The following is a 144,179-nucleotide window of genomic DNA, read 5'->3' as shown; positions in this document are numbered from 1 at the left end:
GTCTTCTTATAAAACTAGGCATGAAAACACAAATCATAAGTCATATTCTTTCAGACTGGGAAATGGGGTGGCTGATGGTTTCACACGCAAAAAATATCAGGTGTAAATGCTATGTATTTCTGCATTTCAAACAAAGTATCTCTAATTAATGAAGATTTCAAAATGTTCCATCTCTAAATGAAATTATCCATTCTGATTACCACTAAGACTCAAAATTATCATAGCATGAGGTAGGCAGAGGCAGGTGGATCTCTAAGTTCCAGGCCAGCCTAGTCTACAAAGTGAGTCCCAGAACAGCCACAGCTGTTAAGACACACACACACACACACACACACACACACACACTCAGTTGCTCCAGCACACAGAGCGTACCCCTCACCTTACACAGAAGCTACTCTCCAGCAAGTAGCAGTGTTAAGTGGAAAAGCCACTCTAAAGCAAGCACAGGGTGCACAGCTGTGACCCCAGGGGGAGAGGAGGGGAAGACTGCGACAGTTTCATTCCCAAAGGAAATGGCTGGAGGTAGTGACAGACACCTTTAACCCTAGCACTTGGAAGGAAAAGGCAGGTGGATCTCAGTAAGTTCAAGATCACCCTGGCCCACATAGCAAGCTCCAGGACAGCCAGAGCGACACAAAGAGATCCCATCTCAAATAAACAAACAAATGAATAAATATAAAAGAATAAATTGGACAGGCAACTGGCTTGAGCATGAGAAACTGAGTTCACATTGTAGAAGGAAGAACAGACTTTCTCAAGTTGTCCTCTGACCTCATGTGTGCACATGCCCCTCCCAAGGTAAGTAAGTGTGATTTAAAAAAAACAAAACAATGAGGGGCTGGACAGACAGTTCAACAAGTGAAAGTGCTTGCTGCTCTCACCAAGGACCTGGGTTTACTTCCAAAAACCCACACTGGGCAACTCACACCCACCTGTAACCACAGTTAATAGATCCAAGTTCCCCTGATCCCCACATGGTGCACATACACTCAGGCAGACAATAGACATAAAAGAACAAATCTGAAACACACACACACACACAACACACACACACACACACACACACACACACACTTTAAGTAAATGTATAAATAAGGAGAACTGGGGATATGGTTTAATGATTGCTCCACTCCTACCTATGAAGGAGGAAAGAGAGGAAGGGGAGGAAGGAGGGAGGCAGAAGCAGGGAGAGGGAGGAAGGGAGGAGTGCATTACTGAGGTTATTAAATTAGATCTAAACCCAAATCCACAAGGTTATAGACCTGCTATGTAACAAGGGATAAGCACACCACCTTCCAAAACTGTGGGTCACAAGGGAAAGGGATCAAACACTGTCATAACTAAAGCCACAAAAAAATGCCTAACTCTTTAAACCATTTAAATCTTTTCTTCTTTGTTTCTTTTTTTTACTTTTCTCTGTTTAACTAGGTTATTGTTATGGAGCCCTGGAGAGTCCTAAACTCACAGCAATTCCAGAGTCTCCGTCCTCTGGGTGCAGTGATCAGGGCCGCAACACCACACCTGGCTCACTGGACTCCTAAGGATCCTCTGCATAACCTTGGCATCAGTGTCTAATGAAGAGCAGACTGGCAGCTGGAGAGGGGGCTGGGCGGTTAAGAGCTCCTGCTCTGATAGAGGACCCCGTTCAGTTCCCAGCACACAGGCACCCAGGTCAGGTGGCTCACAGGGACACATGCTTAATGAAAAAACAGAACAAATCTTTCAAAACCCCAGAGAAAGCAGCACTGTGGAGGTTTACAGACACAATTCTCTCTACCTGAGAAGGTCAGAGTAAGGAGACACAATATGGCTAGAAGGAGCAAGGACTTGTATAATTTCTTACTCAGGAAATATCCATAAGAGAGGCTAAGGTGAAGGTACTCCAGAGCAAATTAATGGATCAATGTCTTACAAAGGAAAGAGCAGGACAGACCTAACACAGTGGGAGGAATGTCCTTTAAAGCAGCCTTCTTTGGGAGGGACCTCCCTCCCTCCCTGAGGGCTGAGAGGAGGAGGAGGGCTGGGCGCTCCTCTGCAGGAGGCACAGGGCAGCTTGCAGCAAACACTCACTTTAATCACGTTGTTAGGAGCTCTGTTCTGGTTGAGGTTCTTGATCCTCACCGTCAGCTGGTGAGCGGTCTTACAAGTTACAAGGTACTTGCTGATTAGAGGTTTAGGGAACTCAGTGCCTTCGAAGTGCTTCAGTCCTAAAGCTAACAGACTGAGAGAGAAGCAATGATACAACCTAACTTCACAGACCTTTCTTCAAAAGAGCTCTCCAAACTGCTCATGCTTCACAAGACTTTCTATACCTTCAGGCATTTATACAGTACTGAGTGTTTTAAGAACCAAACACACAGGGATCAATGGCATAGGCAAGACCCTGGATTAATCCCAAGCACTGTTAAAATAAAATTTCTTTAAGTTCTTTGCACAAACATCCTTGGAGAGGCCTTGGATAAAAACACGAAAGACACAAAAACAGCCACAAGTACCCTCTCAACACCCAGGAGGCTGAGGCAGGAGACGACAGGGTCAAGACCAGCCTGGGTTCATGGCACAACCCTGTATCAAAAAACACGGGCTGTGATGTAACTAACTCGTGGGTTACAGCTCTTGCCTACCATACAGAAGGCCACAGGACTGAACTCCAGCGCCCCCTAGTTTAGTTTCAAAGATTACAGAGTCAGACTAATAACAAAGAGCACAGCACAACACAAATGAGAAGGGTTGCATTCACTCCTGCATCAAACCCTGGGGGGGCGGGGAGGGAGGAGCACTGCTTTAAGCTGGAAGCCAACATGTGCTACACAAAAAACACTGCTGCATCCCTCCTTGCAAACAAAACAAAACAAGAAAGCAAAACCCTACTACCAAAAACAAACAAACAAACAAAAACCTGTTCTTAGGATGTAGAGGCAAGAGGATTCAAAGTTCATGTTGAGTAACATGACCTTTTCAAGTTCTATGATGGATACATAAGGGTCTGCCTCACACAATAATAATGAATAAATCAAAGAATAAAATGACAATTTGAAGTCCTAATTTTTCTTTTTGTTTTTGTTTTGTTGTTTTGTTTTTCACGAGAAGATTTCTCTGCATGGCCTTGGCTGTCCTGGAACCTGCTAGATAGACCAGGCTGGACTCAAACTCATAGATCCACCTGCCTCTTCCTCCCAAGTGCTAGGATTAAAGGCGTGGGCACCAGCCCCTGACAAGGCCTTGTGTTTTTGAAAAACCTAATTATAAAATTATTTAAATTACTGAAGCTCTATCAGAATGCCATGAGAGAGCTGAGGCAGTAACTCATACAGTTCCTAGCAACACAAAGCCCAGAGTTTAACACCCAGCACCACAAACACCAGGCTAATGGCTCACATCTGTATTTCCACCTTTTAGGAGGTAGGAGGAGGGTCAGAAACTAAAAGGCGAAGAGAGTAAAAGAAACAAGAACCACGGTCTTTGGGCTGGAGGACAATAGGGTAGAAACTTCTTACTCTGAAGATCTGCTTTCAGTACTACTACAAGACTGGCTTACAATAAACAAAAGGTTAAACAATGCCTTTAAATGCTTCACAAATGTGTGTGGAGGGCTGGAGAGAGGGCTCAGGGCTTAGGAGCACAGCCCACTCTTCCAGAGGACCCAGGGTCAGAGAACAGCATCCACATGGTGACTCACCACAGTGCAGAACTCCAGCTCCAGGGAATCCAACTCCCTTTGCTGGCCTCTGTGGGCACTGCTTTGCACATGGGGCACAGACATACAAGCAGGCCAAACACCATTATACATAAAATGAGACAATGATAATAAAAAGCTTTAACCACAACTTGTGTGGCATGTCCTGCAAAAGACACTGCGGAAACTCTGTCCATCTACACGGCTTTTCTTTGGTCTGTGTCCTTACCATGCACATCTTATTTCACCTATGCTTCTCAAAAGCAACTGTCTTGTCTTTCACTAACGCATTCTTTTCATCCTCACAGTAAACTCACTTGTCCTCAGCCTTGGTAAAGATGATCTTATCCCGAGGATTATTTGCCTTCAGTGAACATATGGGGAGAAGCTCTGGATACATGAAAACCTTGTTTGTGGCCAGGATCCAAGCAACTTGCTTTGGCAAACAGGGAAATTCACTGGCTGTTAGAGAAGAAAAAAGAAAAAAAAAATCTGTGACCAGTACAACCCAAGGACCAAAGAGTTTCACAAAAGTGTATAAATCCATTTTTATACAGAGCAGAGATCTTCTCTGACTTGACTCCCTCAAGTTTCCAGTCCTTTCAACCTAACATTGCCTAACAGGAGCTGAACCAAGCTGATTCCCTTGTTCGTTCCTGTGTGGGACACTTTATCTACTAAGACAAGAACACAGGGCACCCAGCAGTGCCCACACACACTGATATCCTCAGACATCTTTTCATCCCTTCTCTCTTTAAAAAGCTTTGCGAGACAAAGGACTTCAGCAAGATTTTTGTTCTGCCAAGATAAAAATTATACTTTCTTTATCCTTTTTTACAAATCTGGTATTCTAGATGGCAGTGAGAAGGTTCAGTACAGAAAACTGCAACAGGGCCTGATGACCTGAATTCAACTCCTGGCTCCTGGGACCCACACACGGTGAAGGAGATAAAACAATTTCCACAGCTCTCCTGTGTAGTATAGTGTATATGTTCTCTCTCTCTCTCTCTCTCTCTCTCTCTCTCTCTCTCTCTCTATCCTCTCTCTCTCTCTCCTCCTTCCCTCCCTCTCTCTCTCCCCCTATCCTATCTTCTATCTATCTATCTATCTATCTATCTACCTACCTACCTACCTACCTACCTACCTACCTACCTACCGATCTATCTATCTCTCCCCCTCAACCCCGTGTGTGTATGTGTAAATATATCAACATGATTTAAAAATACAAAGAAAGTGTAAGTGACATTCCACCTTTGAATGATATGTTGATTGTAGACTCAGGCCCCAAGTGAGAAATCAACACTAGACATTTGTCACACATGTAGGAAGTATTTTACCACTGAGCTACATCCCCAGTCACAAATATTTGATCTTAATGATTCAGACTAAGAACTTAAACATGGGGGTGGGGAAATGGCTCAGTGGATAAGAGCACTGACTGCTCTTCCAAAGGACCCAGGTTCAATTCCAGACACACACATGGTGACTGACAGCTGTCTGTAACTGCAGTCCAGGGGATCTGACGCCCTCATACAGACCGGCAGGCAGGCAAGACACCAATGCATATGAAAGGAAAATAAACCATTAAAAAAAAGAAAAAGAGGGGGCTGGAGAGATGGCTTAGTGGTTAAGAGCACTGACTGCTCTTCCAGAGGACCCGGGTTCAATTCCCAGCACCCACATCACAGCTCACACCCATCTGTAACTCCAGTTCCTGAGACCCAACACCCATGGCAAAACACCAATGTACGTGAAATAAAAATAAATAAATTTAAAAAAAAAGAACTTGACCATGACCAAACCTTCACAGTGTGACTTTCATCTTTACCAAACCCCAGCTACTTTTCTCGTGAAACCGAACACTTTTCCACATGTCGTTCAAGTCCAGTTTTTAGCAGGGATTCCTGAATCCCTATTCTGGCTCTTGGCTTTCTAAGTTTTGCCCTAGCATAGATATTGTCACGTAATACTCAAGCCTAGAATATAAAGGATAAAATACAGAAAACGTAAATTATAAATATTCTGCACACTCCATCCTTAAGAATTATACATAGGGAGCCGGGCGGTGGTGGCGCACACCTTTAATCCCAGCACTCGGGAGGCAGAGCCAGGTGGATCTCTGTGAGTTTGAGGCCAGCCTGGGCTACCAAGTGAGTCCCAGGAAAGGCGCAAAGCTACACAGAGAAACCCTGTCTCAAAAAACAAACAAACAAACAAAAAAAAAAAAAAAAAAAAGAATTATACATAGGGTTGGAGATATGGCTCAGCAGTTAAGAGCATTGGTTGCTCTTCTAGAGGTCCCGGGTTCAATTCCCAGCAACCACATGGCAGCTCACAACTGTCTGTAATTCAAGTTCCAGGGGATCAGACTCCCTCACAAAGATATGCAGGTCAAACACCAATGCATATAAAAATTAACAAAAAAAGGAATTACACATAAAAAATTTATTAAAGACTCGTCTCTGACTGCAAATCAAAGGCTGAAGTTGACTCATTCATTCATCTCCTACCAGTCTTCTTGACCGTTTTATGAGGACTGCAGTCAACGCTGACATGTGTGAAGTCTTCAATGAGCTGCATAGCTCCCATCCAGTTACAGGGTTGGAACAAGGTCTGAAACTTGGGGTTGAACTGTTGGTGAAGGGCGATGGAGTTCTCTGCAAAGGTTCCCAGCTCTTTCTGAGAATAAAGGACACAAGGGAGATCTGAGAGGATTCCAGACAACTAATGCCACAGTCCTCAGACTCTGAAGGGAAAAGGGCCCTTCCTGATAGGATTAGAGGCAGGTAAAAGTCTCTATTAATGGACATCATTCCATTATGACTACTCTGTCTTCGTCCCCAGCGATTGGGAACTGGACCTCCATTCATTTGTCACACTTGGGTTTAAAGTCACTGAACATTCTGCAGTCTTGCAGATGCATCTTACACTCTCAAGTTAGAATCAAGATTCATCAGCAGATCTGTTGAGAAGAATGTTCAAAGCCCTGGGTTTTAACCTCAAAACAGAGGTGGGGGAGGGGGGTGAGAGGTAAGGGTAAGTTTGGAGGGGGGTTAAATTAGATACACACACACACACACACACACACACACACCACCCCAGACTTTTGAGAGTCTCACTCTGTAGCCCAGGAGAGCCCTGAACTCAGGATCCTACTTTCTCATTCACCAAAGTACTAGAAATAAAGGGGATTACCATACCCACCTCCTGATTGTAAAGAAATATTTTCTAAAGGTCTGGAAAGATGGCTCAGCAGTTAAAAAGTATTTATTGCTCTATACAGGACCCAGGCTCAGTTCCCAGCACCCACAAGGTTGATTACAACCATTAATAAAGCTAGTTCCAGGGAGATGTGACACCCTCTTCTAGCCTCACAATCATCAAGCACACATGTTGTCCATATACATACATGCAGGCAAAACACTCATACACAAAATAAAGCTAATTATTTAAAATTTTCTGAAATATGCACCAAAAGAAAATTTTCTTGGGCTTCAGAGATGTCTCAGAGGTTAAGAACACTGACTGCTCTTCCAGAGGTCCTGAGTTCAATTCCCAGCACCAAATGGTGGCTCACAACCATCTGTAATGGGATCTGGTGCTCTCTTCTGGCCTGTAGTCATACATGCTGCATACATAATAAATAAATTAATAAATAAATCTTAAAAAAAAGAAAATTTTCTCATGGTCATCTGAATACAGTTAAAAAGTGAACAGACTTTTACCACAAATAAGTCTGGCATATTCAAACACACCATAGAACCACAAAAGGGCTTCCTCCAGGGCGCTCTTACCTGAGAGCTTTTCCCAATAGGGAGTTCCTTCTGACCTCCTGTCACATATCTACTATTAATTCTACAAGGATGAAAAAGGAGGGGGCGGGGAGAGGTGAAAGGGAGTATGGGAAGGAGGAAGGACCCATCAAAGTTTACAAATCTTTCAAAACACTTAAAAAACGTCATAAGCAAAATTAATTCTATACTAAACAAAGCTGAGCCTAATAAACAGGTCATGAACTCAACATCCTTAAATATAGAAGTATCAAAGGGTGAGAGAGCCCGGAGGCTCACTTAGGAGAGTGCTTGCCTAACGTGCAGGAAGTCCTGGGTTACATCTGCAGGACCCCATAAATTGGCCACTGTGTGTACATCCGTAACTAGGCCCTTATGAAGCAGAGGCAGGGCAATCAGAAGCATAAGGTGAACTACAGGAGTCTGAGGCTACCTTGGACTACGTGAGACCCTGTCTCAAAAAAAAAAAAAAAAAAAAAAAAGGATCCCAAGATGAGGAGGATGCAATTAAAATGACATCAGAATGTTTCCTGAGTTCAGTGTTCTGTCAAGCAAAAGAACAATAGGTTCAGCGACCAAACACATCCAGTAGAGAAGGAGAAACACAGATCACACCCAGTGAGTAACATTCACCTGAAAACTGACTTGTCAGGCTAACGTCAAACTTAAGTCTTCAGAGTTATAGATGTGTGGAACCTTACCAGAAATACTCTGGTGGTGCTGGCCTCGGAGCTGAGGTTGGGGTTGGAGGTGGTGAGAAGGTGGATTTGTGTCAAGAGCTGAACATGCTGGGAAGGAAAAAAACAGACACTTCATAATGTTGCCATTTCAGAAACACAGATCTTACCAAGAAGTCTGCAAATGTATCACACACATCTTGCTTCTCAGAGGCATTAGAGCAGAGCAGGATCTTGGTATGAATTTCTGAGATATTTTCCTCAGAACAAAACCACAAACTCAGACAAACTTGAACCTCACACTAGAGAGACTAAGACTGAGAGAGGAAAACGCAACACTGACAGTTACTCAAGTGTGAATGTGTGGTCGAGAACTCTGAATTCCCTCATCCTGAGAATTAGCGAGGTCTCTATCTGCGTGCCTGCTCTTCTCTCAAGGTCTTACGGACTCGGGGTCCTATGGCCCCGGTCTCCACGGGAAGCAGGACAGCCATCTCTGACTTTACAACACTGCTCCCTTCGGCTTCAGTGTTAAGCTAGGAAATGATGCAATCACATGGCAATGAGAAAGTCTTGCCTGCTGCATCTGCTGCTGAAGCCTGCTCCTCTGTGCTGCGTCTAGAATCAGAGCCTGATGGACCGTCTCCTTCTGAGGTTTAAGCCTCTCTACTTCAGGCTGTGGTTTGGAGGAAGATTTTTTCATTTTCAGTTGTTCAAGCAGCTCTTTCACCGTCCGGTGTCGTTCATTTAGCAAGTTGGCCAATGGTTCCTCAAACCTATTCCCACAAGGAAAAAAAAAATCTGTATATTTTCATAGGTCATCAAATTCCTTGAAATGACATCTGAACCAAGCCTGAACAATGTCCACTTATTTTTTTTATTTTATTTTATTTTTTTTTATTTTTTTTTGGTTTTTCGAGACATTTCTCTGTGTAGCTTTGCGCTTTCCTGAGTCACTTGTAGCCCAGCTGCTCGACTCACAGATCGCCTGCTCTGCCTCCGATGCTGGATTAAAGGCGTGCACCACCAACGCCCGGCTATTTTTTTTAATTATTTTCATTTTTTAAGATAAACTTTATCTTTTTATATTTTATGTGCATGGGTGTTTTGCCTGCATGTGTGTCTGTGTGAGGGTGTCAGATCCCCTGGAACTGGAGTTACAGACAGCTGTCAGCTGCCATGTGGGTGCTGGGAATTGAACCTGGGTCCTCTGGAAGACGAGCCAGTGCTCTTAACCACTGAGCCATTTCTCCACAGCATGTTTATACTTTTGATCTTCAAATCTCACTATAACCAGTATCTATGCTCCTTAAACAAATCATTTCCTCAGACTGTTAGGATTACATTCAAATGAAATAATTCTGTTCCCCGAGAAGAGCACATGCCTAGAATGCTAGAAGCCTGGGGTCAATCTCTAGCAATGCCAAAGAGAACTCTGATTTATCTTTCACCTTCTTTTGATATAATTAATTGCCTATAGGAAACACACACAGAGAAAAATTACATTAAAAAGGAAAAGCAGAGCCGGGTGGTGGTGGTGGCACACACCTTTAATCCCAGCATTCAGGAGCAGAGGTAGGTGGATCTCTGTGAGTTTGAGGCCAGCCCGGGCTACAGAGCTAGTACAGGACAGGCTCCAAAGCTACAGAGAAACCCTGTCTCAAAAAACCAAAAAAAAAAAAAAAAAAAAAAAAAAAAGAAAAGCAGAGAAACACCTGTGTAACAGACTGCCACAGCACCTGGGCCTCACCATCCTTGCATTCTACCAACACATCTACTCTATGACGTCTTCCCAACATGGCGGGCGGAGAAGCTTCCAAAAGCACACCATGTGGTCTCTCATTTACCTTCTACTCCAGCCCTTTCGATTCTGGCTGCCCTTCATTCATTTCTTTAAAAGGGAAGGCCCAGGGTGAGGCTATACTTGCGTTACATGTAGAAAATATTTGTTTTATAACTGAGTTCTGGGTTTGATTCCTAGCAACAAAAACAAAAACACAGAAACCTGCCAAAGCCTTGCTACCATGTAACAAGAAAGAAATGCTAAAACCCACAGCAGCTTAGATGAAAACAAAGAGTGGCTAGTTCAAACATTACTATACTACCTCCATGCAAGTATCTTTCACCCATTCAAACTCCTTTCTGGTGTTGCCTACCACAACTGTGCATCCTGTCCACAACCGGGCTGTCCTGGAACTCATGTCATAGACCAGGCTGGCCTTGAACTCACAAACATGAGGTTTATTTATTTTTATTCATGTGTATGAATGTTTTGCTGGCATGTATGTCTGTGTACTACATTAAGGTATACCAGTTTTCTTCAAGATTCAAACATCCCATCATTTCAGGGAGCCTCTCAAGACTGGAAATAAATTTCCAAAATATCACCAGGAAGTCCCTGAAACTGACCAGATTCACTGGGCTCCTCCTTGCTAGGAGTAAACATTTATTCTGCTGAGGATCACTCTCACACAATTAAGCTACAAACAAGAAGCAGAGATCATCCAAGCATCCCAACTGATATAAATGGTTTCCATGCTGTGTTGGACATCACTAACATTTTGCTTCAGTATTCCCTTAGCTGCTGAACTGATGTATGCTTGGACTGGACATCATGGCCTTCAGAGAGAACCCCTACTCTCTGTAAAAATGTCTCCTTATATAATGCTAACCTTTAGAAGCCTTAAAGATTGGCTAAAGGATTCGGAAGAATAGTAAAATCAGCAAACGAGTTTAAACAAAGATATCCTCAGGACTTAAGGTATTGTTTTGTTTCCCTTAGTTTTTTATTCTTCTCTCATATGTTAAATCCAGACTGCAGTTTGCCCTCACCTCCTGGACCCCATCCTTCCCCATGACGGATCCACTCCTCCTCCTATCCCTTCAGAAAGGGCAGGCTGCCCTGGGATATCAACCAAACACGGCATACCAAGTTGAAGTAAGACTAGGCACTTCCTCTCATATTAAAGCTGGACGAGGCAACCCAATAGAAGGAAAAGGGTCCTAAAAGCAGGTAAGAGAGTCAGGGACAGCCCCACTCCCACTCTTAGGAGTCCCACAAGAAGACCAAACTACAAAAGCATGACATATCTGCATGATCTGCACAGGCCCCAGCTCAGACCCAGGAAGGCTCCCTGATGGTTGGTTCAGTCTCTGTGAACCCCACAGCCCAGGTTAGTTGATTCATTTAAAAGGATTGTGGGTGAAAACTCAGTGCAAGAGGTAGGTTACTGCTGTCTGAGCTAGTCAGTAGTCAGGGATGCCCTGAGGCTCCATAAACCATAACTGCTGCTAACTGCTGTCCAGAACTACATAGCACATTCCTTTACTAAAGACTCTGCACACTTCTGTCACAGGACATACAAAAATCGAGCTGTCATGGCGCTAGAAATAGCCTTCCTGGAGGCTGTCTTTATCCTAGGTCAAAAGTACCATGCAGGCTGTTTGTGGAAAATCACCACCAAAGGTGCTGCTCAGCTGTGAAGTCTAAATGATGCACTATCAGCATGACAGGCAAGATGCTGCTGCTTCTGGTACAACCAATTGCTTGCCTCTTGGATTTAAGACCCAGCTCACAGGAGGGAACTCATGTTAGGTTCTGTAAGCCAGGGCAAAGACTTGTGGCTGTGGAGGTCATAGGCCCCTGGGTCAAGGTAACTGCTCTGTAAACGGACGTGATATACTTGGCAGACCGCCTTTTCGTGATGGGTGTTTATGTCTACACGTAAGGTTGTTCATGTGACTACAGGTACCCAGAGGTCACAAGAGGTTATCTAATCCTCTGGAGCTGGAGTTACAGGGGATGGCACCTGACGTGGGTGCTGGCACTGAACTCTGATCCTCTCAAAGAACAGTCTGAGCTCTCAACCTCTGAGCCATTTCTCCAGACCCTTGGTTTTTGGTTTGGTAACTCGTTTGCTAAGTCCAGGGACCATTTGAGGAGTGAACACAACAGGGCAATCAAGCTCAGATTCCCAGTAGCTGTCAGAAGGAGGGAGATGAAGAAGAGAAAGAATGAAAGCTGTGCCCTTTGGAGCCCAGGACAGCATGCTCAGCAATGCACATTAACAAGCAGTCGAATGGGTGTGTCTAAGTGGGTGGAGAACAAGTGAAAACGTCCAGAGAGTCAGCAATCCATGCTTAGGCCCTGGGCCAGCATCAGGATATAGGAGCAGGGAAAGAAGGGGGCTGGTACAGTGGTTAAGAGCACTTACTGTACCACTTCCTGTTCATGCAGAAGACTCAGGTTTGACTCCCAGCACCCACACAGTGGCTCACAACCATTTATAACTCCAGGTCCAGGGGATCCAATGCCACCTTCTAGCATGAAAGTAATGCTCAACCACTTGCATGGAAAGGCTGCTCTCAGTGCCAGCTGTGATCTCTCTCCCTTCCCAAACAGATACAGCTCTGTCTATAGCTGTACTGCCCCATAACCAGGAGACTTGGGTTTGCTGGTTTGTTAACTAACTCACCTCTAGGGCAAAACAAGAGGGTGAGGGAAGACTAATTATACTTTCTTCAAAAAACAACCAAAACTACCAAGCCTCTTCAGAAACATATTATCCCTTCTCTCCATCTCAGTCAGCATACCGTAGGGTTTGAGGGGTGTTGAAGTCTGGCCGAGACTCTGGAACACGCTCCTCTTCCTCAGGGCCATCTTCTTCCATATTAGAGAATCCCATTTCATCTTGGAACTGTGGGCAAATGAAAAGGAGGGTTTTCTCAAGGGAATGTTCCTTATGTTCGTCTCTCTAGTGATAGTAAGTATTAGCAAAAGTAGAGAATTCAGGAGCGTTAATAATGTTGGGATTCAAAAGAGACCCTAGGAGGGGAGTTGGCTCAGGGGTTAAGAACACTGGTTGGCGAATAGGACCCAGAATCAATTCCCAGCTCCAACGTGGCAGCACAAACGATCTCTCACTGCAGTCCAGGGGATCCAATGCCCTCTTCTGACCTTCATAGGCACCAGGCATGTGGTACACAGAAAGACATGCAGGAAAAACACTCATTCACATAATGAATAGTATTTCCCACTGTTCTCAAAATGCAGAGTTGTGGAGCCCAGGCACAAACATATATACAAGTAATAGTGTACAGAAAGAACAGGTTATACATGTATATTTAGGAATATACATATATATGTAACAAAATTAATGAAAAGAGAGTACATGAACTTTAAAGAGAACAAGGAGAGGTATTTGGAATGTTTGAAGACAGGAAAGGGAAGAGTAATATGAAGAAATTTTATTATTTTTATATATTTTATTTATTTAGTTTATTATTTTATTTTTAAATCACAGCTATAATGGAGCTATTCCCATTTCAGGAGTCTCAGGGTCCCATACTAACAATGGCTAATAACTCAAAAAGAAGTCTTTCGACTGGCCAACTTATAACATAAACTGAGAGAGAATAGATAACCCAAAATAACCAATCTCTTCCACAGAAACACCTTGGTGTGTGGTTTATGTGTGTACATGTGTGTTGTGTAAATGTAGAGACCAGAGTTTGATGTAGGGTATCTTCCTCAAGCATTTTCTTTTTTTTTTCTTTTTTTTTTTTCTCATTTTTTGACACAAACCAGACTGTTTAGTGCAGAGATATTGTTATGATCCTAGTTAAGTGACCCCAGGTAAGGAGGTGCTGGGCCCCTCAGTTCGGAGCTGTGTGGGGAAGATGGGAGGGACAGAGGGCTTTCATCTGACCCTCAGAGTCCCAGCTGCACGGACCCAGCAGGTGGGTCACAGAACAGTTCGGGTGAAACGTACCAGGAACTCCAAGCAGCATATCTTTCTTGCCCTTGAACAGCTCGGCCACATTCACCTTCTTCCCAGATTCCCCTTCAAACACCTCCACTGAGGGGATACCATCTCCCTCCTTGGTTGGGGCCATGGCCATCACAGCACTCCTGAGGCTGTGGGCTCAGCCACATGCCACACTGCTGAGTAGTAGCCTGCTCTGCCTGCCATGGAGCAGTAACATGGAGCAGTCCCTTGGAGCAGTCCCATGGAGCAGTAACATGGAGCAGTCCCATGGAGCAGTAACATGGAGCAGTCCCATGGAGCAGTAACATGGAGCAGTAACATGGAGCAGTCCCATTGAGCAGTGACATGGAGCAGTAACTAACATGGAGCAGTAACATGGAGCAGTAACAACATGGAGCAGTAACATGGAGCAGTAACATGAAGCAGTCCCATGGAGCAGTAACTAACATGGAGCAGTAACATGGAGCAGTAACTAACATGGAGCAGTAACATGGAGCAGTGACATGGAGCAGTAACTAACATGGAGCAGTAACATGGAGCAGTAACTAACATGGAGCAGTAACATGGAGCAGTAACTAACATGGAGCAGTAACATGGAGCAGTAACTAACATGGAGCAGTAACATGGAGCAGTAACATGGAGCAGTGACATGGAGCAGTAACTAACATGGAGCAGTGACATGGAGCAGTGACATGGAGCAGTGACATGGAGCAGTAACTAACATGGAGCAGTGACATGGAGCAGTAACTACCATGGAGCAGTAACATGGAGCAGTGACATGGAGCAGTAACTAACATGGAGCAGTAACATGGAGCAGTAACTAACATGGAGCAGTAACATGGAGCATCAAGCTGGTTCTGCAGCTCAGGACATGTAGCTCCACCTTCACAGCCACCCCTCTACCCACCACCTCCTAGCCCACTCCTCAATCAATTTTTAAATCGGGACTGTCATAAGCTCCAGGGACCAGTGTCTCTGTGCACACCAGAGTTGGATTTCAAGCACACACCACAAGACAGGCTTTTATGTGGGTTCCCGGATATGAACTCAGTTCCTCATGCTTGTTTGCAAACACATAACCAACAAAGCTTTCTCTCCCAGCCCCAGAATTTTCTCTCTTTTATAAGACTTTTCTTTTCTTTTTTTTTTTTTTGTGTGTGTGTGTGTGTGTTGTGTGTGTGATGGGGATGTGGTGAGATATCCAAGAAGGCCAGATGAGGGTATTAGATCCTCTGAAACTAGAACCACAGGTGGTAGTGAACCACTGGACATGGGTGCTGGGAATTGAACTTGGATCCTCTGGAAAAGCAGCAGGTGCTCTTAAATGCTAAGTCATCTCTCCAGTTTCCCCACACACCCATAATATCTTTAAACAGGCAGATTTTCCTGCCATTCTCTTTGGAACCAATCACTCCAGTCTCTCTTTGGAATGTAAACTCTGCTGGACTAAACAGACCTCTGCTTCCACTGAAAAATAACCTAAAATCAAGAGACGATTTCAAGAAAAAATGTCTCTACGATCAGTGTGTCCAAATGATAGTTTGCAATGACAGCCCCTAGGAATAGCATGTAGATAATAAGCGTCTAATACATGTGGATCATTGAGAGTCCACTGCTCAGAATTTCCTGGCCATTGTACTCCTTGCTGGTTCTGACACAGGCAGACCATTCTGCTGGAGAGAAAATACCTAAGAGCAAAGGACAGAGCTTACTAAAGAATTTCACCAAGTCGCTCACTCAAAAATCATTACTCACAGTTTCAAACAGCTCCTCCATCAGCCCGTTTACTTCTTTTTCTGTGAAAAGGCAAAGAAGTATGTTAGCAGAGATGAGTTTCATTTTGTAATAAGGAAAACCTCTATTCTCCCAAGGCATCTGAACAAATGCTCATATCCATCCTTCAAGCAGAAACTCAAAGAGAGTTATGAAAACACCAACTGTGCTTCAATTCCTGTTCAAGATGCTTGGGGTACATGGAAGAACAAAAGACAGAAGTGTTGTTATCTGTGCCTGAGCCACAAGACTCAAAGGCATGCCAGCAGGCTTCGGACCAAGAGGAGAACAGAGGCTAGGGTGTCAGAAGGCCATAATACTTATGAGCAAAGAACCACTCGGAAGTCTCTGTCCTGGGCTGCATGTTTACTGGGGTCACAGGCTAGTTTATGTACAGCTTGAAGACAAAGGGTCTTGCATACACGGGTTGGACTGAGAGCATGCAGGCATTATCAGTTCAAATTCCAGAGTCCCGGTCAGGGAGAAGTACAGGGAGGGAAGGAGGCACATCACTTAGTTTATCAACTGACAGGCTGTCAGCAAAATAACATGTTGGCACCAGCTTTCTAGCAGGGAAGAAAAGACTTGCTAGCTTTTAAAATGATGTGATTTTTGTCCCGATGAAGAAGATCCAGGTTTTTCAACTGGAGTCTTGAATCAACACCCAGTTCCTACCACAATCTCTGAGAGATTTTGGTGTGCAGCAAACGACACCAAATTGTTTGATTCTAGAATTCCACACATTTATTTGTTTGTTTGTTTGTTATGGTTTTTCAATACACGGTTTCTCTGTGTAGTTTTGGTTCTTGTCCTGGTTCTTGCTCTGTAGACCAGGCTGGCCTCGAACTCACAGAAATCCGCCTGCATCTGCCTCCCGAGTGTCGGGATCAAAGGCGTGCACTACCACTGCCTGGCAGAAGTCTCCTTTTTTTTTTTTAAGAGATTTATTTATTATACATACAGAGTTCAGTCTGCAGGTGTCCTTGCAGGCCAGAAGAGGGCACCAGATCTCATTACAGGTGGTTGTGAGCCACCATGTGGTTGCTGGGAATTGAACGCAGGACCTCTGAAAGAACAGTCAGTGCTCTTATCCACTGAGCCATCTCTCCAGTCCAGAAGTCTCCTTTCTTAAAGTTTAAATTCTAGTGGACTGTTCAATATTAAATGATTTTATAAGAAAAGCAGTTATAATCCCAGTTCTCAGGAGGCTGATGTAAATTAGCTGTTCAGGAGTGAAGACCATATTGGCTATATAAGTCAGTGGCAAACTCTGGCTACATAATGAGATTCTATCTCAAAACAAAATGAGAAGATGAACAGGTAGATATGGACTTGGAGTGCTATCTGATAAAGCAAATACATTAAGTGTGTGAAGACAACAGCCACCAATCCCAATAACCTCAGTTGGATCCCCAGGAACAACATGGTAGAAAGAGAACTGACTTCCCAAGTTGACCTCTGTGTCTACAGTTGGCAGGTCCCTTCTGCTTGCAATGGGCCTTTTCTGTCTTGGCACCTTTCACTGAAAATCTCTTAATCATGCTTCATTGGCTAAAACGTCTTATCTTATGAATCCTTCCTTCCCTAAGACTTCTAAGAAGAACAACCTCTTTCAACAGACTGGCATCCCTCAAGCACACAGCACCTACACAGCACCTATCACTTTCTATCCCCTCATTAAGCTCATTGCCTGCAAGGCAGACGCCATGACCACATTCATTTTGGCATTCAGAGAATAGTACAACCCTTACCAAATAGTAAATGCCAAACATAGAACTATAAGGTGTACAAAGCAACTTTCTGCATAAGCTCTGTATTTAAACAATTACAGAAATAAACAAAGCAGACTTAATTGTCTAAATATGAATTGGCCCTCAGCCTCCAACACATCTACAGAGTAAACAAAGCCATGCGGACAAGACAAGAATGAACAAACTAACTTACTAGTGATTCTCACTGCACGGTCAGTACGGAAATCCTCTGTGTCTGGTTCATCAAGATCTTCCAGGAAGTTATATTCTGGATCATCATCATCATCCGCTTCATCTGGGGGGAAAGATTTTAGACACTTTTACAAATTCTGCCTCTTTTATTCCCCAGACAATGTCTCTGTCTCTGTCAATCTCTGTCTCTCACTGTGTATGTGTGTGTGTGTCTGTATATATATCTTTCTCTATCTTCCTGTGATTTTTTTTTTGAGACAGTCTCACTCTGTATGCCTAGTTGACCTAGGACTCACTAAGTAGACCAGGCTGGCCTCGAACCCATACATCTGCCTGCTTCTGCTTCCTAAATTAGGGCATTACAGGCATGCATCACCGTACCACCATGCCCAGACCCCCAACCATGAACTTTTACCTGTAGAAACAAAAACTAAAGAATCTTTCAATGAGAATATTTTGCTTTTTTATTTCATTGCACTTATTTGAGTATATGTGTGTGTGGAAGCCTTGGCATGTGTGGTTGTTTGAATGAGAATCGTCCCCATGGGCTCATATATTTGAATGTTTGGTTCCCAGTTGATGCAACTGTTTTGGACAAAGATTAGGAGCTGTGGCCTCATTGTGTCTGTCACTGGGGGTGGGCCTTAAGGTTTCAAAAGCTCACCCCAGGCCCAGTCTCTCTGCCTCCAATTTTCAGGTAAGATATAAGCTCTCAGCTACTAACCCTGTGCGATGCCTGCCTGATTACTACCGTCCTCTGCCATGATGGTCAAGACTCACCATCTACAACTGTAAACAAGCTCCCAATTCAATGCTTTCTATGTAAGTGGCCTTGGTCATGGTGTCTCTTCAGAGCAATAGAATAGTAATTAAGAGAGCTTGCATGTGGGGCTCAGAGAACAACTCGTAGGAGATGACTCTCGTCTACCACCATGTGAGTCCTAGGGATGGACTGGAGTTACTGGGCTTGGCAGCAATCACCTCTACACAGAGCCATCTCATTGACCTTTGCTTTTTTCTTTCTTTTCTTTGAGACAGGGTCATATTAAGTTACCAAGCCAGCCTAGAAGTTACTACCTATCACTAGATACCCTCAAGGAAGGTTAAGGTCCTCGTACTCTGCTGCCCAAGGGTTATGATACAGGAAGGGGTCGTGAGTGCTCCACCTTCCCTGATTTTTAGGTCACATTTCCCCCCATACTTTGTGAGTATCACTTTGCACAGAACACTTGTTGTTGCACCTACTTTCTACTATGAGCCAGGCTCCCTTCTCTCCTCCCAACAACATTCAGTGTCAACAAGCAGCAACACAGGGAAGGCTTCCCACGACCCACTTCAGTAGTCACACATCCATCAGTGTGCCCCACAGAAACAACACTGCTTTCCTTCTGCTGTTCAAATGTATCGTGTGTGTGGGGGGGTGCCAACATAGCACAGCACACACGTGTCAAGATCTGTGGACAGTCTGCAGAAGATGGTTCTCCCCTTCCACCATGTGCGTTCTGGAGATGAAACTCAGGTCATCAGGATTACAACAAGTACTTTTACTCGAAAGTAATCCCAATGGCCCCAAATGAACATTTTATGATATAGGGGGAAAACAAAGGAGACAAATTCCCAACAATTAGGAAAGGACTCTGTGTTAGGTCCCCAAGGCAGGCCCCCTGCCTCTGATGAGCTGGGCATCTCACCCACAGAGCTCTCATGGGAAATACATTCTAGTTTTGGGAAAATGGGAGTGTTGGGAAGATGGCTAAGAGTACATGTTGCTCTTGAAAAGGAGGGGTTCAGGTCCCCGCATCCAGATGTGTCTTACAACCATCAATACCTCCAGTTCCAGGGGATCCAATACCTTCTTCTGACTTCCTTGGGCACCACACAAATGTAGTATACATATATACGTGCAGGCAAAACACTCATACACATCACTATGTATGTAGACCTGTTGGTATGGGACACTCTTTGGAGAACAGGCTATCCTTGAACTCACATAGATCCTCCTGCCTCTACCTCCAGAACACTGAGTTCAAAGGTATCAGCCAAGACACAAAGCTACACAGAGAAACCTTGTCACAAAAGACCAAAAGAAAAAAAAAAGGTATCAGCCACCATGCCAAGCCTTTTAAATTTTGGGTGGTTCTCTATGTTTGCTTGCTTGTTTGTTTTACACTTTGAAAAAGTATATAATAGTTTTTAAAGTCTGTAATAGTTTGAAAGCGAGCTCTGCTTTCCCTTGGTTTGGAATTGTGTCACTCCTGAGTGTGGGTGCACGGGTGGACTGCACATGCACAGGCCAGAGGACAACTAAAGTCAGTGCTCTCCCTCACACAAGTGCTGGGAATCAAACGCAGCTTCTCAGGCCTCTACAGAAAGCACTTCCGCCATCGGAGACATCTCAGCAGGGCTACAGGGAGACCTCGTCCCCAAAGAAAAACTGTTGCATGCTTTTCTTTTTATGTGTACGACGTTTCCCGTGGATGGATGTACGTGTGTGGTGGTGCAAACCTTTAATCCTGGCTTTCAGGAAAAGAAATAAGGAATTGCTTTAGGCACAGCGGGAAAGGAAGGACGGAAAAGGAGGGAAAAAGAGAGGGACTTACAGGCCCGGAGCCTGTCTTGCCACCTATGCAGACTTTACTCAATGCCCACAGGAGGGAAGTACTATAAAAATGTACAATAATGTACACTGTGACTAACAGTGTGGTAGTAACATGTATCCAAGCACTTAGGACTTATCCACTTCTTTTCTTCAGCCCCTTCTATTCCTAGCTGTACTTACTCACTGACTGACTCTGCTTTATCAAAACTTTGATTTGATCAATACCCTCACCCCACTTACTGTAAAATATCCTCTGGGTCCGTGCATAGCTCACCCCACTGCTATGTAAGGGCTCCATGTGAGGTGCTACAACCCCAGGACAATATGTGTCCGTGTCCAAGCCACATACCACAACAGATCAAACATCTGAGTGCTTTCCCTGGACTTTTCAAATATTAGCTTCTAGGGGAAAGTTCTTCTGATATATTGACAATGCAAGAAAAAATCATGGATTTTTAGTCATGTCAAAAATACAGGATGAGAATGAAGGTAAATGACAAAGGAAATAAAGTAGAGAAGGAATGGAGAGGCCCAACACTAATAGAAGAGAGACCCTGGCCCTGCCTTGGTTCCACTACAGGCTTCCTGCTGTCCCAGATCTGTGGCAGCTGACCTCTCAGCATGAGTGTCAATTCCTGCAGTAAAAAGGGAAATTGTATATACAGTTTTCTATTTACATTCAGTAATGTGCTTGCCATATAAGCATGGAGAAGTGCATTTGAACCCCACAATACAAGTAAAGAAGCTGGACATGGAGGTACAAATGTAAGCCTAGAAGTGCAGAAGCAGAGACCTGACCAGCCTATTCAGTGACCTCTGCCCTCTACACACCCGTGGACACACACAAATTGTGTCCCTATGTAACATGAAAGGATCCTTACCACTTAAAATAGTCCAAAAACAAGAGAGGGAATACTAACGATTAGATTCACATAATGGCCATGTAAATATGAATTAAATGAGTCCAAAAATACGTCTGAGGTTATGATAAATATCTGGTGTTCTACGACAGTCCCAGGCCTCTCTCACCAAGCCCAGGTATAAAACCTCCTTTCTTCATGGCCTTTAGCTGATCATAGGAAATTCTCTGACCCACCTTAGTCATAAGAAACACCTTGAGGTCTTGGGTCATATAGTAGGAAAGGAATGTTGTACAGAAAAGCCACCAACCTCAACTGACAAGCCTGGCTGGGTTTCCACACCAGTCTTTTAGAATCACGCTACACAACAGTTTCCATAAAACCAAACAGGGTATGGTTGAGTGTTTCCAGACAGCTGAACACCTTTGGTTCTGTTAGGCCTGTGCTCAGAGAGAACATGAACATTTTCTCCTGTATCTCCCTTGGCATCTCTTCATTTACGTGTCTGAAGCTTCCTTCATACTAAACCATAGACAAGATCCTCTGAGTTCTCGTTCAACTCAAACAAATTATTCCAATCCAAGGAGTGGCCACATGCTCAGGTGGAGCATCCTGAGGTTTGTGACTGGTACCTAAAGCAGGAGCAGATATGGGAACCATGGGAACCAAGTCCTTAAAACTAGTAGGTTGTGATGCCATTTCTAAGTAGACAGTTCTAGAGTTAAATGGAATCAGGAAACCCAGCTGGTTATCACCACTACAGAATGGTTTACTTGCTCATAGAGAAATCCTCACCTCATCCTGTTGTTTTAAGTTTTTCGAGACAGGGTTTCACTGTGTAGCTTTGCGCCTTTCCTGGAACTCACTCTGTATGTAGCCCAAGCAGGCCTTGATCTCACAGAGATCGGCCTGCCTCTGCCTCCCGAGTGCTGGGATTAAAGGCGTGCGCCACCACTGCCCGGACAATTTTTAACTATTATGGATTTCTATATGTCTGTATGTGTGTGATGAACACACACACAGGGTCAGAGGTCAATTAATGGGATTCAGATGTCTCCTCTCCCTTGTGGATTCTGGGGATTGCACTCAGGTCATCAGCTTGGTGGCAGACTCCTTACCCTGCTGAATCTATCCTCTGAAGTCATAGAAATCCTGTGTTGATTCTGATGTACAAACAAAGAAAAACAAGAAACCTTCTTCACTGGCACGATTCCTTTTTTGTTTTTATTCTTTGTCCTTTGATTTTGGGGGGCTAGAAATGGAATGCAGCTGCCTCCTAAATGCTAACTAAGTTCATGTTCTCCCACTGAGCTCGATGACTTCAGCCTCTACAATCACTTCCTTTTGTTTGAGACAAGTGTTACTATGTTTCCCCAGGCTAGCCTCATGCCTTCCAGCATCTTCCTGTCTCAACCTCCCAAACACCTGAAACAAGTCTGACCTCACACGTGGAGCCACAAACCCATTATTAAAGCTTCTACTTGTAACACTGTTTCCCCCACACCAAAAGACAGAGTAGAACTGAGTGGATGAGAACTGATAACTGCAAACAGAACCACTCACCCTCGTTCTCCACGTCATCATTTAAGAGGCCCCCCAGCCACACCTTCCAGTCCTCATCATCAGCTGTATTCGGGTCATACATATCCGGGGTGATATCTGGAGCCTGAAGTTCAGCTTCTAGTTGGCCCAGAGGAACATCTTTCAGGGGCATCTTAGACCGAGTTCGGAATGCAATGAGACTGTCCTCCATGGGCTGGCCAAAGTACAAAGAAACAGCATCCAGTAGGTGAAAATAATGCTTCCAAATTCACCAGCTCCACCCTCTACAACAGACCTATTAAAAACCTAGTTCTTCCCTCCAGACAGTGCAGGTTTACTGTCTTCCAGCTGGGGATGTGGCCACGCCCTTAATTACAGCACATGGGAGGCAGATCCAGGAAGACCTCTGTGAGTTCAAAGACAGGCTGCTCTACACAGAGAGTTCCAAGATAGGCCTGTATAGTGAGACCCAGCCTCAATAAACAAAAACAAACAAAAAACCATCAACAACTCGGATTTCCTTTCTTCTGAATTCCTTGTGAAAACTTGTAAAGGTACAGTTTTAATTCCTGGTAAGTTCTGGTTGTCTGACGTTTTGTTTTTTTATTAAATATTTGGAGTTCTCGACAGAAAAGAGTGTCAACACAGTTCCTCACTGCCACAATTCTGCAGCCACAAGTTTACCGACTTTGGGGAAACCTCAGAGTTCAGCACATCAGGTATGAAATGCAGAAGCTGTGCCCTGGGTTTACCACCTCTGGAATCATGGTTTCTCCTGTGCCAGGATGGATGGTGGTTTGTTTGTTTTAAGGTTTACTCTTTAGGGACTGGCTAGATGGCCAGCAGTTAAGAGCACTGGTTGCACTTCCAGAGGCCTGAGTTCAATTCTCAGCAACCACATGGTGGCTCACAACCATCTGTAGTAGGATCTGATGCCCTCTTCTCCTGGCATAAAGATGTACTACAGATAGAGCACTTATACACATAAAATAAATAAAGATTTTAAAAAATAGCATTTATTTTTTGTTATGAGTTGGTGTGTGTGTGTGTGTGTGTGTGTGTGTGTGTGTGTGTGTGTGTTGTTACCTGAATATATGTGTGAGCATGACATGTGTGCATTGGCCACAGAAAGGGATTTGGCTACCCTGGAACTGAAATTACAGATGGTTGTGAACCATCATGTGGGTACTGGAATCAAACCCAGGTCCTCTGCAAGAACAACAAGTACTCTTAACCACTGAGCCCACTCTCCAGTCCCAACATTCACACTTTCAAAGAGTATAATTCAGTGGATTTTAATATATTCACAAAAATATAATGTAACAAATTCTGCAATAACTTTATTATCCACAAAAGAAATCCCATACTCACAGCAGTCATTTCTTCTGGCCTCTTTCCAATCCATACTGACTATTAATCTATTTTCCATGTCTATGTGTTGTCTACTTACTGGACATTTTATATAAGGGCATCACACAATGTACATTCAGCCTGTTTCAGAGTGTTTTCACTGTACATAATGTGTTCAAAGTTCACCAGTTCCTAGAAGTACTTTTTTTAGTGACCAAAAGCAATGAACCTTATGGACATACCACATTTTGTCTACTCACTCACCAGATACCAGACAAGGAGTTATCTCTATGTATGCACCACTAAGAATTCTATTGCAGGCTGGCTCCACCAATCCACAAGGCTACAAATGCTGCTGTGGGCTAGCTCCTAAGTACCCCAGCAGGCTTCTCCCCACCTCCCTGCTGCTTCCCTCAACTTGATAAGTGCCCTGATCATGATTTTCTATGTCTAAAAAAAGTTCATGAAACAGTTCCCACACCAGAACATGGAACTTGGGGTGGGTGACCCAAGTCTATATCCCCAGGCCATGGTCACTCCTATTTGGTTCCAGAAGACACTCTTAGCTTCTTTGTGGTGAGAGCTGTGTTCCCGCATCAACACTGAGCTCCAATTCCAGACCCTCACCTCTGGTAACAAGCCTGCTGGTAATTTGGACATGCTCACATTTGAGAACCACTAACACAGACATTTCTGTACATCATTACAGACTGGGATTAGCAGACAGCTGTGGCTCTTCCCGTCTTTGGATTGTCATTTACTTATTTTAAGATAGGATCCAGGAGCCCAGGCTGGCCTTGAACTCAAAAGGTCTTCCTGCTTCTGTCTCCCAAATGATCACAAACCTGTGACATCACCCCCAAGTAGTCCTTCCAATTCAGAAGCTCTATAATTCCATAGAAAATAAAAATATGATTTATCATCCAAAAAAAAAAAGAATTCTATTGCAGGCTGGAAGACCACTCAGCCTTTGAAGGCTAAGCTCACAACCAAAGATAGAGAAATTCTGTTGCTTGCCTGGTGGTGGTGGCTCATGGCTTTTATCCCAGCACTCAGGAGACAGGGTAGGCCAACCTGGTCTATAGAGTAAGTTAAGAATGCTAGGACTACATGGAGAACCCTTGAGAAACAAAGGAAAAAAAACAAAAGAAAAAAATCTGAGGCTTGGGCGGTGGTGGCGCACACCTTTAATCCCAGCACTCGGGAGGCAGAGCCAGGCGGATCTCTGAGAGTTCAAGGCCAGCCTGGACTACCAAGTGAGTTCCAGGAAAGGCACAAAGCTACACAGAGAAACCCTGTCTCGAAAAACCAAAAAAAAAAAAAATAATAATAATAAAAAATAAAAAATAAAATAAAAAATCTGTTGCTACAAATATTTGTGCATACTTTTGTTTTTGCTTTGTTACGTGGTTTGGGGTTTGTTTTGTATTGTTTTACTGTTAATTTAAGCCTAGGCTGGCCTTGAACCTATGATTATTGCCCTGCTGAGATTCTAAGATTTAGCCACCACACCCAGCTTTCTGTAGAATTTTCCATAAGTAAATTTTCTCTTGGATGGAAGTGCTGAGTCACCTCATCACTGCTAACTTTTTTTTTTTTTTTTTTTTTTTGGTTTTTCGAGACAGGGTTTCTCTGTGTAGCTTTGCGCCTTTCCTGGGACTCACTTGGTAGTCCAGGCTGGCCTCGAACTCACAGAGATCCGCCTGGCTCTGCCTCCCGAGTGCTGGGATTAAAGGCGTGCGCCACCAACGCCCGGCTCACTGCTAACTTTTAAAGAACCCTCAAAACACTGTCCACCTGGGGACATACTTCAGCTCATCCAATGCCTGTCCAGATGCACACAACCATGGGTTCACCTCCCAGTACCACATAACACCAAACAAGGTGCATGCCTTTTATGCCAGCACCTCCGGGTGGAAGCAGGAAAATCAAAGTCAAGGTCATCTTTGGCTTCAGGAGTTGGACACCAGCCTGGATACATGGAACATGGTCAAAAAAAAGAAGTTTTGGGTGGGTGGGTGGGGAGGAGATGGCATGTTTTAGGTCTTAAACTAATACCTTTGATCGATTTAGTGTGGAATTCTGAATTCAGTGAGATAAAGGGATCTACTTTTATTATTCTCCATGTGGATATACAGTTTCTCAGCACCATTTATTTAAAAGTTCCAATGTATATTTTGGTATCTTTGTCAACAATCAGCTGCTTGCTGTACATGCATGAGGTCATGTATTCCATCTCCAGGACAAAGGAAAAGGAGGGACAGAGAGATGGTTCCGTAGTTTTAAGTACTTGATGCTCTCACAAAGACCCAGGCTTGGTTCATACTACAAGTGGCTACAACTGCAACTCCAGTTCCAGAGGGACCAATGGCCTCTAGGGCACAGGCACACATGTGGCATACACACACAGACACAGACACATAAATAAAAAATCTAAAAGAAAAAAAAAAGGTTAAGTATGGTGGCGTGGTCTTGCTGAGTTCCTGGCCAGAGAATGACCCTGTCTCAAAAGGAAAGAAAAAAAAATTATCTTGCCACGTTACTGTATGTTCATTTTGTCTAAGAATTTTCAAATAGAGTTTTGAAGTTCTCTTAAGTACAGAATATCAAATGTAAATTTTTCGTTTGCACCCCTATAATTTCTCTAACTAAAGCTTCAAGCACTATACTGAACATGGTTGGAGAGAGTGGACACCCCTGTCTCCCTCTTAATCTTAGTGGGAATACTTTGTGTTTTATTAAGCATGATGTGGGGGACAGGTTTTTGAGGACAGGGTCTCTCTGTGTAACAGTCCTGGCTGTCCAGCAACTTGCCCTGTAGACCAGTCTGGCCTCAATCTCACAGAGATTCACCTGCCACTACCTCCCCAGTGCTGGGGTGAAGGCGTGTGACACCATCCAATGGCTTATATTTACTAATTTGTATATGCTGATCATCCCTGCAATTCTGAAATGCATCAAACATCATCTTTTTTTCCCCGTTTTTCTTTTTCTTTTTTTTTTTTTAAGATTTATTTATTTATTATGTATACACTGTTCTGTCTGCATATAAGCCTGCAGGCCAGAAGAGGACACCAGATCTCATTACAGATGGTTGTGAGCCACCATGTGGTTGCTGGGAATTGAACTCAGGACCTTTGGAAGAACAGCTAGCACTCTTAACCTCTGAGCCATCTATCCAGCCCTTTTTTTCCGTTTTTCAAGACAGGGTTTCTGTATGTAGTTTTGGTGCCCTGTCCTAGATCTCACTCTGAAGACCAGCTGGCCGCAAACTCAGAGATCCACCTGGCTCTTCCTCCCGAGTGCTGGGATTAAAGGCGTGCACCACTACTGGCCGACTCTGTTAACTTATTCTTTTAGAAAAAGTCTCAATATTTGGCCCTGGTTTGTCTAGAACTCACTATCTAGACCATGCTGGTCTTGAACCCAAAGAGACCTACCTGCCACTTATCTGTTTCAATAAAAAAAAAAAAAAAGGAGGGGGGGGAGGCATTACTTTCTATTAGAATTTCCTTTTTTGGCATTCCCTAGTACATTCCCCAGAGAACGCAGACTGTCTGGGTGTTTCAGGCCAGCTTGGTCTATAGAGTAAGTTCCAGGACAGACAACACTACACAGAGAGACATTGTCTCAAAATCCCAAACAAATATTGATTAATAAATAATAATAATGATAAAGGAAAAATAAAAACAAAAACACTGCCATTTTTACTTCAGAAAAACCAGCACAATCTAAGGGAGAAATCAAATACAGACAAAGGTGTGACAACTATATAGAAATTTAATCTGTCAGCCCCATCCCATACCTGAGAGTCTGAAATGAAAATCCCTAAATTCTTTTCTCCACAATTCAGAGTCCCGATGCTCACCTGGAAAGAGTCCATGCAGACAGGACTAGAAGCCAGCTCCTCATCTACTGCATTTAACTTCTCCATGAAAGCACTATCCCGGGTCTGCTTCGGTTTGGGAGGCGGTGGGGGCCCATGGGCACTACTTCAGCACTGATGTGCCTCACAGCAGGTGTGGTGACTTTCTCAACCTGATTAAAAAGGACACTGTGTTACGAAGACAGGAAGAGAGGGAAGGTAGGTCTTCCCATGCAGCTAGGTGGCCATTGTCCTCTTTTCTAGATGTAGACAAATGAATGGCCATTTCAACACACGGATCTAACTAGGCCTCATCCTATCCAGTGAGAGCAACAGAAAACTGCTTGGCTTTAAAGACAGTACTTAAACATGGGTTGCACACATTGGACCCTCAGTGAGATCTCAGAAAACCTCTTGGACCTTGACTAGGTCTCAGTCATCCCTTAGCTTTTCATTCTCTCAAGGGACTTGAAAAGGTGGCAACCCACAATTACCACTGGTAAATCAGCTACTCCTAAGAGAAGCCACTGCTCACACATATGTCCAAGTCTCTCTCGTCTGACGCTGGGTTACCTCTGACAACATGCCACTCTCCTCGTCTGTCTCAGCCACTTCAGAAGACGCTCGCAGTCTGGATCTCTTCACTCCACGTGGAGACGAGGCAGTGCTTTCAACATCACTTTCCAATAAGCTCTAAAATAAACCCAGTGCACGCTCACGAGTGTGCCCCAACCTCAGTCCAGAGCACGACTGTCACAACAGAATAAATCATGAAATACCAGTCCCTTGGGACTTGGGCTGCAAGATGGCCAGCAGATGACTAGGTGCACATGACCAAGCCTGGCCCCCTGACTTTGACTCCCCAGATCCACATGGTGGAAGGGAAGAATCAACTCTTACCACGTGTCCTGATCCCCACAGCAAACGGTGGCATGCACACACAAACGACACACCCACCCACAGATAACACTGACAGACATACATACACAAGTATGCAGTATGTAAAATAATTATGTAGCCTCATCTTCATTATAAACTGTCAAAGGGTAAGGCATTAACAAAAAACAGAAGGAGAAGAAGAAGACTCTTTTGAAAAGCGTTAGTAACCAAGCATGGTGGCAAACAGCTTCATCCTCAGCACTCAGGTGGCAGAAGCAGGAGGATCTCTATGAGTTTGAGGCTAGCCTGGTCTACCGGGGACTCCAGGCCAGTCAGGGCTACATACTGAGACCTTTTCTCAAAACTAAAATAAAATTGAAAAAATGATAAAGTTCATAACAAAAAAATGAAACCATAGTATACAGAGGTGTCTATTCAGGTGACAGGACTATATAGAAAACAGCAAATAACCATCAAGACATCGGGGTGGCGGTACACGTGTCTGCTGGTTGCTAATACAGTGACTAGAATACACTGTGTAGCTGAAGATAAACTGAACTCCTGACCCTCCTAACTCCATTTCCCAAGTGCTGAGATCATAGTATATCCTGGTGTTGTATGTGTTACATTTCATAATGTAAGCTGAAATATGTAGGGGGTTTGAAGAGCAGAAAAACACCTCACAGCAAAGAAATTATTAGCAAAGAGAAGCACGTCTCCATCATCTCTATAGAGTGGGTGGCAGTACTCAGTCACTAAAGCAGCCCATCCTTATCAAGCCCAGCTTTCTTCTGCACTCACAATGAGCCTCACTAACCTCTTCAGCCGTCTCATCCTCCTCCTCTTCATCTGGCTGGTACTCCTCGTCTGAGGAATCATCTTCTTCAAGGTGAATATCCACAAACTGTGGAGGCTGCTTTAATAGAAACACAAAAGATGGAGGGGAGGGGGCGCGGCTCAGTAGCCAGAGACACAAGCTCAATGACCGAGTTCAATCCTCAGGACGGTAAGGCAGAAGGACAGAACCAATTCCCACATGCTATGGCAGGGGCTCCCACCACCCACCACACAAGACAAGTAAGTCAATAGAAAATAACAAAGAGAGAGAAATGGCACAGGGCTGGGGAACAGGAAGCTCAGAGGCAGAATGCATGCCCGCCACGCATAAGGCTCTGGGTTCCAGCAGCAGCAGAGGACAGATGGAAAGGAGGAGGGCAGGGAGAGGGAGGGGAGGAGGAGGGAAGCAGGGAAGGGAAGCATAAATCACAATTTGGAAAAGAAAGTGAAGATATTAGGGTCCAGGGGAGAATTCTGTGAATCTAATGTGCAGTCACATCAAACAACACAGGCAGAGTTTGTATGACTCCATGAGGTGCAAGGTTAGGTGTAACAGAATAGAAAATCCCAAACCTGTATAAAAAAAGAAAAAAGGAAAAGGGGGGGGGGGAGGCATGTCTATAATTAGTGTGTACAAAAGAAGTAGTTAAGTTTCAAAACTAAGTACTTTGGGAAAAGAGTAACAATGACGTCTCCTAAGTTTACCTTAATTTCATTGGCCTTCTTAATTGGTGAGATATTCCAAGTTGGAATGACCTATCAAAGAAACATCAGGAATAACATGTAACTGCTTTGCCTTTTCCTGATAATCAGAAAGCCCTATCGACTTAGTAAGTAGCTACAGTGGTCTACAGGTGTCGACTGTCACGGAACATACTATTCTCAAATATCTGTGGGGTTTATAATGCCTCACTTGCAGGACTGAGAGAGGAAGAGAGCCGAAAGCTCAGAGGAGCCTGGGCTACACCGTAAGTTCCAGGTCAGCCTGGGTCACAGCGTGGGACCCTGCCTCAACCAACCCTCCACCACCACCACCAGCAGCGGCAGCGGCAAAGCTACACAGAGAGAAAGAAAAAAGCACTAACCAGGATGTGACTTGGATATTGTCAAGGTTCCTTGATCCATGCCAGGGCACAGCATGAAAAACTAGTGGGGTGGCTCACACTTGTGATCCCATGAATTTTAGGTAAGCATTCTCACACTGAGCTAAGAGTCCCTGCCCACACGTCATTCTTTTTTGAAGATTTATTTATTTATTTGTTTGTTTGTTTGTTGTTTGTTTATTATGTAGGCAGTGTACTGCCTGCAGGCCAGAAGACGGCGCCAGATCTCATTACAGATGGTTGTGAGCCACCATGTGGTTGCTGGGAATTGAACTCAGGACCTCTGGAAGAGCAGCCAGTGCTCTTAACCGCTGAGCCATCTCTGCAGCCCCCAACACATAATTCTTTCAAAAGGCAAACCAAGACCAAAACTGCTCAGGAATGTCTTCTCTATGAATAACTGAGAACGGGATTCTGTTTCCCCAGATAAAGAGACTCAGAACACATACCACTCCTTTCTCCACCACTTCCTTCAGCTTAGAGCGAGTCATCTTAGGCTCCTAACAAGGGAGACACAGGAAGAAAGTAGTCAATAAACATCGCCATGGGAATTTTCCAGTCTGAGATGTGCCAAGTTCCTTGCAAACTCCACATGATCTCCCACGTTGCAAAGTTCCCACGACATGGAAAGAGTGACGGGGGACTACTCACAAACAATGGCATGTCTTCTGTCTCACTGATGGCAGCTTTCATCATGGCTACAACGTGTTCATTTGTGATGACTTCCTGGAAGAGGGAGAAAAAGCCCACTTATGCCATGAGATTTGTCATCTGGACAATATTCATCTCTACGGAATTGCCACTAGACCTTTGTGGAAGATTAGCAGAAGCTAGATCCTCAAACTGAGCTCAACAAAAGCAACTAAAGATAAAGAAGGCAGAGGCAAGCCTTGAAACAGTGTTGCGGCAAATGGCCCTGTTCATTACCTGCTACTGGGACAGAAAATCTGCAGGCCCAGGTCAGAGTTGGAAGAGAACTATGTATCAGAGGCATTTTTTTTTTTAACCTTGCCTGTTGTGTCTGCTAAGCAAATAGTCTGCTAGCTCTCAAAGGCAGTCTTCACACATAATAGACAAAACACTACTAACTACTATGGATGCTTTGCTGACTAGGAATCTTATTGATCAAACCAGTGGAAGGAAGTACAGGTAGTTCATCTTCTCAACACCTGTTCAGACTTCTCACTTGTACTGAGCGCAAAGAGAACGTTATCCTTAGATATAAAACATTTTGTCACACTTAACTGACAAAATTGCTAATTCAGTACCAGGAGTCAAGGGACTTATAGGTCAACTTATTTGTACTCACTGGGAAGATTCTAGGCTGACTACACAGCTGCCCACGGCTACTCACGTGCAGGATATTCCGTACATTGACTGCTGTCAGATTGTGCTGCTTAGCACCATCCTCTAAGGTACGATCGAGAACGTCATCCAGTTTCAGGTCATGTGACACTGTCCCTTGTTCATGGCCCTTTCCATCTCGTTTCCTCTTGGTACCCTTTTTGGCTTTTTTCCTTTTATCACTTTCTTCATTCTCTTGTTCTTCTGCAAATACACCAAGAAGAACGTCACCAGAATCTCCAGAACAACTTCTCTAGGAACTCCACCCTAAACCAACAGTGGAAGGAAACCAACCTGCCTGCTGTCTGACTTTGAAAACCACACACCATGATGTAGCAATGGTGGTTTATTATGGAGCTGGTAACAGTACTATGGTACTGGTCATAACAGATAACACTAGGCTGGACATGGTCGTGAACTCCTTCAGTGTCATCACTAGGGGGACAGACACAGGTGGATCGCTGAGATCAAAGCCAGCCTGGTCTACATAGTGAGTTGCAGGACAGCCAGGGCTACACAGAGAAACCCAGCCTCAACCAAAGGGAAAAAAAGTGAAAGTCTCAGCAGTTTTGATCCCAGCCCTTGCCCTTGGGAGGCAGAGGCAGGCAGACCTTGGTGAGTTGAAGACAGCCAGTACTACACAGTGACAATATGTTTAAAGAGAGAGAGAGAGAGAGAGAGAGAGAGAGAGAGAGAGAGAGAGAGAAGGCTCAGCAAAAGGACTTCTAACACTTCCAAGAGTACAAAGACAAAGGATCAGAATGAGGAACGAAAGAACAGACTTCATTACAGGTCTCACAGACATTTACAGAGAGCCTGGGAGCAGCCAGGGAGTGGGGCTCCTGCCAGAATGCTCAAATGCTTGACGCTCTGGGTTCAATCCTAACACTGGGAAAAGAAAAGACTATTGCGAGTAATTCTGTGTCAATAAACTTGAGTAAATTAACTGAAATAGAAACATCTTGAGAGACATCAGCAGTCAAAGGTCACTCAAGAAGAGCTGGACTGGGCTGTGCATACGGCTCAGATGGTAGTGTGCCTTGCACGCAGGAAGCCCTGCCTCAGATTCACCAGAACCACAGGAAGCAAGGGGCAGTGACACACGTCTGTAACCTCAACACTCAGGAGGCAGAAGCAGGGCCATAACTATCCTCCTCAGCCACAGACCAAGGACCAGTCCAGCCTGAGCTCCATGACAAACCCTTCGCAAACTACAACACAAGAGGGGCAAAGGGAGAGAACAGATTATCGAATGTGGAGCAAGTTGACAGACCTGCAGTGCCTAATGAGATCGCCTCTCTCTTTAATAAAGGAGCCTCCAAGGTGGTTCAGTGAGCAATGGCACTTTCTGCCAAGTCTGACAACCTGAGTAGTTCAATCCCTGTAGCCTACAAGCTGTCCACTGACTTCCAGACATGTTGTGTTCACACACACACACACACACACACACACACACACACACACACACACACACCACACACACACACACACTAAACAAAAAAAAAAAAAGCAGCGAGATAGGTCAGTCGGTGAACAGACGTGCTGCAAAGAGACCTGACAATTGATCATAAACGTAAAAAGACCCTGCACTGTTTGACTCAAAAAAAAAAAACAAAAAAACACACACAGTAATACATTAAAATGCAGTAAAGTATGTTTCAAATGAAAGAGAAAAGAAAAAAAATGGAAAGGAAAAAGAGATCATTGAAAACCCTATTATCAGGGCTGGAGAGATGGCTCAGAGGTTAAGAACACTGGCTGTTCTTCCAAAGGTCCTGAGTTCATTTCCCAGCACCCACATGGTGGCTCACAACCATCTGTAATGAGATCTGGTGCCCTCTTCTGGCCTGCAGGGATACATGCAGACGGAACACTGCATACATAATAAATAAATAAATCTTTAAAAAAAAAAAAAAAAGAAAAGAAAAGAAAAGAAAACCCAATTATCTACTAAAAAAACTCAATTTTCAGGCCAATGAGATGTTTCAACTGGGTGAAAATGCTTGTCACCAAGCCTAACAAACTGAATGACATCCCAGGGCCCACATGATAGAAGGAAGGAACCACCTCTCTACTTTGTCCTCTGACCTCTATAAAAGTATGTCCCCACAATCAATAAAGTTTTTGCTGGGTGGTGATGACATACACCTTTAATCCCAGCACTTGGGAGGTAGAAGCAGGAGGATTTCTGTGAGTTCCTGGTCTACATATCGAGTTCCAGGATAGCAAGGACAGAGAAACCCTGTCCCAAAAAAACAAACAATCAAATAAATAAATAAATAAATTAAATTAAATAAAATAAAAATTTTTAGATTGAAAAAGAAAATTGAATTTGTAAGGTTAAATCCTTGCTACAAAGAAAATTCCAAGGTCAGAAGGCTCCCTGGAGCATTCTATGGAAGAAATAATTTGTAGTAGAAAGAATACTACAATTTCACTCACATAGACTCTTTAAAATTATTTTTGTCATTTACATATCGGGTCAGACCCCATTCAAAACAAACAAAATAAGGCCAGTGGCGTGGACCACATGGTGACCAGTGCTGCTTGACAATGTTCCAACATTTCAGCATTGCAGTATTGCAAACCACATGTCTCCATGACCTTTTTACTTTAATTTTTAGTCATCCTCACTTTTTTTGTTTTGTTTTGTTTTTTGTTTTTGTTTTTCAAGACAGTTTCTCTGTGTCTCCCTGGCTGTCCTGGATCTCACTCTGTAGACCAGGCTGGCCTCCAACTCAGAGATTCACCTGCCTCTCCTCCCCAGCACTGGAATTAAAGGCTGCGCCGCCACCACCCATCATAATTCTCATTATTAATGCCTTTCCCCTTGGGAAATTTTGTGCAGGCTTTGGTAAAGGATGGAAATGTGTACAACGGTAGCCTCTCTAAACAAAACTATTCTGTGGTGGTATTGTGTTCCCCAAAATATTGTGTACCTTAATAAACTTACCTGGGGTCAGAGAACAGAAAAGCCACTAGATACTTAGGATAGGCATTAGCAGCACACGCCTTTAATCCTAGCATTCCAGAGGCAGAAATCCATGTGTTCCAGGATACAGTCAAACATGGTGACTCACGCCTTTAATCCCAGAAAGCAAGCCTTTAATCCCAGGAAGTGTTGGTAGAAAGGTATATAAGGCTGAGGACCAGAAACTAGAAGCATTTGACTGGTTAAGCTTCAGGCTTTTGAGCAGCAGTTCAGCTGAGAGCCATTCGAATGTGAGGACACAGAGGCTTCCAGTCTGAGGAAACAAGACCAGCTGAGAAGTTGCCCAGACAGTTACATCTACATTATTCTTTGGGGAAAAAAAATCTGCCACAGAACCAGGAATCCCATTGTGCTCTCCTAATTATACCAAAAACAGCAAAGTTAGAGATTTACTAGACAGGCCTGATCCCAAGAATGAAATGCCTACAATCCAGATCCAGAGTCTGAGGCCATTAAGGACAAGAGTTTAATTAATAAGTATAGAGCAATCAGAATGGTATGGTATACTGGAAAAGAGCAAGACATCCGGACCTTCCCTTTTGGGAGCATGTGAGGGGAAGAGGCTCATATAGAAAGACTAAGACACGAAGGGACACAATTAGAGAACAGCTCAGTGCTGATCCCCTTGAGGAATGAAAACTGATCTTAAATTGTAGTGTCTGATCCCAGAAGAAGTCCTTTTTCCAATGTCTGGCACTTAGATAAGGGCCTCCATTCCCTTGGGGGCTTGAGGAGAGTTCCTACTTACTAAAACAATCATTACCCTTAGCTCTGGCAAGAACTTGTGGCCCTTCCAATAACATGATTGGTGCCTATTAACTTGTCAAGGTTGTTAGTTATTTGGCAGCGCTCTTACCCTGCCAAGAAATGTCACGAAACATGACAGAATCCACTAACAAGAGTTTTATTAAGATAAGAGAGAAAGACAGAAGTGCTCAGGCCTGTTAAAGAGACATGTGCATAAAGAAGGAAGCCGGGAATATGGCACCGGCTTATAAAGGCTGGGTTGCGCGTACACAGGTTTATGTGGCTATTCCACTCATGCGCGTAGATCACATGGTTATGTCGCGTGCTTTACACAGCCATGCAAAGCCACGGGGTCCTGGTCACACAAGACGTTTTGACCCGGAAATGGTTATTTTGACCAGGAACTGGCTAGGCGGAAGTGTCTAGGTCCGCCAGGCTTGTGCAGTCCCGCCCAACTGTGGGGGCGTGTTGTGAATCTATCATCCCTGACTCTTTTTTAAAAATGGCCGCTGAGCGGCTCCTTAGATCCCGATATTTTACAGGAGTTATCTAATTTCTGCCAGCGAACAGGCAAATGGAAAGAGTTACCCTATATAATAGCTTTCTTCTTTCTCAGTGCTAAACCGTCTCTTCTGGATTCCTTCTCTCCTACTCATATGCTCCTAGCTATGCCTAAACCAGAGGATTCTCTGACTCCAGAATCTCTGACTCTAGATCCTGCTAACGAACCTCCACCTATCCAACCTCTGGCGACTGTTCCTTTAGCTCCTCTTCTGGATTCTTCTTCCTCTAAAGCCGATTCTTCCTCGGCAGCAGCTGCTCCTCCCTCAGCAGTGGCCGATTCCAAGGTCCTGCCCTGGCTCCAACCTTCACTCCTCCTACCACCCATTCTCGAACTGCTCAATTGCCCGATTCCAGCCATCCAAACCTTTCCACTGTTCTCCCTTTGCAAGAGGTGGCTGGTGTGGGTGGACTGATTAAAGTTCATGTTCCATTCTCTCTCGCAGAACTCTCTCAGATAGAAAGTAAGCTGGGTTCTTATACTTCTAATTCTGCTTCCTTTATTAAACACTTTCAATATATAACTCAATCTTATAGTCTCACCTTTCATGATATATACATGATACTTTCTAATAATTGACTTCCTGAGGAGTGCAGGTGAGTATGGGAACAGGCTAGGACCCATGCAGACGAGGTTCACCAGACTAACCCCTCACACCCTCTGGGAGTCGAGGCGGTTTCTGACCAAGAACCACACTGGGACTGTAACACCCAGGGTGGCTGTCTAGCCAGAGATAAGTTTATTACCTGTCTCCTGACAGGCCTCCATAAGGCTGCCCTAAAACCAGTAAACTATGAAAAACTAAAAATGATAATTCAGGATAAGGACGAAAACCCATCTCACTTCTTAGAGTGGCTCACCAAGGCTCTACTTCAGTTCACCAGCTTAAACACGGAGAGCCCTGAGGGCAGGCAGCTCCTAATGACCCACTTTGTCTCTCAGAGCTTCCCCGACATTAGAGATAAACTTAAACATTTAGAGAACGGCCCTCTGACCCCACAGGCAGATGTGCTGGCGACAGCATTTAAGGTGTACCATGGTAGAGATGAAAAAGCCCATAAAAGGAGCTGCCAGATGCTGAAAATACTATCTGACCAGCTCCCCAAAAGCCGTCTGGTCCCTGTTTCAAGTGCGGGAAAGAAGGCCATTAGGCCCGGGCTTGCACCACCGCCCAACGAAGGGCACCGACAAAGCCTTGTCCAAAATGTTGCCAAAAGGGCCACTGGTCAGCTGACTGTCCTCATGTCCCAAGCGACATAGGAACGCCAGATGAAGACCACCCCCCGGCTGACTTTCTAGGCTTAGCCTACAGCGAGGACTGACGCTGCCCGGTTTCCGCCCCGGCCACTCCCATCTCACACAGGGAACCAAGGGTAATAATAAAAGTAAATGGGCGCCCCATCTCATTCCTTTTGGACACCAGAGCTACCTACTCTGTCCTGAGAGAGTTTTGGGGGCCCACCTCTCCTTCTCGTCTCCCTATTGTCGGGGTTGGGGGACAGCCTTACCTACCTCATCAGACACCACCACTTAATTGCATTTTCAGAGGCATCCCTCTCACACACACATTCCTAGTGGTGCCAAGCTGCCCTGTACCTTTAATGGGGAGGGATCTTCAAGCTAAGGTAGGAGCGTCCATTTCTTCTGCTCCACATATTCGCCTCACCCCAGACACGTCAGCAGCTCCCCTCCTCCTTCTCCTAGCCACTCACTCTACTGACTCTAACAGTTCTTTTCCCTTGCCAGCCTCTCCTCTCGTGGAGGCATACCCAGTTTCTAATAAGCGGGCTCAGACAGTTGCAGACCTCCTTCTCCAAGAAATTATTCCTCAGTGTGGGGTTCCTGCTTCTCTTCAGTCTGACAATGGCCTGGAGTTCACCTCTCAGATTTCTCAGACACTAGCTAAGGCCCTTAACATTCCTTGGCATTTTCATATCCCATACCGTCCTTCAATTCTCAGGAAAGGTGGAGCGTACCAACCAGTCTTTAAAAACTATTCTTACTAAGATGTCACAGGAACTTCACCTTGACTGGATAAGATTATTGCCTCTAGCTCTCCTCAGGCTCAGGGCTCTTCCTAAAAAGCCTTTTTCATTTCTCCATTTGAACTAATGTATGGAAGGCCAGTTCTAACACCAGGTCTTTTATCCAACCCTGCAACTGTTCCAGATAGCCTGTTAACTCCCCTTTTATGTCACGTAAGGTCTATCCTAGGCAGGCTGTTCATTACCTCAGCTGTGTGACAATAACTGTCCACCTCCAATCCACATCAGGGATCAGGTTCTTCTCTTCCCTCCAGGCCAGCGCCCTTCACCCCTTTCCCCTAAGTGGAAGGGACCCTTCAAGGTAATTCTTGTGACTCCTACAGCAGCTAAACTCGAGGGCTTTCCTCACTGGGTCCACCTGTCTCACCTAAAACCTTTTATCTCACCTCCATCCCAGGAAAATCTCTCTTCATATACAGTAAAACAAACAGGGCTTTGTACTCTCAAGCTCCAGAGGACATCAGGATCCACTGCCTTGTCACCAGTTCCAGAGGAATAAGGTATCACCCCTTCCTTTCCCAACTAGGGCCACACAGAGCTGGAGGCAAAAAGGACCATCAGAAATATCCAGGCAGTAAGGAAAATGTAATACAACAGTCTATCATTGTCCAATACTCAGTAACTGATCACCTGCGTTTCCTAAATGCTAAACTAATGAAGGAAACAGCTGCCTTAAATAAACTACCTCTAATAAGTCTTATCTCAGATAAAAATTAAGCAGAGTACTAAGGCCAGATCTACCTCAGATAAATGCCAACTCCAAAAATAAAATAATAATGATTCTTTTTTCTCTAAGCTTTTTCTGTGTCACCGGTATCTTGTCAGACAAAAGGTTCCCAGCCACACCACAAAGGATGGATGGCTGCAGAACAAGGGAACGGCAGAACTTCATTCCAGGAACCCCACCACCATCCCAGGACTTCACAAGCTACCCTCCTCATTTCCCCCAAGAGCCAACCGACGCCCACTATTCAGCCAGAAGCAGTCTTTGAGAGAAACGACGCCCCATACCCACTCAACCACAATTTTTTCTCTTTTAAAAAAGAAGAGTCAGGGATGGTAGATTCACAACACGCCCCCACAGTTGGGCAGGACTGCCCAAGCCCGGTGGACCTAGACACTTCCGCCTAGCCAGTTTTGGGTCAAAATAGCTATTCCATATTCCCGGCTTCCTTCTTCATGCACATGTCTCTTCAACAGGCCTGAGCACACCTGTCTCTCTCTCTTATCTTAATAAAACTCTTGTTAGTGGATTCTGTCATGTTTTGTGACATTTCCTCGCAGGGTAAGAGTGCCGCCAAATAACTAACAAAGGTCAATGCTAGCTTTCTCAATCCCTAATCTCAAGCCACACCCCAGCTCACATGCCCATTTTCTTCCATTTAATTCTAAATGCAATATAGAGTATGAAAGGTGTAGTCTTGGGGGCTGGAGAGATGGCTCAGAGGTTAAGAGCACTAACTGCTCTTCTGAGTTCAAATCCCAGCATCCACATGGTGGCTCACAACCATCTGTAATAGGATCTGGCACCCTCTCCTGTATACATAATAATAAATAAATCTTTAAAAAGAAAAAGAGACAAGCCGGGCGGTGGTGGCGCACGCCTTTAATCCCAGCACTCGGGAGGCAGAGGCAGGCGGATCTTTGTGAGTTCGAGGCCAGCCTGGGCTACCAAGTGAGATCCAGGAAAGGCACAAAGCTACACAGAGAAACCCTTTCTCGAAAAACCAAAAAAAAAAAAAGGACAAGAAGAAGGTCTGAGTGGAAAAAACTAAGGACCATAAATAAGAGAGTGAAAAGTTGGGTCCCCAGACAGACAGAAGCGAAACAAAAGACAGCTAGTAGAAAACTAAAGAAATCCAAACAAAACGTGAAGTTCCTCAGGAGTCTAAGTTCTGATCCTCATACACTGGCCAAGCATGGTGACATGTGCTTGTTTGTAATTCCAGCTTTCACGAGGCACAGACATGCCACAAGTCCAGCTGGACCACACAGTGATCCTCCCCCGCCAAAAGATTATATAATATAGGTAAGGGATTGCCATGAAGGCCTGATGAGCTGAGTGTGATGCTCAGATCGCACAGAGAGGTTAATTTTGGTTATTTGCAACAAGGTCTTAATAAATAGACCAGGCTGGCCTTGAATTCACAGAGATTTGCCTTGAGTACCTGGAATTAAAGGCTTGCTCACCACATCCAGTTGAAAACAAGAACCTTAATTCTTACCACAAAACAAACTCAAATTGTAAAATTTCTAGAAGACAAGGGAAAACATTTTGTGATCTTAGAGTAGGTAAAGATTTCTTTTTCTTTTTTGGTTTTTGGTTTTTGGAGACAGGACTTCTCTGTGTAGTTTTGGTGCCTGTCCTGGATCTTACTCTGTAGACCAGGCTAGTCTCGAGAGTTCCACCTGTCTCTGCCTCCCAAGTGCTGGTATTAAAGGCATGTGCCACCACTGCCCAGCTAAGATTTCTTGAGAGAGGTCATAAAAAGCATAATAAATAAAAGAAAAAAATGTATAAACTCACCTTCAATTAAAAAAAAAAGTCCCATTGGACACAAAGGGGACTCTGCAGGTAATGGCACTTGCTGTGAAGTCTGACAGTTTGAGTTCAACCCCCAAGACCTACACACAGAGAAAGATAACTTCTGATACACTGTCATCTGAATTCCTACGTATGCCATGGCCAGAGTGCCCACACACATACATGTACATGCACAAAAATGAATAATTATTTGAAAAATTAAAAAAACAAAAAACTTGTATCCCTTAATTTAAAAATAAAATAAAAAATTAAGGGCTAGAGAGATGGCTGAAATGTTAACAGCACTTGTTCATAAAGAGCACCCAAGTTCAGACACAGACATGTGGCAGTCCACCATACCCTAACTCCAGCTCCAAGGCATCCAATGCCCTCTTGTGGCCTCCAGAGGCACCCACATATATACGGTGCATGCGCGCACACAAGACACACACACACACACACACACACACAGAGTAAACTCTTACTAGTTTAAGGTCAGCCTGGTCTACATTATGAGTTATAGACCAGGTAGTGATACATAGTATCACCCTTACTCAAAATGAATGAATAAACAAATAAACAAACAAACAAACAAATAAATACTCTTTTTTAAAAAATTATATCTCAGCTGTATGTTTAATGCCAGTACTCGGGAGACAGATGCACATGGATTTTTGTGAGTTTGAGGCTAGCCTGGTCTACAGTGAGTTCCATGACAGCTAGAGCTACATATCAGAGAGACCCGAGCTGAAATAGAGAGAGAGAGAGAGAGAGAGAGAGAGAGAGAGAGAGAGAGAGAGAGAAAGAAGAAAAAAAAAAAAAAAAAAAAAAAAAAAAAAAAGAAGAAAGAGAGAAAGAAAGAAAAAGAGAGAGAGAGAGAGACAGACAGACAGACAGACAGACAGACAATCTTAATGCAAGGGAAACTAAGACAGCAGTATCTTAAATTCCGGGACACCTTGGCTATCCACGTGAAACTCTATGTCAAAAAAATAAGTGCTGGGATCCCAGATATGCAGCACCATGTCTGCAGATTGAACATTTCCTATAAAGCTCAGCACCCACTTACCATAATTTGCAAACACTCCTAATAACCTATACAAGAACAAATTAAAATGCTGGTAATATGGCTCAGGGGTAAAATGCTTTAAGGCTAACATACAAAAGTTCTAGGTTTAATTTCCAAAACAAAAAGAAAAATGGAACAAAATATTCAAACAACAGAATAGTAAACAACAATAAAGTGAACAACCTACAATTTTCGGAGGTATGAATGAATTTCATACATAAAACACGGAGTGGAAAACAACCACCCAAAGCAAAAATATCTAATCCAATCATTTTATGAAGACAAAGAGGCTGAATGAACACATGCTAGTAGAATTCAGGATTTTTACTACCAAGGTGTTCAACTAGTAACTGAAAGGGAAGACAAGGCTGATCTCTAGGAAGAGCTCCAGATGCTGCCATTACCCCGACAGAAATCTGCTAGCTGATGTGTGCAGTCACTAAATATGTATTATAAGCTTCAACAGTCTATTGCTTTAATGCTGCTACAACTGTTTTTGTTTTGTTCTGTTTTAATTAAAAAGAAAAAGAAAGCCTACCCATTGGAATAAAGAGTTCACCATCCTCCATCTCTTCCTCAGTTTGGTGAACCAGAGTTCTGAGTGGCTTTTCTTGTGGAAGGGCAGAACTATCTGTCTGGAATGGTTTCCTAGGCTGGGCTCCTGGTTTTGCAAATTGGCTGCCAGATGACAACAAAGGTAATTCCCCTCCAGAATGCATCTGAAGTTTCCCTAGAAGAATCGCAAACACTGCTCCACACTCCGCCCATTCTTAATCATCTTCTAGTGCAGAACAGCATCTTTTCCTAAGATCTTTACGTTAGACATCTTCATGAAGCATACTATACACATAGGCTTTCCTTTGCTTCAAGATAGGCTCCAAAACAAATAATGAAATGAAAACTGAGATCCAAATTATTCATCTATAATTCACAGAATGAACTAGATAACTGCTATGACATTTTAAATTCAAATATGCTTTGAACTCTGTGTTTTCCTAAGAAAAATGAGACCATGGATTGGGGATTTAGTTCAGTGGTAGAAAGTAAGCCTAGTACACTGACTGCTCTGGGTTCAATTCACAACACCAAAAAACAGATCATTATAGGGTAGAAGGTATTAGATGACAAAGGGACAGTTATTTAGAGTTGACCATGAGATTTCATCAACTGTAAAAGATATAAAAATATCCAAAGTAGGAGCTGAAGAGATGGATCAGAGGTTAAGATCACTGGCTATTCTTGCAGAGGGCCAAATTCAATTCCCAGCACCCATATTGCAGCTCACATCCACCTGGAAATCCAGTTGCAGGTGATCTAATGCCCTCTTCTAATCAGGTATACATAAGGCATCCACCTGATTTACAGATACAAGTCAGTAGTGGTTTTAATGACAAGGAACCCCAAAGGCTCAAATATTTGCATGCTTAGTCCTCAGTTGGTGACATATTTGAGAAGGATTTAAAGGACTAGGAAGTGCAGCCTTGTTGGAGGAAGAGTGTCACTGGGCTTTGAGGTTTCACAGGAACCCATGCCAGGCCCAGAGGCTCTCTTCCTGTGGATCAGAAATGTAAAGATCTCAGCTATGCCACAGCACCATGCTGGCATGCACGCTCCACACATCCCAACAAGACGATAATGAACCCTCTGAAACTGTAAGCAAGGCCCCAACACAGACTTCCTTTATAAGAGCTACGTTTGTCAGAGGGTTTCTTCACAGCAATAGAAACACTAACTAGGACAGACATAAACATTTAAAGATTTGTACAAAGGTCTCCCATGGAGAGTCAGCAGAGCCCGGCACATTCAGCTGAGGCAGGTCTAAGCCCCTCCTCCCTACGCCAAGGCTGCGCAAAGTGTCTCACCATAGGCACTAGGTTCCAAAAAGCCAGCTCATGCACTAGGGACAGGTCCCAGTCCCACTAACTGGTGGACTAGGGGGGTAGGATGGAGAGGAGGGAGGACAGGGTAATCTGTGACTGATATGAAAAATGAATGGAAATTTTCTTAATTTAAAACATAAATAAATAAAAATATATTTGAGTTAAAAAAATGTACAAAGGAAACAATGTCTGGGGCATGCTGGTACACAGCTATCACCCTAGCTTGAACCTAGGTTGAAGCAGAAGAATATTAAGACTTGGCCTACATAGCAAGATTAGGTCTCAAAAAAAAAAAAAAGCAAAACAAACATTTCTGACTCTAAATCAATTTTACAGAACAAATGAATTAATATACCATTAATAAAAACTAAATGGTATATTAATTCATTATTCATTAAATGCATACTATCAAAAAAAACCATGAAAATCAACTTGTTAAGACAGGCATTCTATGGCATGACTGTGATCCTATCACTTGGGAAGTCACACTGAGAGGATCACTATAAATTAAGAGGCCAGTCTACTCTACATATGGAGGTTCAGGAGAGAGAAAAAAAGAAATTGAGTTGTGGCAGAAAGAAGGTGAGTATGCTAGGTGGCACATGCCTTTGTGGGGGGCAGAAGAAGGTGGATCTCAGGGAGTTGCAGGCCAATCTGACGATAAAGTGAGACTGTTTCACAAGAGGGACAGAGAGACAGAGAACCAGATGAAGAGGAAAACAGAGAAAGACCACCTCTGGGAGCTGCCCTTTGATTTTCAAACTCTAACAAACACAAGCAAACAAATAAAAAACATCAAGAGTTTGGCACGCCTTTAACCCAACAATGGGAACGCAGAGGCAGTTGGATCTTTGAGTTCCAGACCAGCCTGGTCTACAGAGTTAGTTCTAGGCAGCAAAACTATACAGTGAGAACCTGTCTTTAAAAATAATTTCTTGGGGCTGGAGAGATGGCTCAGCGGTTAAGAGCACTGGCTGTTCTTCCAGAGGTCCTGAGTTCAATTCGCAGCAACCACATGGTGGCTCGCAACCATCTGTAAAGAGATCTGGTGCCCTCTTCTGGCACGCAGGCAGAACACTGTATACATAATAAATAAAATCTTTTTTAAAAAAAATAAAAATAAAATAAAATAAAAATGATTTCATAGCCCAGTAGTGGTGGAGCATGCCTTTAATCCAAGCACTTAGAAGGAAGAGGCAAGGGGATCTCTAAGTTTGAGACCAGCCTGGTCTACAAAGCATGTTTCAAGATAGGCGCCAGAGCTACACAGGGAAACCCTGTCTCGAAAAACTAAATAAAAAATTTTATTGAGACTAGTCAAGTGAGGAGTGAGAAGAGGAAAGTGTAGAACAGAGCTCAGTCGCAACAGACTGTAACATAACTGACATTAACTAACATTAGATCAGCCCAGAAAGTAAATGTTGAAAGTGAAAACAGATAAACGTAAATAGAAACTAATGTTTTAAAAGAAAGAAGGGAATACATCAACACTTGCTCAGAGGGAGAAACACGGCAGGGCTGGGGTTGTAGCTCACATCAGAGCATGCTCAGAACACAAGAGGCCTAGCTAGATCTGAGCACTGAAATAAACAGACTGGTGGAGGCTGAGCCCAGGACTGATGGGTACTACAGAGCACTGTGTTACTGAGCCTCACCTGCAGTCCAAACACTAACTTCCTCTCAAGATTTGTCTCTAGCCCTCCTCATAGTCATTAACAGAGATTTCACCGTATAACTATTTGGCATATGTCGGAATAAAAAAAAAAAACATAATTTAAAGAGAAAAAACAAAACCGTATACTCTATTATTTTGAATAGTTGCAATTATGAGTGATCACACACACACTCCACCCCTCACTGAGGTTCAAATCCAGGGCCATGGAAATGTAAAGCAACAATCCTACTATTGACCCATATCCCATACATCTCAGCCCTTGGCCTCTGATAGTGCATTACTGTGCAATCTGGCCTCAAATTCACATATGGAAATAAACAATTTATGTACGTTTTGGAAAATATTGAAAACTAAAATAAATAAATTTATCCAATCCAGCCTGGTAGCATGTTGGCAGATTATGGCTGGCTGGTCGAGGTGGCAGCCTCCCATGGCCTAGCAGCTTGTATCAGTATCTTGGCAACATGGAGCTGCCGCCCTCCGGCAGAACTTCCTGCCTCTACCTGCACTTATCTGGAAAATGTCCCTGGGCCTGGAGGACTGACCTTACCCAAAAGCTGTCTCTAAACCAGATGCTGATTCGTCTTTTGCTTGACCCCTGGCACAGATCCCTGCAAAGACTTGTGCTAGGAGCTCTGAAATAGAAACATACTGCCACGTAAAAAGCCTTGTGATAGGAGCCTGACACTTAATGCAAATTAGGGTTTGACCCAGGCTCTCCAATCCTATATACTCTTTATATCTGGAATAAGCTCCAACAACTCACCGGAATCTGTCTTTGGGAGGGCTGTCTCCATTCACGCTTACGGGCTGCCTACTAAGCTTTCTGCTGCCCTTTCTATCTCTTTCCCCTCTCGCACTGATGGCCAACAGGCTGAGAGGGAAAGAGGATCCCCACAGTAACACAACATGCAATTATCATACTTTCAGCACTCAGAAGGTAGAGGAAGGACACATTTGTTGAAGGACAGACAGGGCTGAGAAGTGATTTCCAAACCATGCTGACCTACAGCACAAGATCTCATCTCTAAAAACCCAAAGAAACTGTGTTTAAAGACAGAGAGAGCGGTGGGCACGCTAACCAGCACTCGGAGCAGAGCCAGGCGATCTCTGTGATTCGAGGCAGCTGGGCACCAAGTGAGCTCAGAGCGCAAAGCTACACAGAGAAACCTGTCTCGAAAAAAAAAAAAAAAAAAAAAAAAAAAAAAAAGAGAGAAACCAATACCAGGCCTGGGACGTGACTCAGAGTGCACGCCCAGCATGCACAAGCCTAATACAGTATCTGCCACTGCACACAAACAAACGAAGAGATGGTCCTACTGGAAATGCTCCGATGCCTCAGCATGAAAATTAAAGCTCTTTGCAACTGAACCTAACCTCCACTTGGAGTACCTTTGCCTAATTCTTCTGAGATACGATGTCACCATCTTCCTCTGCTTGACTATCTCTACATGAACTTTTGCTAGCTCAGGGGTCCACGCCATCCACTCTGTCAAATGCAGCCTTCAGAGCCTTCAGTCCAAAGACCCTTCAGGGTCTTCATCTCTCGAAAGCCTTCCTCAGTGTCCAAACAATCGTCTTCCTTTCACACGGCCAGCTTCAGGAATACACAACTTAATAGAGTATTCATAGTTCATCTCTCCAGGAAGGTAGAATAAAGCTTCATGGTGAAAAGGGGAGGGTGGATAGGGAGATGGCTCAGAAATTAAGAGAACTTGCAGCTCTTACAGAGAAGCCAGGTTTGATTCTGAGAACCCACATGGTGGCTCACAGCCATTCATAATGTCAGTTCCAAAGGTTCTGACAAGCTCCTCTGGCCTCCACAGTCACCAGGCATGCACATGGGGCATGTGTGTGTGTGTGTGTGTGTGTGTGTGTGTGTGTGTGTGTGTGTGTGTGTATGCAAGTAAAATAGACGTACACATCAATTTTTTTTTTTTGTTATGGAGAGAGGGTCGATAGCAGAGAATACAGAGTTGGAGAGGAAAAGAAAATCTCAACCCAATCAGGCAATGGTGGTGCACACCTTGAATCCCAGCACTCGGGAGGTACAGCCAGGCAGATCTCTGAGAGTTCGAGGCCAGCCTGGTCTACAGAGGGAAATCTAGGAGACACCAAAACTACACAGAGAAACCCTGTCTCAAAAAAAAAAAAAAAAGAGAGAGAGAGAGAGAGAGAGAGAGAGAGAGAGAGAGAAAGAAAAGAAAATCTCGATCCAATCAAAAGTTTCACTATTAGTGCTTAATGAGCACAACAGTCCCAGTTCCAAGTCCACACCACAGCAATTAACTTCCAGAAACACTTCTCTGTAAAGGCAACACAGAGAGCAAAGACAAGCCAGTGGCAGTAGCCAAGGCCTTTTATCCCAGCACTTGGGAGGAAGAGGCAGGCGGCTCTGTGAGTTTGGGGCCAGAGTGGACTCAATAGTGAGTTCTAGGACAGCCAGGGCTATGCAGAGAGACCCTGCTTCAAAACAAGGAAAGAAAAGAACCAAGTGGCCCAGGTTAGCTCCCTGTCCCTTCTCTGAAGTGCCGGGGTCCAATATGAAGATGGACACTCATGAGAAATCTTAGAGATGGGACCCAAGCCTACACAGGCAACTCATTCATTTCTCACGCACAGCCTTCTCTTCTGTCATCTGAAGATGCTCTGATGCAGTACTTAAGGAAGGCCTGCATTCTGACACAGCCCCTCACCTGAGGTCAGTGTGGGGTTTCTCACTCATAGCACCAGGGCAGTACTCCAAAAGGAAAGTGTGGAGCAGTCTGGAGTTTAGAGCTTCACACCAGAGATGCTCAACCTAGACGGGCATGGGAAAAGCAACCAAGACCTTTCCCCTTACCTCCTTCTGCCTTGACTTCTTCACCAGGCTCTCCTGAAGGAGGTTCCACTATGACAGGATGATCCCCTTGGTCTTCTCTGGTCATCAGCCCAGGCTGGAAGGCAGTTTTCTTCACTTTCTTTGAGCCCGTGGCTGGGAGTCTCCCTTGATCCATGTGTACAGTAAGGGAATGAGAAGACTCCAAGGAAGGAAGTGTGATTTCCTGAGGGATGGCTACACCAACAGCTTCCAAAACCGGTAAGTTGCCATGCTGGGTGAGCATCTTAGAGCTTAGAGACGGATCCTCCATGCTGAGCTGGTTTTCTACATCATGCATGGAGTGCAGCTCCGGGCACACGGCACTCTCATGACCTGGACCCCAGGACGGTGACTCTGACCCCAAGTCTTTCAGCTGGTCGGACTCTGGCTTCACAGCTGACTCTAGGTCTAAATCATCTCCTTCCTGGTCATCCCCCTGCTGCACAGACTCTGTCACTGTAGCTCTTCTCTTTTTACAGGGCAACATTTTACAAGTCCCACTTCTGTTCCATCCTAAAACAATACAAGGCAAGTCCTTATCACCTCAGTAGGAGTAACAGTAATAACAGTTGTTCAATTATCACTTCACCATCCCCAAGGAAAACCATGAACATAGTATCTCACACCAAAGGCCTAGGAATTTTAGGGGAGGATGAGAACTGATTACAGTAGCTCAGCTCAGACGCCACACCAGATAGTATGTTACCTTAACTAAATGTTACCTTAATCTCTTAAGCTTCTGATACCTCAGCCTTGAAGGGATGGTGCAGGCCTCTATTCCCAGCCTAGGAAGAGAGGCAGGAGCATGTCAGAGTTCACTGACAGCCTGGTCTACAAGTAAGTTCTAGGCCAGCCTGGAACTGGCCACATGCCCTCACATTCAAATACCCACAGACACATGTAATCCAAAACTGAAAAGTAAATCTTACAGCATCACATATCACTTTGCAGTATCTTTGTCTTCATCCTCAAGAATATGAACTTAGAAAAGGACATCCTTAACTGGTGTCTCCTGTATCCTGCACCAGGTGGTACTATAGTGGCAGTGACCGTTCTCTCTGAAGAGATGAATGAATGAAAGGGGGACTCAAAGTGCTCTTAAACAATGCTGGACTGCATTTGCACCAAGCACTGAGCATTTACATAGGTACTAGAGGGTGGCTTCCAACTTGCTATCCAGCTCAGGAAGACCTTGAACTTGTGATCCTGCTGACTCCACTTACAGGGCCTTCTACCGCAGCCCGTTTTATGAGGTGGGAACCAGGAGCTTTATGCATGTAAGGCAAGCACTCTACCATCTGAGTACATCCCCAGCCTCTAGATGAATCCTTCTATGCAGAAAACATTACTTTCATGAGAAGGTCCAAGGACAGAATAAGCATCACTGGCAACCTTCAAGTCTGAAAGATCATTCAACAGAACTAGAGGAAATAGGCAGGCTTAAAACAAGCTGGGGGGTGACACGCTTAATCCAGCATGGAGAGAGGCAGCGATCTCAGTGAGTCGAGGCAGCGGGCACCTGTTCGAAAAAAAAAACGTTCACTCCGGGCGGTGTTGGCGCACGCCTTTAATCCCAGCACTAAGCAAGGCGATTCTTTTGAGTTCGCGGCCGGCAGGGTCTACAGAGAGCATTCCAGTATATGCTCCAATGCTACACATAGAAACCCTAACTCGGGGGTGGGGGTGGAGGAAACGTCGCCATGACTCAGAGTTTGAGCTACAAAGCTAACCTTGAGCCTCCCCAATTCACGATCTCTAGGGCATGAAGGGAGGCCCTCACCACAACAGCCCAGGTTCTTATCTCAGTACCAGAGAGAATATTCGTTGACCCTGTCACGGAGGGTGGTAAATGAGTACGGAGGGGAGAGGGAATCACCTAGGCGACTCCTGTATTTCACAGGTGCCTTCATGAGGTTCAGGGACGGGGAGCAGCCAGGCGCTGTTCAGTCAGAACTGTGCCGAGATCGCTCCGAGAGCCTCAACACCAGTAGCTTGAGGAGTCCGCCCCTTGGAGACCAAGAGGTAGACCGACAGAATGAATGACCGACAGAATGAATGAGCGCCCATCCGTGGGCCGTGCCCCGCTCAGGGGCGGGGGCCGTCCGGAAAAACATGTCAGAGGGCCACCTCGCTGCGCTCTCCTCAGCGCTCAACACTTGCCCAAGCCCGCCCCGCCACCCGCACCCCTGCGGCCCGATTCCCTTCACGCTCCGCGCTCCCAGCCTCGGAGCAGACGCCCCTCGTCCTGGCCGGCCTCCGCCCGGAGTCCCAGGTCTAACGCGCCTCTTCCCGCCCCACCACACACTCACTGCACAGTACCCTGGGACGCTGGCCGATTCCGCGGAAACACCGCTCCGCACCAGCGGAAGTAAGGCAACGGCACCGCCGGACGTGCGCGCCCCCGGAGCGCGGAAGTTGGACGTCAAGGAGCATGCGCACAACCATAGGCGCCATCTTGTTTTAGGGCGTCTTGAAGCCTCAGGGTTAATACGTCAGTTAAGGGAAAAAGTGACAGAACCCATGGTAGATATAGATGGAAGGTAAATAGATGATGGTAAGTCGGCGGGCTAGCAGGCACGCGGGCACCAGGTAGGTCGGCAGAGAGGTAGGTAGGCAGGTAGGTAGGTAATGAAGCATGTAATTAGAAGAGCGCTTACCTTGCATGTTGAAAATTCTTAAGTTTGAATCCCAACGCTAAATAAACCCAGTGTGGTGGTAAACACCTATAATGTCAGCACTTGGGACTTGGGACGTGGAGGCAGGAATACCAACAGTTCAAAACCATTCTGAACACACACCACGCTGTCTTGTCTATAAATAAACACGCGAAAGGCACTTCCCTGCCGGGGGTAGTGCTGCATGCCTTCAATCCCAGCAAGGCAGGAGGTAAAGACAGGCACATCTGTGAGTTCTGAGTTCACAGCCAGCCAGGTCTACAGGGTGAGTTCCAGCACAGCCAGGGCCACACAGAGAAACCCTATCTCAAAAAAAAAGAAAGAAAGGAAGGTAACAGGGAAGGATAGGAGGAAGGAAGAAAGAAAGAAGGAATGCAAGCTTCCTAGCTTTATCTTTAGTAATCTATCCAACTCACAACTGGGTGTTGGGAGTCCATGGCTGAAGTTGACAACTAATCAGCCTGCCCACAAAATACCTGGAACATAGAAAGAAAAGAAGAGAGGCTGGAGAGATGGCTCAGTGGTTAAGAGCACCGACTGCTTTTCAGCGGTCCTGAGTTCAATTTCCAGCAACCACATGGTGGCTCACAACCATCTGTAATAAGATCTGGTGCCCTCTTCTGGCCTGCAGGGACACATGCAGGCAAAACAATGTATAGATAATAAATTAAATAAATAAATAAATAAATAATTCCTAAGATTCAGAACGGTACTCTAGATTATAAAAACCAAAGGCAGACTTGATCCCAAGGTATGGCAGTTACTCATATCTGCATGATGTTCTTCATTGTGCAAAATGTTCTCACATTGTCTTAGGGGATTTGGTCCTCCAAGAAAAATCCTGTGGACCAATGGATATTTTTATCACTTTTTCCATTTGGCAGATTCTGGCCCTGATGTGTAGATGAGCTCACAAAAGTACACAGTTATCAACAAAAGTGAAGTATCTGGTATTCCAATCCCAGCTTCTTATGCATTGACCCAGTGCACAATAAATTGCCTCATGTTTAGGCATTTTTGTGGGTTTTTCTTTTTTCTTTTTTTAATTCCCAGTGCTGTGATTAAATGTGAGCACAATCACACTTTTTAGGATTTAAGGTCTTTTGTTATAGTTTTGATTTTTTTGCGCAGGGTCTTGCTGTACCCCTCAGACTGGTCTTTAACTCATGATCGTCCTGCTTCTGTCCATTTTATCTTTAATCATTTTCTCAAGTTTAAGGCTCCGTAATTGCCTTTACTGTTTCAGGAATGAACTAAAACAGCAGCAATCAATACTGAAACAGTATAGAATTTTGTTTTTCACAACTTCTGGAACCAAGAAGGTTCGGCTCCCTGTGGTGGTATTGTGTTCCCCAAAATATTGTGCACGCTAATAAACTTATCTGGGGTCAGAGAACAGGACAGCCATAACATTAAACATAGAGGATAGGCAGTGGTAGCACACCTTTAATCCTAGCACTCCAGAAGTAGAAATCCCTCTGTATCTCTGTGAGGTCAAGGCCACATTGGAAACAGCCAGGCATGGTGACTCACACCTTTAATCCCAAGAAGTGAACCTTTAATCCCAGGGAGTGGTGGCAGAAGGTAGAAAGATAAGGCGTGAAGACCAGAAACTAGCAGCATTTGGCTGGTTAAGCTTTCAGGCTTCTAGCAGCAGTTAAGCTGAGACTCATTGTGGATGAGGACTGAGAAACTTCCAGTCTGAGGAAACAGGATCAGCTGAGGAACTGGCATGAGGTAGCTGTGGCTTGTTCTGCTTCTCTGATCTTCCAGCATTCACCCCAATTCCTGGCTCCAGGTTTGATTTTATTAATAAGACCTTCTAAGATTCCTGCTACAGCTTCCTTCTGCATAAACCCAGGCAACTAGAATCACAGCTTCCGTGGACGCTAAAGCGATTCTCTTCCTGCCCTTCTGTATTTGGAGGCCTAGCCAAGCCTTCCTTGACTCTCCTGCCTCACCCACTCCAGTGCTACAGTCACAGGATTATGCCACTGAACTAGCACAACACCTACACTTCTTACTGGCTTTGAAATTCTAGTCCCAACGCCCACAGCCTGTGAATGGGCGGAGCCTCGTCCTGGGGAAAAATCGGCAGTGGGAGGGGCCTCCTCTCGAAGAGCTTCCGGAACCTTTCGGGCAGAGGCGGAGTCTTCTGCCGAGGGCCCTTCGGAAAGAGGCGGAGCCTACCTCGCATCAGGACCAGTCGGACTGCACCTGCATCCTTAGCTCAGAGCATCCCTGGAGCATCTAAGAGGAAAGCGCAGCTAGCAACCAGAGATCGGACTGTCGCAGGGGCAGTCTGCCAGGCACCTTCCCCTCCCCTGATCCGGAGGTCTACAGCCGCGGCCTCGGTACCGACCGAGATTCCCAAAGTTGTCTGACCTCTGCAAAAGTGTTGCTACAGCAGCCTCTGATTACAACATGGCTGAGATCACAAATATACGCCCCAGCTTTGGTAAGTAGAGTCTGACACGACTGATTTTTGAAGCCATCAGGCCGGCGCAAAGCCGGAGAGCTGAGGGATGGGCGGGGAGTGAAGTCCAGATGGGATCCTTTAATTGCCAGCCCTGCTAGACTCGGGCCTGAGGTGGTGAGTGAGTAGAACGCAGTGGCCAGCGCCTGGATTGCAGCTGCGGGCTGCAGGGGCTGGTGAGGCCAGAGTGCCACCGAGGGTAGGCAAGCCCAGGATGCTAAATCCTTGACCGCAAACCCTCCATGGTGCACTGTCAGCAGGGCTGGAGGTGAGAAGTGGCAAGCACGCGGAGGATGTGAACCCCTCCTACTGGAGGAAGAGAGGTGGGGTAGGCCGAGCCCTCCCCTTGGGGCACGCAGGGCGGTGCCCCTTCCTCCCCCTCCTACTTCTGAGGGCTGCAGGAGAGGGAAGTGGCAAGGGGGATGGGGCATCAAGATGGCAGCGTGGAGACTATGGGCTGTGTGGCTGGCAGCCAAGGGAGGCGGAGGCCTCCAGGGAAAGAAGGGTGCGGGGGTTGGGAGCAGAAGGGAAGCCACTCCTTAAGCCGGTCAGAGGGTTGCTAGGGCTGGGGTGAAACGCTAGCCCTGCAAGCTTCGTTCTGCACCGTAATGGTCAGGTCCTTCCTTCCCGGTGTTACCAAATGGCGCTTGGCGCCGCCGGGTGGAGAGATGACGTGATGTCTATTTCTGAGCCTCCTGGCAGTGCCTAGGCGCTCCTTCCGGGGCCTTTGTTCCCTGTTTCCCTGGTCTGGCTTTTCAAAAAGGGGGACTCACCCGTGCTGGTGCTGGCGGGGGCGGCATTCCTGGCTGGGGGGAGGGGCGAGAGAGGCCCAGCCTGGGGGAGGCCGCTTTGTGTACCATAGAAAGCCTTAAGTCATCTCGTCCACGACCTAGCCCTCTGGGCTCCAAGAACAATCTAACACTCCCTAGGGCAGAAAGTGCAGTGGAAAAGAGAGAGGAAAGGAGACAAGAGAGCCTTGGCCAGCTCGTTTCCTCTTGGGGAACTCTTCCATAACGATTGAGGAGAGCGAACTTCTCATGGTGTTAGGTTCCAGAATGTAGGGTAACTCTGTGAGGACCAGTGCAGATCTAGTTACACCACCTCCTTCCTGTGAGAGGCAGACTGTGTTTACAGTGTAAACCAGCATTAACCTAATGGTGGCCAAGTCGTGGTCACCTAGCTTACCAAGTCATTTTTACCCAAACTTACCAAGTAAGGGTATTGCCTATAGGTAGACTTTTAAGTCTCTAGAAGGTTTTGTACTTATCTGTGATGTCTGAAATCATATTGCCTTTGTACCCTCTTTTTCTAAACTATAGAAGGTTATTGACATGAACAAATTTGACCAGGTCTTAGTTGGTTTTTTTTTTTTTTTTTTTTTTTTTTTTTTTTGAGACAGTGTTTCTCTGTGTAGCTTTGTGCCTTTCCTGGATCTCTCGCTCTGTAGACCAGGCTGGCCTCGAACTCATAAACTTCAGCCTGCCTTTGCCTCCCAAGTGCTGGGATTAAAGGCGTGTGCCACCACCGCCTGGCAGTTTTGGTTTCGATAAAAGGTTTATTTGGCTGGTAGTTTCAGAGAACATAGTCAGTTGCTGACTGTCTCGTGTCTGTGGCCCATGTTGGAGCAGGAGCAGGTCAGCATATCAGAGTATTAACTGGACCAAAATTGAGACAGAGATAGAAAACAGCTCTGTTGTTACAAAATTTATCTAATGAAGAAAAACAGACAAACACACACTGGTCAGGGGAATAAGCATAATGAAGAAACACAAAGGTGAAGACTTTTGTTTCCTTGAGGCAGGCAGGAGATGCTTCTCTCGTGAAGTGAGGCTGGCCCCAAGATGGAAGTAATTTAGACAGTGAGCCATGAGGATGCCTAGGAAAGGATATCTGGGTATTCAGGAAGAATCTGGTACATGCCAGAACTGTATTTATTTCATTAATCCTTCCTGATTTCCAATTCTTCCATAGAATATAGAATGAAAACAACAAGCCTTGGGAACTAAAAGCAATTTAGCTGTGGTCAACTTTATAAGGCAGGCCCAACTTTTAGAGGAAAAACAAGAAAAATGGAAAGGAGGACAGATCACTGATCTCTCTAGCTATTTGCTCACCTAGCAGACAATATGGTTACATGCCTGCTATGCGTTTGAGCACTACCTTACACCAATGAACAGGATGGCCTGTCCTCACAACAGTTACATTCCAGGGAAGATAACAGATGGTAAAACTATAAAACCAGTCGCACACAGAAGCTAGGGCCAGAGGATGGTGGGTTTAAGGCCAGTGTGGGTTATAATGTAATTACTTATTTAGAGACAGGATCTCAGTTTGGACTTGAACTTGAGACCTAAGGAGGACCTTGAACTTTGCATCCTCCTGCTGCCACTTCCCTAGCGCTGGGACTGCAGGCGTATACCTCCATGTCTGCTTTGATGTGGTGCTGAGCTCTGACTCAGGGCTTCATGCACGGTAGAGAAGCACTGGACCAATTGCACAGGCACTCCTTGTTCACTCTTTCTTCTTATTTATATTTGCTGTATAATTTGTGTGGGGCTGGCATGTATCTACGCACCTGGGCATAGAGCCTGAGGCGTACTGAGTGTCCTCTAACACTCTCCTCCTTATTCCTTTGAGGCAGGATTTTCCCAAAATCTGGACTCACGCGTTTCCACAGGCTGGCAGGCAGCAAGTTCAGCAATCCTTCTGTTCCTGCCACCCCGTGGCTCTTCAATGACAAGAAAGAGTGAAGGGGGGGCGGGTGTTGAGGCCAGTTCTTTCTATGGCTGCCCGAACTCACTGTGTAGACCAGGCTGGCCTCAAACTCATACAGATCCTCTGTCTCTGCCTTCCATGATCTGGGTTTGTATATAGTTCTTTTACACAAGCAAATAGTTATGAGAGGAAAGATAATGATAGGGCCCATGAAGACAGATTGAGTTATTAAGAATGCATATTGAGGGCTGGAGAGACGGCTCAGAGGTTAAGAGCACTGGCTGCCCTTCCAGAGGTCCTGAGTTCAATTCCCAGCAACCACAGGTGGTAGCACACAACCATCTGTAATGAGATCTGGCGCCCTCTTCTGGCAGGATACTGTATGCATAAGAAGGCAGGCAGGCAAAGCAAAGCAAGCAAATGAAGGATAGGAAAGGTTGTGCTTTTACTTAATTTATTTTTCCAGACAGGGCTTCTCTGTGTAGCCTTGGCTGTCCTGGAACCCACTATAGACCAGGCTGGACTAGAACTCAGAGAACTACCTGTCTTTGCTTCTAGAGTGCTGGGATTAAACGACTGCCCAGCTATACTTTTAAATCAGTGCTTCTCTATCTTCCTAATGCTGTGACTCTTGAATACAGTTCCTCATGTTGTGGTGACCCCAACATAAAATTATTTTCATTGCTACTTTATAACTGGAATTTTGCTACTGTTATGAATAGTAATATAAATATAAGATTTGCAGGATGTATTTTCATGGTTATAAATTCAACATAATTTAAGTATAGTGATTAACCACAAAAAACAATATTTAATTACGTATTATGAAATATTTACTTCTAATTACAAAAAAATGTAATATTTTCTTGACTCATGGTATAACATGGGAAACAGTCTTAAAATAACAACAGTAAACTACAGTGGTACTCTTTGCAACATTATGAATACAAAGCCAACCTCAGTGCAAAGGTTGAGACTGCTTCTTTCTCACCAGATCAGAAATTCTCGGGGCAGTCTTTGCAGAAGCAGAAAGAAGATCCTCTTCCACAGCCAGTCTACCTCCCTATTTAGACTTGATAACCAACAAGATGGAAAACCCTGTTTCACAAAGATATGTTGTTGCAAATGGAAGAAGTCATCCCAACACAGTCTCAGACAAAACCGAAATGACTGCAGCTGCTTGATCCAGAATTTTGTACTGGCATTGAAGGAACTCAACTCTCACGGTATCGCTTCTCCTAAGTGAAACGAATTCCTCTTGTGCTGTCTCAGGAATATTTTCAAGTTTGACTGTGAATGAGTTTCTGGCAAGTGTAAATGGAGTGTCTACAAACGTGCAAGTGTCCTTTCACAGAAATAATCATTGTAATCTTTTTTTCTGGTTAAATGTCATGTACCTCAAAGAAAACAGATAGGGTAGGCAACATGCAAATTTTATTTTCATCCTTTTTTTTTTTTTTTTTTTTTTTTGCCAAAGCTGAAGTTTCATTTGGAATGATATGGTATTTTCAGTAAAATTGAGGCATGTTGCATTGGACCTTGCAGTGATAAATTTAACTCACTCAAGATGGCAAAGATGATAACCAATTAAGCTACTTTCTGTTTTAATTTTAACCACTCAAAATGCTTTGAACTGCCATCTTGCTTTCTGATTAAAAACATTTTGAGTCCACCACACAGCTCAAAAACACATTTTTCTTTTTTTAAAGATTTACTTATTTATTATGCATACAATGTTCTGCCTGCATGTGTCCCTGCAGGCCAGAAGAGGGCACTAGATCTCATTACAGATGGTTGTGAGCCACCATGTGGTTGCTGGGAATTGAACTCAGGACCTCTGGAAGAACAGTCAGTGCTCTTAACCTCTGAGCCATCTCTCCAACCCCTCAAAAACACATTTTAGAATAGCAGTGTTGGCCCAAACTTGTAGACCCAGCACTCAGGAAGCTGAGGCAGGGGAATTTCCATGAGTTCCAGGCCAGCCAGGGCTGCACAGAGAAACCCTGTTGTGGGGTGGGGGGCGACGTCGACAAGACAAACAACAAATACATTTTAAAACCTTTTCCTCTCCAAAACCATCTCACCTCAGTGTGAAATGGCAGTGTTGTTCATTGCCTCCAACTCGTTACACAGTTGTGAAAATAGTCACTATTAAGTGCTTCCCTTCATAAAATTGACAGAAGTTATAATGCTTTTTTTTTTTTTTTTTTTTGTTTTTTTGTTTTTTTGAGACAGGGTTTCTCTGTGTAGCTTTGCGCCTTTCCTGGAACTCACTCTAGACCAGGCTGGCCTCGAACTCACAGAGATCCACTTGCCTCTGCCTCCCGAGTACTGGGATTAAAGGTATATGCCACTACCCAGCATTTCTAGTAATTCTTATGGCACATAACATTTGTTGGTGAATCCTATGGTGAGTTCTGGTGACTTCTGGTGACCATCCAGATGGACCCCCTAGCACGGCTGGAGCACCGTCCCTGCAAACACCACAGACCTTTCCCAGGAGATCTTAGGCTCTTTCAGGAATGAACCACTGACTCAAATACAGGGGTGTGCAGAAAAGAAACTCGTCTTTAAAGCTGCCATCATTAATGTACCTCACCTAAACCAATAACTGAACAGTTGTAAAGTCTGAGGATTCCTAAAGCTGGATACCAGACACTTCCTGGGTCACCTAATCAAGAACATCAGCAAACACGGCGACTATTCTGCTGACGGTGTCATTAGACGAGGAAATTCCACTCAATTGGGTAATAAATTATCTCCAATCATAACTCTAGAAATACCTTTGGCTGCTGGCAACAGTAAATCCTCAGTGGTGGTGTGAGGTTTCACAGCTCTGGCGATTCTGGGTTCTACCAATATGAAGTTTCAATGTCTGCTACATTTTGTTGTGATACGAGCCACCAGTGTCAAGTCTGGCCTCCTTGAGTCCACCAGCTTTGCTTCTAAAATAGTTGATATCTTTGGCAGAGAAGCTCAGATGCTCACTATCAAAGTGGCAGTTTAGATTGTTCATCCTCATAGATTTGGCTGATAGAATTTCACAAAAAATAACACATTGTAGTTTCTCAATTCCTGCTGTAATCATTGAGGTAAAACCATACTGTAAAAAAATCCTCATAATATTTTCTTTTCTTAACGTTCTTCTTCTCAACAGGATCCATTGTCATGGGATAGTTTTCTAATGAAAACGATATATAACAACAGCCTTAATAATACAAAAGATGATATATGGCATATTTCAGTCAATACAGTTCATTAAAGTTTCCTAAGATTTACCATTCTTTGGTTTTTCCTTTTTTCAAACCCATTACTATCACAAGGGGGCAGGATTCAAATCAACTCGACAGCTGAATAAGAAAAGACCAATCAGTATGCAGATGAAGTTCCCATGGTACAGACTTTTATTTAGTAGGTGATGATTATACGATACATGATTTTATATTTGTCCAGTCATTACAATTCATGAAGTATAGTGTTACCTCCAATACAGCTACTTTCAACACAGTAATTGCTGCTCTCTACACATGTGACAGGTCCATGTAAGTCCATTAAGGCACAAACGCTGTTATATACACCTGTATTTGTTCTGTGTGTATGTGGTGGGGTTGGCACAATGATATCATCACACCAGGTGCTCATATGTGGGCATATCAGCATGTGGACAGTCCCACCTGGAGAAAGATAAGAAGACAAATGTCTCAGTTCCTAACCATGAGAAATGTGTTTTCTGATGGACTTAGGTGACCGCTGTGAAGGGTTGTTCAATCACCAAAGGTGAAGAAACACTGGTTTTTAAAATACAGCTCTCGGCACTAGGCATACTCAGCAGTAGACTGCCTATTTGCTGGCTGCTCTGATTGGCCACATGTCACTGAAATCAACTCATCTATCAATGAAGTGCTCAAAGAAGGTGTTAGAAGATAATTATATTTCTTTAATCCCAACTCTGAGGGGTCAAAGGCAGCCAGAATTCTGTAAATTCAAGGGCAGCCTTGACTACTACAAAGCCAGTTATAGGTCAGAGCTATACAGTGAGATCTTGTCTCAAAAAAAAAAAAGGAAAGAAGGAAGAAAGAAAATTTAACATCTAACATTTTCTTTCTATTTAAAAATCTAAGAAAATAATCGTGACTTCAGCATATGACAGATCGAGGACCAGAGACTTTGTAACAGGTTAAGAAGTATAGGTCTGCAGACCCAGAGCTCTTTTCCTTCCGACGCTTTTCTATTTCTGACATTAATTTATCCATTCTGTAGGACGCACACATGCTAAGTGTGCAGAGGTCAGAGGGCGTGCAGGAGGAGTTGCCTTCCACCATGTGGAAGCAGCCTCCAGGGAACACCGTGTGCTCCGCAGGACCCTGGACCCTGTATTCGATGAGACCTTCACCTTCTACAGCATCCCATACAGCCAGCTGCAGGACCTGGTGCTACATTTCCTCATGCTCAGCTTCGATCACTTCTCTAGGGAGGACGTCATTGGGGAGGTCATGGTGCCGCTGGCTGGAGTGGACCCCAGCACAGGCAAGGTTCAGCTGATCAGGGACATCATCAAGAGGAACATCCAGGTGAGGAGGAAGAGTGTGCTGGGGAGGGATGGCAGGATGGGCATAACAGATCTCAGGGAGAGATGGGAGGGTCAGACGAAAGTCAAAAGCTCACAGCCTCAGCACACAAGAGGCAGGAACCACAACTAAAACACTGAGCTGCTTCATGTACAGGAAGGGTTGATGGGATTCTAACTTCCTGTGTCTTTTGACTTTCCAAGGAACCGCCCTGGTCTGTGTGGGGGAAGGAAAGCTGCAGGAGAGAGAGACTCCTCCCTGGAGCCTCCTGGCTCCCGTCAGCTGCACACTATGCGCACCCAAGGGAAACCTGTCCTCCGAGGGGTCGGCCACACTCACCTGCGGGGCTTATGCTGCTCTCCACTTCTGGAGCAGTCTTGGGTGAGGCCGAGGTAGAAGGGGGCTTCTCAGCAGCATCTCCAGCTGCTTCATCGTTCACTTCATCCTCCTTCTGCAAGGCTTCCATCCCTTCAGCCTCCTCTTCCTCTTCTTCTGGCTCAGAGTTCTCCTCTTGGGAGTTCTCCTCCTCAGACTCACCCTCCTGACTCATGCTCCTTTCAGAAGCCAGCCAAGTCAGTTTCTCCATAGTCTCCTAAAAGCACCCCACAGAATGTTCATAAGGGCTCCTAGCAGCTCACAGAAGGCCAAAGGACAGGAGCAGTGTCAGGAGGATCTAAGGGAGCCAGGGCCACCACTCTGAATTAGAGAAGAAACCTGAGGGTACTGAGGCAGGACAGGCAGCACAACATGCCTTTGAAAGGCTGCCCTACTTCCTCAAGACGGCTTTCCTCTAACGTGACCCATACAACTGTCTGTAACTCCAGACCTGCCCCCCTCACACAGACATACATGCAGGCAAAACACCAATGCACACAAACATGAATAAATTATTTAAAGGGGGGGGTCAGGGAGATGGGTCAGCAGGTACAGACAAGGGCTGCCAAGCCTGACAGTTAGCTCAATTCCCGGGACCCACGTGATGGAAGGAGATAACCTCCTCCTGCTCCTCGGACCTCTACACACATGTCATGTCATGCACGTACCCACACAAATAAAAGAATAAATGTAAAAATAAAAAACAAAGTATGGGCAAGTGATTCAAGCACATCGCACAAGCCTCCTAAATTATGTTCCATACGCATTCAAAAGTCAAATCCCACTTTGTGACTCCCACACGCAGGGAACGTTCCACTGAGTCCCCACACTGGCAACTACTCTGGCTCTCACCTGGAGCTCCGGGACAGAAAGCACGGACTCCTCCGAAGCTGATGACAGTTCATCTTCTTCATCTTGGGTGAGGTCATCAAAGTCCTCCTCCTCTTCTTCCTCAGGCCCGTCTTTCTCTCCTCCAGTGTCTGGTCCTGCCGGGGTCCCTACAGACTGACTGTCAGCAATGGCCGAGTCCTCAGCCTTCCCTGGAGGCCTGCTGAGCACCGTCTCCTGCTCCACGGAGGACGGAGTACCTCTGGGCAACCCTCTGCTTGCCTCTCCACTTGGACTCCCCTCATCAGGCGGCTCTTGGGACACGGAAAGGGACGAAGCTGCTCGGGTCTCCTCTGTCTGCACGACTGCTTCTTTCCTCCGCTCTCTAGCACTACTCGGCTTCTCCTGAGGGGAGCCACGGTCTAATTCCATAGAGTATTCTTCTTTCACTGTCTCAGCAATGTCCTGCTCGGGGAAGGTACTGGACATTTCCTCCACACGATCCTCAGCTTCCATCTTGACCATTTCTTCTAAATCCTTCGATGTGGAGTTCAGAGATAACTGGAGACTCAAAGGCAATGGCTCTAAAGCTTGCCCATCCTCTTCATTTTTCACACTTGTCCAGCCACAGGCACTGGATTCTGAAGATCCCTCCTGACTTTCTGTTTTCACAGCTGTCCAGCCACAGGCACTGGATTCTGAAGATCCCTCCTGGCTTTCCATTTTCACACCTGTCCAGGCACAGGCACTGGATTCTGAAGATCCCTCCTGGCTTTCCATTTTCACACCTGTCCAGGCACAGGCACTGGATTCTGAAGATCCCTCCTGGCTTTCCATTTTCACACCTGTCCAGCCACAGGCACTGGATTCTGAAGATCCCTCCTGGCTTTCCATTTTCACACCTGTCCAGCCACAGGCACTGGATTCTGAAGATCCCTCCTGGCTTTCTGTTTTCACAGCTGTCCAGCCACAGGCACTGGATTCTGAAGATCCCTCCTGGCTTTCCATTTTCACACCTGTCCAGGCACAGGCACTGGATTCTGAAGATCCCTCCTGGCTTTCCATTTTCACACCTGTCCAGCCACAGGCACTGGATTCTGAGGATGTTTGTTGGCTTTCCATACCTGATGAAGAACACCATGGCCTAGGATCCTCTTTGGAGAAGACAGTAGCACAGAGAGGATTTAGTTCCTGGGAATTTGACGTGGAGTCAGGGTTTTGAGGAGCATTTTTCCCTTCAGCAATATCCAAGTTCATTTGGACCTTATCTTCAGGAACAGATGATACAGGAAGTGTCAGATTGCTCGAAACAATTAAGGGGGAGATGGAGGAGGCCACGAGGGGCTGATTTAACGGACAGGGGAAGGAAGTAGGATTAACAAGGAGAGTGGTGATGGGAATGGTCTGGGGATTCGGGGCCACGGCGCATTAACAGGCTGGATCACATTACATCCACTGGGTAGGCTTACCACCTTCACTGTGGCGGCAGGAACCGTGAAGATGACAGGTGTGGGGTGGATGATGGGGGCAGCTTTCACACAGGGAGAAACCTTGGTTCCTTTTCTTCTTGTAGGCTTCCGCCTCACATATGGCTTTCGAAATTTCGAAGGGGCGAGTGAGGGTAGCATTATCTTGGGTGCAGAGGAAGAAGGCAGTGGTGACTGAGACTCAGACAGGGGGAAGCTGGTCCTGGCTTCAGGACCGGAGGCCATAGTAGGCAGTGCTGCAGAAGACTCAAAACTATGTTCTCCGCTGACCGCCACTGAAGAGAAACCAGGAAGTGATTGTAAGACAGTGGCTGGCTGGATCAGATGAGGAATCTGAACCACTATGTTTCCTGGGAGGACTTCTGATTGAGTTGACCAGGTTGCTATTTTCCCTGTGTTGAACCCAGGCTGAACACAGGGGCTGGGCTGGATAAGAAGGGGCTTCTGGACCAATGGCCGGTTCAATCGCAAAGCCTTTCTGATGAAACGCTTGGAATCTGGCTTCAACTTCAGGACTACACCCTTGGGCATCAGCAGTGGGTATCGAGTTTCGCTCCCCAATTCAGGCAGGCTTTCTCTAAGTGCTGATCTGTGCCGGCTTCTGTGGCTCTGGTCACAGTTGCTCCTTCCTCAACGCCTTCAGCTGTTTTCCGAAGTTCATCCTGAATGGACTGTACACTGGCCTGCAGGAATAAGAACACTGTGCTCTGGCACATGTCAGAATTTAGGAGAAAGAAAAATGAGCTTTCTGGATTCTGAGGATTAGTGGAAGACAACCTCAAGATATAATCCCATGAAGGGTTTTTCCAGGCATCAATGTTCTAGGAAAACCACATCCCAAGTATAAAAACTCTTCCTGAATTTACTTTGGGAAATTATCATTTAACTCCACAGGAACTTTTCAGGTCTTCTGCCTCACACAGACATGGAAGGATGGACAGACCTTTAACCAGAATGGGAGCCGGTGTTCCTCCTTCTCTACGGGAGGCCTCCACTGCTGTGGCTGGGTCTCTTCACAGCACCTCATCAGAACTGGCAGCTGTTTGGTCTTCTTATAAAACTAGGCATGAAAACACAAATCATAAGTCATATTCTTTCAGACTGGGAAATGGGTGGCTGATGGTTTCACACGCAAAAAATATCAGGTGTAAATGCTATGTATTTCTGCATTTCAAACAAAGTATCTCTAATTAATGAAGATTTCAAAATGTTCGATCTCTAAACGCAATTATCCATTCTGATTACCACTAAGACTCAAAATTATCATAGCATGAGGTAGGCAGAGGCAGGTGGGTCTCTAAGTTCCAGGCCAGCCTAGTCTACAAAGTGAGTTTGAGAAGAGCCAGAGCTGTTAGACACACACACACACACACACACACACACACACACACACACACACACACACACTCAGTTGCTCCAGCACACAGAGCGTACCCCTCACCTTACACAGAAGCTACTCTTCAGCAAGTAGCAGTGTGAAGTGGAAAAGCCACTCTAAAGCAAGCACAGGGTGCACAGCTGTGATCCCAGGGGGAGAGGAAGGGGGAGACTGCGACAGTTTCATTCCCAAAGGAAATGGCTGGAGGTAGTGACAGACACCTTTAACCCTAGCACTTGGAAGGAAAAAGCAGGTGGATCTCAGTAAGTTCAAGAGCAGCCTGGCCCACATAGCAAGCTCCAGGACAGCCAGAGCGACACAAAGAGATCCCATCTCAAATAAACAAACAAATGAATAAATATAAAAGAATAAATTGGATAGGCAACTGGCTTGAGCATGAGAAACTGAGTTCACATTGTAGAAGGAAGAACAGACTTTCTCAAGTTGTCCTCTGACCTCATGTGTGCACATGCCCCTCCCAAGGTAAATAAGTGTGATTTAAATAAAACAAAACAATGAGGGGCTGGACAGTCAGTTCAACAATTGAAGTGCTTGCTGCTCTCACCAAGGACCTGGGTTTACTTCCAAAAACCCACACTGGGCAGCTCACACCCACCTGTAACCACAGTTAATAGATCCAAGTTCCCGATCCCCACAGGCATACACATGGTGCACATACACTCAGGCAGACAATAGACATAAAAGAACAAATCTGAAACACACACGGACACACACACACTTTAAGTAAATGTATAAATAAGGAGAACTGGGGATATGGTTTAATGATTGCTCCACTCCTACCTATGAAGGAGGAAAGAGAGGGAGGGGAGGAAGGAGGGAGGCAGAAGCAGGGAGAGGGAGGAAGGGAGGAGTGCATTAATGAGGTTATTAAATTAGATCTAAACCCAAATCAACAAGAAGTCGGTTATAGTTAGGGTTATGTAACAAGGGGTAAGCACACCACCTTCCAAAACTGTGGGTCACAAGGGAAAGGGATCAAACACTGTCATAACTAAAGCCTCAAAAAAATGCCTAACTCTTTAAACCATTTAAATCTTTTCTCCTTTGTTTCTTTTTTTTACTTTTCTCTGTTTAACTAGGTTATTGTTATGGAGCCCTGGAGAGTCCTAAACTCACAGCAATCCAGAGTCTCCGTCCCCTGGGTGCAGTGATCAGGGCCGCAACACCACACCTGGCTCACTGGACTCCTAAGGATCCTCTGCATAACCTTGACATCAGTGTCTGATGGAGAGCAGACTGGCAGCTGGAGAGGGGGCTGGGCGGTTAAGAGCTCCTGCTCTGATAGAGGACCCCGTTCAGTTCCCAGCACACAGGCACCCAGGTCAGGTGGCTCACAGGGACACATGACTACAGCTTAGGGGCTCGGGGCCACTGCACACACTTGCACACACCCACACACACACAGACACATGCTTAATGAAAAAACACAACAAATCTTTCGAAACCCCAGAGAAAGCAGCACTGTGGAGGTTTACAGACACAATTCTGTCTACCTGAGAAGGTCAGAGTAAGGAGACACAATATGGCTAGAAGGAGCGAGGACTTGTATAATTTCTTACTCAGGAAATATCCGTAAGAGAGGCTAAGGTGAAGGTACTCCAGAGCAAATTAATGGATCAATGTCTTACAAAGGAAAGAGCAGGCCGAGCATAACACAGTGGGAGGAATGTCCTTTAAAGCAGCCTTCTTTGGGAGGGACCTCCCTGCCCTCCCTGAGGGCTGAGAGGAGGAGGAGGGCTGGGTGCTCCTCTGCAGGAGGCACAGGGGAGCTTGCAGCAGACACTCACTTTAATCACGTTGTTAGGAGCTCTGTTCTGGTTGAGGTTCTTGATCCTCACCGTCAGCTGGTGAGCGGTCTTACAAGTTACAAGGTACTTGCTGATTAGAGGTTTAGGGAACTCTGTGCCTTCGAAGTGCTTCAGTCCTAAAGCTAACAGACTGAGAGAGAAGCAATGATACAACCTAACTTCACAGACCTTTCTTCAAAAGAGCTCTCCAAACTGCTCATGCTTCACAAGACTTTCTATACCTTCAGGCATTTACACAGTACTGAGTGTTTTAAGAACCAAACACACAGGGATCAATGGCATAGGCAAGACCCTGGATTAATCCCAAGCACTGCTAAAATAAAATTTCTTTAAGTTCTTTGCACAAACATCCTTGGTGAGGCCTTGGGATAAAAACACGGAAGACACAAAAACAGCCACAAGTACCCTCTCAACACCCACGAGGCTGAGGCAGGAGACAACAGGGTCAAGACCAGCCTGGGTTCATGGCACAACCCTGTATCAAAAAACAAGGGCTGTGATGTAACTAACTCGTGGGTTACAGCTCTTGCCTACCATACAGAAGGCCACAGGACTGAACTCCAGCGCCCCCTAGTTTAGTTTCAAAGTTGCATTCAAAAATAATAACAAAAGAGCACAGCATGTCACAGAGTGAGCTGTCCCAGGCCTGATGGCACACTCCTGCATCACACCCTGGGGGGGCCGGGAGGGAGAAGCACTGCTTTAAGCTGGAAGCCAACATGTAATACACAAAAACACTGCTGCATCCCTCCCCGCAAACAAAAGAAAACAAGAAAGCAAAACCCTACTACCAAAAACAAACAAAACAAACAAAAACCTGTTCTTAGGATGTAGAGGCAAGAGGATTCAAAGTTCAAGGCTATGTTGAGTAACATGACCTTTTCAAGTTCTATGATGGATACATAAGGGTCTGCCTCACACAATAATGAATAAATCAAAGAATAAAATGACAATTTGAAGTCCTAATTTTTCTTTTTGTTTTTGTTTTGTTGTTTTGTCTTTCACGAGAAGATTTCTCTGCATAGCCTTGGCTGTCCTTGAACCTGCTAGATAGACCAGGCTGGACTCAAACTCATAGATCCACCTGCCTCTTCCTCCCAAGTGCTAGGATTAAAGGCGTGGGCACCAGCCCCTGACAAGGCCTTGTGTTTTTGAAAAAACTAATTATAAAATTATTTAAATTACTGAAGCTCTATCAGAATGCCATGAGAGAGCTGAGGCAGTAACTCATACAGTTCCTAGCAACACGAAGCCCAGAGTTTAACACCCAGCACCACAAACACCAGGCTAATGGCTCACATCTGTATTTCCACCATTTAAGAGGTAGGAGGAGGGTCAGAAACTAAAAGGCCAAGAGAGTAAAACAAACAAGAACCACGGTCTTTGGGCTGGAGGACAATAGGGTAGAAACTTCTTACTCTAAAGATCTGCTTTCAGTACTACTACAAGACTGGTTTACAATAAACCAAAGGTTAAACAATGCCTTTAAATGCTTCACAAATGTGTGTGGAGGGCTGGAGAGAGGGCTCAGGGCTTAGGAGCACAGCCCACTCTTCCAGAGGACCCAGGGTCAGAGAAGAGCATCCACATGGTGACTCACCACAGTGCAGAACTCCAGCTCCAGGGAATCCAACTCCCTTTGCTGGCCTCTGTGGGCACTGCTTTGCACATGGGGCACAGACATACAAGCAGGCCAAACACCATTATACATAAAATGAGACAATGATAATAAAAAGCTTTAACCACAACTTGTGTGGCATGTCCTACAAAAGACACTGCGGAAACTCTGTCCATCTACACGGCTTTTCTTTGGTCTGTGTCCTTACCATGCACATCTTATTTCACCTATGCTTCTCAAAAGCAACTGTCTTGTCTTTCACTAACGCATTCTTTTCATCCTCACAGTAAACTCACTTGTCCTCAGCCTTGGTAAAGATGATCTTATCCCGAGGATTATTTGCCTTCAGTGAACATATGGGGAGAAGCTCTGGATACATGAAAACCTTGTTTGTGGCCAGGATCCAAGCAACTTGCTTTGGCAAACAGGGAAATTCACTGGCTGTTAGAGAAGAAAAAAGAAAAAAAAAAAAAAAAATCTGTGATCAGTACAATCCAAGGACCAAAGGGTTTCACAAAAGTGTATAAATCCATTTTTATACAGAGCAGAGATCTACTTCTCTGACTTGACTCCCTCAAGTTTCCAGTCCTTTCTTTCTATTTTTTTTTTAAAGATTTTATTTATTTATCATGTATACAGTGAGTGTTCAGCCTGCCCACCAAAAGAGGGCACCACAACTGTCTGTAATTCAAGTTCCGATGGATCCGACTCCCTCACAAAGATATGCAGGTCAAACACCAATGCATATAAAAATTAACAAAACCAAAAAAAAGGAATTATACATAAAAAAATTATTAAAGACTCGTCTCTGACTGCAAATCAAAGGCTGAAGTTGACTCATTCATTCATCTCCTACCCGTTTTCTTGACCGTTTTATGAGGACTGCAGTCAACGCTGACATGTGTGAAGTCTTCAATGAGCTGCATAGCTCCCATCCAGTTACAGGGTTGGAACAAGGTCTGAAACTTGGGGTTGAACTGTTGGTGAAGGGCGATGGAGTTCTCTGCAAAGGTTCCCAGCTCTTTCTGAGAATAAAGGACACAAGGGAGATCTGAGAGGATTCCAGACAACTAATGCCACAGTCCTCAGACTCTGAAGGGAAAAGGGCCCTTCCTGATAGGATTAGAGGCAGGTAAAAGTCTCCATTAATGGACATCATTCCATTATGACTACTCTGTCCTCATCCCCAGATATTGGGAACTGGACCTCCATTCATTTGTCACACTTGGGTTTAAAATCACTGAACATTCTACAGTCTTGCAGACGCATCTTACACTCCCAAGTTAGAATCAAGATTCATCAGCAGAGCTGTTGAGAAGTATGCTCAAAGCCCTGGGTTTTAGCCTCAACACGGATGTGGGGGAGGGGAGTGAGAGGGAGGGGTGAGTTTGGAGGGGGGTTATATTAGATACACACACACACACACACACACACACACACACACACACGCACACACCACCCCAGGCTTTTGAGAGTCTCACTCTGTAGCCCAGGAGAGCCCTGAACTCAGGATCCTCCTTTCTCATTCACCAAAGTACTAGAAATAAAGGGGATTACAACACCCACCTCCTGATTGTAAAGAAATATTTTCTAAAGGTCTGGAAAGATGGCTCAGCAGTTAAAAAGTATCTATTGCTCTATACAGGACCCAGGCTCAGTGCCCAGCACCCACAAGGTTCATTACAACCATTAATAAGGCTACTTTTAGGGAGATGTGACACCCTCTTTTGGCCTCCACAATCATCAAGCACACATGTTGCCCATATACATGCATGCAGGCAAAACACTCATACACAAAAAAAAGCTAATTATTTAAAATTTTCTGAAATATTCACCAAAAGAAAATTTTCTCATGGTCATCTGAATACATTTAAAAAGTGAACAGACTTTTACCACAAATAAGTCTGGCATATTCAAACACACCATAGAATCACAAAAGGGCTTCCTCCAGGGCACTCTTACCTGAGAGCTCCTCCCAATAGGGAGTTCCTTCTTACCTCCTTTCACAGATCTACTATTAATTCTACAAGGATGAAAAAGGAGGGGGCATGGAGAGGTGAAAGGGCATATGGGAAGGAGGAAGGACCCATCAAAGTTTACAAATCTTTCAAAACACTTAAAAAATATCATAAGCAAAATTAATTCTATACTAAACAAAGCTGAGCGTAACTTGGAGGAGACCCGATCTGGTGTTGGTGTGGGCCCGGGTTTCTATTTATGTCTTTCCTCAGGACAATGAGGTTCCTCTTTGGATTCCTGAATGCTGTGTGTGCCCTGTGGCTGCTGCTGAAGCCCAACATTGCAGAGACCTATTGGGCCTTTGTGAAAAACTCTCTCCTTCTGATGCCAATGGGAATTGAGAGCCCAGTACGGCCAGCCTTGGCAAGCATTAACATAAGCCTAGGAACTGTAGCCATGCAGTCGAATTCTCCAGAAGGTAATGTATGGTAACTGCTCTTTCAAGTATGTTTGAGAACGTGTCACCCAGACGCCTTGGATGGTAACTGCTCTTTCAAGTATGTTTGAGAACGTGTCACCCAGACGCCTTGGAGATTAAGGATAACTCTGAAGGTCACTGATTTCCATTTTTTAACAGTAGCATGCCAGCTAAGCCTTTTGATTTTCACAATCCTCTTCAAGCTGGTGTAGTACCTACTTTTCAGGAGTGGCTCTGTGCAACATTTTTTGGCCTCCTGAAATTCAATTAGGCCCCTTTGAAGATACCTTAAAATTTATGAGCCTGAATGTAGCCATTATAAGACCTATAAGAATTATAAATATTATAAGAATGCAGCCATTATAAGTTATGCTCCTTGTGAGGTGCCTGTTTTTTTTTTTTGTTTGTTTGTTTGTTTGTTTTTTATGGTTCTTAGTTGTTCTTTTGCAGAGCTGCCAGCTTAAGTCATGCTGGGATCAAGAAAAATAAGCCCTGGCAGTTCATGTACCTGGAGTTGTATACATGCCTGTGGATGCCCACACACTCCAGAAGAGAATTTGACATTGCTGCTGCCGTTGTTGCTCTTATAGCAGAGGCGGCCACTGCTGCTACTGTTTCTGGGATTACCAACTCATAATTGCTTACTACAGCTAGCACAGTGGAGACCCTGGCAGCAAAAGTAGCTACCACAGTTAGTTTATCTTCCATTCTATTGGGCATGATAAATATAATTCAATAGTTATATACATTTCGATTGGCTTTGAAAACTATAAATTTATAAACTCAAGTTCCATTTGCTTTTGGGATACCATCTTACAAAGGACTCCAATTTGCAGTAAGGCTCATTAAGGAAGGGAATCCTCAGCTGCCTTTAGCCTACTGGCTATGGGTGAGATAGGACCTCTGTTGGTCATTTCTGTGTCGAACACACAGATTGCAAGCCCAGCGCCACTTTGAGATCTTTGGCAGCAATTAACTATGCAGCTCACACACGATTGAGCCTGTATGATAATGAGTATTCAGAGATGGGTAATGCCTGAGGGGCGCTCACCAACCTAAGACAGAGCGCCTGTGTGGCCTGGGCAGGCGTCTCCATGACGGGTAAGGTGACCTGCTGACGTCCCACGCAACCCAAGTCAGAAGCTCAATTTTTAGGAAAAGGGGGACCTGTAGGTCCCTGGCCCCCATTTTGGGTAACTGTTGCCTTGCTTGCTGACCTTGACCTTGATATCCTCCTATGCTAAATCCCTGCCGATTATCACCCTCCTGAATGCTTAAGGGAAGTTCCGTGTCTGTGTATCCTGCATAATGGGTGTTAACAGCTTAGATGCAAGATTGTAAAACATCAGTAGCGAACTTCTGCCCTCCGGGGTCCTCCCATTGTGCTGTAAGCCTGTATTTAAGATCTCTTCCCTCCTTCAATATTGGCATTCAGCATTTAAAAAAAAAAAAAAAAAAAAAGCTGAGCCTAATAAACAGGTCATGAACTCAACATCCTTAAAAACAAAAGTATCAAAGGGTGAGAGAGCCGGGAGGCTCACTTAGGAGAGTGCTTGTCTAACGTGCAGGAAGTCCTGGGTTATATTTGAAGGACCCCATAAATTGGCCACTGTGTGTATATCCGTAACTAGGCCCTTATGAAGCAGAGGCAGGGCAATCAGAAGCATAAGGTGAACTACAGGAGTCTGAGGCTACCTTGGACTACGTGAGACCCTGTCTCAAAAAAAAAAAAAAAAAAATGGATCCCAAGATGAGGAGGATGCAATTAAAATGACATCAGAATGTTTCCTGAGACTCAGTGTTCTGTCAAGCAAAAGAACAACAGGTCCAGCGACCAAACACATCCAGTAGAGAAGGAGAAACACAGATCACACCCAGTGAGTAACATTCACCTGAAAACTGACCTGTCAGCCTAACGTCAAACTTAAGTCTTCAGAGTTATAGATGTGTGGAACCTTACCAGAAATACTCTGGTGGTGCTGGCCTCGGAGCTGAGGTTGGGGTTGGAGGTGGTGAGAAGGTGGATTTGTGTCAAGAGCTGAACATGCTGGGAAGGAAAAAAACAGACACTTCATAATGTTGCCATTTCAGAAACACAGATCTTACCAAGAAGTCTGCAAATGTATCACACACATCTTGCTTCTCAGAGGCATTAGAGCAGAGCAGGATCTTGGTATGAATTTCTGAGATATTTTCCTCAGAACAAAACCACAAACTCAGACAAACTTGAACCTCACACTAGAGAGACTAAGAATGAGAGAGGAAAATGCAACACTGACAGTTACTCAAGTGTGAATGTGTGGTCGAGAACTCTGAATTCCCTCATCCTGAGAATTACCGAGGTCTCTATCTGCGTGCCTGCTCTTCTCTCAAGGTCTTACGGACTCGGGGTCCTATGGCCCCGGTCTCCACGGGAAGCAGGACAGCCATCTCTGACTTTACAACACTGATCCCTTTCGGCTTCAGTGTTAAGCTAGGAGATGATGCGATCACAGGGCAATGAGAAAGTCTTGCCTGCTGCATCTGCTGCTGAAGCCTGCTCCTCTGTGCTGCGTCTAGAATCAGAGCCTGATGCACCGTCTCCTTCTGGGGTTTAAGCCTCTCCACTTCAGGCTGTGGTTTGGAGGAAGATTTTTTCATTTTCAGTTGTTCAAGCAGCTCTTTCACCGTCCGGTGTCGTTCATTTAGCAAGTTGGCCAATGGTTCCTCAAACCTATTCCCACAAGGAAAAAAAATCTGTATATTTTCATAGGTCATCAAATTCCTTGAAATGACATCTGCACCAAGACTGAACAATGTCCATTTACTTTTGAAATTAATTGATTTTAATTTTTTAGAATATACTTAATCTTTTTATATTTTATGTGCATGGATGTTTTGCCTGCATGTGTGTCTGTGTGAGGGTGTCAGATCCTCTGTAACTGCAGTTACAGACAGTGGTGAGCTGCCATGTGGTTGCTGGGAATTGAACCTGGGTCCTCTGGAAGAGCATCCAGTGCTCTTAACCACTGAGCCATTTCTCCACAGCATGTCTATACTTTTGATCTTCAAATCTCACTATAACCAGTATCCATGCTCCTTAAACAAATCATTTCCTCAGACTGTTAGGATTACATTCAAATGAAATAATTCTGTTCCCCGAGAAGAGCACATGCCTAGAATGCTTGAAGCCTTGGGGTCAATCTCTAGCAATGCCAAAGATTTTGAATTATCTTTCACCTTCTGATATAATAACTTGTTTATACACAAAGAGAGAAAAATTAAATTAAAAAGGAAAAGCAGAGGCGGGTGGTGGTGGCGCACGCCTGTAATCCCAGCACTCGGGAGGCAGAGGCAGGCGGATCTCTGTGAGTTCGAGGCCAGCCTGGTCTACAGAGCTAGTCCAGGACAGGCTCCAAAGCTACAGAGAAACCCTGTCTCAAAAAACCAAAAAAAAAAAGGAAACGCAGAGAAACACCTGTGTAACAGACTGCCACAGCACCTGGGCCCTCACCATCCTTGCAAGCATTCTACCAACACATCTACTCTATGACGTCTTCGCAACAAGGCGGGCGGAGAAGCTTCCAAAAGCACACCATGTGGTCTCTCATTTACCTTCTACTCCAGCCCTTTCGATTCTGGCTGACCTTCATTCATTTCTTTAAAAGGGAAAGCCCAGGGTGAGGCTATACTTGCGTTACATGTAGAAAATACTTGTTTTATAACTGAGTTCTGGGTTTGATTCCTAGGAACAAAAACAAAAACACAGAAACCTGCCAAAGCCTTGCTACCATGTAATAAGAAAGAAATGCTAAAACCCACAGCAGCCTAGATGAAGACAGAGTGGCTAGTTCAAACATTACTATACTACCTCCATGCAAGTATCTTTCACCCATTCAAACTCCTTTCTGGTGTTGCCTACCACAACTGTGCATCCTGTCCACAACCGGGCTGTCCTGGAACTCATGTCATAGACCAGGCTGGCCTTGAACTCACGAACATCAGGTTGATTTATTTTTATTCATGTGTATGAATGTTTTGCTGGCATGTATGTCTGTGTACTACATTAAGGTATACCAGTTTTCTTCAAGATTCAAACATCCCATCATTTCAGGGACCCTCTCAAGACTGGAAATAAATTACCAAAATATCACCAGGAAGTCCCTGAAACTGACCAGATTCACTGGGCTCCTCCTTGCTAGGAGTAAACATTTATTCTGCTGAGGATCACTCTCACACAAGTAAGCTGCAAACGAGAAGCAGAGATCATCCAAGCATCCCAACTGACATAAATGGTTTCCATGCTGTGTTGGACATCACTAACATTTTGCTTCAGTATTCCCTTAGCTGCTGAACTGATGTATGCTTGGACTGGACATCATGGCCTTCAGAGAGAACCCCTACTCTCTGTAAAAATGTCTCCTTATATAATGCTAACCTTTAGAATCCTTAAAGATTGGCTAAAGGATTTCGGAAGAATAGTAAAATCAGCAAACGAGTTTAAACAAAGGTATCCTCAGGACTTAAGGTATTGTTTTGTTTCCTTTAGTTTTTCATTCTTCTCTCATATGTTAAATCCAGACTGCAGTTTGCCCTCCCCTCCTGGACCCCTATCCTTCCCCATGACAGATCCACTCCTCCTCCTATCCCTTCAGAAAGGGCAGGCTGCCCTGGGATATCAACCAAACACGGCATACCAAGTTGAAGTAAGACTAGGCACTTCCTCTCATATTAAAGCTGGACGAGGCAACCCAATAGAAGGAAAAGGGTCCTAAAAGCAGGTAACAGAGTCGGGGACAGCCCCACTCCCACTCTTAGGAGTCCCACAAGAAGACCAAGCTACAAAAGCATGACATATCTGCTGTCGGATGGTCTGTATGTCAAATTGCTCTGATTGGTCAATAAATAAAACACTGATTGGCCAGTGGCCAGGCAGGAAGTAGGTGGGACAAGGAGAGAGAATTCTGGGAAGCAGAAGGCTGAGGAGAGAGACATTGCAGCCACGGCCAGGAGAAGCAGCATGTAAAGATGCCAGTAAGCCACCAGCCACGTGGCAAGGTATAGATTTATAGAAATGGGTTAATTTAAGATATAAGAACAGTTAGCAAGAAGCCCGCCACGGCCATACAGTTTATACAGTTTGAAGCAAAATAAGTCTCTGTGTTTACTTGGTTGGGTCTGAGCGGCTGTGGGACTAGCGGGTGACAAAGATTTGTCCTGACTGTGGTCAAGGCAGGAAAACTCTAGCTACACATATCTGCAGAGGCCCCAGCTCAGACCCAGGAAGGCTCCCTGATGGTTGGTTCAGTCTCTGTGAACCCCACAGCCCAGGTTAGTTGATTCACTTAAAAGGATTGTGGGTGAAAACTCAGTGCAAGAGGTAGGTTACTGCTGTCTGAGCTAGTCAGTAGTCAGGGATGCCCTGAGGCTCCATAAACCATAACTGCTGCTAACTGCTGTCCAGAACTACATAGCACATTCCTTTTGCTAAAGACTCTGCACACTTCTGTCACAGGACATACAAAAATCTAGCTGTCATGGAGCTAGAAATAGCCTTCCTGGAGGCTGTCTTTATCCTAGGTCAAAAGTACCACGCAGGCTGTTTGTGGAAAATCACCACCAAAAGTGCTGCTCAGCTATGAAGTCTACATGATGCACTATCAGCATGACAGGCAAGATGCGGCTGCTTTTGGTACAACCAATTGCTTGCCTCTTGGATTTAAGACCCAGCTCACAGGAGGGAACTCATGTTAGGTTCTGTAAGCCAGGGCAAAGACTTGTGGCTGTGGAGGTCATAGGCCCCAGGGTCAAGGTAACTGCTCTGTAAACGGACGTGATATACCTGGCAGACCACCTTTTCGTGATGGGTGTTTATGTCTACACGCAAGGTTGTTCATGTGACTACAGGTACCCAGAGGTCACAAGAGGTTATCTAATCCTCTGGAGCTGGAGTTACAGGGGATGGCACCTGACGTGGGTGCTGGCACTGAACTCTGATCCTCTCAAAGAGCAGTCTGAGCTCTCAACCTCTGAGCCATTTCTCCAGACCCTTGGTTTTTGGTTTGGTAACTCGTTTGCTAAGTCCAGGGACCAGTTCAGGAGTGAACACAACAGGGCAATCAAGCTCAGATTCCCAGTAGCTGCCAGAAGGAGGGAGATGAAGAAGAGAAAGAATGAAAGCTGTGCCCTTTGGAGCCCAGGACAGCATGCTCAGCAATGCACATTAAGAGGCAGTCCAATGGGTGTGTCTAAGTGGGTGGAGAACAAGTGAAAACGTCCAGAGAGTCAGCAATCCATGCTTAGGCCCTGGGCCAGCATCAGGAGATAGGAGCAGGGAAAGAAGGGGGCTGGTACAGTGGTTAAGAGCACTTACTGTACCACTTCCTGTTCATGCAGAAGACTCAGGTTTGACTCCCAGCACCCACACAGTGGCTCACAACCATCTATAACTCCAGGTCCAGGGGATCCAATGCCACCTTCTGTCTTCAGTTAACTGCATGCATGTGATGCTCAGCCATATATGCACACAAAACACCCACCCAAAACAGTTAAATTTAAAAAAAAAAAAAAAAAAAAAAGGGCAGGATAAGGAAAACTCATGTTTTTTTGTTTTTGTTTTAACTAAGAATACAGCAAAGAGGCAGCTTATTTGTGAAGATATGCAAGCAACTGCCTAAGCTGTCTTCTATATATTTATGTGCATATTTATAGAGGACAGCTTCTATTAGCCTTGGTTCTAGAGGGAATCCCTACCACCCCCCCACCTTTTTTTTTTTTTTTGCTTTTTCAGGAGAGTAGTTAACACAGAAACCATAAGCAGTCGAGCTGCTGCTGTGGTACAGTGACCTAAGTCTGTTGAATCTTCTGGGCCTGAAGGCCGAAGACTGACACTGCCCTGATACTTTTGCCCCCAGTGAAATCCAGATCCCCATGGAGGACCCCAGGGTGATTGTCCGGGTGGCAGATAAGTCTACGTCATTGCTTAATTAGATTCAGAAGCTACCAGGTCTATACTACCTGCTTTTACTCCAGGGACATTTATCCCTCTCCGCTTTCTGATGGCACTGACACTTAGGCTACGGACAGCTGTCAGTTAAACAGCAGCAGCAGAGCAGCTCCTCTTCCAAGGCTTCTGCTGCCTTCTCTGTTCTCTTCGCAAGTAACCAGCCGGCCTCAAGCCTCACTTCCCTAGGGCTACTTGATCTCTGTAAATTCTGAAGGTCAAAGAAAGTATTTTAAGGTATGTAAATGCAAGCTGTAAAGGTCAAAGAAAGTGATTTAAGGTATACAAAAAATGCTTCAGAGTTTTTCCTTCACTATGCTATTATTATACTAAAACTTCAAAAGCTCAGAGTTTTAACATTAATTAATGGATTTCTGATAAGCTGTTAATCTAGGCCCCGGTAAAGGACTGCTACTATTACCATAGTCACACGCTCAAAATTTTAAATTTCCTCTGGTTGTCTTCTAAGGATAGACATAAAATGCTTCTCACTGTGCTAAAAACACCTCTGTCCAATTTATATATCCAACCCTCTGGAAAGAGTGTTAATGCTTTTAACCCAGATACATTTCTGGGTGCCCAAGCTTCTACTATGACTCAAAGGTGTGAGTATACTGCCTTTTCTGCAATGTGGATTTCAGTATAGATTACAAACAATGGTAATTCTAATATATCTAAAACTTTCATCTCTTTCTATAAACTTTAAAAATTCTTGTAAGGTTCAGGGAACTGACTTAAATCTACCTTTTATAGGTCAAATAAACTCCAGATAAATACTATCAAACAACAAACTACGTTTGCCCACCTCTGCCTAGTCTGGAGATTAGGAACTACCTACCCTGGTTTTGGGACTTCCCTTCCCCAACAACTGTGGGCCTAGAAGTTTCAAATGTATACCCTGGATAAAAATTTTCCCTTCAACTCCTTAACTTTACCTTCTCTCCCAGCAGATTTCAAATCAACTACACACTGTGCCAGCAACTTGCTAGCTCCAGGTATTCCCTCGGAATCTGCATCTAGGACGGTTCCAAAGCACCAGTCCAGGCGGTCCAGGCTGACAGACTGGGACAACTAGGCCTGTACTTGCCTCACCGCAGAAGGTCGTGCATAGCCTTCAGAGCCAGTGAAGACAGTCTGCTCTTCCTGGCCTTGGCTAACATGCCAACAGCCCTCGAGTCTTCAGTAACAATGCCCCAGTGTGAGCAAGAAGTAGTCATGGATGAATATATCATCCCTTATCACTCATTAGCAACTCTACACAAAAAGTCATGTTTCCGGTTCCGACTACATCAGAGCAGGTATTTAATGATTTGCTCAATCACTCCCTAGGAGGTAAGTCAGATGTTAATGACAAACAATGAACACGACTGCTATCTCGACATTTCAGTGGAGAATGGGTCTGTGGCTGGCCTTGTGGAGCTCCACACACTCTCCAGCACCACTTGCATGGAAAGGCTGCTCTCAGTGCCAGCTGTGATCTCTCTCCCTTCCCAAACAGATACAGCTCTGTCTATAGCTGTACTGCCCCATAACCAGGAGACTTGGGTTTGCTGGTTTGTTAACTAACTCACCTCTAGGGCAAAACAAGAGGGTGAGGGAAGACTAATTATACTTTCTTCAAAAACCAACCAAAACTACCAAGCCTCTTCAGAAACATGTTATCCCTTCTCTCCATCTCAGCCAGCATACCGTAGGGTTTGAGGGGTGTTGAAGTCTGGCCGAGACTCTGGAACACGCTCCTCTTCCTCAGGGCCATCTTCTTCCATATTAGAGAATCCCATTTCATCTTGGAACTGTGGGCAAATGAAAAGGAGGGTTTTCTCAAGGGAATGTTCCTTATGTTCGTCTCTCTAGTGATAGTAAGTATTAGCAAAAGTAGAGAATTCAGGAGCGTTAATAATGTTGGGATTCAAAGGAGACCCTAGGAGGGGAGTTGGCTCAGGGGTTAAGAACACTGGTTGGCGAATAGGACCCAGAATCAATTCCCAGCTCCAACGTGGCAGCACAAACAATCTCTCACTGCAGTCCAGGGGATCCAATGCCCTCTTCTGACCTTCATAGGCACCAGGCATGTGGTACACAGAAAGACATGCAGGAAAAACACTCATTCACATAATGAATAGTATTTCCCACTGTTCTCAAAATGCAGTTGTGGAGCCCAGGCACAAACATATATACAAGTAATATTGTACAGAAAGAACAGGTTATACATGTATATTTAGGAATATACATATATATGTAACAAAATTAATGAAAAGAGAGTACATGAACTTTAAAGAGAACAAGGAGAGGTATTTAGAATGTTTGAACACAGGAAAGGGAAGAGTAATATGAACAAATTTTATTATTTTTATACATTTTATTTATTTATTTAGTTTATTATTTTATTTTTAAATCACAACTATAATGGAGCTATTCTCACTTCAGGAGTCTCAGGGTCCCATACTACCAATGGCAAATAACTCAAAAAGAAGTCTTTCGACTGGCCAACTTATAACATAAACTGAGAGAGAATAGATAACCCAAAACAATCTCTTCCACAGAAACACCTTGGTGTGTGGTTTATGTGTGTAAGAGCAAAGGACAGAGCTTACTAAAGAATTTCACCAAGTCGCTCACTCAAAAATCATTACTCACAGTTTCAAACAGCTCCTCCATCAGCCCGTTTACTTCTTTTTCTGTGAAAAGGCAAAGAAGTATGTTAGCAGAGATGAGTTTCATTTTGTAATAAGGAAAACCTCTATTCTCCCAAGGCATCTGAACAAATGCTCATATCCATCCTTCAAGCAGAAACTCAAAGAGAGTTATGAAAACACCAACTGTGCTTCAATTCCTGTTCAAGATGCTTGGGTACATGGAAGATCAAAAGACAGAAGTGTTGTTATCTGTGCCTGAGCCACAAGACTCAAAGGCACGCCAGCAGGCTTTGGACCAAGGGGAGAACAGAGGCTAGGGTGTCAGAAGGCCATAATACTTATGAGCAAAGAACCACTCGGAAGTCTGTGTCCTGGGCTGCATGTTTACTGGGGTCACAGGCTAGTTTATGTACAGCTTGAAGACAAAGGGTCTTGCATACACGGATTGGACTGAGAGCATGCAGGCATTATCAGTTCAAATTCCAGAGTCCCGGTCAGGGAGAAGTACAGGGAGGGAAGGAGGCACATCACTTAGTTTATCAACTGACAGGCTGTCAGCAAAATAACATGTTGGCACCAGCTTTCTAGCAGGGAAGAAAAGACTTGCTGGCTTTTAAAATGATGTGATTTTTGTCCCAATGAAGAACATCCAGGTTTTTCAACTGGAGTCTTGAATCAACACCCAGTTCCTACCACAATCTCTGAGAGATTTTGGTGTGCAGCAAACGACACCAAATTGTTTGATTCTAGAATTCCACACATTTATTTGTTTGTTTGTTTGGTTTGGTTTTTCGATACACGGTTTCTCTTTGTAGTTTTGGTTCTTGTCCTGGTTCTTGCTCTGTAGACCAGGCTGGTCTCGAACTCACAGAAACTGGCCTGCATCTGCCAACCGAGTGTCGGGATCAAAGGCGTGCACTACCACTGCCTGGCAGAAGTCTCTCTTTTTTTTTTTTTTTTTTTAAAGAGATTTATTTATTATACATACAGAGTTCAGTCTGCAGGTGTCCTTGCAGGCCAGAAGAGGGCACCAGATCTCATTACAGGTGGTTGTGAGCCACCATGTGGTTGCTGGGAATTGAACTCAGGACCTCTGAAAGAACAGTCAGTGCTCTTATCCACTGAGCCATCTCTCCAGTCCAGAAGACTCCTTTCTTAAAGTTAAATTCTAGTGGACTGTTCAATATTAAATGATTTTATAATAAAAGCAGTTATAATCCAGTTCTCAGGAGCTGATGTAAATTAGCTGTTCAGGAGTGAAGACCATATTGGCTATATAAGTCAGTGGCAAACTCTGGCTACAAAATGGGATTCTATCTCAAAACAAAATGAGAAGATGAACAGATAGATATGGACTTGGAGTGCTATCTGATAAAGCAAATACATTAAGTGTGTGAAGACAATAGCCACCAATCCCAATAACCTCAGTTGGATCCCCAGGAACAACATGGTAGAAAGAAACTGACTTCCCAAGTTGACCTCTGTGTCTACAGTTGGCAGGTCCCTTCTGCTTGCAATGGGCCTTTTCTGTCTTGGCACCTTTCACTGAAAATCTCTTAATCATGCTTCATTGGCTAAAACGTCTTATCTTATGAATCCTTCCTTCCCTAAGACTTCTAAAGAAGAACAACCTCTTTCAACAGACTGGCACCCCTCAAGCAACCTACATAGCACCTATCACTTTCTATCCCCTCATTAAGCTCATTGCCTACAAGGCAGACACCATGACCACATTCATTTTGGCATTCAGAGAATAGTACAACCCTTACCAAATAGTAAATGCCAAACATAGAACTATAAGGTGTACAACAGCAACTTTCTGCATAAGCTCTGTATTTAAACAATTACAGAAATAAACAAAGCAGACTTAATTGTCTAAATATGAATTGGCCCTCAGCCTCCAACACATCTACCGAGTAAACAAAGCCATGCAGACAAGACAAGAATGAACAAACTAACTTACTAGTGATTCTCACTGCACGGTCAGTACGGAAATCCTCTGTGTCTGGTTCATCAAGATCTTCCAGGAAGTTATATTCTGGATCATCATCATCATCCGCTTCATCTGGGGGGAAAGATTTTAGACACTTTTACAAATTCTGCTTCTTTTTTTCCCCAGACAACGTCTCTGTCTCTGTCAATCTCTGTCTCTCACTGTGTATGTGTGTGTTTGTCTGTATATATATCTTTCTCTATCTTCCTGTAATTTTTTTTTGAGACAGTCTCACTCTGTATGCCTAGTTGACCTAGGACTCACTAAGTAGACCAGGCTGGCCTCGAACCCACACATCTGCCTGCTTCTGCTTCCTAAATTAGGGCATTACAGGCATGCATCACCGTACCACCATGCCCAGACCCCCAACCATGAACCTTTACCTGTAGAAACAAAAACTAAAGAATCTTTCAATGAGAATGTTTTGCTTTTTTATTTCATTGCACTTATTTGTGTTTATGTGTGTGTGGAAGCCTTGGCATGTGTGGTTGTTTGAATGAGAATCATCCCCATGGGCTCATATATTTGAATGTCTGTTTCCCAGTTGATGCAACTGTTTTGGACAAAGATTAGGAGCTGTGGCCTCATTGTGTCTGTCACTGGGGGTGGGCCTTAAGGTTTCAAAAGCTCACCCCAGGCCCAGTCTCTCTGCCTCCAATTTTCAGGTAAGATATAAGCTCTCAGCTACTAACCCTGTGCGATGCCTGCCTGATTACTACCGTCCTCTGCCATGATGGTCAAGACTCACCATCTACAACTGTAAACAAGCTCCCAATTCAATGCTTTCTATGTAAGTGGCCTTGGTCATGGTGTCTCTTCAGAGCAATGGAACAGTAATTAAGAGAGCTTGTATGTGGGGCCCAGAGAACAACACGTAGGAGATGACTCTCGTCTACCACCATGTGAGTCCTAGGGATGGACTGGATTTACTGGGCTTGGCAGCAATCACCTCTACACAGAGTCATCTCATTGACCTTTGCTTTTTTCTTTCTTTTCTTTGAGACAGGGTCATATTAAGTTACCAAGCCAGCCTAGAAGTTACCCAACTCTGAACACCCTCAAGGAAGGTTAAGGTCCTCGTACTCTGCTGCCCAAGGGTTACGATACAGGAAGGGGTCGTGAGTGCTCCACCTTCCCTGATTTTTAGGTCACATTTCCCCCCATACTTTGTGAGTATCACTTTGCATACAACACTTGTTGTCGCACCTACTTTCTCCTATGAGCCAGGCTCCCTTCTCTCCTCCAACAACATTCAGTGTCAACAAGCAGCAACACAGGGGAGGCTTCCCACGACCCACTTCAGTAGTCACACATCAGTCAGTGTGCCCCACAGACACAACACTGCTTTCCTTCTGCTGTTCAAATGTTATGTATCGTGTGTATGTGTGTGTGGGGGGTGCCAACATAGCACAGCACACACGTGTCAAGATCTGTGGACAGTCTGCAGAAGATGGTTCTCTCCTTCCACTACATGCGTTCTGGAGATGAACCTCAGGTGTCAGGATTACAACAAGTACTTTTACTAACAAGTAATCCCAATGGCCCCAAACAAACATTTTATGATATAGGGGGAAAACAAAGGAGACAAATTCCCAACAATTAGGAAAGGACTCTGTGTTAGGTCCCCAAGGCAGGCCCCCTGCCTCTGATGGCCTGGGCATCTCACCCACAGAGCTCTCATGGGAAATACATTCTAGTTTTGGGAAAATGGGAGGGTTGGGAAGATGGCTAAGAATTAAGAGTACATGTTGCTCTTGAAAAGGAGGGGTTCAGGTCCCCGCATCCAGATGTGTCTTACAACCATCAATACCTCCAGTTCCAGGGGATCCAATACCTTCTTCTGACTTCCTTGGGCACCACACAAATGTAGTATACATATATACGTGCAGGCAAACACTCATACACATCACTATGTAGACCTGTTGGTATGGGACACTCTTTGGAGAACAGGCTATCCTTGAACTCACATAGATCCTCCTGCCTCTACCTCCAGAACACTGAGTTCAAAGGTATCAGCCAAGACACAAAGCTACACAGAGAAACCTTGTCACAAAAGACCAAAAGAAAAAAAAAGGTATCAGCCACCATGCCAAGCCTTTTAAATTTTGGGTGGTTTTCTACGTTTGCTTGCTTGTTTTTTTACACTTTGAAAAAGTATATAATAGTTTATAAAGTCTGTAATAGTTTGAAAGCGAGCTCTGCTTTCCCTTGGTTTGGAATTTTGTCACTCCTGAGTGTGGGTGCACGGGTGGACTGCACATGCACAGGCCAGAGGACAACTAAAGTCAGTGCTCTCCCTCACACAAGTGCTGGGAATCAAACGCAGCTTCTCAGGCCTCTACAGAAAGCACTTCCGCCATCGGAGACGTCTCAGCAGGGCTACAGGAAGACCTCGTCCCCAAAGAAAAACTGTTGCATGCTTTTCTTTTTATGTGTACGACGTTTCCCGTGGATGGATGTACGTGTGTGGTGGTGCAAACCTTTAATCCTGGCCTTCAGGAAAAGAAATAGGGAATTGCTTTAGGCACAGCGGGAAAGGAAGGACGGAAGAAAGGAGGGAAAAAGAGAGGGACTTACAGGCCCGGAGCCTGTCTTGCCACCTATGCAGACTTTACTCAATGCCCACAGGAGGGAAGTACTATAAAAATGTACAATAATGTACACTGTGACTAACAGTGTGGTAGTAACATGTATCCAAGCACCTAGGACTTATCCACTTCTTTTCTTCAGCCCCTTCTATTCCTAGCTGTACTTACTCACTTACTGACTCTGCTTTATCAAAACTTTGATTTGATCAATACCCTCACCCCACTTACTGTAAAATATCCTCTGGGTCCGTGCATAGCTCACCCCACTGCTATGTAAGGGCTCTATGTGAGGTGCTACAACCCCAGGACAATATGCTGAACGAGTGTCCGTGTCCAAGCCACATACCACAACAGATCAAACCATTCTGAGTGCTTTCCCTGGACTTTTCAAATATTAGCTTCTAGGGGAAAGTTCTTCTGATATATTGACAATGCAAGAAGAAATCATGGATTTCTAGTCATGTCAAAAATACAGGATGAGAATGAAGGTAAATGACAAAGGAAATAAAGTAGAGAAGGAATGGAGAGGCCCAACACTAATAGAAGAGAGACCCTGGCACTGCCTTGGTTCCACTACAGGCTTCCTGCTGTCCCAGATCTGTGGCAGCTGACCTCAGCATGAGTGTCAATTCCTGCAGTAAAAAGGGAAATTGTATATACAGTTTTCTATTTACATTCAGTAATGCACTTGCCATACAAGCATGGAGAAGTGCATTTGAACCCCACAATACAAGTAAAGAAGCTGGACATGGAGGTCCAAATGGAAGCCCAGAATTGCAGAGGCAGAGACCTGACCAGCCTATTCAGTGACCTCTGCCCTCTACACACCCGTGGACACACACAAATTGTGTCCCCTATGTAACATGAAAGGATCCTTACCACTTAAAATAGTCCCAAAAACAAGAGAGGGAATACTAACGATTAGATTCACATAATGGCCATCTAAATATGAATTAAATGAATCCGAAAATACCTCTGAGGTTATGATAAATATCTGGTGTTCTACGACAGTCCCAGGCCTCTCTCACCAAGCCCAGGTCATAAAACCTCCTTTCTTCATGGCCTTTAGCTGATCATAGGAAATTCTCTGACCCACCTTAGTCATAAGAAATACCTTGAGGTCTTGGGTCATATAGTAGGAAAGGAATGTTGTACAGAAAAGCCACCAACCTCAACTGACAAGCCTGGCTGGGTTTCCACACCAGTCTTTTAGAATCACGCTACACAACAGTTTCCATAAAACCAAACAGGGTATGGTTGAGTGTTTCCAGACAGCTGAACACCTTTGGTTCTGTTAGGCCTGTGCTCAGAGAGAACATGAACATTTTCTCCTGTATCTCCCTTGGCATCTCTTCATTTACATGTCTGAAGCTTCCTTCATACTAAACTATAGACAAGATCCTCTGAGTTCTCGTTCAACTCAAACAAATTATTCCAATCCAAGGAGTGGCCACATGCTCAGGTGGAGCATCCTGAGGTTTGTGACTGGTACCTAAAGCAGGAGCAGATATGGGAACCAAGTCCTTAAAACTAGTAGGTTGTGATGCCATTTCTAAGTAGACAGTTCTAGAGTTAAATGGAATCAGGAAACCCAGCTGGTTATCACCACTACAGAATGGTTTACTTGCTCATAGAGAAATCCTCACCTCATCCTGTTGTTTTTATTTTTTTTTTTTTTTTTTTTTTTTTTTTTTGGTTTTTCGAGACAGGGTTTCACTGTGTAGCTTTGCGCCTTTCCTGGAACTCACTCTGTATGTAGCCCAAGCAGGCCTTGATCTCACAGAGATGGCCTGCCTCTGCCTCCCGAGTGCTGGGATTAAAGGCGTGCGCCACCACTGCCCGGCCAATTTTTAACTATTATGGATTTCTATATGTCTGTATGTGTGTGATGAACACACACACAGGGTCAGAGGTCAATTAATGGGATTCAGATGTCTCCTCTCCCTCGTGGATTCTGGGGATTGCACTCAGGTCATCAGCTTGGTGGCAGACTCCTTACCCTGCTGAATCTACCCTCTGAAGTCATAGAAATCCTGTGTTGATTCTGATGTACAAACAAAGAAAAACAAGAAACCTTCTTCACTGGCACCATTCCTTTTTTGTTTTTATTCTTTGTCCTTTGATTTTGGGGGGCTAGAAATGGAATGCAGCTGCCTCCTAAATGCTAACTAAGTTCATGTTCTCCCACTGAGCTCGATGACTTCAGCCTCTACAATCACTTCCTTTTGTTTGAGACAAGTGTTACTATGTTTCCCCAGGCTAGCCTCATGCCTTCCGCATCTTCCTGTCTCAACCTCCCAAACACCTGAAACAAGTCTGACCTCACACGTGGAGCCACAAACCCATTATTAAAGCTTCTACTTGTAACACTGTTTCCCCCACACCAAAAGACAGAGTAGAACTGAGTGGATGAGAACTGATAACTGCAAACAGAACCACTCACCCTCGTTCTCCACGTCATCATTTAAGAGGCCCCCCAGCCACACCTTCCAGTCCTCATCATCAGCTGTATTCGGGTCATACATATCCGGGGTGATATCTGGAGCCTGAAGTTCAGCTTCTAGTTGGCCCAGAGGAACATCTTTCAGGGGCATCTTAGACCGAGTTCGGAATGCAATGAGACTGTCCTCCATGGGCTGGCCAAAGTACAAAGAAACAGCATCCAGTAGGTGAAAATAATGCTTCCAAACTCACCAGCTCCACCCTCTACAACAGACCTATTAAAAACCTAGTTCTTCCCTCCAGACAGTGCAGGTTTACTGTCTTCCCAGCTGGGGATGTGGCAATGCCCTTAATTACAGCACTTGGGAGGCAGACCCAGGAAGACCTCTGTGAGTTCAAAGACAGGCTGCTCTACACAAGAGAGTTCCAAAATAGGCCTGTATAGTGAGACCCAGCCTCAATAAACAAAAACAAACAAAAAAACATCAACAACGTGGATTTCCTTTCTTCTGAATTCCTTGTGAAAACTTGTAAAGGTACAGTTTTAATTCCTGGTAAGTTCTGGTTGTCTGACGTTTTGTTTTTTTTATTAAATATTTGGAGTTCTCGACAGAAAAGAGTGTCAACACAGTTCCTCTCTGCCACAATTCTGCAGCCACAAGTTTCCCGACTTTGGGGAAACCTCAGAGTTCAGCACATCAGGTATGAAATGTAGAAGCTGTTCCCTGGGTTAACCACCTCTGGAATCATGGTTTCTCCTGTGCCAGGATGGATGGTGGTTTGTTTGTTTTAAGGTTTACTCTTTAGGGACTGGCTAGATGGCCAGCGGTTAAGAGCACTAGTTGCACTTCCAGAGGCCTGAGTTCAATTCTCAGCAACCACATGGTGGCTCACAACCATCTGTAGTAGGATCTGATGCCCTCTTCTCCTGGCATAAAGATGTACTACAGATAGAGCACTTATACACATAAAGATTTTAAAAAACAGCATTTATTTTTTATGTTATGAGTTGGTGTGTGTGTGTGTGTGTGTGTGTGTGTGTGTGTGTGTGTGTGTTTTGTTACCTGAATATATGTGTGAGCATGACATGTGTGCATTGGCCACAGAAAGGGATTTGGCTACCCTGGAACTGAAATTACAGATGGTTGTGAACCATCATGTGGGTTCTGGGAATCAAACCCAGGTCCTCTGCAAGAACAACAAGTACTCTTAACCACTGAGCCCACTCAACAGCCCCAACATTCACACTTTCAAAGAGTATAATTCAGTGAATTTTAATATATTCACAAAAATATAATGTAACAAATTCTGCAATAACTTTATTATCCACAAAAGAAATCCCATACTCACAGCAGTCATTTCTTCTGGCCTCTTTCCAATCCATACTGACTATTAATCTATTTTCCATGTCTATGTGTTGTCTACTTACTGGACATTTTATATAAGGGCATCACACAATGTACATTCGGCCAGAGTGTTTTCACTGTACATAATGTGTTCAAAGTTCACCAGTGCCTAGAAGTACTTTTTTTAGTGACCAAAAGCAATGAACCTTATGGTTCTCTTGGATGGAAGTGCTGCGTCACCTCATCACTCTAACTTTTAAAGAACCCTCAAAACACTGTCCAGCTGGGGACACACTTCAGCTCATCCAATGCCTGTCCAGATGCACACAACCATGGGTTCACCTCCCAGTACCACATAACACCAAACAAGGTGCATGCCTTTTATGCCAGCACCTCCGGGTGGAAGCAGGAAAATCAAAGTCAAGGTCATCTTTGGCTTCAGGAGTTGGACAACAGCATGGATACATGGAACATGGTCAAAAAAAAGAAGTTTTGGGTGGGTGGGTGGGGAGGAGATGGCATGTTTTAGGTCTTAAACTAATACCTTTGATCGATTTAGTGTGGAATTCCGAATTCAGTGAGATAAAGGGATCTACTTTTATTATTCTCCATGTGGATATACAGTTTCTCAGCACCATTTATTGAAGAGTTCCAATGTATATTTTGGTATCTTTGTCAACAATCAGCTGCTTGCTGTACATGCATGAGGTCATGTATTCCATCTCCAGGACAAAGGAAAAGGAGGGACAGAGAGATGGTTCCGTAGTTTTAAGTACTTGATGTTCTCACAAAGACCCAGGCTTGGTTCATACTACAAGTGGCTACAACTGCAACTCCAGTTCCAGAGGGACCAATGGCCTCTAGGGCACAGGCACACATGTGGCATACACACAGACATAGACACAAACACATAAATAAAAAAATCTAAAAGAAAAAAAAAAGGTTAAGTATGGTGGCATGGTCTTGCTGAGTTCCTGGCCAGAGAATGACCCTGTCTCAAAAGGAAAGGAAAAAAAAATTATCTTGCCACGTTACTGTATGTTCATTTTGTCTAAGAATTTTCAAATAGAGTTTTGAAGTTCTCTTAAGTACAGAATATCAAATGTAAATTTTTCGTTTGCACCCCTATAATTTCTCTAACTAAAGCTTCAAGCACTGTACTGAACACGGTTGGAGAGAGTGGACACCCCTGTCTCCCTCTTGATCTTAGTGGGAATACTTTGTGTTTTATTAAGCATGATGTGGGGGACAGGTTTTTGAAGACAGGGTCTCTCTGTGTAACAGTCCTGGCTGTCCAGCAACTTGCCCTGTAGACCAGGCTGGCCTCAATCTCAGAGATTCACCTGCCACTACCTCCCCAGTGCTGGGGTGAAAGGCCTGTGACACCATCCAATGGCTTATATTTACTAATTTGTATATGCTGATCATCCCTGCATCTCTGAAATGCATCAAACATCATCTTTTTTTCCCGTTTTTCTTTTTCTTTTTCTTTTTTTTAAGATTTATTTATTTATTATGTATACACTGTTCTGTCTGCACATAAGCCTGCAGGCCAGAAGAGGACACCAGATCTCATTACTGATGGTTGTGAGCCACCATGTGGTTGCTGGGAATTGAACTCAGGACCTTTGGAAGAACAGCTAGCACTCTTAACCTCTGAGCCATCTCTCCAGCCCTTTTTTTCCGTTTTTCAAGACAGGGTTTCTGTATGTAGTTTTGGTGCCTGTCCTAGATCTCACTCTGTAGACCAAGCTGGCCGCAAACTCACAGAGATCCGCCTGGCTCTTCCTCCCGACTGCTGGGATTAAAGGCGTGCACCACTACTGGCCGGCTCTGTTAACTTATTCTTTTAGAAAAAGTCTCAATATTTGGCCCTGGTTGGTCTAGAACTCACTATCTAGACCATGCTGGTCTTGCACCCAAAGAGACCTACTTGCCACTTCTCTGTTTCAATAAAAAGGCATTACTTTCTATTAGAATTTCCTTTTTGGCATTCCCTAGTACATTCCCCTGAGAAGGCAGACTGTCTGGATGTTTCAGGCCAGCTTGGTCTATAGAGTAAGTTCCAGGACAGACAACACTACACAGAGAGACATTGTCTCAAAATCCCAAACAAATATTGATTAATAAATAATAATAATGATAAAGGAAAAATAAAAACAAAAACACTGCCATTGTTACTTCAGAAAAACCAGCACAATCTAAGGGAGAAATCAAATACAGACAAAGGTGTGACAACTTTATAGAAATTTAATCTGTCAGCCCCATCCCATACCTGAGAGTCTGAAATGAAAAACCCTAAATTCTTTTCTCTGCAATTCAGAGTCCCGATGCTCACCTGGAAAGAGTCCATGCAGACAGGACTAGAAGCCAGCTCCTCATCTACTGCATTTAACTTCTCCATGAAAGCACTGTCCCGGGTCTGCTTCGGTTTGGGAGGCGGTGGGGGCCCCATGGGCACTACTTCAGCACTGATGTGCCTCACAGCAGGTGCGGTGACTTTCTCAACCTGATTAAAAAGGACACTGTGTTACAAAGACAGAAGAGAGGGAAGGTAGGTCTTCCCATGCAGCTAAGGTGGCCATTGTCCTCTTTTCTAGATGTAGACAGGTGAATGGCCATTTCAACACACGGATCTAACTAGGCCTCATCCTATCCAGTGAGAGCAACAGAAAACTGCTTGGCTTTAAAGACAGTACTTAAACATGGGTTGCACACATTGGACCCTCAGTGAGATCTCAGAAAACCTCTTGGACCTTGACTAGGTCTCAGTCATCTCTTAGCTTTTCATTCTCTCAAGGGACTTGAAAAGGTGGCAACCCACAATTACCACTGGTAAATCAGCTACTCCTAAGAGAAGCCACTGCTCACACATATGTCCAAGTCTCTCTCGTCTGACGCTGGGTTACCTCTGACAACATGCCACTCTCCTCGTCTGTCTCAGCCACTTCAGAAGACGCTCGCAGTCTGGATCTCTTCACTCCACGTGGAGACGAGGCAGTGCTTTCAACATCACTTTCCAATAAGCTCTAAAACAAACCCAGTGCACGCTCACGTGTGTGCCCCAACCTCAGTCCAGAGCACGACTGTCACAACAGAATAAATCATGAAATACCAGTCCCTTGGGACTTGGGCTGCAAGATGGCCAGCAGATGACTAGGTGCACGTGACCAAGCCTGGCCCCCTGACTTTGACTCCCCAGATCCACATGGTGGAAGGGAAGAATCAACTCTTACCACGTGTCCTGATCCCCACAGCAAACGGTGGCATGCACACACAAACGACACACCCCACCCACAGATAACACGGACAGACATACATACACAAGTATGCAGTATGTAAAATAATTATGTAGCCTCATCTTCATTATAAACTGTCAAAGGGTAAGGCATTAACAAAATAACAAGAAAGAAGAAAGACATGAAGTGAGAGAGAAGAAGCTGACTGCTTTTTGAAAAGCGATTATTTGAGTAACCATCAGCATGTGGTGGCAAACAGCTTCATCCTCAGCACTCAGGTGGCAGAAGCAGGAGGATCTCTATGAGTTTGAGGCTAGCCTGGTCTACCAGGGACTCCAGGCCAGTCAGGGCTACATACTGAGACCTTTTCTCAAAACTAAAATAAAATTGAAAAAATGATAAAGTTCATAACAAAAAAATGAAACCATAGTATACAGAGGTGTCTATTCAGGTGACAGGACTATATAGAAAACAGCAAATAACCATCAAGACATCGGGGTGGCGGTACACGTGTCTGCTGGTTGCTAATACAGCGTCTAGAATACACTGTGTAGCTGAAGATAAACTGAACTCCTGACCCTCCTAACTCCATTTCCCAAGTGCTGAGATCATAGTATATCCTGGTGTTGTATGTGTTACATTTCATAATGTAAGCTGAAATATGTAGGGGGTTTGAAGAGCAGAAAAACACCTCACAGCAAAGAAATTATTAGCAAAGAGAAGCATGTCTCCATCATCTCTATAGAGTGGGTGGCAGTACTCAGTCACTAAAGCAGCCCATCCTTATCAAGCCCAGCTTTCTTCTGCACTCACAATGAGCCTCACTAACCTCTTCAGCCGTCTCATCCTCCTCCTCTTCATCTGGCTGGTACTCCTCGTCTGAGGAATCATCTTCTTCAAGGTGAATATCCACAAACTGTGGAGGCTGCTTTAATAGAAACACAAAAGATGGGGGGGGGGGGGGCTCAGCAACCAGAGACACAAGCTCAATGACCGAGTTCAATCCTCAGGACGGTAAGGCAGAAGGACAGAACCAATTCCCACATGCTATGGCAGGGGCTCCCACCACCCACCACACAAGACAAGTAAGTCAATAGAAAATAACAGAGAGAAATGGCACAGGGCTGGGGAACAGGAAGCTCAGAGGCAGAATGCATGCCCGCCATGCATAAGGCTCTGGGTTCCAGCAGCAGCAGAGGACAGATGGAAAGAAGGGAGGGAAGGAGGGAGGGAGGGAGGGAGAGGGAGGGAGGAGGGAAGCAGGGAGGGAGGAAGGGAAGCATAAATCACACAATTTGGAAAAGAAAGTGAAGATATTAGGGTCCAGGGGAGAATTCTGTGAATCTAATGTGCAGTCACATCAAACAACACAGGCAGAGTTTGTACGACTCCATGAGGTGCAAGGTGAGGTGTAACAGAATGGAAAATCCCAAACCTGTATAAAAAAAGAAAAAAGGAAAAAGGGGGGGGGGGAGGCATGTCTATAATTAGTGTGTACAAAAGAAGTAGTTAAGTTTCAAAACTGAAGTACTTTGGGAAAAGAGTAACAATGACGTCTCCTGAGTTTACCTTAATTTCATTGGCCTTCTTAATTGGTGAGATATTCCAAGTTGGAATGACCTATCAAAGAAAACATCAGGAATAACATGTAACTGCTTTGCCTTTTCCTGATAATCAGAAAGCCCTATCGACTTAGTAAGTAGCTACAGTGGTCTACAGGTGTCGACTGTCACGGAACATACTATTCTCAAATATCTGTGGGGTTTATAATGCCTCACTTGCAGGACTGAGAGAGGAAGAGAGCCGAAAGCTCAGAGGAGCCTGGGTTACGCCATAAGTTCCAGGTCAGCCTGGGTCACAGCGTGGGTCCCTGCCTCAACCAACCCTCCACCACCACCACCAGCAGCAGCAGCAGCGGCAAAGCTACACAGAGAGAAAGAAAAAAGCACTAACCAGGATGTGACTTGGATATTGTCAAGGTTCCTTGATTCATGCCAGGGCACAGCATGAAAAACTAATGGGGTGGCTCACACTTGTGATCCTACGAATTTTAGGTAAGCATTCTCACACTGAGCTAAGAGTCCCTGCCCACACGTCATTCTTTTTTTGAAGATTGATTGATTGATTTATTTATTTATTTATTTATTTATTTATTTATTTATTTATTAATTATGTAGGCAGCGTTCTGCCTGCAGGCCAGAAGAGGGAGCCAGATCTCATTACAGATGGTTGTGAGCCACCATGTGGTAGCTGGGAATTGAACTCAGGACCTCTGGAAGAGCAGCCAGTGCTCTTAACTGCTGAGCCATCTCTGCAGCCCCCAACACATAATTCTTTCAAAAGGCAAACCAAGACCAAAACTGCTCAGGAATTTCTTCTCTATGAATAACTGAGAACAGGATTCTGTTTCCCAAGATAAAGAGACTCAGAACACATACCACTCCTTTCTCCACCACTTCCTTCAGCTTAGAGCGCGTCATCTTAGGCTCCTAACAAGGGAGACACAGGAAGAAAGTAGTCAATAAACATCCCAATAAACATGGGAATTTTCCAGTCTGAGATGTGCCAAGTTCCTTGCAAACTCCACATGATCTCCCACGATGGAAAATTCCCACGACATGGAAAGAGTGACAGGGGGCTATGCTGTGGGATGGTCTGTATGTCAAATCTGTTGCTCTGATTGGTCAATAAATAAAACACTGGTTGGCCAGTGGCCAGGCAGGAAGTAGGTGGGACAAGGAGAGAGGAGAATTCTGGGAAGCAGAAGGCTGAGGCAGAGAGACACAGCCAGCCGCCGCCTCCATGACCAGCAGCATGTGAAGACGCCGGTAAGCCACCAGCCACGTGGCAAGGTATAGATTTATGGAAATGGATTAATTTAAGCTATAAGAACAGTTAGCAAGAAGCCTGCCACAGCCATACAGTTTGTATGCAATATAAGTCTCTGTGTTTACTTGGTTGGGTCTGAGCGGCTGTGGGACTGGCGGGTGACAAAGATTTGTTCTGACTGTGGGCAAGGCAGAAAAACTCAAGCTACAGGGCTACTCACAAACAATGGCATGTCTTCTGTCTCACTGATGGCAGCTTTCATCATGGCTACAACATGTTCATTTGTGATGACTTCCTGGAGGAGGGAGAAAAAGCCCACTTATGCCAAGAGATTTGTCATCTGGACAATATTCATCTCTATGGAATTGCCACTAGACCTTTGTGAAAGATTAGCAGAAGCTAGATCCTCAAACTGAGCTCAATAAAAGCAACTAAAGATAAAGAAGGCAGAAGCAAGCCTTGAAACAGTGTTGTGGCAAATGGCCCTGTTCATTACCTGCTACTGGGACAGAAAATCTGCAGGCCCAGGTCAGAGTTGGAAGAGAACTATGTATCAAAGGCATTTTTTTTTAACCTTGCCTGTTGTGCGTGCTAAGCAAATAGTCTGCTAGCTCTCAAAGGCAGTCTTCACACATAATATACAAAACACTCCTAACTACTATGGATGCTTTGCTGACTAGGAGTCTTATTGATCAAACCAGTGGAAGGAAGTACAGGTAGTTCATCTTCTCAACACCTGTTCAGACTTCTCACTTGTACTGAGCGCAAAGAGAACGTTATCCTTAGATATAAAACATTTTGTCACACTTAACTGACAAAATTGCTAATTCAGTACCAGGAGTCAAGGGACTTATAGGTCAACTTATTTGTACTCACTGGGAAGTTTCTAGCCTGACTACACAGCTGCCATGGCTACTCACGTGCAGGATATTCCGTACATTGATTGCTGTCAGATTGTACTGCTTAGCACCATCCTCTAAGGTACGATCGAGCACGTCATCCAGTTTCAGGTCATGTACCACTGTCCCTTGTTCTTGGCCCTTTCCATCTCGTTTCCTCTTGGTACCTGTGGTGGTTTGAAAATAAATGATCCTCCGGGCGGTGGTGGTGCACGCCTTTAATCCCAGCACTCAGGAGGCAGAACCAGGCGGATCTCTGTGAGTTCGAGGCCAGCCTGGTCTACAGAGTGAGTTCCAGAAAAGGTGCAAAGCTACACAGAGAAACCCTGTCTCGAAAAAACAAACAAACAAAAAAAGAAAATAAATGATCCATAAAGGGAATGGCATTATTAGGAGGTGTGGCCTTGTTCAAGCAAGTGTAGTTTCATTGGAGGAAGTGTGTCACTGTGGATACAGGCTTTGAGGTCTAATATATGCTCAAATACCACACTCTGAACCTAGAGATTGTATTATTTACTGGAAAAACCTGCTCTAGCTGTGGTTAGGCTCAGCCCTAGAATACACTGTAGGCAGGAATTTCTCTCCCACCTGCCTATTCCCAAATACCAAGCAGAGCTTCCCAAATAATTTACTGAGAGGATTTATATTACTTATATATGCTCAGTTGGTAGCTCATTGTTATTACTAACTAGCTCTTAGACTTAAATTAACTAATCATTCTTATCCATGTTTAGCCACGTGGCTTGGTACCTTTTCTCAGTGCAGCATTCTCATCTTGCTTCCTCTTTGCCTGGCTTCCGACTCCTGACTCTGTCTTTTCTCTTCCCAAAATTATCCTACTCTGGTCACCCTGCCTATACTTCCTGCCTGGCTACTGGCCAATCAGTGTTTTATCACACCATTTCCAATGACAAATCTTTACAGTATATAAGAGCATTATCCCACAGCATTTCCCTCTTTTTGTGTAATTAAAAAGGAAGGTTTTTAACCTTAATATAGAGACACAAAAATAGTTATCAAGTAATAATTTCAATGACGAGTCAGGTGGTGGCACATGCCTTTAATCTCAGCACTCTGGAGGCAGAGGCAGGAGGATATCTGTGAGTTCAAGGCCAGCCTGGTCTACAGAGCAAGTTCCAGGACAGACTCCAAAGCTACACACAGAAACTCTGACTGGAAAAAAACAAAAAAAAGAAAAAAAGAAAAAGAAAAAGGAAAAAAAAATTACAGCAACAATATCTAATCCATTTGCATTTGACAAAATTAGAGAAAATACTTTATTAGCTCTATTATCTTGGTGAGTCTAAAGTTTTGTCTCTAATTTACTTTCTATTATAACTATTTAGTCCTCAACTCTATCAAAGACTCCAGAAGGGTGAAATATTACCTAATGACAAGGACCTCAAGCTGCCTGGACAGTCATCCAAAGTTCCTCTCTAACACTGGAGCATCCAGCTTCAGCCTACAGGTCTAGCATATGTGACAGAATTATCTGTAAAGCAGGATTTTTAAAGGGCTGTCCCACCTTGTCTTGGCAAAGTTCTGCAGTCACTTCGATTTTTATCCTGCTTGTCCAATTTGGACAGTATACAGTCAGCAGTTGAGGCAAGAGTACTTTCTTTGCCCACATGGCTACCTTTTGCCATAAAGAAAGCAAACTCCACATGGAGTTTCTTCTATGCCCATCATCCTCTTTGAAGTAATTGGTGCTGCCAGAAGCAGATGTGTATCACTGTTGAAAAAGTCTAAGTTCTTAAAATATTTTATATGCTATAATCTGTATATCTTTGAAGTATTTGAAGATTGCCTTGCTGTCTGAAATGTATACCTGTATTACCTTGAAAACATACCTAACATGACTGTAAATTTGCTATTATGGATGACTATTAATCTGTATTTCGTAATTAAATATTATATTTTTAAATGAGCTATAGAAACAAAATACCCTAAAGAAGAATAGTTATATACATACAGCATAATAAAAATTAACTTTAAGGCTGGCGATGATGGCGCACGCCTTTAATCCCAGCACTCGGGAGGCAGAGGCTGGCGGATCTCTGTGAGTTCGAGGCTAGCCTGGGCTACCAAGTGAGCTCCAGGAAAGGCGCAAAGCTACACAAGAGAAACCCTGTCTCGAAAAACCAAAAAAAAAAAAAAAAAAAAAAAAACAACAACAAAAAATTAACTTTAAATTTGTATCAATAAACTAAAATCCATACTGATGTAAAATATATATGATTAACAGTTGCTTTTTGGATTAAAGTAGATTTAATCATCTACCCTTTTCTCCCCTTCATTTCTATATCATATCCCTCCTTCTTCTTTTAGAAGATTGACTATGACCAATAACAATTTGTAACCAAATGTCCTAAACAAAGACAAACATCTATAATCCATTTTTGGGAATGTGGGCATCGTTTTCTAGGCTACTTCCTGATGATTGAGGGTGCTGTTAATCTTATGAGGACCCTGAGAAAATTTAGAATTATGGTCAAGTCCTGACTGGAGTAGTTTGTAAGGCTGGATCATCTCAGCCAGCAGCCTTAAAGCCATTCTGGATGCATAACTCAGAGGAAACTGAAACAGTGATGCTCTGAAATGTTGGATCATCTGGGACATCTGTTCCCATTGGAGATTTTTCAGGGGTCTTCCTCCATCAAATCTGAGACAGGGTTTCTCTGTATAACAGTCCTAAATGTCCTGGAACTCACTTTGTAGCCCAAGCTAGCCTGAAACTCACAGAGAGCTTCATATGCCTCTGCCTCCCAAATGCTGCCATTAAAGGCGTGCGCCACCACAGCCTGGCTAAATCTGACTTTTCTTAACAAAGAATAAATCCACAGCCTCTCATTTCCAGTGAAAAATAAAAGCATAACCTCTTCTCTAAAGTAACGTATCTTTTGACTTAAATTCTGAAGTCAAACCTTTTTCAAAATATATAGGTTGGATTAATTCAGCAACATTCATTTTTTTCTTTTTGTTTTTTTGAGACAGGGTTTCTCTGTGTAACAGCATTGGCTGTTCTGAAACTCAGTCTGTAGACCAAGCTGGCCTTGAACTCACAGAGATCCACCTGCCTCTGCCTCTCAAGTGTTGGAATATCCGGCCCAGCAATATTTATAATCAAATGTCCCTTAGCAACTGTTGTTCCTTATTCAGCTGTCAAACAATTCAAAGACAACACAATAACATATAATATCCAGACTCGCTGTGTATTTTCCATCTTTGCGTGGCTTTTTTAAAAAAATACTTTACTCTCTTCTTAAACTATTTGAAACTATTTCTTATGACTGTCTATAGCTTCTGTTTACTCTCTCAAGCCTATGTATATTTTTAAACACACTGTAACCAGCTTAGAGGGGTTTTGTTGTTGTTGTTGTTGAATCTGTCTTTACTGCATATATCTATCTTTTTCTGATCACATGAACATTTAAGATGCTAAGCTGGCATGGCTAAGACTAAAGCTGTGAAAGTCGTATTTACCACTCCAACTCTTGAGAAGTTTTTGGGTCCATACTGCTACTGAGTAGTGTGCCACCCACATCTCATAAACTCCATTCAAGTGTTTGGTATCAGGGCTCTGCATGCTTTAATCCCAGCACTCGGGAGATCTCTGTGAGTTCCAGATCAGCCTGGTCTACAGAGTGAGTTCCAGGACAGCCAGGGCTGTTACACAGTGAAACTGTCTCAAAAAAACAAAAAACAAACAAACAAACAAAAAAAGCCATGAAGTTTTTGCTGCTAAAGCTGAATCAAGAGGAAGTCATCTCTAAAAGGAGCCACACCTCTGCTCTCTGCCAGCAAACAGAGCCTACCTGAGAAAAGATGGTTACCAAGAATCTTCATTTGACTCCGTTTTTGTGTGTTTAGAATCCTTTTTTTAAGCTTCTCAGGTTTTATGTGGAAATTCTTGCCAAACGTTTGGATGTCACATGTAGCACGAATTCTAATTGGTCTTAATAATAAAAACCTGAAGTCAGATATAGAGGTAAATGCTAAAAGATCAGAGAGACAAAGGAACAAGGCACAGCCACTTCTTACTTTACCAACTCCTCAGCCTGAAAGGGGCTGAGTCCTGTCTCCACCTTGCCTTGTCACTTCCTCTTGCATCCCAGCCATATCACTTCCTGTTTCTTCCTTTCAAGTGCTGGGATAAAAGGCTTGAGATCCCAAGTGCTGGGATTAAAGACTTGTGCCACCACTGCCTGACCTCTAGTGACTAGCTCCACACTCTGATCGCCAGGCAAGCTTTATTTGTTAGGGTACAGAGAAAATATCACAACACACCTTTAATCAAAGAGCTTTCTGCTTGAATATTGAAAACAGGATTAAATAAAATCAAGCTTAGGTCAAAAGGCGGAGTAAGCAACAAGTTGACAGAATAACCATAAAAAGTAAGATGAAATCAGGAGGAGACAGAGGGAGAGGGAGAGAGAGAAGGAGAGAGAGAAAGAGAGAGAGAAAGAGAGAGAGAGAGAGATGCACAGGAAGTAGATGACAGGGACAACCAATCAGAGAAGTCTTATTGGAGACAGCATAAGAGAAAGCTCTCTTCCTGGGAAAAGGGAGGAGGAGGAAGCAGCGAGGTGTTTTCTCTGCCTCTCTGAGCTAGCAGGTTTTTCACCCCAGCATCTGGTTCCCCAGTCTTTATTGATAAAATAGAACAATAGAAACTTAGTTAAAAACAACACTAAACATTTGAAAATGTGTGCCACCCAAATAAATGTTTCATTTTATAAGAGTTGATATGGTCATGGTGTTTCTTCACAGTATTAGAGACTCTAACAAAGACAATAGCCTTTTTGGTGTGTTTTTTTTTTTTTCCTTTTTTTTTTTTTTAATTTTATTTATTTTATTTTACAATACCATTCAGTTCTACGTATAAGCCACGGGTTCCCCTGTTCTCCCCCCTCCCACCCCCTCCCCTTTACCCAGCCCACGCCCCATTCCCACCTCCTCCAGGACAAATCCTCCCCCGAGGACTGTGATCAACCTGGTAGACTCAGTCCAGGCAGGTCCAGTCCCTTCCTCCCAGCCTGAGCCAAGTGTCCCTGCATAAGCTCCAGGTTTCAAACAGCCAACTCATGCAATGAGCACAGGATTTTTTTTCCTCTTATCACTTTCTTCATTCTCTTGTTCTTCTGTAAATACACCAAGAAGAACGTCACCAGAATCTCCAGAACAACTTCTCTAGGAACTCCGCCCTAAACCAACAGTGGAAGGAAACCTACCTGCCTGCTGTCTGACTTTGAAAACCACACACCATGATGTAGCAATGGTGGTTTATTATGGAGCTGGTAACAGTACTACGGTACTGGTCATAACAGATAACACTAGGCTGGATATGGTAGTGAACTCCTTCAGTGTCATCACTAGGGGGACAGACGCAGGTGGATCGCTGAGATCAAAGCCAGCCTGGTCTACATAGTGAGTTGCAGGACAGCCAGGGCTACACAGAGAAACCCAGCCTCAACCAAAGGGAAAAAAAGTGAAAGTCTCAGCAGTTTTGATCCCAGCCCTTGCCCTTGGGAGGCAGAGGCAGGCAGACCTTGGTGAGTTGAAGACAGCCAGTACTACACAGTGACAATATGTTTAAAGAGAAGAGAGAGAGAGAGAGAGAGAGAGAGAGAGAGAGAGAGAGAGAGAGAGAGAGAAGGCTCAGCAAAAGGACTTCTAACACTTCCAAGAGTAAGAAGACAAATGATCAGAATGAGGAACGAAAGAACAGACTTCATTACAGGTCTCACAGACATTTACAGAGAGCCTGGGGAGCAGCCAGGGAGTGGGGCTCCTGCCAGAATGCTCAAATGCTTGACGCTCTGGGTTCAATCCTAACACTGGGAAAAGAAAAGACTATTACGAGTAATTCTGTGTCAATAGACTTGAGTAAATTAACTGAAATAGAAACATCTTGAGAGACATCACCAGTCAAAGGTCACTCAAGAAGAGCTGGACTGGGCTGTGCATACGGCTCAGATGGTAGTGTGCCTTGCACGCAGGAAGCCCTGCCTCAGATTCGCCAGAACCACAGGAAGCAAGGGGCAGTGACACACGTCTGTAACCTCAACACTCAGGAGGCAGAAGCAGGGCCATAACTATCCTCCTCAGCCACAGACCAAGGACCAGTCCAGCCTGAGCTCCATGACAAACCCTTCATAAACTACAACACAAGAGGGGCAAAGGGAGAGAACAGATTATCGAATGTGGAGCAAGTTGACAGACCTGCAGTGCCTAATGAGATCACCTCTTTCTTTAATAAAGGAGCCTCCAAGGTGGTTCAGTGAGCAATGGCACTTTCTGCCAAGTCTGACAACCTGAGTAGTTCAATCCCTGTAGCCTACAAGCTGTCCACTGACTTCCAGACATGTTGTGTTCACACACACACACACACACACACACACACACACACACACACACTTTAAACAAGAGGGAAAGAGGGAGGGAAGGAAGGGAGCAGCGAGATAGGTCAGTCGGTGAACAGACGTGTTGCAAAGAGACCTGAGTTCCAGCCCTTGGTCATAAACAGTGGAAGGAGAGGGCAGACTCCTGCAGGCTGTGCTCTGACCTCCATAAGCACACTCTTGTACAAGCACGCACACACACACACAGGGTAATACATTAAAATGCAGTAAAGTTTGTTTCAAATGAAAGAGAAAAGGGAAGAAAAAGGAAAGGAAAGGTGAAGGGAAAAGAGATCATTGAAAACCCTATTATCTACTAAAAAACCTCAATTTTGGGCCAATGAGATGTTTCAACTGGGTGAAGATGCTTGTCACCAAGCCTAACAAACTGAATGCCATCCCAGGGCCCACATGATTGAAAGAAAGAACCACCTCTCACACAATAAATAAATCTTTTAAAATCACCGGAATCTGTCTTTGGGAGGGCTGTCTCCATTCACGCTTATGGGCTACCTACTAAGCTTTCTGCTGCCCTTTCTATCTCTTTCCCCTCTCGCACTGATGGCCAACAGGCTGAGAGGGAAAGAGGATCCCCACAGTAACACAACATGCAATTATCATACTTTCAGCACTCAGAAGGTAGAGGAAGGACACATTTGTTGAAGGACAGACAGGGCTGAGAAGTGATTTCCAAACCACGCTGACCTATAGCACAAGATCTCATCTCTTAAAAACCCAAAGAAACTGTGTTTAAAGAGAGAGAGAAACCAATACGAGGCCTGGGACGTGACTCAGAGTGCACGCCCAGCATGCACAAGCCCCTAATACCAGTATCTGCCACTGCACACAAACAAAGGAAGAAATGGCCCTAACTTTGCTTTCTATTAGAAGGGCTACCTACTGGAAATGTTCCATATATATATCCAAGTGAAATACACGTACACATCAATTTTTTTTTTTTTTTTTTTTTTTTTTTTTTTTTTTTTTTTATGGAGAGAGGGTCGATAGCAAAGAATACAGAGTTGGAGAGGAAAAGAAAATCTTGACCCAGTCAGGCAATGGTGTGCACACCTTAAATCCCACCACTCGGGAGGTACAGCCAGGCAGATCTCTGTGAGTTCGAGGCCAGCCTGGTCTACAGAGGGAGATCCAGGACAGGCACCAAAACTACACAGAGAAACCCTGTCTCAAAAAACAAACAAACAAAAACAAGAGAGAGAGAGAGAGAGAGAGAGAGAGAGAGAGAGAGAGAGAGAGGAGAAAATCTCGATCCAATCAAAAGTTTCGCTATTAGTGCTTAATGAGCACAACAGTCCCAGTTCCAAGTCCACACCACAGCAATTAACTTCCAGAAACACTTCTCTGTAAAGGCAACACAGAGAGCAAAGACAAGCCAGTGGCAGGAGCCGAGGCCTTTAATCCCAGCACTTGGGAGGAAGAGGCAGGCGGCTCTCTGTGAGTTTGGGGCCAGAGTGGACTCAATAGTGAGTTCTAGGACAGCCAGGGCAATGCAGAGAGACCCTGCTTCAAAACAAGGAAAGAAAAGAACCAAGTGGCCCAGGTTAGCTCCCTGTCCCTTCTCTGAAGTGCCGGGGTCCAATATGAAGATGGACACTCATGAGAAATCTTAGAGATGGGACCCAAGCCTACACAGGCAACTCATTCATTTCTCACGCACAGCCCTCTCTTCTGTCATCTGAAGATGCTCCGATGCAGTATTTAAGGAAGGCCTGCATTCTGACACAGCCCCTCACCTGAGGTCAGTGTGGGGTTTCTCACTCATAGCACCAGGGCAGTACTCCACAAGGAAAGTGTGGAGCAGTCTGGAGTTTAGAGCTTCACACCAGAGATGCTCAACCTAGACGGGCATGGGAAAAGCAACCAAGACCTTTCCCCTTACCTCCTTCTGCCTTGACTTCTTCACCAGGCTCTCCTGAAGGAGGTTCCACTATGACAGGATGATCCCCTTGGTCTTCTCTGGTCATCAGCCCAGGCTGGAAGGCAGTTTTCTTCACTTTCTTTGAGCCCGTGGCTGGGAGTCTCCCTTGATCCATGTGTACAGTAAGGGAATGAGAAGACTCCAAGGAAGGAAGGGTGATTTCCTGAGGGATGGCTACACCAACAGCTTCCAAAACCGGTAAGTTGCCATGCTGGGTGAGCATCTTAGAGCTTAGAGACGGATCCTCCATGCTGAGCTGGTTTTCTACATCATGCATGGAGTGCAGCTCGGGACACACAGCACTCTCATGACCTGGACCCCAGGACAGTGACTCCGACCCCAAGTCTTTCAGCTGGTCGGACTCTGGCTTCACAGCTGACTCTAGGTCTAAATCATCTCCTTCCTGGTCATCCCCCTGCTGCACAGACTCTGTCACTGTAGCTCTTCTCTTTTTACAGGGCAACATTTTACAAGTCCCACTTCTGTTCCATCCTAAAACAATACAAGGCAAGTCCTTATCACCTCAGTAGGAGTAACAGTAATAACAGCTGTTCAATTATCACTTCACCATCCCCAAGGAAAACCATGAACATAGTATCTCACACCAAAGGCCTAGGAATTTTAGGGGAGGATGAGAACTGATTACAGTAGCTCAGCTCAGACTCCACACCAGATAGTATGTTACCTTAACTAAACGTTACCTTAATCTCTTAAGCTTCTGATACCTCAGCCTTAAAGGGATGGTGCAGGCCTCTATTCCCTGCCTAGGAAGAGAGGCAGGAGCATGTCAGAGTTCACTGACAGCCTGGTCTACAAGTAAGTTCTAGGCCAGCCTGGAACTGGCCACATGCCCTCACATTCAAATACCCACAGACACACATGTAATCCAAAAATAAAAAGTAAATCTTACAGCATCACATGTCACTTTGCAGTATCTTTGTCTTCATCCTCAAGAATAGGAACTTAGAAAAGGGCATCCTTAACTGGTGTCTCCTGTATCCCGCACCAGGTGGTACTATAGTGGCAGTGACCGTTCTCTCTGAAGAGATGAATGAATGAAAGGGGGACTCAAAGTGCTCTTAAACAATGCTGGACTGCATTTGCAACAAGCACTGAGCATTTACATAGGTACTAGAGGGTGGCTTCCAACTTGCTATCCAGCTCAGGAAGACCTTGAACTTGTGATCCTACTGACTCCACTTACAGGGCCTTCTACTGCAGCCCGTTTTATGAGGTGGGAACCAAGAGCTTGATGCATGTAAGGCAAGCACTCTACCATCTGAGTACATCCCCAGCCTCTAGATGAATCCTTCTATGCAGAAAACATTACTTTCATGAGAAGGTCCAAGGACAGAATAAGCATCACTGGCAACCTTCAAGTCTGAAAGATCATTCAACAGAACTAGAGGAAATAGGCAGGCTTAAAAAAAAAAAAACAGTCGCCATGACTCAGAGTTTGAGCTACAAAGCTAACCTTGAGCCTCCCCAATTCACGATCTCTAGGGCATGAAGGGAGGCCCTCACCACAACAGCCCAGGTTCTTATCTCAGTACCGGAGAGAATATTGGTTGACCCTGTCACGGAGGGTGGTAAATGAGTACGGAGGGGAGAGGGAATCACCTAGGCGACTCCTGTATTTCACAGGTGCCTTCATGAGGTTCAGGGACGGGGAGCAGCCAGGCGCTGTTCAGTCAGAACTGTGCCGAGATCGCTCCAAGAGCCTCAACACCAGTAGCTTGAGGAGTCCACCCCTTGGAGACCAAGAGGTAGACCGACAGAATGAATGACCGACAGAATGAATGAGCGCCCATCCGTGGGCCGTGCCCCGCTCAGGGGCGGGGGCCGTCCGGAAAAACATGTCAGAGGGCCACCTCGCTGCGCTCTCCTCAGCGCTCAACACTTGCCCAAGCCCGCACCGCCACCCGCACCCCTGCGGCCCGATTCCCTTCACGCTCCGCGCTCCCAGCCTCGGAGCAGACGCCCCTCGTCCTGGCCGGCCTCCGCCCGGAGTCCCACGTCTAACGCGCCTCTTCCCGCCCCACCACACACTCACTGCACAGTACCCTGGGACGCGGGCCGATTCCGCGGAAACTCCGCTCCGCACCAGCGGAAGTAAGGCAACGGCACCGCCGGACGTGCGCGCCCCCGGAGCGCGGAAGTTGGACGTCAAGGAGCATGCGCACAACCATAGGCGCCATCTTGTTTTAGGGCGTCTTGAAGCCTCAGGGTTAATACGTCAGTTAAGGGAAAAGTGACAGAACCCATGATAGATATAGATGGAAGGTAAATAGATGATGGTAAGTCGGCGGGCCAGCAGGCACGCGGGCACCAGGTAGGTCGGCAGAGAGCTAGGTAGGCAGGTAGGCAGGTAGGTAGGTAATGAAAGATGTAACTTAGTAGAGAGCTTCCCTTGCATGGTGGAAACTCTTAAGTTTGAATCCCAACGCTAAATAAACCCAGTGCGGTGGTAAATACCTATAATGTCAGCACTTAGGACTTGGGACGTGGAGGAAGGAATACCAACAGTTCAAAGCCATTCTGAACACACACCATGCTGTCTTGTCTATAAATAAACACGCGAAAGGCACTTCCCTGCCGGGGGTAGTGCTGCATGCCTTCCATCCCAGCAAGGCAGGAGGTAAAGACGGGCACATCTGTGAGTTCTGAGTTCACAGCCAGCCTGGTCTACAGGGTGAGTTCCAGCACAGCCAGGGCCACACAGAGAAACCCTGTCTCAAAAAAAGGAAAGAAAGGAAGGTAACAGGGAAGGATAGGAGGAAGGAAGAAAGAAAGAAGGAATGCAAGCTTCCTAGCTTTCTCTATCTTTAGTAATCTATCCAACTCACAACTGGGTGTTGGGAGTCCATGGTTGAAGTTGACACCTAATCAACCTCCCCACAAAATACCTGGAACATAGGAAGAAATGAAGAATTCCTAAAATTCAGAACGGTACTCTAGATTATAAAAACCAAAGGCAGACTTGATCCCAAGGTATGGCAGTTACTCATATCTGCATGATGTTCTTCATTGTGCAAAATGTCCTCACATTATCTTAGGGGATTTGGTCCTCCAAGAAAAATCCTGTGGACCAATGGATATTTTTATCACTTTTTCCATTTGGCAGATTCTGGCCCTGATGTGTAGATGAGCTCACAAAAGTACCCAGTTATCAACACAAGTGAAGTATCTGGTATTCCAATCCCAGGTTCTTATGCATTGACCCAGTGCACAATAAATTGCCTCATGTTTAGGCATTTTTGTGGATTTTTCTTTTTTCTTTTTTTAATTCCCAGTGCTGTGATTAAATGTGAGCACAATCACATTTTTTAGGATTTAAGGTCTTTTGTTATAGTTTTGATTTTTTTGCGCAGGGTCTTGCTGTACCCCTCAGACTGGTCTTTAACTCATGATCGCCCTGGTTCTGTCCATTTTATCTTTAATCATTTTCTCAAGTTTAAGGCTCCGTAATTGCCTTTACTGTTTCAGGAATGAACTAAAACAGCAGCAATCAATACTGAAACAGTATAGAATTTTGTTTTTCACAACATCTGGAACGCAGAAGGTTCGGCTTCCCTCTGCATAAACCCAGGCAACTAGAATCACAGCTTCCGTGGACGCTAAAGCGATTCTCTTCCTGCCCTTCTGTATTTGGAGGCCTAGCCAAGCCTTCCTTGACTCTCCTGCCTCACCCACTCCAGTGCTACAGTCACAGGATTATGCCACTGAACTAGCACAACACCTACACTTCTTACTGGCTTTGAAATTCTAGTCCCAACGCCCACAGCCTGTGAATGGGCGGAGCCTCGTCCTGGGGAAAAATCGGCAGTGGGAGGGGCCTCCTCTCGAAGAGCTTCCGGAACCTTTCGGGTAGAGGCGGAGTCTTCTGCCGAGGGCCCTTCGGAAAGAGGCGGAGCCTACCTCGCATCAGGACCAGTCGGACTGCACCTGCATCCTTAGCTCAGAGCATCCCTGGAGCATCTAAGAGGAAAGCGCAGCTAGCAACCAGGGATCGGACTGTCGCAGGGGCAGTCTGCCAGGCACCTTCCCCTCCCCTGATCCGGAGGTCTACAGCCGCGGCCTCGGTACCGACCGAGATTCCCAAAGTTGTCTGACCTCTGCAAAAGTGTTGCTATCAGCAGCCTCTGATTACAACATGGCTGAGATCACAAATATACGCCCCAGCTTTGGTAAGTAGAGTCTGACCGACTGATTTTTGAAGCCATCAGGCCGGCGCAAAGCCGGAGAGCTGAGGAATGGGCGGGGAGTGAAGTCCAGATGGGATCCTTTAATTGCCAGCCCTGCTAGACTCGGGCCTGAGGTGGCGAGTGAGTAGAACGCAGTGGCCAGCGCCTGGATTGCAGCTGCGGGCTGCAGGGGCTGGTGAGGCCAGAGTGCCACCGAGGGTAGGCAAGCCCAGGATGCTAAATCCTTGACCGCAAACCCTCCATGGTGCACTGTCAGCAGGGCTGGAGGTGAGAAGTGGCAAGCACGCGGAGGATGTGAACCCCTCCTTCTGGAGGAAGAGAGGTGGGGTAGGCCGAGCCCTCCCCCTTGGGGCACGCAGGGCGGTGCCCCTTCCTCCCCCTCCTACTTCTGAGGGCTGCAGGAGAGGGAAGTGGCAAGGGGGATGGGGCATCAAGATGGCAGCGTGGAGACTATGGGCTGTGTGGCTGGCAGCCAAGGGAGGCGGAGGCCTCCAGGGAAAGAAGGGTGCGGGGGTTGGGAGCAGAAGGGAAGCCACTCCTTAAGCCGGTCAGAGGGTTGCTAGGGCTGGGGTGAAACGCTAGCCCTGCAAGCTTCGTTCTGCACCGTAATGGTCAGGTCCTTCCTTCCCGGTGTTACCAAATGGCGCTTGGCGCCGCCGGGTGGAGAGATGACGTGATGTCTATTTCTGAGCCTCCTGGCAGTGCCTAGGCGCTCCTTCCGGGGCCTTTGTTCCCTGTTTCCCTGGTCTGGCTTTTCAAAAAGGGGGACTCACCCGTGCTGGTGCTGGCGGGGGCGGCATTCCTGGCTGGGGGGAGGGGCGAGAGAGGCCCAGCCTGGGGGAGGCCGCTTTGTGTACCACAGAAAGCATTACAAGCATTACGTCATCTCGGAGCGGCTGGTCCACGACCTAGCCCTCTGGGCTCCAAGAGCAGTCTAACACTCCCTAGGGCAGAAAGTGCAGTGGAAAAGAGAGAGGAAAGAAGACAAGAGAGCCTTGGCCAACTCGTTTCCTCTTGGGGAACTCTTCCATAACGATTGAGGAGAGCGAACTTCTCATGGTGTGCTTCCTGACCACATAAATAAGTAAAAGAAAATTGTTCTGTGTCATCAAGTGAGGGTTGCTGCTAGCCTAGAATTTTCATATTCCTTAAGAGAGCATATCCCTTAGACAATTCAGGTGTGTGCATTAGGTTCCAGAATGTAGGGTGAAGACACAAGTCAGCTTTAAAAAAAAAAAAAAAAAAAAGGCTTTTCTCACTCCCAAGTAAGAGGTATAAAGAGCAGAGCCGAACCCAATGTTTTGTAGTCTCTCAACATAGGAAGACATCAGGTCCGAGAGAGCAGCCGGACAGTGGATCTTCACCCCTTAGTGCTTGTTCCCAATTGATCCCAAGGCTGGCTCCCACTCTATTCCTTCTGCTTTACCCTCTGATCTATCCTTGGAGTCCTGAGTTTCCCAAACTGAAACCTGTTCTGTGATCGTATGAGAACCCAGGACTTTCTTTGCAACCTTTTTCTTCTCACACCCCTTTCCAGCAGTCCTTTCTCTAATACAATTCCAGATCCCTTGAAAGTAGAGGAAACAGAGCCATGCCTTATGCTTTCCTTTAGAGGAGACAGTAGTGGAAATTGGGGTGGGGTGTAATCCTCCGTTTATATACTGTATTTTCTTTAGTCTTAGCACCTCTTCCAGTGTAGGCGTTATTCTGTGCACTCACCAGAGCAGGAGAATGAAGCTTAGAATAAAATAAAGTCCAAATGAACTGGTCATGGTATCACTACGGTGTGAACCAATGTCTGGCTGCTGCCCTAGTTCATTCTGGTTCTCCTGTATGACACTGGCCTTAGTGACAGCGAAAGGCTGTTTTGGAAAAGAAGTGTCGGTAATCAGGTCTGAGACTGGAGGAGCAGCCCAGAGGAAGAATGCACGCCTGACCAGTGGGAAGGTTACTGGCTTGACCACCAGCACAGAAAAGCAAACACAAGTGCAACATTGGCTTGTTGATGCGTGCCTGCCCAGCCTAGGAGGCCCAGTTCAAGGCCAGCCTAGCTCCACTTCCTGCATTCAAGGCCAGTTTAGCACTACTTCCTGAGTTCACAGCCAGACTGGGTAACACAATGAGACATAAGACTGGTCTCTAGAAACAAAGTCACCAGGAATGGTGGCTCAAGGCATTTTCCCCAGCACTTGGGAGGCTGGGGTAGAATTGTCCTGAATTTACTGGGATGTAAAGTGAGTTCCAGGCAGCGTGGGCTAGAGAGTGGAACCTTGTTGAAAGAATAAAACAAAATTAAACAGCCATCCAGACATGGTAGCTCACACAGTAATCCTAGCACTAGCAAAGTGGAGTTTACAGGATCTAGAATTCAAAGGCCAGGGCCAGCAAAACGGATCAGTATGTAAAACACTTTGGCTCAGAGGTGACAGCCAGAGTTCTTTCTATCTTTAGAATCCACATAAAGGTGGGAGGAGAGAAAGGACTCCACAATGTTGTCCTGTCCTCCACACATACACTGTTGGCATGTTACACACACACACATACACACACATGATGTGAATATAAAGTAATATTTTTTATTTTAAAAACAACGATTTCAAGACCAGTTTTGGCTGCACAGCCAGTTTGAGGACAGCCTGGTCTACATGACACTCTGTCTCAAAAAATAAATTAAAAAAATCAAACAACACAACAAAATTGCTCAGGGGGCTAAAGAGTCAGCTCAGCAGTTAATAGCACTTTTTGCTCTTTCAGAGGACTCAAGTTCAATTCCCAGCACCCACATGAAGGTCACAACCATTATAATTCCAGTCTCAAGAAATCCAATGCCCACTTCTTGGTTTCACAGGCAACAGACCCACACATTGTGCACATGCATGTATGCAGGCTAAACACTCATATACATAAATAAATAAATACTAAATTAAATTAAAAATATTCTTAAAGAAATAAAATCATCTAAAATTGTTTTAATTCTGATCTGGGCAGAGGCTGATTTACGACTACACCATATGTGTCTCAGATCCCTAGACCCTTGCCTCACTTCTGCCTCCTCCAAAGAGAACTGCCAGTCTGTACTTTTCATTTCTCACAAAGTACTTTAAACACTAGTACTTGACAGGGGACATACCAGACCAACACTGAATTATCTGTGACTTTGAAATACAGAAAGTACCAATCTGCATCACTATAATTTACAACAACTATATTCATTGCATCGTTCATTCACTCTGTGGATTGGGGGTGGGTGGGACTACCTCAGGCGTCAGTTCTTACATTTCACCTTCTTTGAGAGAGGTTTATGTTGGTTTTTGTTTGTTTGTTTGTTTTGTTTTTGAGATAAATCCTCATCATGTTGCTCCAGCTGTCCTTGAATGGGCTCAGTAGACCAGGCTAGCTTCAACCTTACAGAGAGCCATTTGCCTCTGCCTCCTGGGTGTTGAGATTAAAGGTGTGCACCATCATACCTGGCTGTTTGTTTTCTTTCTGTTTTTGTTTTGTTTTGTTTTTGAGACAGTTTCTCTCTATGTAATTATGCCTGACCTAGAACAAACTCTGTAGACCAGGCTGGCTTCACACTCACAGAGATGCTCCTGCCTCTGCCTCCTGAGCACTGGGTTCACCACCACACCCAGCACTCCTCTGTGATTTTTCTACTGCGTATGGCAAGCTAGCTGCCCCGTGAGCATCTGGAGATAGCCATCTTCCCATAGGACTGCTAGAATAGAGACAGCTAGCACCAGCAAAGTCCAGCCATGCAGGCAAGCCATCTGTCAGCTGAGCCACATCGCTAATTCAGTCCTTAGTTCCAACTTCCTTTCCCCACAAAGCTTTCCATTAGAGCAAGGAAGAGGGCCTTGAATTTCAGCATCTGCTATTTCTAGTTCACTGTCCTAGGTGCTGGAGACAGAAAGAAAGATATTGAAATTAAAGTATATGTCGGGCAGAGGTAAGACATGAGGAGCGAGCACCTGAATAAGCCACAGACAGGTTACCTGCCTTACTTCCCTCCTCCGTCCTCCCAAAAGATAACACTACCTGTCTTTCTCTTTTCCACCTACCTTCGTTTCTTAATAAAACTGATCATTGTAAGTAGCAGTAGGCTTCTTCAGTGACATCATGGCATAGAGCCAAAGACCTGTTCAAATGTTTCCAAGCCTTGGCTTTTAGACTTCCTTTTCAAATTACTCTCAAAGATACCTGTCTTGGGCCAGCCAGATAGCTCAGCAGGTGGAAAGTTCCTGCTGCCGAGCCTGATGACCCGAGTTCCATCTACAAGACCCACACGTGGTGGAAAGACAGGACAGACTCCCGAAAGTTACCCTCTGCCCTCCATGTGCATGCTGTCTCACACACTGTATACACATGCCTATCTAAGCAAGATGTGGTGGCCCACACCTATAATCCCAGCGCTTGGGGGCCTAGGACAGGAAGCTTGCCTTCATATTTATCTTGGTACTTCCCCGCTGTCCTCTTCTCACAGACAGTCAGTGTTCACCTTCACTAAACAGTAGCACATGATCTGCAAGAAATTGCCTGACTGGCAAGTGTAGAACCATGTCTTCATATTGGAGCCGTTCTGACTGACAACGAAGTCAGCCGTTTACACACAGATGTACTTAGCTTTTGTTGAATGTCTGAAACTCAGTTTAGAGAATGACAGTGTGGGGCTCTTGCCTGCATTCTTTGAAGCTTCTCCCTAAGAGCACTTACCTTACTGAGTGATCCAAGGCTAATAGCTAGTGTGGATGCAGTGCGGGCGTGGACAAAGTCATCATGGTTTATTGTGTTTAACAATGGCCTTCCTCCTTATCTATATGATTTTAAAGTGAAAACTCTTCATTTCTTATTGGCTCCCAACTTTCACTGAGCCATGAAATGTTAAGTTAGAATTTCAGAGACCAGGCAAAATGACATACTGGAGAGGCAGAGGCAGGCAGATCCTTTTGAACTCAAGGCCAGCCTGGTCCACACAGCAACTTCTAGCCAGTTGGAGCAACAAGGTGAGACCCAGTTTGAGAGAGAGACAGAGAGAGAGAGAGAGAGAGAGAGAGAGAGAGAGAGAGAGAGAGAGAGAGAGAGAGAAGAATAGAAAGGGAATGAAGAGATGGCTCTTCAGTTAGGAGCACTGGCTGCTCTTCCACACTCGCTCAATTCCCAGCATGCACACGGCAGTTCACAAGGGATCTCACACACTCACATCGATCAAAATACCAAGTCACATAAAATAAAAATAAATCTTTAAAAAGAAAAAGAGGGCTAGAGAGATGGCTCAGTGGTTAAGAGGTACTATCTCAGAGGACCCAGGGTCAATTCCCAGCATCCACACGGCAGCTCACAACTGTCTGTAACTCCATTTCCAGGGGATCTCACACCTTCACACAGACATACATGAAGGAAAAACACCAGTGCAAATAAAATCATTAAAAAACAAAAAAAGAAAAAGAAAAGAAAATGTTCAAGGACATGTGGTCCAATTTCTATTGGGAAATTCCTTTTTATTTATTTGTTTATTTATTTACTTAGGACTTTGTTGGAGTTTGTAATAGGATCTGACTATGGAACGCAGGCTGGCCTTTTACATTTCTTTTTTTATTTTTAGCTGGGTGGGGTGTCCCACACCTCTAATCCCACCATTCGGTGGCAGAGGTAAGGGAATCTCTTTGAGTTCAAGGCCAGTCTGGTCTTCATAGTGAGTTACAGGACAGCCAGGGCTATGTAATGTTACCCTGCCAAAGCAGGGGGGGGAGCTTTGGATTTTATTCATTTTTATTTCATGTATATGAATATTTTTCCTGCAAGTATGTCTATGGAGCCGGTACATGCTCATAGAGACCAGGAAAGGGCACCAGATCCCCTACAACTGCAGTCAAAGAGGTTGCTAGTTTTCGTGGGTGCTTGGAATGGAAACTGAGTCCTCTGGAAGAACACCCAGTTCTCCTGACTGCTGAGCCACCTCTCCAGCCCCTAGGCTAGCTTTGAAGCTATAGTGATCCTCTTGCTTCAATCTTACAATTAAAGTGATAGATTACAGTTGCGTGCCACTGCTCCGGGCCTGACTCTTCATTGAGTCCAAAACTGTCTTCCTGCAGTCCATGCACCTTAGTGCTGCTCTGTTCTGCAAATAGCAAATCAAACCTTCTTCCATGAAAATGCCTAGAGTAGCTGGGTGGTGGTGGCGGCAGCAGCGCGCAGCAGCACAGCGCGGCGCGGCGGCGCACGCCTTTAATCCCAGCACTCAGGAGGCAGAGCCAGGCGGATCTCTGTGAGTTCGTGGCCAGCCTGGTCTACAGAGTGAGATCCAGGACAGGCACCAAAGCTACACAGAGAAACCCTGTCTCGAAAACCAAAAAATAAATAAATAAAATAATAATAATAATAAAGAAAATGCCTAGAGTAATTATGATTAAGTTCAAGAGAGTTATTACCTCTACACACCCTCACTTCCCTTTCATTTATATGGTTTCCAGGCTCTGCATTTCTATTGTTACCAGTGTATTTAAAAATTTTCCTAGCCGGGCAGTGGTGGTGCATGCCTTTAATCCCAGCACTTGGGAGGCAGAGGCAGGCGGATCTCTGTGAGTTCGAGGCCAGCCTGGGCTACCAAGTGATTTCCAGGAAAGGCGAAAAGCTACACAGAGAAACTCTGTCTCGAAAAACCAAAAAAAAAAAAAAAAAAAAAAAAATTTCCAGCTTATTTCTTTATGCATGTGTGCCTGGGCTTAAGTGTACTTTTAGAAAGTACATGTGGAAGTCGGAAGACTTCCCATCACATAGGTTCAACAGTCTTGGCAGAAAGGACCTTCACCCTGCTTTTGTATTTTTTCCAAGTGTCCCAATTGTGCACCATGTAGAGTCTGGATTCTGGTGGAGGCAGGTCAGAAGTTAAGTCTTGTCAATGGCATTTGCCAATATGTAGTCCTGGGAAGATTTCTCAATTCCCAGGAGCCTTGAATTTAAACCAGGGCCGTCCCTGGTCTTATTCAATTATTCAGTGAGTTCTTTGGTTCATACTAAAGTGTCTGTATCATAATGCCTTACAAGGGTCTAATAAATACACTTTAACACATGTAACTCGGAACAAAAACATGTATTGTTGTCAGTCTGTGCTGGATGTTCTCTGTGATGACCAGTGCAGATCTAGTTACACCACCTCCTTCCTATGAGAGGCAGTCTGTGTGTTTACAGTGTGAACCGGCGTTAACCTAATGTTGGCTGAGTCGTGGTCACCTAACTTACCAAGTCATTTTTGCCAGAACTTACCAAGTAAGGGTATTGCCTATAGGTAGACTTTTAAGTCTCTGGAAGGTTTTGTATTTATCTGTGATGTCTGAAATCATATTGCCTTTGTACCCTCTTTCTAAACTGTAGAAGGTTATTGACGTGAACAAAAGTGGACCAGGTCTCAGTTCTTGTTTTAATAAAGGGTTTATTTTTGCCTAATTTGCTGACTGCTCTGACTGGCAACGTGGCAATGAAATCCACTGATGATCAATAAGATATTCAAAGAAGGTCTTAGAAGATAATTCTATTTGAGCTGGGTGTGGTATCAAATTTCTTTAATCCCTGGACTCAGGAGTCAGTGGCAGCCAGATTTCTGTGAGTTCAAGGGCAGACTTGACTACAAAGTGAGATCTGGGACAGCCAGGGCTACACAGCGAGATGCTGTCTCAGAAAAAAAGGAAAGAAAGAGGAAAAGGAAAGAAAATTCATTTGACATTTTCTTCCTATTTAAAAATCTAAGAAAATAATCGTGACTTCAGCATATGACAGACCGAGGACCAGAGACTTTGTAACAGGTTAAGAAGTATAGGTCTGCAGACCCAGAGCTCTTTTCTTTCCGACGCTTTTCTATTTCTGACATTAATTTATCCATTCTGTTGGGTAGGACACACACATGCTAAGTGTGCAGAGGTCAGAGGGCGTGCAGGAGGAGTTGTCTTCCACCATGTGGTTTCTGGGGATGGATTCCAGCCGTGGGCCTCTGCGGGCAAGCACCTCTACTCACTACCCCACAGCACTCTCTTTTTAAGGTAGACTTTAGGGTAATCTAGGCTGACCTGAAGCTTGCTAGATGAGACATTAGAGACAGGCTAGCTCTCAACTTGCAACAGTCTCCTTGCCTCAGACTCCCAACTGTTTGCAGGGATGTGGCACTCATCATGGCTCAGTACTCTTCTTTTAGCTTCCTACCCACTCTGACCACTCCCAGTCACCCCCTCCCAAGACCAACTACACTCCATACCCTCCCCTTTCCCGCACAGCTCTCAATCAGTCAGCAAGTCAGCCCACTGTTGGCTGTCTGTATTGGGTGCATGGAACGTCCTCTTCAAACCTAACACACAGCTCCTGCCCTGTGTAATGGTTGAGGTAAACAGATTCCTACACAAAAGGCAACCTTCAAACACTCAGGGCACAGCTTTCTGGGAAGCACAGATTAAACTGAACCATCAAATCTGCAAGTGCTATAAGGGTTTTAAAAAAGAAAAGTCTGGGACTGTCAAGATGGCTCAGTGGTTAAGGGCAATGGCTGCTCTTCCAGAGGATCCGGGTTCAATCCCCAGTATCCACACAGTGGCTCACAACCATCTGTAACTCCAGTTCCCAGCCATCAGACACTTCCTTCTGTCCTCCATGGACATCAGGCTCTGATGTGCTATGCAGACATAATATTAATATTAATAATATTAAACTGTTTAAAAATCAGACGAGACACTGCATAGGTATGAAAAGGAGCTAAGTGAGCCACACCTTTAATCCTAGCACTTGGAGGCTGAGGCAGGCAGATCTCTGTGAGATCGAGGCCAGCCTGGTCTATATGGCAAGTTGCAGGACAGCCAGGGCTACACAGTGAGACCGTTTCAAACAGCAGCAGCTAAGCAAATGTGTTCCCTGGGTTTAGCAGGAAGGCAAGGGTAACGGGTCACCTCCTGGGCAGTGAGCAGAAAAGGCACCATAGCCCAGATGGGCTCCCACGGTGGAGGCTGGATGGAGGATTAGTTTGGCCCTGCTTTGACCCAACTCTGCTCTCTGCCTTCAGATGTGTCACCGGTGGCGGCCGGCCTCATCGGGGCCTCTGTGCTGGTGGTGTGTGTTTCTGTGACTGTCTTTGTGTGGACATGCTGCCACCAGCAGGCAGAGAAGAAGCACAAGACCCCGCCATATAAGTTCATCCACATGCTGAAAGGCATTAGCATCTACCCAGAGACCCTCAGCAACAAGAAGAAAATCATCAAAGTTCGGAGAGACAAAGATGGTCCTCGGAGGGAGAGTGGACGAGGGAACCTGTTAGTAAGTGCCGCAGAGTCTGGCCTGCTGAGCCAAGACAAGGACCCCAGGGCGCCTAACGCCGCTGCGTCTTGTATAGAGCAGTTACCCATCAAAAGAGACTATGGGGAAGAACTGAGGAGCCCCATGACAAGCCTGACCCCTGGTGAGAGCAAAGCCACCTCCCCATCATCACCAGAGGAAGATGTGAGGCTAGGATCCCTTACCTTCTCGGTGGACTATAACTTCCCCAAAAAAGCTCTGGTGGTGACAATCCAAGAGGCCCACGGGCTGCCAGTGATGGATGACCAGACCCAGGGCTCTGATCCCTACATCAAGATGACCATCCTTCCTGACAAGCGGCATAGAGTGAAGACCCGTGTGCTCCGCAAGACCCTGGACCCTGTATTCGATGAGACCTTCACCTTCTACGGCATCCCATACAGCCAGCTGCAGGACCTGGTGCTACATTTCCTCGTGCTCAGCTTCGATCGCTTCTCTAGGGATGACGTCATTGGGGAGGTCATGGTGCCGCTGGCTGGAGTGGACCCCAGCACGGGCAAGGTTCAGCTGATCAGGGACATCATCAAGAGGAACATCCAGGTGAGGAGGAAGAGTGTGCTGGGGAGGGATGGCAGGATGGGTATAACAGATCTCAGGGAGAGATGGGAGGGTCAGACGAAAGTCAAAAGCTCACAGCCTCAGCACACAAGAGGCAGGAACCGCAACTAAAACACTGAGCTGCTTCATGTACAGGAAGGGTTGATGGGATTCTACTTCCTGTGTCTTTTGATTTTCAAAGGAACCGCCCTGGTCTGTCTGTCTGGGGGAAGGAAAGCTGCAGGAGAGAGAAAGATCTGTTTCTTACCTTGGTAGGATGGGACATAACAGATCTCAGTGGAGAGATGGGAGGGCCAGGGGAGCGATGGAAGCAGAGGCAGGTGATAGAGAAGTCCCTAAGTTCTTAGCTATCAAAGAGAAGCAGTAGTCAAAGTAGCATGGAGGACCTGGAAGGTGTGCTCCTCTCAGAATCAGATTCTGGAAGACTAAAGACAAGTTGCTTGTAAAACTTCACGTAGTGGTTGGTATCCTGATGCTGCATCCAGCTTGCTTGGAACAGGCTGGTCCACCAGCCCTGAACCCTTCACCGCATATCAGATGAAGGGGCTAACGCTGTGCTCCAAAAGCCATGCTCTTCCTCGAGAGAGCATGCACTCCTGATGCTAAAAAATCTACAAAAATTAATCCAGGGGCCAGGCGGTGGTGGCGCAAGCCTTTAATCCCATCACTCGGGAGGCAGAGCCAGGCGGATCTCTGTGAGTTTGAGGCCAGCCTGGTCTACCGAGCGAGATTCAGGACAGGCACCAAAACTACACAGAGAAACCCTGTCTTGAAAAACAAAAAACAAAACAAACAAACAAACAAAATTAAGCCAGGGATTTTATCCTCAGCTTCCTTTACTAGGTGGGTAGAAATATTTTTATGAATATGTCTTTTTTTTTTCCCCTTGGGTAGGGTTCTCTCCATATAGCCCTGGCTGTCTCAAATCCCACTAATAAGCTGGCCACAACCTCATAGAGATCCTCCTGCCTCTGCCTTCCAAATACTGGGATTAAAACCGTGCACCACCACTGCACAAACTTCTGTCTTTTTTATTTTATTTTATTTGCTTGGTTTTACTGAGATAGGGCTGTCCTGTAACTCACTCTGTAGACCAGGCGGGTCCGGAACTCAGAGATCCACCTGCTTCCCATGTGCGGGGATTAAAGGCATGCGCCACCACCGTGTGTTGATTTTTTGGAACAGGGTTTCACGTAGACCCGACTGGCCTTGAATTTGAACTTGATTATGGCCAAGGTGACCTTCAGCTCTTGATCTTCCTGCCTCCACCTCAAAGTGCTGAGACTACAGGGTGTGCACTATGTGCATGGTTTCTTTCCTGTTTCATACGTGTCTTCTTATTATGTTTATTTGTTGTTTATTTGTATGTGTATGGGGGGCCTCTGTGTGGGTACATGCATGTCACACGAAGTGTGTGGAGGTCAGAGAACAACTTGCCAGAGTTGATGCTCTCCTTCCATTCAGATCAGGCTTGGTGGCAAGCACCTTTACCCACTTAACCATCTCAGTGGTCCCTGAGCATTTCTTCCAAAAAATATTTTATTAGTCTTTTTCTTGTGTGTGTGTGTGTGTGTGTGTGTGTGTGTGTGTGTGTGGTGTGTGCATGCCTGAGGAGGCCAGAGGGTGTTGAATTCCTTGGAGCTGGAGTTCTAGGCAGTTGTGTGCTGCCTAAAGTGGGTGCTGGGAACTAAACTCAGGTCCTCTGCAAGAACAATAGGAACTCGTGACCACTGAGCCATCTCTTCAGTCCCTGTGTGTGTCCTTTCATAAGATGTTATAAATGCAGTTTAATACACTGCTTCACTTCCAGGCCCTAACCTTTACCACAGAGGCATCTCCTTTTTTATTCCTTCCCCTTGTTTGCATGAGGAGGAGGAGAAGGCTCTCCACCCTGCTTTTTCTCCCTCTTTCCCCACTCAGTAACATTGGTCTGGAATTAATTTCAGAAGTACAGAACACATACAACCACCCCTCCGGAGGCTCAGTCAGTCCTCCAGAGCTGGGGAGCAGAGCAGTGCTGTTGGTGTGCGCTGGGGCTCTGGAACTGGCTGCCTGGTTCCTCGCCTTCCAGCCGTGTGACGGTGGGCACCTGACTGCTCTCCGTCGGTTTTCCTCAGCTGGCAACATGGCCCTCCTTAGGTTAGGACGATGATGCCAGGTAACACGCCTGCCATATCGTCTCCCTCGGGAGTTTACACCTTATTGGAGGAAAAGACGTCTTTGGCGCTGTTTGCGTCCTCTGAGGCTGGATGGAGCTTGGCAGACAGACAGACAGACAGAAACACGGGGACGTGCTGCTCAGTGGGAGAGTCCTTGTCTAGCATGTGAGAGGTCCTGGATCCACGCCCCAGGGCAAAGGAGAAAAAAAATGGAGGGGGGCTTTGTTTTTTAATTTTCACCCGGAATCTGATGGAGCTGAAGATGACCTTGAACTCCTTATTCTTCTCCTCCCATCTCTCAAGTGCTGGGATTGGCCCACCACTCACAGTCTCTGTGGTACAGGGGTAGAACCCAGGACTTTGTGCACGCTGGGCAAGCGCTCCCCAGCTGAGCTCTAGCTCTCCACTGGTTTTTCTTGTTTTGTTTCAATGACACAGGGTCTTCCTATGTACCCTCTGTGGCCTGGGGCTTACGAGGTAGATTGGGCTGACCTAGAACTCACTATGTAGCCTAGGCTGCCTTTGAATTTACAATAATCCTCATGCTTTTGCTGACCAAGTGCTGGGAATCCTGTACCAGCCAATTTTGACTTTTAGAAATTGGCATCATGGCAGAGGCCTGTAAACCCAGTTTTCGGCAGGTGATGGCAGGAGGATTAGGAGTTCAAGGTCATCCTAAGCTATAGGAAGCTGAATGTCAACACACACACACACACACACACACACACACACACACACACACACACACACACACACAAAGGGCTATGGATGTGGCTGAGTTGGTAGAGGGCTTGTCTATCAGGCACAAAACTGCCTGCTACTGTGTAAAATGAAACACGGAGGTATATACCTGTAGTCCCAGCATTTAGGATGCAGAATCAGGAGGATCCGGGGTTCCAAGTTCAAGAACAGCCTAAAATACACGATTTCCTGTCTCAAAAAGAAAGAAGTATCAGGAAGGGAAGGAAGAGTGAAGAAGACGGAAGGGAAATGATTTGTTCTCCTCCGTCTTCTCACCACCTGCTTTCCTCAGGTCTCTGCTCCCCGTTTCTCTGTTTCCTGACTCCCACTGACAGAGGCTCCAGCGCCCATCTCCACTCTCCTCTGTTTGTCCTGGAAGGAGGGTTTCCAGCACTACCCGCCATGCTTCCAGTTCACTCCCGCGTTCACGGTCCAACACTGTGAGGGGGATGGCTCTGTGCCGAGTTAGAGCTGGGAAGAGTCTGGCAAGGAAAGGAACTGATTCAGGCTGGAAACAAAACAGCACTGGGCAGAGAGTACAGACAATGGCATCTGCTAAACTGCCCAGAGTTCTTGGGGAGAGCCAAGTTTCTTCCCACTTTATTAACTCCTTTCATGAGGATAAAGCCAGGGCTAGGATCCTGAGCCATACATCCCAGTAGGAGAGGCCCAGACAGGACCCCGGAGTTTGCCAGGCTCCCACGCTTCCTGAGCCCGTATCTCTGGTCAGCACCCGGGATTCCGTGGGGCTTCATCCATCCCATACCCAATACTCTTTCATTCATCCCCAAGACCCCAGCAGAACATCCCCCAAATGCCTCCTCCTAATCCCCCTACGACAAAACAGCTGCCCTGCCTGTGTGTCCCTAGTAGGCTTCTGCTGGAATCACTCTAGATACTTCATTTTCCAGTCATCTTCAAAAGGTATCATGTATTTTTGAGGGACTGAGCGGTGTGGGATCGGTGGCAGGGTCAGGCACACACTGAGCGACATCCCCAGCCCAGGACATATTCTCTGACAGCTCGGAACCAAATTATCTTCCTTCGAAGAAGCCTTGGTAGGAGGGCCGAGAATATGACCCAGTTGTTGGTAGAGAGCTTGTGTAACATGCACAAAGCCACACAAAAGTGTGGTGGCATGTGTGCTTAATGTAGTTCTGGGGCAGAATCCGGGTGTGCACTCTTCTAACTGAGCTCACACATCAGCCCCCAGACTTTTTTTTTTTCTTTTGAGACAGGGTCTCACTGTATAGCTCTGGCTGGCTTGAGCTATGTAGACCAGGCTGGCTTTGAACTCATAGAGATCCACCTGTCTCTGTCTGCCAGATGGTGGGATTAAAGGTGTGTGCCACCATGCCTGGCCTATGGGATTAATTTTTTAAATTTCTTTTTATTTTATGTGTCTGGGTGTTTTGCCTACATGTATGTTTCTGCATAACTTGTGTGCCTCACACCCACGGGGGCCAGAAAAGGGCACTGGATCCTCTGGAACCGGAGTTACAGCCCATCTGAGCTGCCACGCAGGTTCTGGGGATCAAACCCAGGTTGTCTAAGAAGAGTAGCCAAGTGCTCTTAAATGCTGAGCTGTCTCTCCAGCCCTTGGAAATAGTGTTTTTAAGCAACTGCTTTGTTTCCTCCTGTTTTACTTCATAATCATAAGTGGACTCACATTCTCATTAGCCTGGGACAGGAGAGAAGGCAGCAAATAGTTCAGAGAGCCAGCTGGGGGGGGGTGGGAAGGAGGTGACGGGCGGTCAGTAAGAGTTGAGATGGCCTCCGATGGCCCTTGAGTCATGTTGCCTACCTGGGACAGTGTCATGGGAATGAGAGGGTTCTAAACGTCCCAGATTTACATGAGACCTCCAAGGCCGTCCAGTCTAGCTATGGCGACTGAACAGAGAAAGAACGCATGTCAGTACTCCAGGGACACAAAGAGAGCTGTTTCCTGTGGGAAGGCAGGGGCAGTGGAATGTTCAGGTTTTGTTTCTCACATTTTCTCAGGGCTGTGATTGAGAGTGGTACTGGCCCTGCAGACTTCTGGTCCCAGGAGAGGTTTAGAGCGGGCACAGAGGCCCACCCAGTGCAAATGCAGATTCTGACTAGAAATTGCTCTGAAGGAGCCGTTCGACTAGTTACGAGGAAGTGGCCCTGTCCTCCCCTAGGTTTTCTTTCATCTGAATGTGTCCTTTAGGACCTTGGTCCTGGTGCACTGTGCCACAGCAGAGGCTCTCTGTCAGGCACGGCTAAAACCCTCTCCTCCAAAGCTTTGTTTGCTTGCTCCACAACAGGGTCTTTGCCTCACTAGGTCCCGGGACTGGGAAACAGCCTAGCTCCCAGCCCTCAGTGGCTCAAAAGGGCCATTGACAGGGCTGCTTGAATTGAGAATTGGATAGAAAGAAAAGAGGAGGGGGCCAGGGGAGCAACATAAATCTGGCCTGGCCTGCAGGGCGGAGTGAGTGCCATTTAGGTAGTGTTGTGGCTGCAGGCTTGGGTAGCACAAAGGCTGCTGAATAGGGGCGGGCATTCTGCCCGAGGAAAAGAGCCAGAGGTGACTGGGAGGTCGGGAGAAAAGGGGTTGTCTGCGGAATGATTTAGGGGGAAAACGAGAGGTTGTCTATTTTCCCAAAGAACTACGGATGGGGCATGGGTTTTGATTTTCGGGCGTCTCTGCAAGAACTGGGGAAGAGCTTTAAACAAGTAACTAGGAAACTTAGGCAATAACTTTCAGGGCTTTTGGTTTTGGCTTGAGAGAGGGTCTCCCCCAAGCGACCAGATCTAGGTTCAAATTTGCTACCTTCCATCTTTAGGCTTCAGAGTGGCTGGGTTAACAGGCATGTGCAGGTATGGCGGACACTAAGCCATAATCCTATTTGTTTGATTTTTTGGTGTGTGTGTGTGTGTGTGTGTTTAAAGAAGGAAGTATCCTTTTTAGATTTTTTTTAAATGTGTATGAGTGTTTTGCCTGCATGTGTTTCTGCATACCACATGTGTGCCTGGTGCCCTGGGAGGCCAAAGAGAACCTTGGATTCCCTGGAACTGGAGTTATAGATTGTGAGCCAACATGGGGTTTTGGGGAGCCAAACCCAGGTCTTGTACAAGAACAACAGGTGTTTGTTTCCACTGGGCTGTCTCTCCAGCCCAGTGTTTGGAACACAGGAAGACCTCGAACCTGTTAAACCGTGTGATCACAGGTGTGAGCCTTGTTCAGCTCGGGTGTAGGTAGTCATGTTGGTGAGGCTTCATGGGAGTAGCTTCCTTGACAGCTCTAGGGGACAGAACCTCACCGCAGACTTCCTGATCCTCTGGCCCTGACCGTCTTCCGGCCCCTTCTTCCAGAAGGATCCCTGAGCCTTAGGTGCAGGAGTTAGGTTGATCCTTTATCCGTTGGGACCGGGCCAGGACTCTGCATTTTGACCAGTTATAATTGTCTGTGATCTCTTTTGCAAAGAGAAGTTTCCATGATGTGTCATGAGAACCACGCTTACTGCTGGACCCTGGGGAGGGATCTACTTTGACCTTGAATTTGACCTAATGTGCCCTCCTGTCTCTTCTCCCAAGCCTGGGATTACGGGTGTGCTCTCCCATGTTTGGTTTTATATAATGCCAGGGATCAAATGCAGGATTTTGTGAATGCCAAGCAAGCACTCCACCAAATGAGCTACATGCCCCACCTTGGTACGTGATTCTTTTATCCCACTCTTATGCTTTCTCCACAATTCAAGCCCCCAAAATTGAAGGAAGTTCGATCATAAGGCAAGGACAATTATTTTAAATGACAACTCCAGCAGAGACAACCACTCCTTAACCAAGTTGATTGTCATTAATCTACCAAGAACAAGACCAAAAGGCTTTTACACAAGAAGGAAAACATTTTGTTTTTAATTATGTGTATATGTGTGGGTATGTGAGCATGTACGGTTGTGATCCACCTGATAATGCTGTGGGATATTAAACTCAACTCCTCTACAAAAGCAATATCTACTTTTTTGTTTGTTTGTTTGTTTTGTTTTCGAGACAGGGTTTCGCTGTGTAGCTTTGGAGCCTTTTCTGGAACTCACTCTGTAGCCCAGGCTGGCCTCGAACTCACTGAAATCTGCCTGCCTCTGCCTCTCAAGTGCTGGGATTAAAGGCGTGTGCCACCACCACCCAGCTAAGCAATATCTACTCTTTTTTTTTTTTAGTATTTATTTTATGTGTATGAATGTGTGTGCCTGGATGTATGCATGTGAACTATGTGAGAACAGGAGCCCATGGAAATAAAAGAGAGCACTGGATCCTCTGGAACTGGAGCTACAGACAGTTGTGAGCTGCCATGTGGGTGCTGGGAATGAAAACCAGGTTCTCTGCAAGAGCAGCCAGTGCTCTTGAATGCTGAGCTATAGATGTAACCAACAGTCTTATTAAATAAGAAACACAGAACCAATGTAAAAGAGAAAGCCGAGAGGTCAGAGCTCAGAGCTAAATTCTCACCCTTCCTCCTGCGGTGTCCCAGCTTCCCGAAAGAGAGGTATATCCTGTCTGTCCGTCTTTTTATAGTATTTTATTCTGCCTTCTCATTGGTTGTAAACCCAAACACGTGACTGCCTCATCACTGTCTGTATATACAGCCCCCCAGGTCTTAAAGGCATATGTCTCCAATGCTGGCTGTATCCCTGAACACACAGAGATCTATGGGATTAAAGGCGTGTGCCACCACCGCCACACTCTTGCTATGGCTCTAATAGCTCTGACCCCCGAGCAACTTTATTTATTAACATACAATCAAAACCACATTTCAGTACAATTAGAATACCACCACACTGAGCAATGTCTCCATCCCCAAGAAAAGTTTTATTTTCTTTGATTTTTTTTTTTTTTTTTTTTTTTTTTTTTTTTTGAGACAGGGTCTCTTTCCGTAGTCCTGGCTGTCTGGAACTCACAGAGATCCCCCTGTCTCTGCCTTCTGAGTGCTGGGATTGTGTTTAGTCCTCTGAGGATAATGTTGTTTTGTTTATTTATTTGTGAATGATGAACTGTAGTATGACCAAGAACTTTCATTTAAGAGTTGTTTTTCTTTTGTGTGTGAATGTTTACCTACACTTAGGCACCACATCATGCAGTGCTCTCAGAGACCAGAAGAAGACATTAGATCCCCTGGATCTGGAGCTACAAATGTTTGTGAACCTATACCCCTTTGTGTCTAACTAAAAATGAAGGGTTTTAACTTTAACATAGTAAAGCACTGTACAAATAACAACAGTTATCAAGTACAAATTACATTTACAATATCCAGTCCATTTGTATTTGTTAAATTCAGAGAAAATAGTCCATTATTTATCCTATCTTGATGAGTCTAAAGTTTTGTACCTAAATTACCTTCTATTGTAACTAAGGAAAAATGAAACTATAAATATCTAGTCTTCAACTCCATCAGAGACCCCAAAAGGATATAATATTACCCGAGTAAACAGGAAGTGCAGAGCAAGCAACTTCCAAAACTATAGAAACAACAGAGACATCTGGCTGCCTGGACAGCCGCCCAAGACTCCTCTACAACGTTGGGCCACCCATCTCCAGCCTACAGGCCTAGAATATCTGGCAGACTTTTCTGTGAAGCAGGAATTTTGAAGGAATGTCCTACCCTGTCTTGACAAAGTTCAGCAGACACTTTCCTGTGTGTCCTGCATGTCCAGTTTGTACAGTATATTGAGCAGTTGAGGCAAGGGCAGTTTCTTGCCCAGATGGCTAGCTTTGCCACACTGAAAACAAACTCCATATGGAGGTTCTTCAATGCCCATGATCCTTTGATGAAGTAGATTGGTGCTGCCAGGAGCAGATGTGTGTGTCTCATGTCATGAAAAGCCCCATGTTAACAAAACATTTTAAATGTCATATTCTATAGGTCTTTGAAGTGTTTGAAGACCACTGATCTATCTAAAATATATCTCTGTATGAAAACATACCTAAACATACCTAAAATAACTACAAGTTTGATTGTTATAGATGACTAACTACTAGCCTGAATTTCTTAATTATCCTAAATGTTTATAATAATAGCTTTCAAGGGCTAGAACTTTACCTTACATTTTCAAATGAACTGCATAGGTACAATGCCTTAAGCAAGAGTAGAAACATACATATGGTATAACAAAAATAAATTTAAATTTATATCAATATACCAAAATCCATACCAATGTAAAATATTTGAGGTTAATAGTTATCTTTTTATCCTATATTTTATATCCCCACTAAACGATGACAAACATCCATAATTCACTGAATGACCAAAACCACCCACCCCACCTCTTGTGAATGTGGAGGTTGTGTTCTTCAGACTGCTTCCTGTTGTCTGGGGGTGACAGAATCTTTAGGGAACTGTGGGAAAATTGAGATAATGGTAAAGTCCTGGGAAAACCAGCTGTAACATCTGTTGTCTGCTCTCAGAGCTGTTCCCATGCAGAGGGATCAGTATACACCACCTGTCCTGTAGTTTTTCTTGCTTTATTTCTTCATGTCTGTAGCCAAGATTTTCAGGAGGTCTCCCCCATCAGACCTGATTTCTATTAACCTTCAAGGAATCCACAGCCTTTCATTTCCTGTGGAAACAAGTATAGCCTCTCCCCCAACATAATACATTTTCTGAATTCCATTTTCAAGTTAAGGCATCCCTAAAGTATCTAGGCTGGTTTCATTCAGCAGTCCCTTTTATAATCCCATGTCTGTCAGCAGCATCTGTCATTCGCTCATTAGCAATCAAAAAATTCAAAGCCAACACAACACCATACAGGATCCTTGTATATTTCCCATCGTTACATGGCTTTTTCCCTTTATATTACTTTATTCTCTCTTTAAAGAGTTTACTTTATTATTCTTAAACTATTTTTTCCTATGACGTTTATACCCATTTTATTTTCTTTCCTAAGTACCTATGCACATTTTTAAACACAGTGTAACCTGTTTAGAGGGTTTTTGTTCCCATCTGAACCTGTCTTTACTGTGTGTCTCTAGCCTTTTCTGACTGTATGAGCCAAAGCTAAAACGGCTCAGTGGCTTTGCACCGGCGCCTGGCTCCGCCCTGCTCAGGTCTGTGAGAGCCGGGCCTTAAGCCTGTTTAAGTGTTTAACAGCCCCAGCTCTGGGAAGCTGGTGCCTGCATTGTGGCACACGTTTTTTACTTAGCTTTGTTGCTTCTACTTAATGTGCTTGGCTGCTCAAGTGCTCACTGTATAGCAGAGTCTTTTAAAGGAATTGTATCCTTTTCTTTTTCTTTTTTTTTCTTTCCTTTTCTTCCTTTTTTTTTTTTTTTTTTTTTTTTTTTTTTTTTTTTTTTTTTTTTTAGCTTTCTCGGGCCCTATATAGAAATACAGGCCCCATTTCGGAATGCCAAATGTAGCAGGCTTTCTTTTGGGGTCACCAACCAAATCCCAAATCATGACAGAGACTTAGTATTAGTTATGAATGCTCAGCCTTATCTTTTGCTTGTCCCGTTAGCTCTTGTAACTTAATTTAAACAGTTTCTCTTCATCTACATTTTGCCTCAGGGCTTTTACCTTTCTTTCATTCTGTATGTCCTACTCCATGTCTGTCTGTCTGGCGGCTGCCTGGCTTCTGGCCCCAGGCGTCTCCCTCTCTTTCTCTTTCATTCTCTTCATCCTTCTCTCCTTCTCTCCTGAGCCTAGATTCCTCCTCCTCCTTGTTCTCTCTGCCCACCAGACCTGCCTGTCTCTCTACTGCCTAGCTATTGGGAGTTCACCTTTTATATATATTTATATATATATATATATATATATATATATATATATATATGGTGAAATATATATATATATATATAATTTTATTTTACAATACCATTCAGTTCTACATATCAGCCATGGGTTCCCCTATTCTCCCCCCTCCCACACCCTCCCCTTGCCCCCAGCCTAACCCCCATTCCCACCCCCTCCAGGACAAGTCCTCCCCCGAGGACTGCGATCAACCTGGTAGACTCAGTCCAGGCAGGTCCAGTCCCTTCCTCCCAGACTGAGCCAAGTGTCCCTGCATAAGCTCCAGTTTTCAAACAGCCAACTCATACAATGAGCACAGGACTTGGTCCCACTGCCTAGATGCCTCCCAAACTGATCAAGCCAATCAACTGTCTCACCTATTCAGAGGGCCTGATCCAGCTGGGGGCCCCTCAACCTTTGGTTCATAGTTCATGTGTTTCCATTCATTTGGCTATTTTTTTCAATAATTGAGTAAAACTGAAATTTATTATAAGCCACAGTCGTCCTATTGGGAGTTCACCTTTTTTTTTTTTTTTTTTGGCTTTTGGAGACAGGGTTTCTCTGAATAGCTTTGGTGCCTGTCCTGGATCTCACTCTGTAGACCAGGCTGGCCTCAAACTCACCTGTCTCTGCCTCCTGAGTTCTGGGATTAAAGACAGGCGTTCAACTTTTTATTAGCCCAATCAGGTACCTAAGGCAGGCAAAGTGAAACAACAACAAATCTTTACATAATTAAACAAATGCAGCATAAACAAATGGAACACATCTTTACATAGTTAAAGTAATTTCCACAACAAGCCTCCTTGTGGGTACTGAGAATTTAACCCAGGTCCTCTGCTAAAGCAGCCTCTGCTAAACCTCCAAGCCAACTCTCCAGTTCCTTGTTTAATGAATTTTAATTAAAAACAAAACAAAAAAACCCACATATGTGTTTGAGTGTTTTGCCTGTGTGTGCATTATGTGCTTGGCTGGTGCCCGTGGAAGTCAGAAGGGGAAGATGATGTCAGGTTCCCTAGAACTGGGGTTATGGGTGGCTGTGAGCTACCATGGGGGTGCTGGGAGTCAAACTCTGTTCTCTGCAAGAGCGACCAGTGCTCAAAACCACTGAGGCATCTCTCCAGCCCCTCCTCGTGTAATTCTAGTGAGTTGGAGCTAATGAAGACACGTGCTGCCGCCGCCGGCTGGTGTATTGAACAGCTCGTTTTTTTGGTGTTTTGGAAGGCATTTCCCAGGTTCTACTTTCTATGTGGTTATGGCTAATAGTGAAAGTGAAATTAGGTTCTCTCATCAGACTTTCTGAATACTCACAAAAGGAAAGAAGCAAGAAGCACACTGGTGGGCAAGGGAAACAGCTGGTCTTTACTGGGCGTGGGTACTTACAACCACAACCCAGAGCTGACCCTTACAGTAAAAAAAGAACAAAATGTGGAGCTTCAGCACAGCAGAGAAAAACCATGAAACATGAGTCTGTTTCCTCCTGTGTCTCCATTCCCAAGGCTGCAGTTGAGGGCTTGAGCTTGCCAAGCATGCTAAGGCCCCAAGTTTAATCCCCAGAACTGATTCTCCACTTAGAACAGTGGTTCTCAACCTGTGGTTCATGACACCTTTGGGGGTCAAGGATCAGATATCCTGCATATTGGATATTTACATTATTATTCATAACAGTAGCAAAACTAGTTATGAAGTAGCAATGAAATAACTTTATGGTTGGGGTCACCACAGCATGAGGAACTGAATTAAATGGTCAGCAAGGTGAGCAGTGGTGGCGCACACCTTTAATCCCAGCACTCAGGAAGGATCTCTGTGAGTTCAAGGACATCCTGGTCTACAGAGTGAATTCCAGAACAGCAAGGACTACACAGAGAGACCCTGTCTCAAAAACAAACAAATCAAATATAGTAAACTAAGTTTATTTAATTAAAAAATTAGTTACATTTTTATTGTTGAGGGCACTTTCAAACTCAGGTCACCAGATAAGTATACAAATAAAACAAGTTTTCGGCCAGATGTGGTGGAACAAGCCTTTAATCTTAGCACTTGTGAGATAGACTCATGAGGAGCTCAGTGAGTTTGATGCTAGCCTGGTCTACATATTGAGTCCTAGGACAGCCATGATAGTGAGATCCTGTCTCAAAAAAACAAAAACAAAACGAAACAAAAAAAGTTTTCACCGGGCAGTGGTGGCACATGCCTTTAATCCCAGCACTCGGGAGGCAGAGCCAGGCGGATCTCCATGAGTTTGAGGCCAGCCTGGGCTACAGAGTGAGATCCAGGAAAGGCGCAAAGCTACACAGAGCAACCCTGTCTCAAAAAACAAACAAACAAACAAACAAACAAAAGTTTTCAAGGCTACCTCAGGGTCGCCACAGAGTGAGGCCCCATTTCACAAAACAAAAAATAAAACCCCAGAAGGACAGAAAAAATAGAGACGGGCCAGAAAGCAGAAGGAAAACCTTTTTATTTTATTTTATTTTTTTGAGACAAGGTCTCTACATCATCCTGGCTGGCCTGGAACTCACAGAGAGCTGCCTTCCTCTGCCTCTCAAGTACTGGAATTAAAGGCCACCACACCTGGAAGAAAAATCTTCTACAACAGGGGAGGGTTTCAGGGCTGGAGAGATGGCTCAGCAGCTATTAGCACCTTGTTTTTGCAGGGGACCCAGGTTCGATTCTCAAAACCCATATAGTAGCTCTAACTACCGCCTCTAACTCCAGTTGCAGGGGATCCAGTGCCCTCTTCTGTCTGACCCCTGAAAACACTACATAGACTTGGTGCACACACATACATGCAGGCAAAGCACCCATATACATAAAATAATAATAAAATAATTTAAAAAATAAAATAGGGTCTAGCTCTAGTAGCCCAGGCTGGTCTTCCTGCCTCATCTTCCTGAGTGCTGGGCTCTGTCTCTTCAGTACGTGAGGAGTGCCTGGCCTTGAAAACAAATGCCTAGTCCTCTAGTCCCTGGACCCAAGCATCTGACATGTGGTATGTCTGGTGCTTATTAGCTCTTTTTTTTTTTTAATTTAATTTTATTTATACGTGCATTTGTATTTTTGCCATGGGTGTCGGGGTCCCCTGAAACTGGAGTTACAGACAGGTGTGAGCCGCCATGTGGGTGCTGGGAATTGATCTCAGGTCCTCTGGAAGAAGAGTCAGCGCTCTTAACCCCTGAGCCATCTCTCCAACCCGCTTATTAGCTCTTAAAGGGGTCGATTTGTTACACTCCTCTCAGCTCAGTGCTTGGGAGGCAGAAGCAGGAGGATCCAGTGGGTTTGAGGCCAGCTTTGTCTCCACAGTGAGCTCTAGGCCAACCAGCGCTGTACAGTCTGAAAACAAACAAACAAATGTTCTTCAGACTGAGTAGGGCCCGGCGATTCTCAAACCCCAGCAACGAGAAGCCGAAGCAGGACTGGCATGAGGCCAGCCGGGCTACGCAGCAGACTTGTGTTTTTCAAGTCTAAAGTAGGGTCTAGGGCAAATTTTAAAGATGGAGTAACCAAGATGAGGAGAGCAATGAGGAAATCAGCTGAGAAAGGGAGAAACTGAGGCACGCACAGTCAGGGAGAACGGGTAAGCACCTTGTGAAACGGTCGAACAGGCTCCAGAAAGTTCAAGGACTTGTTCAATGTCATGTAATGAAGCAGAGGACTCAAACCCATCTCCCCATACAGTTTCCAAAACATTATAGTGTGTGCTTGCATGTGTGTGTGCGTGTGTGCGTGCTCGTGTGTGTGTGTGTGTGTGTGTGTGTGTGTGTGTGTGTGTGTACATACACATGTACAGGGGGTGCACAGACATGTGGAGCCCAGGCTTGAGGTCAAGTGGCTTCCTCTATTAGTCTCCGCCCGATCTACCAAGGTTGGGTCTCTCATTGAACCTGGAGCTCAGCACGCAGACGTCATCAGACTGGCCTGGCTAGCCAGCTTGCTCCAGGTATCCCACGCGTGTGCTGGGCTCACAGGCCGGTCCCACACCCACCCTCCTTGTCTGTCTGTGCGGCAAGCAATGACACACTGAGTTTTCTCCCCAGCCCTGTCGTAGGTGTTTTGAAATGGTCTCATGGTGGGTCTCAGGATGGTTTGAAATTCACTATATAACCTAGACTGGCCCAAAGTCAAAATCCTCCTGCCTCTACCTCCCCATCATGCCCTAGGTCATTTTTTGTTCTGTGTTTCTAAGGATTAAATCTAGGGCCTCCCACATGCTAAGGGCAAGCACTACCACTGCACAACAATTTCAGCCTTAGTTTTCAAAGAGAGAATGATTTTTTGAGACAATGACTCACTATGTAGTCCTTTCTGCTATATAGACCAGGCTGGCCTCAAACTCACAAAGATCCACCAGCCTCTGCCTTCTGAGTACTGAGGTTAAAGCTGTGCCTCACCATAACCAACTCAAGAAAAAAAACATTTTGAGACAAGGTCTATGCAGCCTGGGGCTTGAAATGACTATGTAGCTGAAGCTGGCCTTGAACTCCTGACCTTCCTGACTCTTCTCAAGTACTGGGATTACAGGTGTACACCATGCCCAGTTCAAGTCTGGGTGTGGAGGCCAGTGGCTGACATGAATATCTTCCTTGACTATGAGCACATATGGGAGTCAGAAGATAACTTTCAGGAATCAGTTTTCTCTCTTTATAGTTTCTAGGGTTCGAATTTGGTAGCAGGCAGCTAGCTGTGCTTGCTGAGCACTCCACCACCCACACTTTGTGGGGTCCTTGTTTTGTTTTCTTTTTGAGACAGGGTCTCTTTACATAGTCCTGGCTGCCCTGGAACTCACTCTGTAGACCATGCTGGCCATTGATATCCCCCTGCCTCTGCCTGCTAAGTGCTGGGATTAAAGGCGTGCCCACCACCGCCCGGCGTCCTCTTCGTGTTTTGAAGTAGGTTTCCTCCCTGAATCTGGAACTGGGGATTCAGGACTCAGCGAGGCTGGCTGGGCAGTGAGCTCTAGGGATCTGCCTGTCTCTACCTCACAGCACTGGGATTAATGGCACATGCCCCATGGACGGCATTTTGGATTCTTGTTTCATTTTTCACACAGGTGCTGAGGAATCCCCATTCAGTTCCTCCTGCCTTCAAAAGCAACCCCTTTACTGTGTGGGGATCCTCATGGTCCCCAGTTTGTTTTTAATTTATGTGGATGTGTCTGTGGGAGTGTATACCATGTATGTGCAAGTGTGCATGAAGTCCAGTGGTGGGTGCCGGACCCCTTGGAGCTGGAGTCACAGGTGGTTGTGAGCTTCCTTTGGAAGGAGAGCAAGTGCCCTTAGCCACCGAGTCCCCTCTTCAGAAGTGCCCACCCCAAACATAAGAACCAAACGAGATTACTACAGACTAGGCACAGCTATGTGTGGCTTACAGAACTCACTCAGCCCTTCTAATAATCTTCTGATGTGGGTGTTATCTCAGACTCTGAGACTAGAGGTTTCTATTTCACAGATGAAGAGGAAGTACAGGAACGGTTAGTAAGTAGTGACAAAACATTGAAAAAATAGCTTGGCTGAGAGGTGGTTGCACACCTTTAATCCCAGTACTTAGGAGGTAGAAGCAGGCAGATCTCTGTGAGTTCGAGGCCAGCCTGGTCTACAGAGTGAATTTCAAGCTACCCAGGGCTACACACAGAAACCCTGTCTCAAAAAAAATCAAAAAAGAACAAAGAAATAGCCTGAGCCAAGTGTGGAGGTTAACCCAGCGCCCTGGAGCTGGAGGCAGGAGGTCAGTAAACCCAAGCCATCCCATGTAGTATGAGTTTGAAGCAGTCTGGGTTTAAGTTCCTTGTAGGGGCAGAGAGTAGATGAAAGTGAGTGAGTGTGTGTGTCCTAGGTGGAGCTCAGTAGAGAAGCAGTCTGTCTGTCTGTCTGTCTGTCTGTCTGTCTGTCTCTCTCTCTCTTCTTTTATTCTTTTTCAATACAGGGTTTCTCTGTGTAGCCCTGGCTGCTCTGAAACTTGCTCTGTAGACCAGGCTGGCCTTGAACTCAAAGATCCACCAGCCTCTGCCTCCGAGTGCTGAGGTTAAGGCATGTGACACTACCACCTGACTAACACCTTCTTTTTTCTTGTCTTTCCTTTTGAGACAGGATCTCAGTATGCAGCCCTGGCGAGGCTGGCCTCAAACTCATGCACCTGCCTCTGCAGGGCTGAGACTGAAGGGCCCAGCTGGAGGTAGAATACTAGCCTAGTATGCAGGAGGCCTAAATTCAATTCACAGGACCACCAAAAGGAAGAAAGAGGGGGGCTGGTGAGATGGCTCAGAGCTCAAGAGCACTGGCTGCTCTTCCAAAGGTCCTGAGTTCAATTCCCAGCACCCACATGGTGGCTCACAACCATCTGTAATGAGATCTGGCCCCCTCTTCTGGTGTGCAGACATACATGCAGGCAGAACACTGTATACATAATTTTAAAAAAAGAAGGAAAGGAAAGAGCTGGGCGGTGGTGGTGCACACCTTTAATCCCAGCACTCAGGAGAAGCAGGAGATCTCTGTGAGTTTGAGGCCAGCCTGGTCTACAGAGTGAGTTCCAGGACAGCCAGAGCTACACAGAGAAATCCTGTCTTGAAAAAGGAAAGAAAGAAAGAAAAGAAAAGAAAAGAAAAAAGAAAGAGAAGGTCCAGGAGTCAGCATTAAATCAGCAGTGTAACTGTAAGAGCTCGGCCTGGCTTTCACGGTGCTTCCGTACCTGGCCTGAGCATGCCCACCCTCAGGCTCTCTTCCCTCTCCTCTGCAGATCTGTGTAGTCCCCCGTCCCGTCCCGTCCCGTCTGCCCCCCCCCCCCCCCCCCCCCCCCCCCCCCCCCCCCCCCCCCGCGTCAGGATTCTCACCCAGGTTTCTCCCTTACAGAAGTGCATTAGCAGAGGGGAGCTCCAGGTGTCGCTGTCATACCAGCCTGTGGTACAAAGGATGACAGTGGTGGTCCTCAAAGCCAGACACCTGCCCAAGATGGACATCACCGGTCTCTCAGGTAGCAGCTATTTACTTCAACCTGTCTGTCTGCACAACCCTGCCCCGACCGGACTGTGGCCCCGACACACCCCACCGTGTCCAGACCCCCTCCCGTCCTCGTTCACAGCCCACCCAGTCTCCCGCCTGCTTCTGCTCCCCCGTGACCAGGCCCATAGATCCCCCAGCCACAGTGATGCTGGAGGTGAGCCAACAAGGGTACTCTAAATCCCGTGCATGCCGGGGCAGTTAGACCAGGTGAGATTTGTAAGGAAGACTGCCCGTATCTCTTCGTCCCCGCGCCCTGGACAACGCTTCCTAATTTCTTCAGACCGGCACTTGGTCTACTCCAGACCTGCTGGGTCCCCCAGTCCCCCATGAGGCCGCTAGACTGGTGTGTGGTCCGCGTGCGTTTGTGGCCGCGATCACCGCAGACCTGATGGTCAGGTGAGGATAACAGAGTCTCCTCCATCTACACCAGTGCTTCTCTGCCTGCCTAACGCTGCGACCCTTCAGTGCAGTTCCTCATGTTACGGTGACCCCCAGCCATAAAATTACTCTGTTGCTACTTCATAACTGTAACTGTGCTACTGTTATGAATCGTTATGTAAATATCTGACAGGGGACACCGAAGAGGTCGAGACCCACAGGTTGAGAACTGCTGTTTAGGTCCTAAACACAAACCCACCACACACAGCAGAGGACTGTGTCATAGGCCTGTCTCTCTTTTTCTTCTCTTTGGGGGCCTCAGATCCTTATGTCAAGGTGAACGTCTACTACGGCAGAAAGCGCATCGCCAAGAAGAAAACCCACGTCAAGAAGTGCACTTTGAATCCGGTCTTCAATGAGTCCTTCATCTATGACATCCCCGCCGACCTCCTGCCCGACATCAGCATTGAGTTCCTTGTCATTGACTTCGATCGCACTACTAAGAATGAGGTGGTGGGGAGGCTGATCCTGGGGGCGCACAGTGTCACAGCCAGTGGTGCGGAACACTGGAGGGAGGTCTGCGAGAGTCCCCGGAAGCCCGTAGCCAAGTGGCACAGTCTGAGCGAGTACTAATCCTTTCTCGCCTCCGACCCTGGGGCCAGGCTGGGGAGGCGCGCACGCACGTGCGCGCGCGTGCGCGGCGGGGAGAGAAAAGACAGAGAAGCTGACTCAAAACCTCATTTTAGTCGTAGAAGAAAAATTTCTTACAAAACAAACCACACAAAGAACATCCTACTCCACACAGCTGCAGATCAGTTCTTAGCGTGAGGACTGTTTTCTTCTTTGCAAGGCACTAGACGATCTTCTGTTTTTAAAATGAGAGGAGGGAGAGAAGGAAAGACCCCACAGTCTATATATAACAGTGTAACCTTATACTTGCATGTCTAATACAAACAAGAAATTAGCCTAACCGATGTCAAGTTGCAGATTTTAATCCATGAAAATTGTGTTTTGTGCCGAACTGTATTTGCTGATCCCCTGAAATTGGCCTCTTTTTATCGGGCTTCTCTGGGTGATTCCAGTTCCCCATCATTGCAGATTGCAGAAGAAACGTCTGCGCTTGTAAAACCCTCTGTTCCCGTCACGCCATCCTTTTTTCTATCCCCCCTCAGGTCTCTGCTCTTTGGCCGAGTTCCGAGTCCAGAGGTCTAGAGTAAGCAAAGTGGGGTTTGCAGGGGAAAGGGTCACTGAGAATGGGGTGTCTGCTCTCGGGCGGCTGCCGTGAAGGAGCGGCGGGCAGGCAGCCCTAGTGATAGCTCTGGTGAGCAGGGCAGGTCCGGGAGGTGGAACCCCACTTAGGACTCGCTGACTTTCTTTCTCTGGAAACTGGGAGAGCTCAGCTTCAACCAGAGGGAAGTCTCGATGAACACCGGCTGATCTGGCAGGACAGGGGACAAGGGGAGGAGGTCAGATATCCACCCAGAGGCTCTGGCGTCTCCTCAGGATGTAGATGCTGATGGAAGTTGCTTTGTTTCATAAGGAAACAGGCCTCGGAAATGACTCCCCCTGAGGTTTACAGGGACGGCTCTTTAGAAAGCTGAGTGGGGCCGAATAGTGAGATAACGCGGATGCCTTCAGAGCCTCACCCTCCCAGCGGCGAGTGCAAGGCTGGACCACTGAGTCTCACCAGGACAGTGTGGAGCTCAGATCCAGGTCTCCGCACCGAGACTTCAGGAATGGGAGGAGAGCTTGGTGGGCAGTGCCTATTTTTAACAGCCTGAAGAGGACCTCAGTCAGATAAGAAATAGCTCGATCCAGGGCCTGACAGATGATCTGTAACTGAAGTGCCCACTTCCCTACAAGAACATCCCTTTCCAGCTTGCGTCTGAGAAGGGGTGGACAAGCTGAGTTTCCATGGAGAGGGTGTCGACACTGCCTTGGGTGTTCCCTTAGTGCTTGTAGGTTTGAATCCACTCTGCCCCCACACCCATCCTTTTGGGTTTTTTGTTGGTTTTGTTTTTCCTGCGGAATTCTTGGCAATGCAGAGCAGCCCTGGATAGGCAGGGAAACCCACTCTGCTCTTGCCTTGCCAGCCTTTATATCCCATGATCTGACTTCCTGTTTCGCCATCAGCTGGGATCACACCACTAGTCTCCGTCCTTTAACCCATGGAATGTAAATATTGTATCATACGTAGAAGAAAATACTTTTTGTTTTCTAAAAAGGCATTTTGACATAGTTTAATGAAAACCTGGCAGGAGCATTCTTAAGCCCCATTAGGGAAAAAAAAAAATTGAAATGGTTCCTCTTCGTCGCCTTAATGTGTAAAGATCAGAAGTCACCGGGCAGCTTTGCTTCCTTCCCGGAAGCAACGCTAAGGTGACAGGTGGAGTCTGGTCTCTGCCCTGCTGTCTGTGCCTCTGTCGCTCCTCCTGAGAAGTCGGGGACACAGCCTCCCCCCTCCCCCCTTCCCCCTCCCCATCTCCATGCAGCTCAACCCCTTGCATCCTCTGGGTCTCCTGAGCAGTGGGGTGGTGGTGGGGGAGCCGGTACTTCCACAGGCTCGGGGCTGCCAGAAAAAGACAGTGCAGGATGCCTCCTCCTACCTCAGGCCTGATCCAGCGTGTCCTATCGCTTCTTAGCTGACTGGCTTTCACATCTGTTCTTTGCAGAGCTCGCTGATGTGGGTGGAGGCAAAACGCCTCTTCCTGTCGGTGGAAAGACAAGAGAGTCACACCCTAGGTTTTGCACAGGGCACTTGTGGTTAGGAATTGGTTAGGGAAAGGTCACTCCCGATTTCCCAGCAGCCAGTCCTCTGTAGATTTCTTGACTCTGGGACGCTGAGAGCTATTCACGACATCTAAAGGTCCCTTGTGAGTTCTTCCTTCTTTGCGTTCTCAGCAGAGCACAGCCACGAGGTGCGCGTTTGGGAACAGTGCTGTGCTAGAGAGCAGAGACCGGCTGTGTGGGACCAGGGTGACCGACGACATAGGCGAGGGATCTGGAAGACTTTCAGCATTGGTCATGACGGTGGCATCGCCCTCACCACGGTCCCTCCCCACACAGGTCGTCTTTCTTTACCTTGTGTCTTCTCTTGTAAAAATAAGACTCAAAATAAAAGTGTCAAATTAAAAAGAAAAAAAAAATGGAAAAAGCTAACATGAACTGTGTGAAGTTGCATAATGCTGTGACGCTCACCTGCAATATGTAATGCTAACTTGTCTGTTGAACTTGTTAATGCGCCGTCACACACGTGCAGAATAAAGACTGATTCACATTAAACGGGCACAGTGGTGGGAGCCTGCTTTTCTTAAAGCGAGCTGGCTGTGGTTGATGATAGGCACCCAAAGGATGTTCTAGGCCAGAACTTCTGGCATTTTTTCCCCTCATGACTCCTTTCATCTGGGAAACTGTTATGCAACTCTAGGTATACAGGCATATAAAATAGGTGTGATTTGTAAAGTCACAGCCACCTGGAGAGAGGGCAGAATTTTTTTTTGGTTTTAGATTTATTTATTTCATGTGTAGGAGTGTTGCCCACATGTATGTATGTGTGCTGTGTGTGCAGTACTCACAGAGGTCAGAAGAGGGAGGGTATCAGTTCCCCCTAGAACTGGAGTTCCAGGTGGTTGTAGACCCCCAGATGGGTCCTCTGCAGGAGCAACCAGCACCCTCAACTTCGGAGGCCTCTCTCCAGCCCCCAAGATGGTAGATTTGAGTGCTGATAGTTAGTCTGCTCCTTTAATTGAAGATATTTATTCCAAAATGAAACACTACTTCAGTGGCTTACTGAGCCTTGCCATATAGCTCAGCGAAGCCTGCCCGCTCCCCTGAATTATTCTCAGAAAACTGTGACTTTTCAGCATTCTTCTATCTTTTTCCAAAGTCTCGCCTGCCTCCCCGGTGCTCAGGGCTTTCTCATTCTCTGAATTCCACTTCTCTTCTCCTCATGCGGCTGCGCATGAAGGCACTGTCATCCCCTCCCCCTCCCAGCTGCATGATCTGCACTTTTTCTTTTTCTTTTTTCTTTTTGGTTTTTCGAGACAGGGTTTCTCAGTGTAGCTTTGCGCCTTTCCTGGAACTCACTTGGTAGCCCAGGCTGGCCTCGAACTCACAGAGATCCGCCTGCCTCTGCCTCCCAAGTGCTGGGATTAAAGGCATGCACCACCACTGCCCGGCTAGGAAAATTTTTAAATACACTGGTAACAATAGAAATGCAGAGCCTGGAAACCATATAAATGAAAGGGAAGTGAGGGTGTGTAGAGGTAATAACTCTCTTGAACTTAATCATAATTACTTTAGGCATTTTCTTTATTATTATTATTATTATTATTATTATTATTTTATTTATTTTTTGGTTTTTCAAGACAGGGTTTCTCTGTGTAGCTTTGGCTGTCCTGGATCTCGCTCTGTAGACCAGGATGGCCATGAACTCACAGAGATCCACCTGGCTCTGCCTCCCGAGTGCTGGGATTAAAGGTGTGTGTCACCACATGCCCCTCCCCCAGCTTCTCTTAAGCTCTTAATGAAATTGTCCCCAGCTCCAAACAAAAACAACTAAAAAAACAAAAAAGAACTATTACCAGTACTATCGATGGATGATCAGTTCTGTTCTCTCGTTCATTTTTTTCTTTTTTCGGCAGTGCTGGTACCCCGAGTTCCTCTACCTCTGTCCCTAACACAGGTCACCTGCTAAATGACAGTCACCTCGACAGTGACATTGAAGCAAGAGTCCTACTTGGAGATGGTAGGCAGAGGGTAAGAACCACCCGAACGTCACACTGGTGAATGCACACTTCGAGTCCAGGCCGCTCTGTAGAAACAGGAGACAATCCCTGGACGGCGACACTGCGGAGAGAGGCTGTGGCTTTTCTGCCGTCCCACGTCTGGAGCGTGGAATGATTCACTCTTTTTCTTGGTTTGTTTGATTTTTTTTAGACTAGGCTGGCTTCACACTCAATCCTCCTGCCTCCACTTCCTGCCTGCAGGGCTTTCATCAGGATGATTCACTGTCCCTAATGCGCTGTGTGAGCATCGTCCCCACGAGGAAAGGGAAGGTGGGACCACAGAACACCTGTTCTTCCCAACCCACTCCAGTAACTTTTGGTTTTCAGTTTTTAGTTTTAAGACAGGGTCTTACTCTGTATTCCAGGCTGGTCTCTAACTCAGAGCAATCCTCCCACCTCAGCTGGGCAAAACCCACCCCCTTTTGCTTGTTTTTTTTTTTTTCCGTTTGAGACACGGTCTCGCTATGTAGTTCTGGCCATCCTGAAACTCACTGTGTAGAACAGGCCGACATCAAACTCACAGAAATCCTCCTGCCTCTCCTGGAATTGAAGGTGTGTGTCACCATACCCAAATAAGTTTTTTTAAAGGACTGTGTGTTGGAGGAGAGAGAAGGTTAAGAGCACTGGTTGCTCTTACAGAGGACCAGGGTTCCGTCCCCAGCGCCCACATGGTGGTTCACAACCATCCATAACGCAGTTCCATGGGATCCAACATCCTCTTCTGACCTCATACTGCTCAGACATACGCTTGGGAGACAAAGGCATGGAATGCTGAGTTCTCAGCTTGTCGGGGCTACAGAATGAGAAATGAGACTCATCTCACGAAAGCCAACAACTGGCCCCAAGACTGCATCATGATTTCTCCCGGGGGGAGGGGGGCGGCGGCAGGGAACATGATAACACCATTCTCTAAATAATTTCTTCCAGGTTTCTGTCAATTTTCCTCTCTAGTCTTGAGCTGATCCAACATCTGTCATATGGATTTCTGAATTATTGACAAGAGATGATGGGTCATTTTGGCTGAAGGACTGCCCTGGAGTTGAGTGTCCAAGTATGGATTCTTGGAAAAGAAGTCAGGTCCTTGGAGAAGGACATGGACATGCTGGAAAGGAGCAGTGTATGTGGGTGGTCATGCATGATCCGGGGAGACAACTCTGTTTCCTCCTGGGACTCTTTATTTCTTTCTCTAAGGTAGTTTTCTTGTCAGTTCCTCCCAAAGCCTCAGGAAAGACTTTCCAGCCTATGAAAGTCCTCACAATTGGTCTCATTGACTTTCCGGAGCTTGTGGTCTACAGAGGCAAACAGCTAGTAATTGGAGTCCTCTTTAAATGCTTCAAGAACAGTGACGTCACCCACGTAAGCACCTCCCCCCCCACACACACACACATACACACTCTCCTCTCTTTTGGAGATGGGGTCTCATGAAGCAAAGCCAGCTCAGCTTAGAACTTCTGCCCTTACTGACTGAGTGCTGGGGGAACCAGCTTCTGCCCCATGGCCTGGCATCTCTGTTTAATAAAGATAGAAAATAATTGGCTGACGTGGGTTGAATATTAATAGGCACTCTTTTGAGCACAAATACATATAAAATATTTAATCCTTATTTGCAGCCCTGTCACGGGTAAAGTGTTGTTGTCCGTGTGCAACAGATGAGAAAACCGCCGCCCAGGAGGTTAATAGCTTGCTCCAAGCTCACACATCTGCAGCCGAGCCTGCAGCAGCCTCACCCCACTCCAGTTGTGTGTGTGTGTGTGTGTGTGTGTGTGTGTGTGTGTGTGTGTGTGTGTGTGTGTGTGTGTGGTGCACATACACGTGCCAGCATACACATGAGGAGGTCTATGGACAGCTTTTGAAGTTGGTTCTTCTATTATGCATACGGGTATTTTGCCTCCATGTATTGAGTACCGTGTATGTGCAGTGCCTGAGGAAGCCAGAAGAGGGCGCTGGATCCCCTGGAACTGGGATTGTGAGGAACAGAGGGTTGTGAACTGCAACGCAGATGCTGGAAATTGAATCTGGGTCCTCTGGAAAAGCAGCTGGTGTTCTTAACCGCTGAGCCATCTCTGCAGCCCCAGGGAGCTGGTTCCTCCGACCACGTGGTAGAAACCTAACTCAAGTTGTCAGGCGTGGCAACAAGTGTCGTTTACCACTGAGCTGTCTCGAAGGCTCAGTTCCTGTATTTTTTTCAACCACCTCTATTGGTGAACATTCAAGGGTAGGATACAAACTCTAATGGGAGGACCATTGAGATGCCTCAGTGGGTAAAGTCGCTTGGTGCCAGGCCTGAAGTGTCCCATCCCTGGAACCTACCCGGTGGAAGGAGAAAACTAACTCCACGTTGTCTCCTGGCCTCTACACGTAAGTCATAACATACACACACCCAAAAGAGATGAGCGTGATTTTTTAAAAAAAAAATATGTAATGGGAACTAATGCCAATCAGGTTATACTTAAAATTCCCGTGCCACTGTCCTCAAGAATTTCCCGGACACCTGTGGTAACAGACGTTGTGAACTCTCATGGTTTAGACTCGCTTCCATCCAAGTGGGCATGTGGTGAATGACCACTTACTGAGTGGCTGACCGTGGGTGGTCTCTCTCTCACTCTCAAGGAAGGATCCAAATCTCTTGTCAGATTTTTGCATTTCAGAATTAGTGTTGCCCACAGCACAGAAGCCAAGCTCCGAGAGAACCGTGTGCTCGGTTCTAATCCACGTTCAATTCCTAGGGTGAACATAACACCTGCTTCACAGAGCAGGAAGGCCACGGACATGACCTCCTCCCGGAAGTGGTTCAAAGCAAACACAAACAGGCTTCCTTTTCTCTTCCTTATTCTAAGTCCAAGTTTCAGAAGAAGTTCGGTCTAGGGCTAGGCATGGAGCTCAGTAGCAGAGGGCAGGCCCAGCATTCTGAGGCCCTGGATTTGATCTCCAACACTGAAGCAACCAAAAGGACTGAGCATTGGGAGTTGGGAGTGTGACTCAGTGGTAGGGCATTTTGTATGAGGTATTTGGATCCAAACCTTAGCACCACCACCTTGCAAAATTGGGTCTAGAGTTGTTGGGGGGTTTTGTGGTGATGCTGACAGGCAAGAAATATATCCGCTGCAGTGACCCACACATCTCTAGGAAAGTGAAAGTAAAATGGCCCGAAAGTCTGGCAGAGACTCCCAAAATGCTTCTTCCTGTGTGTGCACAGTTGTGTGTACAAGGAGTCCAGAGGTGAGCCTTGGGTATCATCCACCTTGTC

At 45.4% G+C, this 144,179-nt stretch overlaps 3 protein-coding genes, 1 long non-coding RNA gene and 2 other non-coding genes across 8 annotated transcripts in view; 2 read left to right on the top strand and 4 right to left on the bottom strand.

Moving 5' to 3' along the window:
* LOC114707902 (GON-4-like protein) overlaps positions 1-50,532 on the bottom strand; it is a 66,281-nt gene extending 15,749 nt beyond the window's left edge. The window contains 21 exon segments of the mRNA XM_037206774.1: positions 1-14; positions 2,071-2,221; positions 3,994-4,138; positions 6,187-6,355; positions 8,169-8,255; positions 8,722-8,920; positions 12,738-12,841; positions 15,668-15,708; positions 17,630-17,731; positions 22,651-22,843; positions 27,848-27,963; positions 27,966-28,017; positions 28,418-28,537; positions 29,541-29,639; positions 30,266-30,316; positions 31,113-31,163; positions 31,315-31,389; positions 32,018-32,211; positions 42,485-42,676; positions 48,344-48,874; positions 50,238-50,532. The exon segment at positions 1-14 is cut by the window's left edge and continues 103 nt beyond it. Of these exon segments, the coding sequence (XP_037062669.1) occupies positions 1-14; positions 2,071-2,221; positions 3,994-4,138; positions 6,187-6,355; positions 8,169-8,255; positions 8,722-8,920; positions 12,738-12,841; positions 15,668-15,708; positions 17,630-17,731; positions 22,651-22,843; positions 27,848-27,963; positions 27,966-28,017; positions 28,418-28,537; positions 29,541-29,639; positions 30,266-30,316; positions 31,113-31,163; positions 31,315-31,389; positions 32,018-32,211; positions 42,485-42,676; positions 48,344-48,874; positions 50,238-50,271 (2,720 nt within the window). The 5' untranslated portion in view covers positions 50,272-50,532.
* Positions 23,258-23,420, bottom strand: LOC114707967. Its single transcript, XR_003736732.1, has one exon. It is a non-coding gene; the product is annotated as a U1 spliceosomal RNA (small nuclear RNA).
* Positions 50,533-53,194: 2,662 nt separating the features above from the next.
* On the top strand, positions 53,195-61,135 carry LOC114707903. 2 transcript variants are annotated; one of them, XR_003736723.2, is made up of 4 exons: positions 53,195-53,494; positions 57,222-57,453; positions 60,588-60,798; positions 60,999-61,135. It is a non-coding gene; the product is annotated as an uncharacterized LOC114707903 (long non-coding RNA). The 2 variants fall into 2 exon arrangements; XR_005091785.1 differs by lacking the exons at positions 60,588-60,798; positions 60,999-61,135 and having other exon boundaries at positions 53,198-53,494; positions 57,222-57,902.
* Positions 59,609-106,254, bottom strand: LOC114707899 (GON-4-like protein). Its single transcript, XM_037206771.1, is given in 24 exon segments — positions 59,609-59,901; positions 61,135-61,387; positions 62,023-63,425; positions 63,428-64,054; positions 64,057-64,168; positions 64,429-64,545; positions 66,672-66,822; positions 68,607-68,751; positions 69,167-69,335; positions 72,708-72,794; positions 73,262-73,460; positions 79,419-79,522; positions 80,367-80,407; positions 82,329-82,430; positions 87,390-87,582; positions 91,073-91,243; positions 91,644-91,763; positions 92,803-92,901; positions 93,543-93,593; positions 94,412-94,462; positions 95,023-95,097; positions 95,723-95,868; positions 104,003-104,533; positions 106,095-106,254. Coding segments are annotated over 24 exon segments (5,310 nt in total). The 5' UTR covers positions 106,240-106,254; the 3' UTR covers positions 59,609-59,683.
* LOC114707966 lies at positions 87,999-88,162 on the bottom strand. Its single transcript, XR_003736731.1, has one exon. It is a non-coding gene; the product is annotated as a U1 spliceosomal RNA (small nuclear RNA).
* Positions 106,255-107,559: 1,305 nt separating the features above from the next.
* Positions 107,560-139,427, top strand: Syt11 (synaptotagmin 11). Of its 2 annotated transcripts, none has more exons than XM_037206773.1 (4): positions 107,560-108,228; positions 117,287-118,116; positions 135,618-135,738; positions 136,468-139,427. In XM_037206773.1, exons 1-4 carry the CDS (start codon positions 108,195-108,197, stop codon positions 136,776-136,778), a joined length of 1,296 nt encoding a protein of 431 aa, XP_037062668.1. In that variant the 5' UTR covers positions 107,560-108,194; the 3' UTR covers positions 136,779-139,427. The 2 variants fall into 2 exon arrangements, with proteins under 2 accessions (XP_037062668.1, XP_028746635.1); XM_028890802.2 differs by having other exon boundaries at positions 107,593-108,228; positions 135,618-135,741.
* Positions 139,428-144,179: the final 4,752 nt, after the last annotated feature.

The sequence above is a fragment of the Peromyscus leucopus genome, chromosome 6 (genome assembly GCF_004664715.2).
Source record: "Peromyscus leucopus breed LL Stock chromosome 6, UCI_PerLeu_2.1, whole genome shotgun sequence".
Classification (NCBI taxonomy): Eukaryota; Metazoa; Chordata; class Mammalia; order Rodentia; family Cricetidae; genus Peromyscus; species Peromyscus leucopus.
This window is presented reverse-complemented; position numbering and strand designations above follow the sequence as displayed.

Coding starts and splice junctions, on each gene's coding strand:
- Syt11 (XM_028890802.2), top strand. CDS start 108,195: ATGGCTGAGATCACAAATATACGCCCCAGCTTTG. Junction 118,117..135,617: donor TCATCAAGAGGAACATCCAG/GTGAGGAGGAAG, acceptor TCTCCCTTACAG/AAGTGCATTAGCAGAGGGGA. Junction 135,742..136,467: donor CATCACCGGTCTCTCAGGTA/GCAGCTATTTAC, acceptor TGGGGGCCTCAG/ATCCTTATGTCAAGGTGAAC.